This window comes from Crotalus tigris, unplaced genomic scaffold (assembly GCF_016545835.1).
Source record: "Crotalus tigris isolate CLP2741 ecotype Arizona unplaced genomic scaffold, ASM1654583v1 scf7180000019729.178681, whole genome shotgun sequence".
NCBI lineage: Eukaryota > Metazoa > Chordata > Lepidosauria > Squamata > Viperidae > Crotalus > Crotalus tigris.
The window spans coordinates 19484-163662 of record NW_024097686.1 but is presented as its reverse complement, the minus strand read 5'-3'; the positions used below and the strand labels follow the sequence as shown (position 1 = coordinate 163662).

Sequence of the window (144179 nt, the reverse complement as noted above, 5' to 3'; positions counted from 1 at the left end):
GGAGTCCTAGTGGACAATCACTTAAATATGAGCCAGCTGTGTGCTGCAGCTGCGGGGGAGGGGGGGGACACAGTCCTAGGCTGCATTAACAGAGGGATAGACTCAAGATCACGTGAAGTGTTAGTACCACTTTATAAAACTTTAGTAAGACCATGCTTGGAATATTGTGTCCAGTTTTGGTCCCCACATTATAAAAAAATATGTTGTATGTCACTCATCTAGATACTTCTAGATGCTAGATTGTTACTTTGCTGGGGCTGTTTCTTGGTTTTGCAGCCATTATATTAACATATTTTTTTACAAGAAACAGTGGCCTCAAAATATTATAACCCAGTCCATAAAAACATAGCTGAAACAAACGCAGGAGAAATCTTAAGTTGCTGAACTTTGATTGTTCAAATTATATAAATATGCTATAGACCAGGGGTGTCAAACTGCCGGCCCATGGGCCGGTTGCATCATGTGGAGGCCACGCCCACCCCAGTCACGATATGTCATGACACGTCACGTGACACAGTGAGTTTGACACCCATGCTGTAGACTGTGTAGGAAGACAGCACCCACCCCCAGAAAAGGAAATAGTTTGGGGGGTATTAAAAAAAGCAGAATATATTTCCTCAAAGGAATAATAGAAAATCTTAGGCAGAACCCCCCCCCCAAGTCTCTTTGCCTCAAGAAGAAACCAACTCTGTAGAAATGCAGATTTGATAATCCTTTCAGAAAGACTGGAGCCAGAAAGCTTGGAGCTGATGGGATTAGAAAGACAAAGATCCTTAGAACCAGCAACCCTTCACCCAAAAACACAGCATATAGCCATCAGCTATATGTCTATCAGTCCCCAGCCCCAGGGAAGCAGGACATGTCCGTTAGGACATAATAGGATTAATCCACCACCATTAGAATACTAAAAGGGCACGGTCAAAAGCTCAGGTCAAATTTCATGCCACAGGAACAGGAACAACTCCAAACACAAAAGCCCAAGAAGGTATAAAAACCCACCACTCCCAGCACCATGTGGTCAGCTGCTCCAGAGCCACATGCTGTTGTGGTTCTGCTCTTCAATAAACAAGAACCTTCTTTCTAAAGCACTCTCTCTATTTTGTTTATTCCCTGCTTGGACTGGACCCTGATGAAGACTTTTTCTTTCAACAACTGCTTATGCCTAGAGTTAATTTTGTGGCCTCCCCAAGCACCCTTTGGGTCAATCGTTGAGTTGATTAATTGATTAATTAATTACACGCAACCTCCTCCTCCTCCAAGCTGTTCCATTTAAAACAATAAATAGGAACAAGATAACGATGACCAAGTTTCAAGTTCTTCCGTTTTAAATGTGGCCCACTCTCAATATTGCTAAGTCTGGGTGGAAGGCAATGTTTTCTCTGAAGATAAATCTCATGTTAGTTAGTCACTGGGGTGTTGAAATTTTTAGATCCTTGACTGTGTTGAGGAAGTTGAAGAATACTAAACTGAGATTTACTGTAAGCTTTGAGCATTCCTGCTTCTCTTATGAATTATGTAAACTTGCAGGGAAAAAAAACCCCTCGTTTTAAGAAGATGATTCATCCAGCACTCAGATATGCTCGTGGCTAAATGCCCAACTCATCTCACAGGATTGTTTCTGTGGGGAAGGAGTATTAGGTATGCTCGCCACCTTGAGTAATTTATAAAAAATAATAAAGGCAGGTTAAACATCTTTCTGATGCGAAATAATAAAATTACATTGGCATCATCATATAAAGAAAATTCGTGTAAGATGATTTACAGATGGCATCTCCCTCCAGCAAGATTAGCCAAAATGTACAAAGGATACTCATCTTTGTATTGGAAATGCAAAAAAGAAAGAGGCACTTTTTTTCATGTTTGGTGGTCATGTAAGGAAGCACAGGGATATTGGCGTATGGTTTGGGACTGGGTAACAGAAATGAGTATGCAAAACATTCAGTATAAGCCTGAGACGTTGTTGTTAGGAATTCTTGAAAAAAATGTTAGTAAAGAGGATATGTATTTATTCACTCATGTCAGGTTACAGCGGCAAGAATTGTATTCGCTCAAAATTGGAAAGCTACGGCTATACCTAGTGAGGAAATCTTAATTCATAAAATTTTGCACTGCGCAGAATTAGATAGGTTAACTAAAAGACTTAAAAATCAGGATGAAATGGATTTTTACCAAATTTGGAACAAATTCTATAGATGGTGGGGGGAAAAATATGGAAGTCATTGTAATGAGATTAGTTAAGATTGAGATTAGATTTAGAGTGATGTTATTGTATAGAGTTTTTATTAGTAATTAATTGTGAATATGAACTGAGATGTTTGTCAAATCTGATTTACCATGTTCAATGTTTTTAATATTTTTTTTTCTTTTTCTGTTATTCAATAAATTTTTTTTAAAAAAATCTTTCTGAGTAGGGTTTGAAGCAGATTAAAATCTACTAGTATAATTGGACATGGGGATAACTTTGGGAAATGGCGGAAGAGCTGCAGCCAGAGCAATAAGCAGAAAAAAGGCAGCTTAGCCTAAAGTAGGAAGATAGATGTGGCAAACATCTCAGAAGAGACCCTGCCTAGTTTCGTGTGAAGGGGGGGGAAAATGTTCTTTTAGATTTGTAAGTTTGACGCCAACTTTGCAGCAAGAATCATTCCCAGATGAACTAATTGTACTTTATTGTGTCAGGTTGTTTCGTAACTGCTGAGTTATGAAAGTAAGATTTATTTCCATTTTTTAAAAACAAACCAACTACACATTAAAAATAAGCGTAAGCCACAATCCACCGGAAAATGGTTGCCTACTGTGTTCTATGTGTTCATACTAAAACATATGAAGGATTGCAGGATTTGAGTTTGGCTAGTCTGGAGAAAAGAACTAGGGGGTGACATGATAGCAGTATGCCAGTATCTCAAGGGGTTGCCACAAAGAAGAGGGGGTCAACTTGTACCAGAGGCAGGACAAGAAACAATGGATGGGAACTAACCAAGAAGAGAAGCAGCCTAGAACTAAGGAGAAACTTCCTGACAGTTAGAACAATTAATCAGTGGAACAACCTGCCTCCAGAAGCGGTGAATGCTCCAACACTGGAGGTTTTTAAGAAGAGGCTGGACAGCCATTTGTCAGAAATGGTATAGGGTTTCCTGCCTGAGCAGGGGGTTGGACTAGATGACCTCCAAGATCCCTTCCAGCTCTTCTCTTCTCTTCTCTTCTCTTCTCTTCTCCTCCCCTCCCCTCCCGTCCCCTCCCGTCCCCTCCCGTCCCCTCCCCTCCCCTCCCCTGCCCTCCTCTCCTCTCCTCTCCTCTCCTCTCCTCTCTTCTCTTCTCTTCTCTTCTCTTCTCTTCTCTTCTCTTCTCTCTTCTCTTCTTTCTTCTTCTCTCCTCTCCTCTCCTCTCCTCTCCTCTTCATTCTATTCCATTCCATTTTCTTTTCTTTTCTTTTCTTTTCTGTTCCATTCCATATTCTATACTGTTCTGTTCTATTCTAGTTCTAAAATTCTATTCTATTCTATTCTATTCTATTCTATTCTATTCTATTCTATTCTATTCTATTCTATTCTATTCCATCCCATCCCATCCCATCCCATCCCATCCCATCCTATTCTATTCCAATCTCTATTCTATTCTATTCTATTCTATTCTATTCTATTCTATTCTATTCTATTCTATTCCATTCCATTCCATTCCATTCCATTCCATTCCATTCCGAAATAAAGATGGATCCTGAAGAAGGGACTTAAGACCCTTTTCAAAGTTCTGACATCTTCCTTCTCCCACGGTTACATGACCATGTTTTTGACACTTGAAAATTGGCCCCTGCTCATTTGACTGCGATTCACAATCCTTTTTCTGGAAACTGACATTTACTGTACTGCTAGTTTCTGAAAAAAACAAACCCCATAGCAAAACAATGGATTCACTTAACAACACCGACATACATTTAACAACCCTCATAAAGGTCATAAATTGGGTGCAGTCACATGGTGACCAGCTTTATGAGTATCATAACCTATGACCAAAATTGTGGGCTTAGTTATGGTTGTAAGCTGAGCACTACCTATATCGATTTATTTTTATTACATAATTTATGTACCTCAGTCTTTCCCTCTGGAAAGTTGTACTTTCCAATCCTATTGAAATAACTCAAAGAACTCTGGGAATTGTAGCACATTTGATAAGCACCAGATTTTTGGGGGGGGGGGAGAAGCCGTTGTAAATCTTTTTATTTTTCTTGCCAAAAACTTTATTTTGTCTATTTAGTTGTGGATAGGCTGAAGTTTTACCACCCACTTCCTGTTGTTCGCACGTGTTTCATCTTTCCTTTTAAAATATTCATGGCCACACGCCCGGTTAATGCTCTTAAAAATGATCTCTTATCTAACTTCCTTTTTGTGTTTGTGAATCTTTGTGGGAACACCAAATTCATTTCAATTAGTAAAGAGGAACATATTGAGCAGCTCATATCAGAAACAGGTGAATTTGTTTGTGAGAAATTGGAATAATAATACAGTTACAATAGTTTTGGTGTGATTGATGAATATATATATCACAACAGGCTGACAGGTCGTTCTCCACTTAAAACTATTCATTTAGTGACTAGTCAAAGTTACAATGGCACTGAAAAAAAGTGAGTTGTGGTTGCATTATAGCTTGTTAATGAAGAAGACTTATAAAATCTTTTGGGACATTTGCATTAAGGCTAAGTTGTAGAAGCTGAGAAACCGGACTGATTTCTGAGCAGACGTGTTGATCCCTTGTTCAAAAGTGGAACATCTTGTCCTGAGGGACACTTCGGAGATATCTAAAGCAACAGCTGGAGAGCCATCTGTCGTGTGGGTTTAGCAGTTCTCCCCCCCCCCATTAAATAGAGACTGAGACTAGGTCATCTTTCCTCAACTTGGTGCTCTTGAATTGTGTTGTTTTCAGTTCCCAAAATAAGATAACATTTATTGCCACTTTATGTATACACAATACTGTTGAAGGAAAAGTCTTCATCATGGTTCATTCCAAACCGGGAATAAACAACATGGTGACTGCTTTGGAAAGAAGGTTACAGTTTATTGAAGAGGAGAGCCAGACAGAAAGATGGCTCTGGAAGAAAAAGAGAGAGCACATGTAGGGAGTGGGTTTTTATACCCTCTGGAGCCTTTTGTTTGGAGTTGTTCCTGTTTGAGGCTTTGTATTTCCTGTGTCATGTATTTTGACCTGTGTCCCTTTGGCATCTGTGGGTTACTCCTATTATGTCTTGTCTTAGAGTTTGGGTGGGGTATGCAGATTTTAGGTGTCTTTGTCTTCCTAAGCTTCTAGCTGGAGGGCTCCAACCTTCCTGAATGGATTAGTACATCTGCATTTCTACAGAGCTGGTTTCTGCTTGGGGGAGGGAGACTTGGGCTATTAAGAAAAACTGGGCATCATGCTTTTCTGCCTTTTTAAGATCCTTTGAGGAAATATATTTTTCTGCCCTTTTAATATTTCCTTCTGTGGGGGGGGGCTGACTTCCCACAATACCACACACTAAAATTAGGTTTTACAGAATTATATACATGAAGACCAGTGTGGTTTCTTACCTAAAAGACAACGAAAAGATAATGTAAGAGTAATTTTGAATATAATTCAAAAAAAGTTTTAAAAATTATACCAACTCTGTCTAATACAGGGGTCCCCAACCTGTGGGCCCTGGCCCACTACCGAGCCGTGGCCTACTGGCCACCGGGCCATGGAACAGGCTGGCCAGGGTGCGCAAACCTGGCCCCATATCTATCTCTCTGCCCCAAACAAGAGCTAGCCCCATACAAATGCAGATGTAAAACCATCAGAAAGTTGAAGCCAGAGCACTCAAGAAGACAAAGAGAAAATCTGCACGCCCCACCCAAACTCTAGGAGTCATTAGCCCCATCACCTGGGAGGCAGGATATGATAATAGGATTAAACCACAGATATCAAGGCCTAGAAAAACACTCAGAAATAGCCTTAAGGTTCATGCCACAGGAACAGGAAACTATTCCAAACAAGGCTAGAGGGGGTATAAAAACCTACTGCCCATGTGCTCAACTCATCTTTCTTCTCCTCTGCTCTTTCTTGCAAGGACCATCTTTCTGCTTCTTCAATAAACTGTAACCTTCTTCCCAAAGTAGTCGCCATGTTGTTTATTTCTCCCCGGCTTGGATGAACCAGGATGAAGACTTACTTCTGACAAAAGAAAAGGCACAGCCTGTACAATATTACGTGGAAAGTTTGTCTTGACCCAGTTATGTTTGCTACTTGGTATAAAATTGAGACTATCGAAGAATGGCAGATGGGAAACAACACAATTTTACAATGGTGCTAAAACGGTCCAGGGGGTATGAAAAAAATTAAAAAAAAAAAACAACAAGCCGACAGGATCAGATTCCCACAGGAAGAATTACTAGGCTGGAAAATCGGATTGGGATCTGTAACTCCGAGCTATTCCAGTGTTGTCGTGTAGCAAAAACATCTTCCGAAGATCCATCCCATCAACCATGACGTGAGAAACATTTCTGACAAGTGTTTCAGTTGTCAGTCAAGTGAGCCAAGGAAATCTGGCACTTCACTTAAAAGTAAATGCACGTGCATTTTTCAAATGTCACTTCAAGAATATTTAATGGCTTTCTGTCATTATTAATGCTTTTGGTATCGTTTTTTTTATTTTTGGAGAAAAAATTGCACATATTTTTCTGTCACTCAGTTTTGAAGGGTCTGGGTGATTCATAAACATCATTGTTGTTGTTGTTAGTTGCGAAGTTGTGTCCGACTCATCGTGACCCCATGGACAACGTTCCTCCAGGCCTTTCTGTCCTCTACCATCTTCTGGAGTCCATTTAAGCTCACGCCTGCTGCTTCAGTGACTCCTTCCAGCCACCTCATTCTCTGTCGTCCCCTTCTTCTCTTGCCCTCCATCTTTCCCAGCATCAGGCTCTTCTCCAGTGAGTCCTTCCTTCTCATTAGGTGGCCAAAGTACTTGAGTTTCAACTTCAGGATCTGGCCTTCTAAAGAGCAGTCAGGTTGATCTCCTCTAGGACTGACCAGTTTGATCGCCTTGCAGTCCAGGGGACTCCATTCTTTGGCGCTCAGCCTTTCTTATGGTCCAATAAACATCATAAGATATTCCAAAGAAATCTCAACATCAACGGACCAAATATAGATGAACAGGAGCAATACTGCGGTCCACAGTTACAAATAAAATCAATTATAGGATAGCCCAGCTTCTCCGCTAAAACAAAGTGAAACTTGAAAATATCCTTGAAGGATAATTTCACTTTGGTATATTAAGAGCATTCCTGTGTCCATATCAACATTTCTTCTCCTCCAGAGTAGTGTCAAGGTGAGCCTTGGGTGTTTTCTGATCCACTAAGGATGAAAAAACTGGGAATAGCATTAAGGCAACTGGACTTCTGTGGGAGAGGATGAAAGCAACCAGAGTGAACAATTCTTGCTAGTGGGAGAATGGGCTGTCTTCAAACTTGAACGGAGCTGGGTCATTCATTGCATTGCTTCAAGCAAAGCAGTGTGCATGGTGTGAATTCAGATGTTTTGCAGATGATTTAGAATGGACAAAAAGATCATTGGCAGTTCCCTCCCTCCCATCCAGGACATAGCACAAAAGCGCGGCTTGAGCAGAGTCCGTAAGATTATCTGGGACACGACACATCCTCTTCACAACCTGTTTTCCTTGCTACCTTCTGGGAGGATGGGGTTTCGTGGTATCCGAAGCAGAACATCCAGATTCAGCCATAGTTTCATTCCATACAGCATTAACCTTGTGAACTCTAAAGCTTCCTCCTTCCGTTATATATTCAAGATGGACAGTATTTAATATTTATTTGTTATGTATATGTAGGGGTGTGGGTCTATACATATGTTTAGGTGTGTGTCATGTATGTGTTTCACTTTGAAAGCGGGCAACTAAATTTCATTTTTGATGTGTGCCGTTGTGGCCACAGTAAAAAAAAATGACAGTAAAGTTTATCTTACCTTACCTTACCTTATCTTACCTTACCTTACCTTACCTTATCTTCTCACCTCACCTCACCTCACCTCATCTCATCTCATCTTATCTTATCTTCTCACCTCACCTCACCTCACCTTATCTTCTCACCTCACCTTACCTCACCTCACCTCATCTCATCTCATCTTATCATCTTAATTCACAGCATATCAGATGCTATGAAATTAGATCAGTCCAGAGCTGATGATGTCACCTAGGTCTGGTGGTGAAACATTCAGAAGCTAAAGTTCGGTTGAAGGAATTTGTGTATGTCTAATTTAATGAAAAGAAGGACTTGGGATGATATGATAGCAGTCTTCCAATATCTGAGGGGCTGCCACAAAGAAGGGCTCCATCTATTTTCCAAAGCCCCGAACAGGACAAGAATGGATGGAAACTAACCAAAGAGAGAAGCAACCTAGAACTGAGGAGAAATATCCTGACAGTTAGAACAATTGATCAGTGGAACAACCTGCCTCCAGAAGTTGTGGGTGCTCCAACACTGGAGGTTTTAAAGAAGAGACTGGACAGCTATTTGTCTGAAATTGTGTAAGGTTTCCTGATTCAGCAGGGGGTTGGACTAGAAGACCTCCAAGGTCCTTTCCAACTTTATTATTCTGTTATTCTATAAACAGCAAGCCTGGAGAACATACCCACCATCCATAGGTCCAGAGCTGATTGTAAACCGGTACAAAGATCTGAATGGATCTGCCTGTAGTACTGAGAAGGATATGTGGGCTGATTGAACAAAATTAAAAGCCAATGAACAGTTTTACTCTCCATAAATGTAAGAAAGATGCCAACAAAAGATTTAGGTCTTTTCTCCCAATGAAGGTTATTCACCACCCTTGTCAAGAGCTACTGCCTGACTTCTTTCTTAGTCAGAATGTCAAATGAGCCACTGAGAATTCATGGTACAATTTTTTTTTCCTGTTAAAAGAGGTTCGCTGCAGAAAGTTAAAATCAGTCCAGGAGAAAAGCTTTGGTTGCTATGAAGATAACCTTTTCAGGTAGCAAAAAAAAAATAAAAATAAAAATAAAAATAAAAATCTACAAATGCGAAAGAGCAGGCAGATGCCTTTAAAGGGGCTGGAGCTGTTGATATCGATTGTGTTGCAATGTCGGAGGAAGGAAGGAAGGAAGGAAGGAAGGAAATTAAAGAAGAAGGAAGGAAAAGAAGGAATTAAAGAAGAAAAGAAAAGGAAGAAGGAAGAAATGAAAAGAAAGAGGGATGAGGAAGGAAGGGAGGGAGGAAATTAAAGAAGAAGGAAAGAAAAGGAATTAAAGAAGAAAAGAAAAGGAAGGAAGAAGGAAGAAATGAAAAGAAAGGGGGATGAAGGGAGGGAGGGAGAAGGAAAGAGGGAAGGAGGAAAGGAAGGAGGAAAAGAAGGGAAGGAAGAAAGAAAGAAAGAAAGAAAGAAAGAAGGAAAGAAAGAAAGGAAAGAAAGAAAGAAAGAAAGAAAGAGAAAGAAAGAAGGAAAGAAAGAAAGAAAGAAAGAAAGAAAGATAGATAGATAGAAGGAAAGAAAGTTTCTAGCTGCAGATGCTTGTTTGGGGGGAGCAAACTCCCATATTTTTAAAATGTTTAAAATGCATATAAACAAGGACAATATTTGTGTACCAAGACTTCCTTTTCTGCACTCTTCTGAAGACACCCCAGCATGCCACGAGCAAAATGAAAATGTCAGCTACCGTATTGTTTGGCCTTTAGCCACCTGCAACCTTTTCTCCTTCCTTGTGTGGCTTCTGTATGAGTGATGTTGAGTTTTAGCTTTGAAGAAAAGGTATGGGTCTCCTCTGGGAAGCCGGAATGTAGCTTCCATGCCAATCTTTGAGGATGTCCAGATTTTGGCAATGAAAACAGTTGCAGAGAAGGATTCCTCTTTGTGATATTTCTGGAAAAAAAAACTTCTCCTGTTGTGATTTTAAGATGTCTGCTCATCCCCCAATTTCTTTTTGGACCTGAAATCTATCCTTCCTTCCTTCCTTCCTTCCTTCCTTCCTTCCTTCCTTCCTTCCTTCCTTCCTTCCTTCCTTCCTTCCTTCCTTCCTTCCCTCTCTATATCTCCTCACACTCCTTCACTTCTTCCTCCCTCCCCTTCTCCTTTATTTCTCTCCTTCCTTCCTTCCTTCCTTCCTTCCTTCCTTCCTTCCTTCCTTCCTTCCTTCCTTCCTTCCTTTTCTATATCTCCTCTCCCTCCTTCCATTTCTCCCCTTCCTTCCTCTCTCTATTTCCTTCCTTTCTTCCTTCCTTCTTCCTTCCTTCCTTCTCTTCCTTCCTTCCTTCCTTCCTTCCTTCCTTCCTTCCTTCCTTCCTTCCTTCCTTCCTTCCTTCCTTCCTCTCTCCTCTATTTCCCTTCCTTCCTTCCTTCCTTCCTTCCTTCCTTCCTTCCTTCCTTCCTTCCTTCCTTCCTTCCTTCCTTCCTTCCTTCCTTCCTTTTCTATATCTCCTCTCCCTCCTTCCATTTCTCCCCTTCCTTCCTCTCTCTATTTTGCTCCTTCCTTCCTTCCTTCCTTCCTTCCTTCCTTCCTTCCTTCCTTCCTTCCTTCCTTCCTTCCTTCCTTCCTCCTTCCCTCTCTCCCTCCCTCCCTTCCTCCCTCCCCTCTCCTCCCCCCAATCACGGTAAAATTAATCAGATTTCAGTAATGTCACTCTAACCTGGCAAGACAGTAAAAAATTCAAAGACACTTTCATTCCCTTTTTATTTTATTTTTCATTTTCATTCTTTTCTTTCTTTTCTTTTTTAAAAGAAAACTTTTGGACGTTTTGCTAGGCATTACTGATTTCCTAAACCCGCGTGGATTGATTTATACACACATGGCTCCGGCAACCTTTTTGAGGTGATGTCATCCCAGGCACGTTGTCATTTGCTACGGTCACATTGTGTTGCATGTGATGCTGCTGATGCACAGAATCAGCTGTGATATACCAGCAAGAACATAGAAGTTGGAGGGAAGCGCCTTTATTAACTGGTGCCTTACTTTCTTCATGCTGGAATCAAAACGTGGAGATTGAAATCTCAAAACTGAGCAGTCAAATTAATCCAAGGATGAGTATCTAGCATCACTTTTCCTTCTCTTTGTTGCATTCCACGCAAGTAATTGTGGGTCGCTTGCTCTTTTTCCCCTTCCTTTGTCTCAAGGGTTGGAATGGGAAGACGTCATGTTTTGTAACGCTATAAGCTTTTGCGGGAAAGCAGGGAAATCGCAACAATCAAACCTTAATCTCAGAATAAATAAAATAAATAGATAAAACTCAGAAATAAAACGCCCGATGGCACTGGGTCGCACAGCAACGAGGAACAGGAGCCGGAGAGGGAAAAACAAGGACATCAGCCTAGCAACCAAATGTAGGTTACTGCGCTCTCTCGTGTTCCCCGTAACCATGTATGGTTGTGACAGTTGGACCTGAAAAAAGCAAAACAGGGGAAAAAAATTGGCCCATTTGAGTTGTGGTGCTGGAGAAGTTGCCTTCAGAAGTTGTGGGAGCTTCATCACTGGAGGCTTTCAAGAAGAGACTAGATTGCCTTCTGTCAGAAATGGTGTAGGGTCTCTTGCTTGGGCGGGGGGTTGGACTAGATGACCTGCAAGGTCCCTTCCAACTCTGTTATTCTATTCTATTATCCCATCCCATCCCATTCTCTATTCTATTCTATTCCATTCCATTCTATATTCTATATTCTATATATTCTATATTCTATTCTATTCTATTCTATTCTATTCTATTCTATTCTATTCCATTCTATTCTATTCTATTCTATTCTATTCTATTCTATTCTATTCTATTCTATTATTCCATTCCATTCCATTCTATTCCCTATTCTATTCTATTCTATTCTATTCTATTCTATTCTATTCTATTCTATTCTATTCTATTCTATTCTATTCTATTCCATTCCATTCCATTCCATTCCCTATTCTATTCTATTCTATTCTATTCTATTCTATTCCCATTCCATTCCATTCCATTCCCTATTCTATTCTATTCTATTCTATTCTATTCTATTCTATTCTATTCTATTCTATTCTATTCTCTATTCTATTCCATTCCATTCCAAAGACTTCTGCATATTCCATTCCATTCCAAAGACAAGCAAGTACCGGAGCACATAACACCAGACATGTTTTGTTTCTGTTTTAGCTATGCCTTTTGAATAGTATGTAGATGTTTATCTCTGTATGCCTATTGTTAGATGAGCAAATCCCAGCCTCTTCTAGCATTGATGATAATACCTAGTAGGGTTATGAAACGCCTGCAAGAAAACAGTCACGCTTGGAGAGCACCAGGGACCCCACAATCTCTCTCAGTTTTAATTGTTTTACATTATCTTTTTTGTAAGCTACCCAGAGTCACTTTCCCATTGAAATGGGAAGCATATCAATTGAATAAATGAAAAGAAGAAGTAAAATTCTCTTGAGGAGTCAGTTTCCCTTTAGTGAGGTTTCTCTCTCTACGGAATCCTCAACCTGTGGCTTGCTTGCCTTGCCTTCTAAGTCCTTCTAGCAATGAAGACCGATCTTTTGGGAACGGTTCAGCCGTTTGCAAATGTTTCCCGGCCCCATCTGCTCCGAAATTGCCAAAAGCACAGTTTGCATTCTGACGACCGTGTTCGGAAGGGAACGCCTGCCTTTTCGGCGGGCTGCGTTTCCAGTTTTGACAGAGAAGTACCTTCTGCAGCATTCGTTGGGATGCACACAGGCTATCTGCTCCACGGTTGCATCAAAGTTTTGCTCAGTCGCCCCGAGATGAGGAGGCAGGCCCGTGGACCACAGAGAGAAAGGGAGGGTTAATTTCCCACTGCTGAAGAACGTCGGAAGAGCATCAAGGGAGGCAAATGGCCTCACCAAAGTTTGTTTGTCTGAAACTGTGAACATTTATGGGGCAGCCATATGGAGCCCCTGTCAGCCTGTCACATGCTATTATCGCCTTTTTTTGCCTTTGTTTGGTCAGGCCTGATTTGCGGTTAGTATTTTTTTTTTTTAACTGTGTGTGTATCTGTGCGTACAGAGGTCATTTCAGCATCACTTTGTCTGGAGTGGTTGCCATTTAGCTACTAAAAACAAGCCACTTGGCAGGTTCTAATGCTTAATAGAGGATCCGTTAAATGCGCCATGTCAATTACCGTTCCCAGAACAGATGGCGAGAAAGGGAGGCTTTGAATTATTAGCCCTTTCTCCTTCTCTTCAGTATTTTCAATTTATTTTATTCCCCCCCCCCCTCCATGATCACATTGCCTGCGATTTTGCAGTCGTTCCCTATTGAAGCTTGGGTTCCTGGTGCAGTCTGATCTTGGTTGTTTGCTTGTGGATGTTTCGTAGGTAACATCGTTGTTGCTAATGAGTGTGGGGTATGCTCCAGGTTTATGTTCATTAGCTTGCCGTGTCTGTGTTGGTGGGAATGCGGTTTTCTCCTTGGTAGTTCTAGGCTGTTTGTTAATAGAATAGAATAGAATAGAATAGAATAGAATAGAATAGAATAGAATAGAATAGAATAGAATAGAATATATGGGGATGGGAATAGAATAGAATGGAATAGAATAGAATAGAATAGAATGGAATGGAATAGAATAGAATAGAATAGAATAGAATAGAATAGAATAGAATATATGGGGATGGGAATAGAATAGAATAGAATGGAATGGAATGGAATGGAATAGAATAGAATAGAATAGAATAGAATATATGGGGATGGGAATAGAATAGAATAGAATAGAATAGAATAGAATAGAATAGAATAGAATAGAATAGAAAATAGAGATTGGACTAGATTAAACTAGACTAGACTAGACTAGAATAGAATCTGGAAGGGACCTTGGAGGTCTTCTAGTCCAGCCCCCAGCTCAAGCAGGAGAACCTATACTATCTCAGACAAGTGACTATCCAGTCTCTTCTTAAAAACCTCCAGTGATGGAGCACCTACAACTTCTGATGGCAAGCTGTTCCACTGGTTAATAATAATAATAGTAAATTGGGAAGGTACCTTGGAGGTCATCTAGTCCAACCCCCTGCTTAGGCAGGAAACCCTATACCATTTCAGACAAATGGCTGTCCAGTCTCTTCTTGAAAACTTCCAGTGTTGGAGCATTCACTGCTTTTGGAGGCAGGTTGTTCCACTGGTTAATTGTCCTCACTGTTAGGAAGTTTTTCCTTAATTCCAGGTTGCTTCTCTCTTTGGTCAGTTTCCAAGCATTGTTTCTCATCCTGCCCTCCTGTGCTTTGGAGAATAGGTTGACTCCCTCTTCTTTGTGGCAGCCCTTCAAGTACTGGAATACTGCTATCACATTGCTAGTTTCTTCTTTTCTTTAGACTGGCCCAGGGATAGGCAACCTTGGCTCTTTTATGACTCGTGGACTTCAACTCCCAGAATTCCTGAGCCAGCCAAAACTGGCTATCTCTGGACTAGCCAAACCCAAGTCCTGCAGCCGTTCTTCGTATGTTTTAGTCTCCAGGCCTTTTATCACTGGAAGTTTGTAAGAAGAGACTGGACAGCCATTTGTCTGAAATGGTATAGGGTTTCCTGCCTGAGCAGGGGGTTGGACTAGATGACCTCCAAGGTCCCTTACAACTTTATCATCTTTATCATCACCATCACCATTATTATTATTATCTTAGTTGCTCTTCTCTGAACTTTTTCCATTTAAATTTGATAGGCCTCATCCCACGACCTCAATGGAGCCCCAAGGTTTGGCTGCTAAGCAAGACATTTGTTACGTGAACTTTGCCCCCTTTTACGACCTTTCTGAGCACAATTGTTAAGTGAATCACTGCAGCTATTAAGTTAGCAACATAGCTGTTCAGTGAATCTGGCTTCCCTCCATTGACTTTGCTTTTCAGAAGGTCGCAAAAGGAGATCACATGACCCCCCGGACACTGCGACCGTCATAACTATGAGTCAGTTGCCAAACGTCTGAATTTTGATGGTGTGACCATGGGGATGCCGCAACAGTCGTAAGCGTGGAAAAACAGTCATATGTCACGGTTGTAACTATGAATGGTCACCAAACTAACCTTTGTAAGTAGAGAACTACCTGTATTGCATTAATAGACCAGTCTTCTTCTTGAAAGTTTGAGGTGGCAGATAACAGGCATTCACTTCTGTGAGAAATGGCCCAAATTACAGGTAGTCCTTGACTTACAACTATTCGTTCAGTGACCAAAGTTATGGCGTCACTGAAAAAAGTGAGTTATGGCCATTTTTCACACTTATGACCGTTGCGGCATCCCCATGGTCGCATGATTTACACTCAGATGCTTGACAACTGGTTTCATATTTATGACGATTGCAGTGTGCTGGGATCACGTGATCACCTTTTGTGATCTTTTCACAAGCAAAGCAAAGACAATGAGGGTGCTTACCGCAAGGAGGTTGAGGGTTTGGTGAACTGGTGTAAGGAGAACAGGCTAGTTTTAGACATTGGAAAAACCGAAGAGATCATTGCCGATTTCAGAAAAGGCAGGCATAGCCACACTCCTCTGTGCATTAATGATTCACCTGTGGAGATGGTTACCAGCATCAAACTCCTGGGTGTGCAGTTAACAAGTAGGCTGGCTTGGTCGCTCAACAGTGAGACACTAGTGAAGCGGGCATAGCAGTGCCTGCACTTTCTGCGCCGCATGGGAAAAGCACATCTTCCTTCCCCTGTCCTGACCACTTTCTACAGAGGGACGATCGAGAGCATCCTGTTATACGGCATCACAGTCTGGTTCGGAGGCATTACTACTGCAGACAGGAAGGTGGTGCAGAGAGTGGTGAGGACAGCAGAAAAGATTATTGGCCGTTCCCTCCTTTCCATCCAGGACACGGCACATAGCGTTGCTTGAGCAGGGTCCACAAGATTGTCTGGGACACTACACATCCTCTTCACGACCTGTTTTCCTTGTTACTATCTGGGAGGAGGGGGCTTCGTGGTATCCGAAGCAGAACATCCAGATTCATCTCAGTTTAGTTCCATACCGTATTAACCTTGTGAACTCTCAAGCTTCCTCCTTCCATGAGGTATTCAAGATGGACAGTGATTAATATTTATACGTTACCTATAGGTAAGTGTGTAGGACTATACATATGTTGCATACAGTATGTTTTAAGTGTGTGTTATGTATGTGTACACTTTGAGAGCAACTAAATTTCATTTTTAATGTGTGCCATTGTGCCCATTGTAAAAAATGACAATAAAGGTTATTCTAATCTAAAGTCAACGAGGACATCAGATTGACTTAACAACCGTTTTTACTAATTTAACAACTGCAGGGATTCACTTAACAAATGTGGCAAGAAAAATAGTAAAACGGGGCAAAACTCACTTAATAAATTTCTCACTTAGCAACATCAATTTTGGGCTCAGTTGTGGTCGTAGGTGGAGGACTATTTGTAATCCATCCCTTGAGCATCTTGTGAGCATTTCTAGGGAGTAAGGATGGCAAATTCAAATAAGCCTGAGGCTCAAATAAACACACAAAGACACAGATGGTATGAAACATACATCTTAACTTTCTTTTTTTTATTCTGTGTGCTTTATTTTATTTTTATTTTTTTACACAAATGGAATGAATGCGTCGAGTATCTATACTTCACAGGAGTGAAAGCTGTCTAGCATATTTGTAGACTCCACTTCCAATTCAGAGTAAGCCCACCCCACAAGATTACATCTGAGTGAAGAAACATCCGATCAAAGCAGGTGAAAAGAATGAAACGTACAGAATGTCGTTACTCGTTAATGTATGGAGTCGTTAAATTCAACACAGAAAAAAAAAATAACAATCCTGTTTTTTTAAAACATAATTGAGAAAGCCTGAATTTGTCAAGATTCCACATTGCCATTTGTTTCAAAAATGAGGTCCCAAGAAAATTAAAGTCTTGCTTTTTATGGGTAGAAAGTGTTATTTGTCTGTCTAGATTGGCAACTGTCTATGCCAGGGGTAGGCAACCTTGGCTCTTTTATGACTCATGGACTTCAACTCCCAGAATTCCTGAGCCAGCCATGCTGAGGAGAAATGGAGAGATTTCCATGCTGAGCCATGCTGGCTCAGGAATTCTGGGAGTTGAAGTCCACGAGTCATAAAAGAGCCAAAGTTGCCTACCCCTGGTCTATGCCCTACAAAATAAGCATGTTTTGGGGTTTCGCTACTCTCCTAGGTCAAGAGCAAGTCTAATATTTGCCACCAGCTCATGATTTTTATCATCAGAATTGGAATCGTGTTTCCATCTAACTTGCTTGAAGAGCAAATCCAGATGAGCCGAACGTGGGTTTTACTTCTTGAATGGCTAAAAACTTGGGTTTTTCAAGCGGTTCGATCCTCAGAAAGTTAGCAAGGGTTCTTTAAACCTTCCTGGGAAAATGTGATATTTTTTAAATGCTCGCAGGAACTTTATAATTATTTAACTGGGTTGTCCTATAGCAAGCCTTTCTATAGAACATGTCCTATTTGCTTTACCTTTTCTCTTTACATGAAAAAATATTAAAGACTTAATCGAATGTGCAAATTCCCATTTTGACGCACTTATCTGTGAATTAGATGTTTACTCCATCTTTATTATTATTTTAACTAACTCAAAGCAGGAAAAATACCCAATACTCCTTCCTCCTTCTATTTTTTCCACAACGACAATCCTGCGTGGCGGGTTGAGCTGATAAAGAGTGATTGGCCCACTCTGACCCAGTCATCTTTCATGCTGAAGGATTAGAATTCTCAGTCTCCTGGTGACTGGCTCAAAGTCACCCAGCTGGCTTTCACACCTAAGGTGGGACTAGAACTCACAGTCTCCTGGTGACTGGCTCAAAGTCACCCAGCTGGCTTTCACGCCTAAGGTGGGACTAGAATTCACAGTCTCCTGGTGACTGGCTCAAAGTCATCCAGCTGGCTTTCACGCCTAAGGTGGGACTAGAACTCACAGTCTCCTGGTGACTGGCTCTAAGTCACCCAACTGGCTTTCACGCCTAAGGTGGGACTAGAACTCACAGTCTCCTGGTGACTGGCTCAAAGTCACCCAGCTGGCTTTCACGCCTAAGGTGGGACTAGAACTCACAGTCTCCTGGTGACTGGCTCAAAGTCACCCAGCTGGCTTTCACGCCTAAGGTGGGACTAGAACTCACAGTCTCCTGGTGACTGGCTCAAAGTCACCCAGCTGGCTTTCACGCCTAAGGTGGGACTAGAACTCACAATCTCCTGGTGATTGGCCCAAAATCACTCAGCTGGCTTTCATGCCGAAGGTGGGACTAGAACTCACAGTCTCCTGGTTCACCACTACACCCGTTCCTTAGTACATCAGACCTATTAGAAATCACACAGAGTCCAGGGCTAATTGTGAATTCTGTTTTGCTGTTGCCTTCCAAATGGGCAAAGCTATGGAAAGACTGGAAATATTCTGCATATTTTCCATGTGCTGTCTATAATATAATTTTCCATGTGCTGTCTATAATTCCATCTATTGGTTTTATTTAATCCTCCATCAAGTTGTATTCCAAGGTCTTAATGCACTGAAGTCTGCTCACTGAATTCAGCTGTGACTGAATCCATTCGCCTCCAAAAACAGCTTCTGAGCTGACAATTACTCCATTTAGCTCTGCTTTGATTGTCACTGACCTTAGGTCCTAGGGACCAGCTTTTATCAAGCTACTTTAAGATGTTTGGACTTCAACTCCCAGAAGTCCCCCCCAGCCAGCATGCTGGGAGTTGAAGTCCACACATTTTAACATTGCAGAGTTTGCGCTAGATAGTTACCCCATCTTTTTATTATTAGAAGTGTTACGATCTGGACAGTTTAACTTTACGTTCTTCTCCTGAGCAAATGTTCCTTGCCAAAAGAGGCACCAGGTATTTTTTGGAAATAAATGTAATCCATATTTAATCTAAGATTGCCAGTTGGGGAATTTGAGATTTATAATAAGTTACTTCATCCTCTTCAGAGAGAACAATGCTACCTTTTACTGGGTTGGTAAAAATTCAGGCAAGCAGTTCCATGAGTTAAAAAAAAAAAAAAAGCCTTGAAGGATTTTGTCATGACTTAGATTAGGATTCCTTCTTGATGGAATATTCCTGATCCTATCGTTCCTGATTTATGCTCACTCGAATGCTCAGTGTGGCATATTCTAAATTGTTCTTTGTCCAGGCCATAGGATTAAAGTTTTAGAAAGTCTTATTTTATCAGACTAGTGTGACTTAAAGTTACATGCTGGAGATGTGGGAATGGCATTGATAGCGTAGAAAATTTGTAGCACAGGTTTGGTTGTTTTCTTGCAGAAGCTTCATTACCCAACTAAGTGACATCATCAGTGCTAACCCCACCCCCTTTTAGCATTGATGATGTTACCTAGTTGGGTAATGAAACGTCTGCAAAAATACAACCGAACTCAGAGAACACCCAGGGCCCCATCATATGTGGGAGTGGGACACTGTCTTTATATAAGGTGTGGCCTAAGATTCTTTTTAATTTATTTGTATCCAGAGATATCATCCCCAAATTAAGCTTTGGATATTTAGAATATGGTGGGATATGCATTTTCCTGGTCTATGTATTTTAAATGTTATTTATATGCATTTTCCTGGTCTATGTATTTTAAATGTTATTCATATGCATTTTTCTGGTGTGCCTATTTTAAATGTTATTAACTGCAAGTCTACAAGCTTGCAATATTTGTTTTCCTGCCAAAAATTCTAAGCTTTTAGACTTCGCGCTGCCTCGTTCCCTTCCTCCAGCAAAGTTTATGGAATGGCAAAGGTGATGGTTTTGCTGTTTTGTCCTCTGTACCTTGCCAAGGTGGAATGTGCTAGTCATATCACTTTCATTTTCTAACAAAAAGTTCCCTTATGAGAAGAGAAAGGAAACAGAATCTCTACTTTTTTATTGTTCTGATGATCTGAATTCATCTTGTGTTGCTCTGTTTTACTTCCAACCTATTAGAGTATTGTCTTTAAGGAGCCATCAAAAGAATGGGCTGCCCAGGAGAGCAGAATAGGCACATCAGACCCACTCTAACATACCAATAAAGGAGAATATTTGTAGCTCAGGGTGAAAATGAGGGGTCCTTGGTGCTCTCCCAGCTTGCTTGTTTTCTTGCAGACGTTTCATTACCATACTAGGTAACGGCATCAGTGCATTGATGACTTTAACTAGTTTGGATAATGAAACGTTTGCAAGAAAACAGCCAAGCTCGGAGAGCACCAAGGACCCATCCCAAGATCTTGGTGGGGAAAATCCAAAGAGAAGCTACAACTACTTCTAGCCCGACTTTAGTTATTACTTCTTTGCGGAAGTTCCCTCCATCCAGCCGAGAAGCAGTGGATGGAAGCTTGTTAAAGAAAGATCCAGTCTGGAACTAAGGAGAAGTTTCCTGACAGTGAGAATGATTGATCAATGGAACCGGTTGCCTCCCAGAATTGTGGGTGCTCCATCACTGGACGTCTTGAAAAAAAGATTGGACAACCATTTGTCTGGGATGCAGTAAAGTCTCTTTAAACCAGTGCTTCTCAATTATTTTCTGTCATGCCCCCCTAGGAAGAAGAAAACATTTCACGCCCCCCTCATCATATTTCCTCGTCCTAGCCTTCAGAAGACTTTCTTTTATCTCCTTCTCTCCTTCTCTCTCCGCCTGTCTTCTCATCCCTGTTATAATTTTTTTTTCTGTACAGAGGACCGATTTCCGGGTCTAAAAGTCACACGGGCGGGTTTGGCCAATCAGGATAGAGCATCATGTCTATCCAATCGGGTCCTTTGCATGTGTCACGTGATCCGAACTAGAAATCCAATATGACAGTATTTGCCGAGGTCAAACGAGCCCCCCTTTACGGAGCCTCGCGCCCCCCCTGGGGGGCGCGCCCCACTATTTGAGAAGCACTGTTTTAAACCCTAGAGCTGACATATACATAGATACAGGTAATCCTCTACTTACAACAGTTCATTTAGTGACCATTCATAGTTACAAAAGCACTGAAAAAAAAAAGATGGGCCACTGGGGGGCTGCAAAATCGCTCCACGGCCATGGATCCGGGCTCTGGAGACTTGGAAAAGGCCTCCGGAGGCCGGATCGGGCCACTGTGGAGCCGCAAAATCGTTCCACGATCATAGATCTGGGCTCCGGAGGTCTTTTCCAGGCCTCCAGAGCCCGGATCAGGCCGCAGGGGGCTGTGGACGCGTCCCCTGGCCTCAGATCGGAGCGGCAGCAGGAACCACGGCAGAGAGGAGACAGACCTTTTGCAGGTGAGTCCTGCGTGGCAGGGAGGGGGAAGCATGAGAGCGTTAGGGGATTACCCGTATTCGCGCTGGCAGCTTAGAAGGAACCGGTTCTTCCGTTCAAAAAAAAAAAAAGGTGCTGGAACGCGGTTCCGTGCGTTCTATGACAGAAAAAGCACCGAGAATATGTATTGTTATTAGGGGATTACAACGATTGTTTTCCAATTGTTGTTTCTGGTACTGAAATGTTCCTGTGCAGTACTGCCTCTTTTGAAATTGCCAGGATGAGCCCCGAAATGGTAGAATTGGTGAGTGGTATACATCCATGGATATGTAAATATCTAAATGTGTCACCTATCCTCCGCGAGCTGCACTGGCTTCCTGTGGGTCTCCGGACGCAATTCAAGGTGTTGGTTATCACCTTTAAAGCCTTTCATGGCATAGGGCCAGGTTACTTACAGGACCGCATACTGCCGCACAGTTCCCAGAGACCGGTGAGGTCCCATAGATTGGGCCTCCTTCAGGTCCCGTCGGCTAGACAATGTCGGCTGGCTGGCCCTCGGGGAAGGGCCTTTTCTGTGGTGGCTCCGACCTGGTGGAATCAACTTCCCCCCGAGGTTCGAACTACTCCCACCCTGACGGCCTTTAAGAAAGGCGTTAAAACTCTCCTGTTCCGGCAGGCCTGGGGCTGATGTCCCCGGGGGGGGGCGGGATATGATCGGACATGCTGTATGATTGTATTATTTTATTGTTAGATGATTGTTTTAATTTTGTACGCCGCCCTGAGCCCCTTGGGATTGGGCGGCATATAAATTTTAGAAATAAATAAATTTAAAGAATATTTAAGGCAATAGTTCATACATTCGCTTGGAAAATGGAACATCCCACATTCTTATGACACAGGATACAGGTGAGTCATAATGGGGAAGATTAGGAGAGATAATCAAAAAAAGGTGGGGTGGCCAAGTGGCTGTACATACTGGTTTAATTTCATGCCCGTGTTTTCCTGCGGAAACTGGTTACAGGTGGTCCTCGACTTATGACCACAATTGGAATCAGACTATCCCTTGCCAAGCAGGATGGTTGTTACACAAGACCTGTTTGGCCACAATTGTTAAGCGAATCCCTGCAGTTGTTAAGTGACTCATGTGGTCGTTAAGCAAATCTCATTGACTTTCCCTGTTGGAAATCAGCTGGGAGGGTTGCAAATAGCAATCACACGACCCTGGGACACTGCAACTGCCGTAAAGACGAATAAATTCACTCAATGACCGTGTGATTCGCTTGACAGCTGTAGCGATTCGCTTAGCAACGGTGGCCAACTGGTTTGCTTAGGAATGGAAAATTTGGGGCTCAGTTGTCATCATAAGTTGAGGACTGCCTATATCAGGGTAAGCAACCTTGGCTCTTTTATGACTTGTGGACTTCAACTCCCAGGCATGCCGTTTGGGGAATTCTGGGATGTCCACAAGTCACAAAAGGACCAAGTTTGAAGACCTCTGTTCTAAAGCATTTAGAGTTTCCATCCCATTCAATCACATCCCACACCCTTGGAAATTACTGTGACGTGAACAATTAACATCTGGATTGCTCTGAATTTTAGCACCAATAATATCCAGGATATCTTCTGCTAAATGATTGCTTTTGCTCCGCTCCCTCTCTGCTCACAACTGCAAAAGGTCATTGCACATTCACTTATAGCAGGGGTCTTCAAACTTGGCCCTTTTGTGACTTGTGGATTTCAACTCCCAGAATTCCTCAGCCAAGTGTGCCTTATAGCTTTGGAAAAATTCTGCTTCTACCTAGATTTGCCAAATAGCCACCAAAGAAAGTAGGGCGGTGTCATCCCACCCACACAAATGTGGAAAAAATTAGGAAAACCCCTGACCGTACTTATTTTTCAGGAACTTGACTGTACGACATTGTCCTGCGAAAGTAGAAAATCCATTGCACCTGAACGGAATAATTTAAAAAAAAGAGCTTGATTTACTTTTTAAAGACCCTTACCAGCCCTTTAGGAGAGACATAAATTATAATTATACGTAAGTCCTTGACTTACAACCATTCAGCAACCGTTTGAAGTTAACAACGGCACTGAAAACGTGATTTATGGCTGTTTTTCGCCTTTCTGACTGTTGCAGCGTCCTCATGATCACATGATCAAAATTTGGAGGCTTGGCAACTGGCAGGTGTTTGTGTCAGTTGCAATGTCTCAGGGTCCTGTGATCCTCTTTTGCGACCTTCTGATCAACAAAGTCAATGGGGACGCCAGATTCACTTAAGAACTGGGTTACTAACTTATCAACTGCAGCGATTCGCTTAACCAAACTGTGGCAAGAAAAGTCGTAAAATGAGGCAGAACTCACTTAACAACTGGCCTGCTTAGCAGCAGAAACATTGGGCTCATTTGTGGTCATAAATTGAGGACTACTTTTGGAAGCTGTAAGGTTTTTTTTAAAATCCAGAATCCATATGCACCATCAAAACCACAGCAAAGCAGGTACAAATGTTCAAATCTTCGACGTTTTTCCTCTTCTCTTTTGATTGTTCCTAACACAGAGAGAGATTACATTATGGATTTTAGATTTTCTTCTTCACGGGTCAAGCTGACAATGTCAGCCTTTAATGGATTTTTATGCTCCCCAAAGTGTGAAATGTTGCAGCCTTTTTCGCCTTGGAAGAAAAATGCTGCAATTCAGTGAAGTTTAAAGGTTCCCTGAAGGATGAAATGAAAAAGAAAATATGTTTTTTTATCGCCTTCCGGGAGCATTCAATAGGACTAGATTTTATATCTTTTAAAAAGACGGCCTCTGTTTCTTACTATCCCTGGCCAAAAATACACAGTTGGTTATTAGAATCTACAAGTAGTCCTTGACTTACAGCCATTCATTTAGTAACCATTTAAAGTTATGACGGCAATTGAAAAAAAAGTGATTTATGGTTGTTTTTCACATGATCGTTGCCACATCCCCACGGTCATGTGACCGGATGCTCTGCAACTGACTCATATTTGTGACGATTGCAGTGTCCTGGGGGCACATGATCCCGTTTTGCGGACTTTCGACCAGCAAACTCAATGGGGAAGCCAGATTTGCATAACAACCACGTTACTGACTTAACAACCGCAAAGATTCACTTAAGAACTGTGGTGTGGAAGGTGAAGTGGGACAAAGCTCATCTAACAACCGTCTTGCTCAGCAAGAGAAATTTGGGGCTTAATCATGGTCGTAAGCTGAATACTCAGTTGCACTTAAACGTGGACTCCTTTCCCAATCCATGTCCAGAGATGTAAGGGAGAGGATTGAATGAATGGAGAAAGGAAGATGTTCCCACATAAAAAATATTCAGGGGACATCCAATCCGTTTCCCCATGGAGGATAAAAAATGGAATTTTTTTTTGCAAATCTCAATAACGTCTGCAGGAGAGATGACCTTTGCAGTGGGGCATTGCTCTTTTGCATGAATCCCTAACTGTCTCTAGGTCTCCATAGATGTTTATCTGGTTGAGGTGGATTCAATGGAATACTTGAGAGGAACCGGGCTACCGTTTGGGACCTCTTGAAATTGTCAAAAGGACAAAACTCCAGACATGAAACAAATGGGAATGCAAATCATAAGGAGAAGACGACTCCTTGTGAGTTTATTGTAGCTTTCTTTCTTTCAAAGTCTTCTTTCCTTCCTTCCTTCATACATTTATTTCTTGTATAAATTTTTCTTTCTTTCTTTCTTTCTTTCTTTCTTTCTTTCTTTCTTTCTTTCTTTCTTTCTTTCTTTCTTTCTCTTTTTCTTTCCTGTATAAACTAACTTCCTTCCTTCTTTCCATACGTTTATTTCTTGTATAAATTTTTCTTTCTTTGTTTGTTTCCTTCCTTCCTTCCTTCCTTCCATTTCTTTATTTCTCCTATAAATTTCCTTCCTTCCTTCCTTCCTTCCTTCCTTCCATACATTTATTTCTTGTATATTTTTTTCTTTCTTTCTCTTTCTTTCTCTTTCTTTCTTTCCTGTATAAACTTCCTTCCTTCCTTCCTTCCTTCCTTCCTTCCTTCCTTCCTTCCTTCCTTCCTTCCTTCCTTCCATACATTTCTTTATTTCTTCTATAAATATTTTTCTTTCTTTCTTTCTTTCTTTCTTTCTTTCTTTCTTTCTTTCTTTCTTTCTTTCTTTCTTTCTTTCTTTCCCTATAAACTTCCTTCCTTCCTTCCTTCCTTCCTTCCTTCCTTCCTTCCTTCCTTCCTTCCTTCCTTCCTTCCTTCCTTCCTTCCTTCCTTCCCTGCAAATCTAAACATGAAGCACAAACCCTATTCAAAGGGAAAAAAAGAAAAAAAGTTACCGAAGTAACCAAGGACTTGTGGACAACCTGGAAAGCATAGCAGAATACTACATTTACCAGTAGGTTGGTTCTCCTAAAGATATGCATGCTTAAGAGAGAAACAAACAGGAACAAAACAAAACAACTGGTGTGAAGGTTAGAAAACAGCTAAATGAAAAATGCACAGGTTTTTTTTTATTGTTTGCTTTTTTGCTTCAGGATGGTAATGAAAAGTGCTGAGCCCTGGTCTTGAATCAAGACTTTTATGCTGATGTGAAAGTAAGCCATTGTGTCCAATGCTTTGGATTTATTTTCTGCAGATTTCTGCAAAAACAATTCCAAAACTTCAACACTGACTGATTTCCATTTGTTTTTGTAAGAAAAAAGTTTCTAGCCCTTTTGATCTGGTATATAATTCAATGAAATCATCCCGATTGATTTACTTTCCCTTCCTTCCTTCCTTCCTTCCTTCCTTCCTTCCTTCCTTCCTTCCTTCCTTCCTTCCTTCCTTCCTTCCTTCCTTCCTTCCTTCCTTCTCTTTCCCCTGCACCTAGTGTGCAGAAACAAAAACATACTTAGGATTTCCCCACATTTATTTTAAACAGGTTAATAATTTAGCGATTGTAATCAGTTTGGTTTGGCTGAGCAAGTTACATATAATTAAAAAAAAAAAAAGATTTCCATGTCTCTCAGTGGCACCATTTTGCACAGTGCTCAAAACCCTAAATCTGACTTAACAAAACACAGTTGCTGCGTTCACATAACATGCTCTGTCCTGACAAACCAGTAAACCATAGTATGGTGTAACATGATTATACAACATACTAAGACAATAACTACCTTAGAATGAGGAAAGTTATATCTGCCCCCCCCCCCAAATAATTTTAATCTTGTCTCTCATGTTCTTCAAATCCAACCAGCAAGAAATTTTTGGAAAAAGCTCTTTGACTTACTCTCTCTTTTTAAAAATGGGAATAATTCAGTGTTGGGAGGTTGTTTTAAGGGCAAGCGAGTGGTTATAGACACCTCGCATTTTGTGAAAGTGCTACATAAAAGTTCAAATTCCCGCTTGTATTGCACTCCGTCCAAGAGCTTTCTGATTAATAGTTAGTCCTCGACTTACAATCATTTGTTTAACGCCAGTTAAGCCAAGTTATGACAGTCACACCTCCTCTGCAGCCACATGTTTGCAATTTGGGTGTTTAGCAACCACCTGGCATTTACGATAATTGCAGCAAATTGACGTCACATGATCACAATTTGTGATCTCCCCAGCTGGTTTCCGACAAGCAGAGTCAATTAAGAAAGCTGGACTCACTTAAAGACCATAGTAAAGATGGCTGCAAAATCGGCTCTGGTGACATGATGATTTGTTTAACGACTGCATCACTCAGGGCAGGGGTAGGCAACCTTGGCTCTTTTATGACTCGTGGACTTCAACTCCCAGAATTCCTGAGTCAGCATGGAGGAACTATGGCCCCTTCATGACTTGTGGACTTCAACTCCCAGAATTCCTGAGCCAGTGTGGGGGAACTATGGCCCCTTCATGACTCGTGGACTTCAACTCCCAGAATTCCTGAGCCAGCCATGCTGAGGGGAAAGGAAGAGGTTTCCAAGCTGGGCCATGCTGGCTCAGGAATTCTGGGAGTTGAAGTCCACGAGTCATAAAAGAGCCAACGTTGCCTACCCCTGGCTTAGGGACTGAATCTGATCTCGATAGTAGAAATAAGTTGAGGACTACCTGTAGTTTTTAATTCTGCTGTAATATATTTGTTCAGCTGTTTTCCAGCGCACATACGTTCCAATAAAGTTTGAAATTCTAATATTCACAGGAGTTAAGTTTCAACTCAGGAAAAAAAAAACCCACAGTAATGAAAACACTTTCTTTTTGTAAAGTACATGAGAGAAAAAAAAATCATATTTGCTCTTAAAACATTCTTCCCAATTAAAACCCGCACTCTTATTTGATACTTCCAAAGGTATGGAAGTATTAGGGCAGAATTAATTTTCTCTCCTCTGAAAAAGCCATTTAACAGTTAAGACTAATTTGAGATCATGTGGTTTTGACAGGCTGAGTTGAGACAGAATTATTTCTGTCCTTCCCAGCAATATTCAACAATTCAAACAACCGCTTAACAGAGAATTTGGAAATGTAGAAATTCAGGCTTAAGAAACACTTCTAGGGGGTTGCATTAACATATTAAGGCTGCAGCCCTGAAGCATCAAGAACAACATTCTGAATAGGAGAAATAAGATTTTATTTCCATTTTTTTTTTCCTGAGTTGTGATCTCAGAAAGAAAAATCTGACCTCAGTTCTCCAAAGGAACTTGGAAAGAGCAGAAACTGTTACTGGCTAGGCTTTAGTTAACTACTTAATTCTGCAAATTGAGGTGTACTGTGAAGAAAATGTATTGTTCTGCAAAGTGGATTATTCCGTGAATCAACTGAATTGTTTGCTGAATATGCTCCATAATTAGTAAACAAAATTTCTAGACGATTGCTACAAAGTTGAACTTCTTGACTTTTTAAAAACGTGAAATGCATGCTGATTTTCAAATGAATTCTTTTGGTGGATTCCAAAATCTGCTTATGTAATATTTTGTTTATAACTTTACCAACTACCTTGGACCAATTATTGGCTTTTTATCAACCATCCCTACTGGCAAATTCGCTATAAACCATTATGGAAAAGCTGGTAAGAGATTTTATAATGGCAGCTGCTTAATTAAAAAATAAATAAACCAGAAATTACATTCAAACTGCCTCAATAGTTTATTTATGGGAGTGAGGGAAATGAGGGTGGGGTGGGACCCTTTTTAACAAAAAGATATCTTTTAGGTGTATTATGCCAAGTAAATTTTGGTTATCTAAAATAAAATAGGAATACATGAGACCTAAGGTCCTAAATTCAAACAAAGAGGACAAACATATAGAAGTAAAAATTCTTAAGAAATCTACCAGGGGAAAAATAAAGAATGAAATAGTGCAAATTGAAAATTCTCCTTTTGCATTCTCCCGCCAGCCGAGGTGCAACATAATTCACCTTTTGATGGCTTAATCTTTACAAAATGTCTCACAAAATAATTCTGTTACCTATAGAAAGCCTATACATCAATATAGATTCTTTAATAAATTATCCCATCTTTAAGCGCCTTCTATTTTCATATAAATGATAATATAGATAATTAAAATAAAATGTAAAGCTTTCCCCCTCCCCCAATTGTACCCTTCTTCTTGGTCAAGTTTTAAGTACCCTGAATGTTGCGTGTCCATGTGAACGCACTTCAATATGAAAGCTTTCCTTCCCAACAAACCACATTGAATGACTGAGATCCAGATGCAACAGTGGGATCTGAAGTTGAAAGGGGGGGGGGAGAAATTATGCTCCAGTGGATCGGGATGGGGGGTGAGGGGGCAGGAAGGAGAGATATGCATAGTTATATGAAAGTCGAGGTGCTGCAAATACAGATGTACTATGATCAAAGGAAGTCCCTGATCCAACATCTGGGAAAATTAATAATCATCATAATAAAAGCATTCAAGGTCTCAGCAGAGTCAGTGGCTTTTGGGTGAGATTCTGCAAAGCCGCAGCCGTTCAGCTCTTCCTCCAGAGATGCGTTAGGTAGGACTTGTGATCATATCCACTTTACTCAAAGGATACGTCCTGTAGGATTAAGACACCCAGGAGATGGGTGTATGTGTGTGTGTGTGTGTGTGTGTGTGTGTTTTCAGCCACCAAGAAACACACTGAGCTGAGCCATTACAAGCTGGAAGGGAGGCAACGGATTGGTCATTTCTGCCTCTGGGTTCGTCCTTACAAAGCTGTGTGGTGGAGCACACAGAACATTTTGTGCTGTGTAGTGTTTGGATAGGTGTGTATGTGTGTGTGTGAGAGAGAGATTTAATATGGCAGGCTTGTTTTTTTTTCATATAAAATGTTCTTTCTTTTTTCTTTCCCTTTATGACCAAATCAGCGTCCTTCATGGCTTCCGGCAGTTTGTGTTGTATGTTCAGAAAAATAATAATAATAATAATAATAACCACATCGACAGCAAGAAACGTGAAAGTAATCCCCCCCCAGCCCTCCCCAAAGCTTCCAAATAAGTTAGGATTAAATTTTCTTCTAAATACTTCTCCGTTGGGATCAGAGGAGGTGGCTCGGCGAGTTTATAGCTTTTCCTTGGAAGGTACCCAGATGAAGGAATCTGACTGTTCTTCAATCACGAGTTTGGTTTGGTTATATATATCTTCTAAGGTATCTCCCTGGACAATTGCTAGAGGGAGGAAAACAACATTGGTCAGTGTTTTAGTATCTGTAGGTCTGATATGGAACAAAGCTTCGTTTTGAACAGGGAGGAAACCTGCAGCTTGAAAATTCATTTGTTGGGGGGAGCTGGTCAATGGAACGCTTGCAAGCAGACAACCAAGCTGAGAGAGCACAAGGACACCACACTTGAGTATGTCTAGTTTAACGAAGAGAAGGACGAGGGGGGACATGATAGCAGCATTCCAATATCTCAAGGGCTGCCCCAAAGAAGAGGGAGTCAAGCTATTCCCCAAAGCGCCAGAGGGCAGGACAAGAAGCAACAGGTGGAAACTAAGCAGGGAGAGAAGCAACCTAGAACTAAGGAGAAACTTCCTGACAGGTAGAACAATTAACTAGTGGAACAACCTGCCTCCAGAAGCGGTGAATGCTCCGACACTGGAAGTTTTTAAGAAGAGACTGGACAGCCATTTGTCTGAAATGGTATAGGGTTTCCTGCCTGAGCAGGGGGTTGGACTAGATGACCTCCAAGGTCCCTTCCAACTTTATTATTATTATTATTAACCCTGAGCTACAAAAATTCTCTTGCATCGGTAATTGCGTTTCAGCACAACCTATTGGGATTTTAGGACATTTGAATTGATTATCTGTATGGCATATCGCTTATTTTTACTGTTAACGTTTGGGGTGTATTTATCTATTTTATTTAATGGTTGATGGAGATTCTCAGTCATCCAGGTCATGTTTTTCTTTGAAGACGTTTCGTTTCTTATCCGAGAAGCTGATGAAGCTTCTCAGATGAGAAGCGAAACGTCTTCAAAGAAAAACAAGGAAGTGCAGTTACCTCCTGAAAAAAAGCAGCTTTGGGACATTTTATTTAATTACAGTATTTATCCAGTCTGACTGAACACAGAGTGGATTATTGCTTGAATGTTTGGAGAGCTGGGAACGTTCAGAAGAAATATACCAAGCTAGGCTGATCATTGTCTTCTCTCAAGGGGAAAAAAAGCAACTTGTACATAGCTGTATTTACGATACTAGAGCTAGTCCTCACTTACTGACCACTTGTTCAGTGACTGAACTTAAAATGGCGCTGAAAAAGGAGACTTAGGATGGTCCTCGAAGTTACAGCCTGTGTGAACATGTGATTATGATTTGGATACTTGGTGACTGACATGCATTTATAAAGGTTGTGGTGTCTCCCAATCATGGGATTACTATTTGCAACTTTCACAACCGTCTTCCAACTGAGTCTATGGGAAAGCCAGCAGGAAATTGCAGGTCATGATCCTGTGTTGTCGTGCCTAATAATTGCACTGCTTAGTGATGGAATTGCTGGTCCCACCTGTGGTCAGTAAATGAGGACTACCTGTATAATTCATTTCTCGTTCCTTATCCTCAAAATGTTGCCAGGAATAAATGACGTACTTCCTTCTCCTTCATGCAAAAATAAAATAAAATAAAAAGGAAGTCTTTTCAAACGTACCTGTAAAATATTCTCCAAATTCTTGTTCTAATTTCATGGCGCGTTCATAGGTTTTCTTCGCCTGTTCCTCTGTGAGGCGTTTATTCATTTCCCTGAAACGCAGTTTGAAAGCTCAAGTAAAAGAGAGGGAGATATTCAAACAACATTTCATTTGCCCTTGGCAGAAATAAACATAAAGCGATAAATATCACTCCCAAATGGCTGTAAATGAAAAAAATAATAATGCTGTAGTTCCTGCAGATATTTCAGCAGAAGCGTCATTGAGGAAAATATGGCTTATCCTATCGGGGCCTCTAGAAATTATTATTATTTGGCAAGTGGAAAACATTGTGCACACATTTCCTGCCTATATTGTTGAATGGTTAAATATAATTTTTATAGGGTTTGGATTAGGGTTAGGATTAGGGTTTTTTAAAAATAACATTTTTAATATTTAGCAAACAGCATGTTGTTTGGGTTCATGTATTTAAAAAAACAATGAGTAATAGTTAATTTTGTTATTATCATAATCAATATGTTAGTTAATCGCTCAATAGTCTTCTTTTTACTAGTATATATTCAATGTTACATAATACATATCACGTTCCTTTCTCTCTAACTTGTTTTTCTAGCCATTGATAAAAATTGTCCCATGTTCTAAAGTACACTGAGTCTTCTTTCTCTTTTATCTCTAATGTCAATCTGTCCATTTCTGCACAATCTAAAATTTTCTTAATTAGTTCTTCTTCTGTTGGTAAGTTTTCATTTTTCCAATATTGAGCAAATACAATTCTTGCTGCAGTTAATACATGTAAAATTAAGTATATACAATCTTTCTCATAGTTTCCTCCTATTATGCCTAACAGAAACAGTTCTGGCTTAAAATTGATATGTTTTTTAGTCATTTTCTCCAACCACATGTGTATTTTTGACCAAAATCTTTTAGCTTTAGGGCACGTCCACCTGATATGATAATCAGTACCTAGGAAAGACCCAGGTTCTAATCCATCCACAGTCATGGACATTCAGTGGTTTGCCTTGAGGACAGTCAGACAGGCCTACCTTACAAGGTTGTTCTGAGATTCAGACAAGAAGAACCCTGATTTAAGTCATGGAAACTCACTATCTGAGTGGACCAGTGACACGGTTACATCTTGACCTACCTCACAAGGCTGTTATATGGAAGGAAAAAAAAATAGAGGGAGTATTATGCATGCTGTCTTAACTACCTATATCTCCTTACACACGGCCTTCTATGCTTTTAATATTTTACAAGTAGTCCTTGACTTACAACAATTCATTTAGTGACTGTTCAAAGTTACAACGGCACTGACTTATGACCAGTTTTCACACGACCGCTGCAGCATCTCCATTGGTCACGTGATCAAAATTCAGCCACTTGACAACTGATTCCTATTTATGACGCTTGCAGTGTCCCGGGGATGGGTGTGTGTGTCATGTGATTCCATTTTTGTGACCATTTGTGACAAAAGCAAAGTCGATGGGGAAGCCAGATTCACTTAGCCGCTGCTGTGTTACTAACTAAACAACTGCAGTGATTCACTTAATAACTGAGGCAAGAAAGGTTGTAAAATGAGGCAAAACTCACTTAACAAATTTATGGCTGTAAGATGACTACCTATATATTACACTGCCTCGGGTCCTTTTATGAAAGAGGCGTGAGGTTCTTAAATATGACACATAAATAAATAATAGGAAAGTGGGATGCAACACTAACGAAACTAATGAAATAAAATGTTAGATTTTTCGGGGATAAGATCTCTTTTTTCCCCAGCCCTCCTTTTCCCTCACAGTGGACAGGGAAAATATTCCTAAAGTTATAACATCAGAGCTTCATTTGTCCAAGGCTGTTTTCTACAATCTACTTCCAGTGAATAAATATGCTCAGTCCAAAAACATTAAGAAAAAAACAATGTTTTTCTGCCACTGAGCATGTGTGAAGTAGCTTCTGCTTTTCTAGTGAGAATCACTGTATCTTACCCATTATCTGAAATTATTGGGTGCGGTTTCTGGGTCATGGGACATGGCATCCTTTCCAGGCATTGGTTAATTTTAGAAACTCAGTGTAAACAAACAAATAAATCCAATAAAAAAAAACTCCAGCTTTTTCACAGAAGCAGGCAGGCCCAGAGTCTGCAGAAAAATCTCCGTGTGTTGCTTGGAGGAAATTACAGCTAGTCCCTGACTTTCATTTAACAATGGTTCAAAGTTACAGTGGCCTCAGAAGCAACAGCTTACGACAAGACTGTTGTTGCATCGCCCCTGCGATCATGTGATTGCATTTTTAAAAGCTGCAGTGTTTTCTGGTAACACGATCGAGGATCTGTGATTTTCCCAACCAGCTTCCCACAAGCAGAGTCAATTGCGGAATTTAAATTTGCTTAATAGCCTCGTGATTCACTTAATGATCACACGATTCGCTTAACGACCATGGTAAAAACGGTTGCAAAATCAGGTTCTATCACGTGGTGACTCATTTAACAACTACACTACTTAAGACTAACGTTCCAGTGCTAATTGTGGTCGCACATGCATTATGATGCATAAAGATTGGGTTGAGAAGATCACGCCAGTTCCCATGTGCTACTTGACCTAACTCTGTTGTTTGCTGAACTATCTATGAGCATGGATGAAACACACAGAAAGAAAAAGCAGCAAACCAGAACTGTGGGGGTGGTGGTCTCCATTTCAGATCCCACCTGAACATTGCTGTGGTGTTTTTCTATGCAAGACAGAATCGAGCTATTACACAATCTAAGGATTCACATAGAATAACTTTACTTCGGTTCTGCTACTTCAGATATTACTAAGAGCAGGGTAGGAAAGAATGTCTGAATATGCGAGTAACATCTTGAATGAAAAAATGAATGAAAAAAATGAATGAAAAAATCCTATCATGATAAGCTAGGTGAGAAGCCCATCAAGTATCATCCTAGAACAGGGGTAGGCAACCTTGGCTCTTTTATGATTCGTCGACTTCAACTCCCAGAATTCCTGAGCCAGCATGGCTCAGCTTGGAAACCTCTCCCTTTTCCCTCAGCATGGCTGGCTCAGGAATTCTGGGAGTTGAAGTCCATGAGTCATAAAAGAGCCAAGGTTGCCCTAGAACAGTGTTTCTCAACCTTGACAATTTTAAGGCATGTGAACTTCAACTCCCAGAATTCCACAGCCAACATTGCTGGCTGTGGAATTCTGGGAGTTGAAGTCCACATGCCTTAAAATTGTCAAGGTTGAGAAACACTGCCCTAGAATCAGCACATACACACTTCCACACCCAGGAAAAGCTGCCCTATGAAACAGTCTCTCTGTACCCCATTTTCTCTGTAGCTGCCCCTATGGGGCAAAAGGCTTTTCATTGTTATTATTACTGGAAACAATTTTGTTTGCTTCCCTTTATGGGGAGGAAAGCTTTTCACAAGGTCACAACACCAGTCCCTTCTGCCTCCATGTTCCTCAGATAAACACACAATGAATAAATGAAACATCCCAACAGAGTCCTTTGTGTTCTCTGAGCTTGATTGTTTTCTTGCAGATGTTTCATTAGCCAGCTAGCTACTTCTTCAGTGCAGCACTGTTGATACTAACTAGTTGGGTAATGAAACACCTGCAAGAAAAAAGCCAAACTCAGAGAGACAAAGTACCCCAGAATTCAACACGGAGCTACAAATATTCTGTCCGATTGCTACATTACGAGCCCTTTTCTGGGTCCCCGATGGGTTTGAACATCAGGATTTATCCTCTACTTCCACACTCATGCATACTGTATGAATGCAACACAGAAATACAAATCCTCGCAGGAGGAGACCTGAGTCCTAGAAAGTGTGGTAAGAATTTATAAATGTTATAACTGTGTTAGAACTATTGTATAGGGAATCATATGGTAACCAAGCCAGGTCTCCCAAAAAGGTTAACAGCCTCCAAAATCTTTTAAACTCTCAGAAAACACATGTGTTAATTAAACACTTATTTCAAATGACGCTGTCATGGTTCCAACAGATGAAACTCTTTACCTTAAAGAATCCTTATTTTGAGTAGCATAATATTGGCACTGCATAATCGAAGCCAAAGACTGAATTCCCCTTCCCTGAGCACATAGTATCAAAGCACAATTCCCTCCTCCAATTAACAGCCATAAATCACATTCCCCAGTTAGCTTGAAGCGCAGGCTTCCTCTCCAGTTCTCCAGCCCGCCAATTCCTTATCAGCTCTGGTTACAATAACCTTGTTTCTCACGCTAGGTTTAATGTTGTTATGTCTAGCTGGACTCTCATTCACATCCCCCCCTTCCAGCATCATCTAACTCAGTGTTTCTCAACCTTGACAATTTTAAGGCATGTGGAATTCTGGGAGTTGAAGTCCACATGCCTTAAAATTGTCAAGGTTGAGAAACACTGATCTAACTCCAAAAACAAAAGGTAAAAGATGGCTACATTTCCATCTGTGGTCAGTGCAAAAACATCCGATGTTAGCAGCTTTGACAGATGCAAGCAAACCCCCAAACTCAATACATGAAATGTGAGCATAATTATCACCCTCACAGTTCAAAGAAAGAAAACCAATCCACATCACTTGATTTGATCAACCTCTTCTCTGGGGTCAACATGTGCACATGGCCAAGCCCCTCAAGTATCACCCTAGAATCAGCACGGACACACTTCTATACCTAGGCAAACTCCCCTATAAAACAATCTCTCTATACCCCACTTTCTCTGTAGCTGCCCTCATAGGCAAATCTCTTTGCTTTGGGAAATAAATAATTCTCCTTTCCTCACAGCTGTCTGGATTTCATTTTTATTCTTGTGATGGAACCCCAGATGATTCTTCGGACAAAAGTCCCACCACGTTCAGAAAGGAGATTGGAGAAGACAGTACTCACATTAAAGGCTCCCACGATCTAGGTTTAATGAAGATTGCAATAGGGTAGAGTTGTGCAACTTGAAGACGTTTAATGGCGTTTCCTGATACATCAAGGATACAGTGCTTGCCCTAGTGACAGGAAAGGAGGAAAGGTTTACATTTGAGGTGAGGGTGGATTTTAGAGGAAAAAATAAATAAAACTCACAAGGGTGGACCAGAATAACAGAGTTGGAAGGGAGCTTGGAGGTCATCTAGTCCAACCCCCCGCACAGGGAGAAAACCCTATACCAGTGATGGCGAACCTTTTAGAGACCAAGTGCCCCAAAACCGGCCCCTCCCTGCTACCCCCACCCGCCCCTGCTCTGCCCCCCGCCCCTGTCCGCTCCGCCCCAGCTCGCCCCGACCTGCAGGGCCATCCACTGCCTCTATGGCTTGCCGCAGATCACCCAGGTGGCCCAGCAGTGCTATGGAAGCCACACCTTCCACCTGAGCCCCACAGCATCAACTGCGCGTGACAGAGAGCAAGGGTGGAGTCATGTCCCTGCTGCCCGGCTGCCATGTCCTTGGCTGCACTGCTCCGCGGGTGACTCTCCTACGGGGGGGGGGTGCTGGTAAGGAGGGGGCTGTGGGGGGAGGCGGGGCTGGGGCAATGGTGCGTGTGCCCACAGAGAGGGCTCTGAGTGCTGCCTCGTGCACCCGTGCCATAGGTTCGCCATCACTGCCCTATACCATTTCAGACAAATGGTCGTCCAATTTCTTCTTAAAAACCTCCAGTGTTGGAGCACCCACAACTTCTGAAGGCAAGCCGTTCTAGTGATTAATTGTTCTGTCAGGAAATTTCTCCTTAGTTCTAGGTTGCTTCTCTCCTTGATTAGTTTTCATCCATTACTTTTTGTTCTGCCTTCCGGTGCTTTGGAGAATAAATTGATCCCCTCTTCTTTACGTCAACCCTTGAGTTATTGGAACACTGCTATCATGTCATCCCTAGCCCTTCTTTTCGTTAGACTAGACACACCTAATTCCTGCAACTGTTCTTCATATATTTTAGCCGCCGGCCCGCTTAATCATCATTGTTGCTCTTCTCTGCGCTCTTTCTAGAGTCTTTCTAGAATCTCAGCCTAGTGATTATCCTATCTTTTGTTGAAAACGTCCAGTGATGGGGCACTCACAACTGTGAAAGGCAAACTATTCCACTGATTAATTGTTCTCACTGTCAGAAAAGTTCTCCTCACTAATTTTCTAACATGAAGACATTTTCCAAACACGCACCAGCCCTCTTCCAAGCGGTTCAAAAAAATGGGCAGCTCTTAATTCAGGTGATGGCAAAGGGTGTGTTTTAGCCTACATGGGCCAGCACCCTCCTGGTCCTTTACATACTTGTACGTTGTGAACAAGAACCATCATATTGCATTTCCAACTTTAATTGTCTGTTCTAATATTAGCCTTATTGTTCAGTCAAAAAATAACTTGTCTTTAAATTAAAGAAATTAATTTGATGTTGAATCTTATAACAGCTGCAAGACTACTGGTAGGGCAATATTGGAAGAAATTTTTTTTTGCCTACTATGGAAGAATGGATACTTAAGGTGTCTAATTTAGCAGAAATGACAAAAATCTCCGCTTATTTGAAGGATCATTCACAAGAAAAATATATTTCGGTTTGGAGAAGATGGATTGATTATATTCAAAAGAAATATCAGACTGAAAAATATTATCTTGCTTATGAGTAATTTTTAGATTATTATTAATAGTTTAATATGATTGAATTTATATTATTTTTAGTATTATGGTTTAATTATATAATTATTTTTGTTTTCAATTTGTTAATATTTATTTTGAAGAGGAGTTAAAGTATGTTATGGATTTGATTAATAGTATAGTTGGGTAATGTTATTTAGATTATGTTTGTTTATTTGTAACCCTGTAATCAGCTCTGGGAAGTAGGGGAGGGGTGGAGGGGTGGGAGAGATTGGGGATATATATCGTGTGAAATTTTTAAAACTTTTAATAAAAAAAAATAACTTGCCTTTTATATCTTCCTTATCATCCCTCCCTATGGAGCACTTCTACTTCTAATGTTTGGAGAAAATATTTGTAGTTCACGTGAAGACAAGGGATCCTTGATGCTCTCTTGAGCCTGGTTATTTTCTTGCAGACGTTTCATTACCAAACTAGGTAACATCATCCATGTCAGTGTGCTCTAGCACTGATGTTGTTATCTAGTTTGGGTAGTGAAACTTCTGCAAGAAAACCATCAAGATCAGAGAGCACCAAGGATCCGTCATCTCAACCCTGAGCTACCAATATCTTCCTTTAATGAAAATATTTAAACCTGTTTTGGAAAATCTCCTTGCAATTGCGGAAAAATTTATTCTCTGGCAAAAGAGGCTTCCGTTTTTCTGCCTCATTCTCAGGAAGTTTGAGAAGGTCTTTGAGGCAACGACTGAAGCTGATTTTAGGATTTGAGGGTGGAGAGGGGGACCAGGAAGGCTGGGAATATTGCTTGTGATATCTTCTTATCAACTCTATGGTTTCCTTAGTTCAGGAGAAGGCAACCTTGGCTCTTTTATGACTCGTGGACTTCAACTCCCAGAATTCCTGAGCCAGCCATGCTGAGGGGAAAGGGAGAGGTTTCCAAGCTGAGCCATGCTGACTCAGGAATTCTGGGAGTTGAAGTCCACGAGTCATGAAGGGGCCATAGTTCCCCCATGCTGGCTCAGGAATTCTGGGAGTTGAAGTCCACAAGTCATGAAGGGGCCCTAGTTCCCCCATGCTGGCTCAGGAATTCTGGGAGTTGAAGTCCACGAGTCATAAAAGAGCCAAGGTTGCCTACCCCTGCCCTAGTTGCTTATTCTTTCAAGCTAAGAAAACTGGCAGTTTCTGGTTGATGTTTTCTTTTGTTACTGAATGGAGAGACTTTCACATATCCTGGGAGACATTTTATGCAACGAAAGGTAATTTGCCCCCTTTTTAATTAAGATAAGTGCAGAAACACCCAGTCCTTAGAATTTTATTTAATTTTTCTTTTTCTTTGTGGGAATAAGAATGGTTGGGGGAAAAATATAGAAAAAATGTTTGGCCCTGTGTTAGTAAGACTCACCCAAAAAGATTGCTGTGGAATACAATGTGTTATTTGCATCGTTCCAGGTAGTCCTCGAATTACGATTGTTCGTTTAGCAACCGTTCAAGGTTGCTAGGGCACTGAAAAAAGTGACTTACAACTGGTCCTCACACATGATCATCGCAGTATCCCCATACAGCAGGGGTCCCCAACCCCCGGCCTGTGGACCAATATCGGGCCACAGCATGCCAGCAACCGGTCTGCACAAACAAGGAAAGCCCCATCCATGGGATGGAGGTAGCATACAAAGCCACACCCCTATCCGGTCCGTGGAAAAACCTCTCTCCACGGAACCGGTCCCTGATGCCCCAAATGTTGGGGACCTCGGCCACACAGTATCCTCATAGTCATGTGATCAAAATTTGGACGCTTGGCAAACAGTATATATTTATGATGGTTCCAACACCCTGGAATCATGGGATTGCCACTTGTGATCTTCCCAGCTGGCTTCTGACAAGCAAAATCAATAGGAGAAGCCAGATTCGCTTAATAACTGTGTGATTCACTTAATAACCACAGTGATTTACTTAACAATCGTGGCCAAACAAGGTATAAAATTGGGCAGGACTCCCCTCCCAACCCCCACGCTTAGCAACAGAAATTCTGATTCCATTGTAAATCGAGAACTATTTGCGTATGGAATTCATGTTATAGTTACGAATGAATATGTGTTACGAATCCCCTGGACTGCAAGGCGATCAAACCGGTCAGTCCTAGAAGAGATCAACCCTGACTGCTCTTTAGAAGGTCAGATCCTGAAGTTGAAACTCAAGTACTTTGGCCACTTAATGAGAAGGAAAGACTCACTGGAGATGAGCCTAATGCTGAGAAATATTGAGGGCAAGAGAAGAAGGGGACGACAGAGAAGGAGGTGGCTGGATGGAGTCACTGAAGCAGTAGGCGTGAGCTTAAATGGACTCCAGAAGATGGTAGAGGACAGGAAGGCCTGGAGGAATGTTGTCCACGGGGTCGCGATGGGCCAGACACGACTTTGCAACTAACAACAACATGTGTTATGATCATTCATCATTAGTTTAGGAATTATACTGACAGAAACCATATCAATTTCTATGAAAGCTGGTTCTGGGCTTTTCTCAAATGACAGAAACCCAGACCTAGAACTGCATTTCATATAATTTAATAGGATAATAGTACATTCTGCATTTGTACCATCTGGGTCATTTACCCTTTCGGCTACAAATCGCACGGACTGCACGCTGGTCCCATAGAGATTATCGTTATACTGGCCGGCTTCGATGAATTTGTGCTCTTGAATGTCTTTTTCCATTTGTTCTCTGGAGATGACAAAGTGGTAATCTCGACCGTCCACTTCATAATCGCGCTTCGGTCGGGTGGTATCTTGGGGGGGGGGGGGTAACAAAAAATGAGAGAGGTTTTGCTAAGTGAACCAAGACCTGTGCAATTTATTTTGTCAGAAATACAGAATAACAGAATTGGAAGGGACCTTGGAGGTCTTCTAGTCCAACCCTCTTCTCAAGCAGGAGACCCTATACCATTTAAGACAGGGGTAGGCAACCCTGGCTCTTTTATGACTTGTGGACTTCAACTCCCAGAATTCCTGAGCTAGCATGGCTCAGCTTGGAAACCTCTCCCTTTCCCCCTCAGCATGGCTGGCTCAGGAATTCTGGGAGTTGAAGTCCACGAGTCATAAAAGAGCCAAGGTTGACTACCCCTGCTCTATATCCTTTCAGACAAATGGTTGTCCAATCTCTTCTTAAAAATCTCCATTGCTGGAACACCCACAACTTCTGAAGGCAAAGCCATTCCACTGATTAATTCTGCTAATAATCAGGAAGTTTCTCTTTGGTTCTAGGTTGCTTCTCTCTTTGATTAGTTTCCATCTGTTGCACATTTTATAAGAGTTTCAGAGAGAGGACAATGTTACATCCCCCAAACCAAGAAAGCTGAGCTCCTTCTAAACAGTTTCCTTTATTGTTCATCACTTGTAGACAGCATCTTGCCAAACTAAAGCAATGGCTGGCATTATTAAAGACATACAGGCAATCCTCGACTTACAACATTCCATTTAGTGAACGACGACTCAGGACCCTCTTCTACCGGTCTACTATCTAAAGCCTTCGCACAAACTGTATTTGGGTTTGGTGTGCTGGCTTGACAGCCGCAGACAGGAAGGTATTACAGAGGGTGTTGAGCATGGCACAAAACATCGTGGGCTGTTCCCTGACACCACTGGATGACATCACCAGGGCTGTTGCCTTGGTAGAATGAGGAAAATCCTCAGGGATGACTCTCACCCTGGTCGGTACCTCCTTACTCTCCTATCATTGGGTAGGAGATACAGAAACAAAGCCAGCCGTACCAACAGGCTGAAGAACAGCTTTTATCCATGGGCTGTCAGGCTCTTGAATGGGACATAATAATTTCATGCATGGCAGACCCGAGAGGCTGGCGTGCTGTGCAATTAGCTCACAGGGTGTAATAAGTTGGGGGTCTGTAATCACTGTGAGTTGTGGGGGGGGCACCGAGGGAGGCTCAGCCAATCTCACTGTATACATGTTATACTTTGATAATTTATTTATTTATTAAAATTTATAGACCGCCCCACTCCCGCAGGACTCCGGGCAGCTAACAATAAAAACACAATATAACTTAACAAGACAAACAATACAGTAACATTCATCCAGGGGTCAGATTTTATAAACTCCAGGCCTGCCGGAAAAGCCAGGTCTTAAGCAGCTTGCGAAAACCAACAGGGTGGGAGTGGTCCTAATCTCCAGGGGAAGCTGGTTCCAAGACGTGGGCGCCATCACAGAGAAGGCCCTCCTCCGCGGCCCCGCCAAATGGCATTGCTTGGCCGACGGGACCTAAAGGAGGCCCAGCCTGTGGGATCTAACCAGACGAAGGGAACTATGAGGTAGTAGGTGGTCTCGCAAATAGCCTGGCCCTGAGCCATATAGAGCTTTAAAGGTAATAGCCAACACTTTGAATTGGACCCGGAGACCAATAGGCAACCAGTGCAGCTCGCGGAGGATAGGTGTAACGTGGGTGTACTGAGGAACACCCACTATCACTCGCGCGGCTGCATTCTGGACCAACTGTAGTCTCCGAATACTTTTCAAGGGTAGCCCCATGTAGAGCGCATTGCAGTAGTCCAGGCGTGAGATGATGATAATAAAGGTTCATTCATTAAAAGCTATAGCAGCACTGTAAAATGTTACGGCCCTTTGCAGCCTCCCCATGATCATGTGATCAAAATTCAGATGCTTGGCCACTGGCTCGTATTTACGATGGTTGCAGTGTCCTAGGGCAGTGGTGGCGAACCTATGGCATGGGTGCCAGAGGCGGCACTTGGAGCCCTCTCTGTGGGCACACACACCGTCTTCCCAGCCCCGCCTCTTCCCATGGCCCCCTCCTCACCAACAACCCCTCTGGAGGAGAGTTGCCCCTGGGCACGGCCCACACGAAGCAGCGCAGCCAAGGACATGGTAGCCGGGCAGCGGGGACAAGACTCTGCCCTTGAGCCCCGTTGCGCGCAGATGATGCTGCAAGGTCTGGGCAGAGGGTGTGGCCACCGTGACGCTGCTGGGCTGCTTGGGTGATCTGTGGCGGGCAGTGGAGGTGGTGGGTGGCCCAGTGGGCAAGGCAGAACAGGGACGGGGATGGTGGGGTGGTTTTGGGGCACTGGGTCTCTAAAAGGTTCGCCATCACTGTCCTAGGGACACGGGATCCCCTTCTGCGATTTTCTGACAAAATGGGGAAGCCAGATCCACTTAACAACTACATTACTAACTTAACAACTGCAGTGATTTACTTAACAGAAGTTAAGAGAAGTCGTAAAATGGAGGAAAACTCACTTAACAAATGTCTTGCTTAGGAATATAGATTTTGGGTTCAGTTGTGGTCGTAAGTCAAGGACTACCTGTATTCTGAGAACTTTCAGGGAGGAGCTGTCTTAACTCTCTTCGTCCCTACTGAATTATCTAAACTTCGCTGTCTCTTGCTCCTCTGGAATGCAGCCCTTCCCTCCTGGGAATCCAGACCACATTCCACCACAGCTCAGAACCATTTGCACCTGATTCTAGCCAGGAAATATAGACATAAACGCTTCCTGACAGATATTACTTACGTGGGACACAGGAGCCAAATTTGTCAGGAAACTCAGATATCAAATCATCATTTATCCGATCTTTCATTGGGCCAAGGATAATAACCGGCCTGGTGTAATTAACTGAAATGCAGAAAGAAAAGATGATGGCGAAGGTAGCTTTGTAACAAGCACTGATGATGGGTTGATGTCTAATATTTAATTTTGGGAGATATCAATGGAATGCCATCAACTTGGATTATGCATTTAGATTTAATAAACGGAACGAAGGACAAATAATATTTCCTAAAAGAAAACAAGGAATTTCATGAGATGCATGTTCTCCAGAAGGCTTGATGGAACGCTTCTACATTGAATTGTTCTCCAAAAGATGTAATGACCATTACTTTTTGCTATTAATCTGGGTTTTTCTGCTGGAAAACAAAGGCTAAATAGTGCAATCATGAAATCTAACAAGGTCCTTCTTACAATATAAAGGACATTGGGCAAATTAGTTTTTTTTTTTTAAACCCTCTTTCATTATGTTCTTTGAATGAGATGGAAGATACCAGCTATATATATTTTGTAGAACTTGTCTGAAACAAATATGAATAGATTTCACATCTTAAATCTAGGCTATATGTAAAATACAACAAAGCAGAAAACCATGTATTGAGGAATTGCATGCATACAGTCCAAATCATAAACTATATCATGGTTTCAAAAGTTGCAGTTGATTAGGCTTGATGTTACGTGGTTTAAATATTCATTAAAATGACTAAGAAAGTGGAATATTAAAAGTTGGCAACCTTTGTATGACTCCGTTACGAATGAAAGTATTTCTTTAGATGGCAGGATATTAAATCATTGCTATGGTATCTCTGAATTGGAATTTGCAACGATGCATTGCATAGTTTTGCCTTTTGCCTGCTTTTCTCATGCATGGATTTTGGTCAAGGCTAGATCTTTGCTTGCAGAAAGCAAGTAACAATTTAGCAGAAGTATCTGAGCAAAAACAAAGCAAGCTAGGACAACTCATTCGGCCATAAGAGACTGAGCAAAGGAATTTTTAGGTAGCGAGGACATATTAAAAAAAAAAGGTAATCCCATCAACCACACTACAGCTCAGGATTTTGGCACCTTGTCTTGCTGTACAACAGGTGAGGAGAAGCACCTGAGCAAAACTGAAGTGAGCTAGACCCACTCAATCTGAGTGGTCTGCCCTAATAGACTTAGTGAGGGAGTTTTTAAGTAGGAAGGACATACCGTATATGCCGGCGTACACGGCGACCCGGCGTATAAGACGACCCCCGTCTTTGTCGCTGAGTCGCATTCCTAGAACGTTGTCTTATACGCCAGAAACTACCAGTATTTCCGGCGTATAAGACGACTCGGCGTATAAGACGACTCGGCGTATAAGACGACCCCCGTCTTTGGCGCCGATTTTAACGCTTGCAGAAGTCGCCTTATACGCCGGCATATATGGTAGGTAAAAAAAAGTAGTCTCTGTAATCTACAACAGCGATCCCCAACCTTTGCAGCTTGGCGGCCCGGTTGGGGGGAGGTGGAGAGGGGAGCTGGGCCGTGCAAGCTCGACTACTTTAGCTGTGCATGTGTGTGCCGGCCTGCCACTTGTGCGGCCCAGTTGTGAATAGGCCACAGCTAGTGGTGGGATACAAATATGTCAACAATGGTTCTCTGTGTGGATGTCCATTTGTTCTGCCGAACTGGGGCAAACTGGCTGAATCCCCACCACCGGCCACAGTCCAGTAGTGGGCCAAAGCCCCAGGGATTGGGGACCCCTGATCTGCAATGTAAAATAATTGTCAACCCTACTAGCAGCCCAAGATTTTACTGTAAAAATGAGCTAGGTATAGTTAGACCAAACTGAATAAGGAGCACACCCAAGCTTGTCCCAGAGGTTCTTTTCCAAAAGGCAACTGGACTTTCTTGATGTCTTTTCTTCCTTGAAAAAGTTTCACTTCTCATCCAAGAAGCTTCTTCAGTTCTTTCTTCTATTGCTTCTCGGATGGTGGGGAATGGAAAGATTTATACTCCTTGCAGAAAAACTGGTCATTTGCATTATTTTAGAGAGTCGTTGAGGCCACCTGGAATTTTGCCTTTGGGAAAAGCGCCTTTGGGACAAGCATGGCCTGGATATCTGAAAGATACTTTTTTTTCCTCACGAGGCAATTGGACTTTGTTTTTCTTTGAAGACGTTTCACTTCTCATCCCAGAAGCTTCTTCAGCTCTGACGGCATGGTGAGGAATGGGAGGATTTATACTCCTTGCAGACAGCACAGATAACCCTCCAGGTGGCCTCAACGACTCTCTAAAACAGTGGTTCTCAACCTGTGGGTCGGGACCCCATTTGGGGTCGAACGACCATTTCACGGGGGTTGCCAAACAACGCAGTCTGCCATTTTCCCCCCTTTTCCTTAGCTGTGCTACTCCCTTTTATTCTATTGGCTTTTGAAAGCCAATAGAATAGACTCTCTTGAATAGGCTAATTCTATTGGCTTTCAAAAGCCAATAGGAATTGTCCAGGCTGTCTCTGCCCTGCTGAGCCCACCAAAAGCCCCATTCTGCAAACGGTGCTGCATCAGTTGAGTAGTCCTCGACTTACGACCGGTTGAGTAGTCCTCGACTTACGACCGGTTGGGGGTCGCGGCATTAAAAAGGTTGAGAACCACTGCTCTAAAAGAATGCAAATGACCAGTTTTTCTGCAAGGAGTATAAATCCATTCCATTCCCTACCATCCAGTCAAATCTGAAGAAGCTTCTGGGATGAGAAGTGAAATGTCTTCAAAGAAAAACAAGAAAGTCCAGTTGCCTTGTGAGAAAAAAAGCATTTTTCGGACAAGTATGACCTGGATGACTGAGACTCTCCATAGAGATGGCCTGGATAATTGAGAATTTCCATAGACACCAAAGCTTGCTTACTTTCCTGCCTTGTTACGGGTTCATAGGAGAGAATGCAGTCCTCTTGTCCTCCTGATGAGAGAAGAAAACAGAGAGAAAATCAGCATTGAGACACAGTGCTTCCAAAATGCTTCCCAAGTTCCCATTTACTCTCTTGAGTATGCTTACGTACAAGTTGCTCCTAAATGCTTTCAAGCAATCTACCTCGGCTTAAAGTTTTAAGTTACCCTGTGACTTATCATTACAAATAGCGTGGATACACAGGCATCAGACATGATCTAAAGCAGTGGGTTTTTTTTTTTCAACCTTGATGACTTTTAAGATGCATGGACTTCAACTCCCAATTGATGCTGGCTGGGGACTTCTGGGAGTTGAGGTCCACGCATCTTGAAGACATGAAGGTTGAGAAATACTGACTTAGTGGATGAATCAGCACTGAGAAGGAAGTAGGATGGAGGGTGCTTCTCTAAGAAAAGATTGGACAATCATCTGTCTGGAACGATACTGGGTTTCCTGTTTGAGCAGGGGGTTGAACTAGAAGACCTCCAAGGTCCCTTCCAACTCTGTTATTCTATTATGATTAGATGACTTTGCAGATAATTCCCAATTCTGGGAGATGCTATTTAATTGTGGCAAGAAAGGATTGTCCACTTCTGTGGCTGCACCAATAGAAATTAAATAGAGAAAAAAAATTGTTAATGTCTTGAGTTGTTTGGTGACCCTCAAAGGACACTTGAAATGTTATGCTTTAAAACTGCTCTGGCCTTGCTTAAGAAGGTAGGCAGGAATCCTCCCACTTCTGGCATGTTAGTTGGCATAAAGATTTCTTCTATTATCTGTGCTCTGATTCCCAAATCAGAACGACAGATACTAGAAGGAAACATCTGGCTAGACCAAGGGTAGGCAACCTTGGCTCTTTTATGACTCGTGGACTTCAACTCCCAGAATTCCTGAGCCAGCCATGCTGAGGGGAAAGGGAGAGGTTTCCAAGCTGAGCCAGGCTGGCTCAGGAATTCTGGGAGTTGATGTCCACGAGTCATAAAAGAGCCAAGGTTGCCTGCCCCTGAACTAGGGAAACCTGGGCTAGACAGACTAAATGAGGGAAAAGGTGGGAGGGGAGCATGATTTGAACCTGGAGGAGACTCTATGCATGAATGGGACAGGATGAAAGAACTTTGTTCTAGAACAGTGATGGCGAACCTTTTAGAGACCGAGTGCCCAAACTGCAACCCAAAACCCACTTATTTATTGCAGGGCGCCAGGTGGGCGTGGCCCACTGGATGGGCGTGGCTGGGGTGGTCATGGCAGACTGGGTGGGTGTGGCCAAGGTGGGCGTGGTCACCTCAATGTTGCTCATGGAGAGGGATGCCTGTGGGGGCCGGGCAGGGTTGGGGGAGATCCAGGGGGTCTCTGGCAGGTGGGGCGGTGGGCAGGAGGCTCGTCCTGCGGGGTGAGGCGAGAGAAGGCGAGGCAGGGGCTGGGGAAGCTGCTGCCTGACACCATCAGTCTCCACACACAGAGGCTAAGCGAGCGCATGGGGGCCAACAATGTCCGTCAGCAGCCACAGTCTGCCGGCCCCTCGACTGGTGTACTCTGGGACTCTGCAGCCCGCCACCAGAAGTTCAGAGAAGCCGCCTCTGAGCTGGACAGACAGCTGACAGCTGAGGAGGCGATGTAGTGGGTCGTGCCCGGGAAAAGGAGAGCAGGCGAAGCCAGGAGGGATAGGACAGGGGGGAGAGAAACCAGCCATGCTGGGATGCATCCAGCCACGTGGGACCTCGGTGAGTTAGCGGGCGGCTGGTTGAAGAGGGACGGTTGCCATCTCCGAGGCACGGCGCACGTGCCCACAAAGAGGGCTCTGAGTGCCGCCTCTGGCACACCTGCCATAGGTTTGCCACCCCTGTTCTAGAAGTCCACACCAGCTGTGCAGGTAGTCCTCAACTTATGACCGTAATGGAGCCTGTCTGTCATGGTTGTGAGTCATGACGGTTATAACATAGGTCACCCATCTGGTTTTTTGAACCTCTTTTGCAGCAGTTGTTAAGCAACCACTATTAAGTAAATGCCAGTTTACAGTTTACACTGTGAGTTCTAGTTCCGCCTTAGGCATGGGCAAACTTGGCCAACTGCCAGGAGACAGTGCGAATTCTAGTCCCGCCTTAGGCATGAAAGCCAGCTTGGGCTAGTCACTCTCTCTTCCCAACTCACCTCACAGAGTTGCTGTTGTGGGGAAAATAGAAGGAAGAAAGTGTTCTGATACGTTTGCCATCTTGAGTTATTTGCAAAAACAATAGAGGCAGGATACAAATAAATACCATAAATTCTCATACGTTTGCTCAGATAGATTCCATTCTAATCAATAAAACGCCTTGCTTCTAACTCAGGAACCATATATGATGTCCAGAGCATTCCAAAGGAGGTGATTTTGAAGGCTACCTCCTACAATTTTGGGTCCTCCAAAGTATCAAGGCACACAGAACTTTTTGTTCAGACAGACTCCGCTCACTCCCTGCAAGTATCATTGCTAATCATGTGCTGGGTTTGAAAGTGGTTTGCTCCAGTTTCTTGGAAGACGACATTTAGACGTTGACTGCTAGACCTAAATTATAAAACTCCATTAATTTTCAGCAAGGCCTCGACAAAGAGGAAACCAGGTCCATTTCAGAGGTGCATAAGAAGTGACTGCGCCTTTGCAGCCCGTTATAAATAAACCTTTTGACACTTTCGCGTAATCTTTTTAAAATCTGAAAAGCAAAAAAAATGAAAGAAGAGAAACCCAAGAGAGGGGGAAAGAAAGGAAAAGAAACCAAATCTTAAAAGAGGCAAGCCAAAGTAAAAGAGCCCAAGAAATGCCATAACTTACTGTAGCTACTTTCGCTATCGCTGGCATTAGAAGGGAGATGTTCTGCAAGAACAGGACAGCAAATTAAAAGGAGATTACTCCAGCAGCAGAATGTCAAGCAATCATCCAGGTCATGCAGTCGGCATGCAAAGTTAAGAGTCAAAGGAACGGTGCAGTAGGAACTTGGCTACGAAGGTCAAAAGACATTACCACGTGTGGATATGCCGAGAAAGGGCTGTAGGGTTGGGTGCCGGTGAGATCTCTCAAAGAGCAGCAGCCAAAGAAATGTTAGTGATGCCTTTGCAAAGGTTTTGTTTCGTAAACATTTCTTAAATGTTTACGAAGGGTGATGAGAAACCATGGATCTACATGCACAATTACCCTTGGGGGGAGTATTGTGAGGAGGGGTGACTCAGGAAGAGCAATGTAGAGGGAGGCAATTAACTCTTTCCTGACCCACCACTGTTCTTCTTTCATTTGTCGCCTCCTAAAAAGTCAATACTATTATTATTGTTGTTGTTGTTTGTCTCAGTCAGCCAGATGTTCAGGCTGGGTTTGGCATCTTGATCTACCTATTGAATCCCTCCCAAGGACCTGGGATAGGCATTTGTGGAGGTTTGATGAGGCTGCAAATATGGTCGCAGGATGGAAGCCGTTCCTAGTAAGGCCGCCTTTTGCAATTGACTGATGGCAAAGTTGTCAATGCCGATGGTGTTCGGGTGATGCTCCAGTTGTTTTGGGATTGCACCTACGGAGCCTAGGATTATTATAGGTGCTGCCTTTGCTTGCTTCTGCCACAGTCGTTCTATTTCTATTTGCAGGTCTTTTATATTTTGCGGTCTTCTCCAGTTCTTTCTTTTCTATTCTGCTGTCCACTGGATGGTGGACATGGCAGTATCTGTTTTCTTATCATTATCATTATTATAAGTAGCAATAGTGGTCAAAGTTGTACTGTTATCTAGATGGGACTTGGACATTACGCAATGTACAGGTAGTCCTTGAATTACAATCTTTCGGTTTGTGACAGTTCGAAGTTACAGTGAAAACGGCAGTGAAAAAAAGGGACTTATGACCATTTTTCACACTTATGACCATTGCAGCATCCCCAGGCCCACTCGGATGCTTGGAAGCTGGCTCGTATTTATGACAGTTGCAGTGTCCAGGGATCATGTGATCCTCCTTTTACGACGTTCCGACAAGCAAAGTCAATGTGGAAGCCGTTGACTTTACTTGTCGGAAGGTCGCAAAAGGAGATCACGTGACCCTGGGACACGGCGACTGTCGTAAATATGAGTCAGTTGCCGCGTGTCCAAATTTTGATCACCTGACCAGGGGGAGGCTGCCACAGTCTCATAAATGAGAAAAATAGTCCTAAGTCACTTTTGTCAATAATAATAATAATAATAATAATAATAATAATAATAATAATAATAATAATACATGCCAGTTGCTGAGCCTCTGAATTTTGATCATGTGACCATGGGGATGCCCAACAGTGGTAAGCATAAAAAACAGTCATAATCCCTTTTTTCAGTGGCATTGTAACTTTGAATGGTCACTAAACAAATCATTGTTAAGTCAAGGACCTACCTGTCATTGTTCTACTTACCCTGTATGGCTATCGAAAAATAATGATGGTCCCAAGGCACTGACATACATAAAAATATTGACATCAATATCAAAAAAAGAATTCAGTTTATTATATATAGTTTTCGGTTAGCTGTAACAGTCGGTTATTTCTGGATTGCTCTCCTTGGATGGGCTTGCATCTATTTTTGGATAGGAAACTATCATTGCTTAGTTTGTGTGCCAAGGCTTATAGCTAAGATACTATTCCTTGTGAAATGTGAAAGCTTAGCAGAAACACCACAGCTTCTGGAAATTTGTCAAACTTTTCATGGGAAGAACTCTAGAAGGAGAGGATAATCAAAGCAGCCGAGTGATAACTGAGCAGGTTCATTGCCAGCAAACGCAAAATGTTTTCTGGTTGAAAAAATAGAGTAGAATAGCAGGCCCAGGTCATGGTTGACTGGCTGATCGGAACTGGCTGATGGTTGACCGACTGAGCAGCCAATAAAAGCCAATGCACTACTAGGTTGCATTAACAGAGAGACAGAATCAGGATCATACCAAGTTCTAGAACAGTGGTGGTGAACCTATGGCATGGGTGCCAGAGGCAGCACTCAGAGCCCTCCCTGTGGGCACGCGCGTTGTCACCCCGGTCCTAGGCCTTCAGCTGGGTTTTATAAAACCTTTTTGCTTTAGGCCTCTGCTGCCATGTGAAAAAAAAAAAAGGTTCAATCAGTCAATTTCAACCTCGCGGGGAAAAAAAGTTCTTGCAAAGTTGGAATTGATTGATTGAACTTTTTAGTCCCACCCAGTCTGCCGTTAGCACAGCAGCCATGCCCACCCAATGGGCCACGGCACCCAATTGGCCACACCCCACCAATGGGCCATACCCACCCGGCATTCGACAATGCATAAGTGGGTTTTGGGCTGCAGTTTGGGCACTCAGTCTCTAAAAGGTTTGCTATCACTGTTCTAGTACGTCTTCACAAAGCCTTAATAAGACCACACTTAGAATACCGCATCAGGTTTTGGTCACCCCAATGCAAAAAAAGAGGTTGAGGTTTTTGGAAAGAGTTCAGAGAAGAGCAACAAAGCTCTAGAAGCCATAACATACGAAGAACAATTGTAGGAATTGGGTAGGTCTAGTCTAGTGAAAAGAAGGACCGGGGTGACATGATAGCAGTGTTCCAACTGGCATAAGGAAAAGGGGGTCAACTTATTTACCAAAGCACCTGAAGGCAAGACAAGAAACCATAGATGGAAACTAATCAAGGAGAGAAGCAACCTGGAATTAAGGAGAAAATTTCTACAACAAACCAGTGGAACAAATTTCCTTTGGAAGTTGTAGGTGCCCCATCACTGGAGGATTTAAAGAAAATTCTGGACAGCCATTTGTTAGAAATAGTAAAGGTCTCCTGCCTGAGCAGGGGGTTGGACTAGATGACCTCCAAGGTACCTTCCAACTCTGTTACTGTAACATCCAGGGGGACTCTTAGTTGCAGATTTGTTCGAGTTTAAAGGAAATTCACTAATATAGAATGATATAGAAAGATATATCATTGGATAATGATAAAGAAGGGAAGGTTAAGGAAACTCATGAGAACAATTTCAAGATCTTGTAAAGTGAGAGTACCACTTTATACTGCCCTGGTGAGACCACACTTGGAATGCTGCATCCAGTTCTGGTCCCCATGACACAAAAAAGTTGTTGAGACTCTAGAAAGAGTGCCAAGAAGAGCAACAAAGATGATAAAGGATCTCTAGAACAAGGGTCTTCAAACTTGACCCTTTTATGACTTGTGGACTTCAACTCCCAGAATTCCTCAGCCACGGACGCTGGCTGAGGAATTCTGGGAGTTGAAGTCCACAAGTCATAAAAGGGCCAAGTTTGAAGACCCTTACTCTAGAGCAGTGTTTCTCAACCTTGGCAACTTGAAGATGTGTGGACTTCAACTCCCAGAATTCCCCAGCCAGCATGCGCTGGCTGGGGAATTCTGGGAGTTGAAGTCCACACATCTTCAAGTTGCCAAGGCTGAGAAACACTGCTCTAGAGGGTAAACTATATGATGATTGAGGGATCTAAGTACGTCTAGTCTAACAAAAAGAAGGACTAGGGATGATATGACAGCAGTCTTCCAATACTTGAAGGGCTGAAATAGAGAAGAGGGAGTCAACCTATTCTCCAAAGCACCTGAGGGCAGAACAAGAAGTCACAGGTGGAAGTTCATTAAAGAGAGAACCAACCTAGAACTAAGGAGAAATTTCCTGACAGTGAGAAGAATTAATCAACGGAATAGGTTGCTCCTTGGTGTTGTAGGTGCTCCCTCACTGGAGGTTTTCAAGAAAAGAATGGACAACCATTTGACTGGGATGGTATAAAGCTCCTGCCTTGAGGAGGGGGTTGGACTAGGAGACCTCCAAGGTCACCTCCAACTTTATTATTCTATGTTCTACTTGAAGGGCTGTCATGGAGAAAAGTTGTGAATTTATTCTCTATCGTACTTGATGATAGGAGGAAACCCAAAAGGGGGAATTTTGACAAAGAGAGATTCAAACTGAAAATAAGGAGGAATTTCTTGACGGTGAGATCCATGAAGCAGTGAAGCAGCCTTCCTCCTGGAGTCATGAATGCTCCATCATTGGAGCTTTCAAGCACAACTACTTGTGTGAAATGTTTTGAGGGTTCCTGCCCTGCACTGAACTAGAAGACCTCCAAGGTCTCTCCCAACTGTATGATCCTTTGAAACAGACCAAAATATGGATTGTCTTAAATGTGTCTGTGCAAAAATTCCATCGATGCTTTCTCCACATAGGCACTGAACTAGCACACAAATGCAATAGTTGTGTTCCAGTTAATGGTTGTTTTGGGGGGGTTCCCTTGGAACCTCTCCATGTCTGCAGCATATACTCAATGCTGCCCTCTAGAACCAGAGGTAGGTTCTAGCCAGCATGCCTGGCTGAGGAATTCTGGGAGCTGAAGTCCACAAGTCATAAAAAGGCCAAGTTTGAAGACCCCTATTCTAGAGGTCATTGTTTCTTCAGAATTTTGAGCAGATGTTCAATGAAACTGTCATGCTGGATGAGATATCTTTCAGCTGTGTAAGGCTGCAGCTCTTATCCCGCACCTCCAGCAATGCTGTGATGGATGGGAATGACACCGGTTGTGTTCTAGGACAGAGGTCCCCAACCTTTTGGGCACCAGGGACTGGTTCTGTAGAGAAAGGTTTTTCCACAGACCTGAGAGTGCATGGTTTTGTGTGCTGCCTGCATCCCACAGATGGGGCTTTGTTTGTTTGTGCAGACCGGTTGTTGGCATGCTGTGGCCCAGTACCGGTCCACGGACCAGGGGTTGGTGACCCCTGTTCTAGGACATTTGCAAGATAGCAGCTTTGAGAAGGTTACTTTAAATATGATCAATGTTTATCCATGATTGCACTTTGCAACAACATGAAATTGCTACTGACCAGAGAGCTTGTTTGCCTGAACTCATTTTGAACCATGACCCAGTTTGAAAACCAGTAATCTAGAAGCAAAGATTTCTTCCCAAGAATTAATAATGCATTTCTGAACTGATTTTATCTGAAGATTTTTTTTAAAGGACTTAACTAACTGACATTCAGAGTAACTGTGGTAACTGTGGTATCCTAGGCTCAGATGCAAGGAAAATGCCATAAGATCTTGAATATATTTTCTGCCTAGGATTTGACTGGCTTTATAACTTTATAAGTTATACAGAGAAGAGCAACAAAGATGATTAGGCGACTGGAGGCTAAAACATATAAGGAACGGTTGCTGGAATTGGGTATGTCTAGTTTAACGATATGTTCCAATATCTCAGGGGCTGCCACAAAGAAGAGGGAGTCAAGCTATTCTCCAAAGCGCCTGAAGGCAGGACAAGAAGCAATGGGTGGAAACTAACCAAAGAGAGAAGCAACCTAGAACTAAGGAGAAACTTCCTGACAGTTAGAACAATTAATCAGTGGAACAACCTGCCTCCAGAAGTGGTAAATGCTCCAACACTGGAAGTTTTTAAGAAGAAACTGGACAGCCATTTGTCCGAAATGGTATAGGTTTCCTGCCTGAGCAGGGGGTTGGACTAGATGACCTCCAAGGTCCCATCCAACTTTATCATCATCATCATCATCATCATCATCATCATCATTATTATTATTATTATTATTATCTCTCTTTGTTGGGGGTAGTGGTGGAAGTCAAATGTTTGATTCACTAACATGAAACATTATCAGCTCTAAAGGGGAACACTTTCAGATCTGACTTCTGCTGCAAAGAACGTGAAATCGCAATCTGCTAAAATTATTAATAAAAATGTTTCTGTTAAGATGGCGGAAAGAAGAATGAAGATGAAAGTTGAGAAGAAAGAACGTTAACCATCTCCAACTCTTTGATCTGAAATGAAACCTGAGGAACTTACGCTGAAGTGGCACGCTGATGCCACCTTGATTGCAAGAACTGGGCTCAGCAAGTCTTTAAAAGAGTGAGTTGCATTCTGGGAGATTTTTGCCCAATGTCTTGTGTTTTGCCCCAAAACTGCTGGAATCTTCAGAGTGCATAACGGGCAAGGCTGGAGATGTCTTTTGCATCATCTCAGCATGAAATTCTAGAACAAATCCTAGAATAAGAATTCTAAGGATAAATCTTCTGACATCATTTTAGGCTGTGAATGTCAAGGAAAGGCAGGAAATGATACCTACACTGAAAATTAGCACTATCATGTTGATTATATATTGTCTCATTTACTGTGCATGATCCTCTTATGTAAGAAGAAAAATGATAGAGAAAAGGAAATAATTGATACCTCTATTTATTACCTCTTTGTTACTGAATCAAAGTATTTGTATCCCACTTTTCTACCTTAACAATAGCGCCTATTATCGATCTTGGATAAGTCATCTTTTGGGCAGCTTCTTCATCATCAACTTTACATCCTACTACTATCAATCTTGGATAACTCATCATTTGGGCAGATTCTTCATCATCAACCTTACTCTCTACTATCATCTTGGATAAGTCATCTTCTGGGCAGATTCTTCATCATCAACCTTACTCTCTACTATCTATTTTGGATAAGTCACCTTTTGGGCAGCTTGTTCATCATCAACCTTACCCCTACTATCGATCTTGGATAAGTCATCTTTTGGGCAGATTCTTCATCATCAACTTTACATCCTACTATCGATCTTTGATACGTCATCCTTTGGGCAGCTTCTTCATCATCAACCTTACTCTGTACTGTCTAACTTGGATAAGTCATCTTTTGGGCAGCTAGTTCATCATCAAACTTACCCCTACTATCGATCTTGGATAAGTCATCTTTTGGGCAGCTTCTTCATCATCAACCTTACTCTCTATCATCTATCTTGGATAAGTCATCTTTTGGGCAGCTTCTTCATCATCAACCTTACTCTCTATCATCTATCTTGGATAAGTCATCTTTTGGACAGTTTCTTCATCATCAACCTTACTCTCTACTATCATCTTGGATAAGTCATCTTTTGGGCAGCTTCTTCATCATCAACCTTACTCTCTACCGTCCATCTTGGATAAGTCATCTTTTGAGCAGATTCTTCATCATCAATCTTACTCTCTACCGTCCATCTTGGATAAGTCACCTTTTGGACAGCTTCTTCATTATCTAGTATTTTCTGACTGGGGATCTGTTCTTCAACTTTTCAAGAATCCTAAGCTTGTTTTTTAAAAAGCACTGATCTTTTTTTAAAAAAAATCCATTGTCACAAAATGCATTATACTGGAAACAAAGTGGTTATTGGCAGAGATCGACATACCCATTGCATAGGCTATATGCTATTAATGTAGTCATGCAGAACACAAAATAAGATGAAAACTCCTCTTCCCCCCCCCCCCAGTGCATTCAAAGCTGGGGACCAAAAATAAAATCTAATCTTGTGCATGCTTAGAAGGAGGAGGAGAAGGTTCTTTAGGAAGAAAAAAAAAAGCCAAACTTTAAAAGTAAGAAAAAAAAATAGAAATGAAATGAAAAACAAAGTTATTTCCAAAGAAAGGGTTATAAGTGACCATTCCTGGGAACTTACTCAGAGTCTTTGTCCCATAACCGTCGTCCCCTAATCCGGGGAAGTCCTGCACGGCAGTCCCCGGAGAGAGCAATGAAAGGAAAGAACAGCCGCAGAAGAGGAAGGAACAGGTCAGTGCAGTTGAAATGGATACTACCATGACAGACCATGCAGATAATTCAATCTGGATTCCCACGTTTGGAGAAAAATAAGGCTTAATCTCCCAATTCGAAGACTTTCACGGAAGCCAAAGAGATGTAGTTAAAGTGAGAAAACAAAATACTCTCTTTAGACAAAGAAACACAGGTAGTCCTTGACTTACAACCACTTGTTTAGTGACCGAAGTTACAACGGCACTGAAAAAAGTGATTTATGACTGGTTTTCACACATATGACCATTGCAGCATCCCCATGGTCATAGGAACAATAATCAGACACTTGGCAACTGGCTCATATTTATGATAGTTGCAGCGTCCCCGGGGTCACATGATCCCCTTTTGCGACCTTCCGACAAGCAAAGTCAGTGGGGGAAGCCACAACCGGGCTACTACCTTAATCACTACAGTGATTCAGTTAACAACGGTGGCAGGAAAGGTTGTAAAATGGGGCAAAACTCACTTACCAACTGTCTTGCTTAGCAGCGGAAATTTGGGGCTCAGTTGTGGTCGTGAATTGAGGAATACCTATGGTCTCAGAAATTGGACAAATTGAAGCTGCTTGGGCTGGCAGATCAGAATACAGCTGACATCAGCTTGGTGTTGAAGACCATGTGGGAGGACATTGGGAACCTGGCCAGCATTCATTTGATGTCGTATTATCTCAAATAAATGGAGTTGTGGAAGTTTGAGAACATATAATCCTTACGCCTGCTTTTTAAAGAAAGCTTGGATATGTGTGATAGCAATATACAGGCAGGTCTCGACTTACAACCATTCATTGACATTTCCATGGTCGTGTGGCCAGCATGCTAAAGGTACCCAGAATGCTATTACTGTCCCACTGAAGCGGTACCGATTAATCTACTTGCATTTGCATGCTTTCAAACTGCTAGGTGGACAGAAGCTGGAGCAATAACGGAGTTCGCCCCATTGCACAGCGCTTGGATCTCGAACCCCAGGCCGTCTGCTTTCCAGCTGACAAGCTCAGCATCTTTAATTACTAAGTCATTGCGCTCCCTAAATGCCCCTAAATGCCCAATAGAAGATATTAAATCCAGTGGAGACTCATTATCTCTCTCTTTTCTTTTTAGTTTATGGCTTAGAAATTACTTGCATCTCGATTTCCCATTTCGGCTGCATTCCTTGAAGCGGCAAAGTGGGAAAACTTCAATCAGATATCTGATTTTCACAGATAAGACACTTTTTTTTCTTTCTTTTTTCTAAATAGCTGGGAACTAGTCCAAGCCATCTCATCATGGAGAGCCTTCCGGTTCAATAGACTGAGCTATCAAGCTAAGACCAGTCAAAGCCATAAATATTTGAGTGGGAACTCACAGGCACAATTCACCCAAGGAGTGCAGGCGGTCCTCACCTTATGACCACAACTGAGATCGGAAATTCCGTTGCTAAGTTGTTAAGGGAATCGTACTCAATTTTACAACCTTTTTTTTTGCCATGGTCGTTAAGCGAATTGCTGCGGTTGTTAAAAGTCTTGGGTAGATACTAAGTAAATCAGGCTTTCTCCATTGACCTCTCTTCTTGGGAGCTGATTGGGAGGACACTGCAACGATTGTAAATACATCCTGGTTGCCAATTGCCCATGTTTGGATCATGTGATCATGGGGGTGCTGTAATAGCCATAAGTGTGAGGGCAGAAGGTCATAAGTCATCTTTTTCAGTACCATTTCTTTTTCTTGGAACAACGCTGTAATTAATCCCTTAATTCGGGGTGGAGTCCAGGCAACTGAATGAAGCTGAGTGTTTGCTGGCCAGATGCCCTTCCTGACACCTATATGGAGTTCACAGCAAATATTTCCCCTTTGTGCCCAGAGAGAGAAATATCTGCTGCTCCCTAGGATCCAACTCACACCCTCCTGACTGTGAGGTGAGAGCTCCATCCTTAGGCTGCTCACCTTTTTCAGTACCAAAAAAAGAGAGAATATTTCTAGCTCAGAGTTGAAATGAGGAGTCCTTGGTGCTGCTCTCTGAGCTTGCGGACGTTTCATGACACCATCAGTGATTGCGAAAACAACCAAGCTCACAGAAGACCAAAGATCTTTTTTTTCAGTGTCGCTGCATCCTCGAACGGTTGCAAATCGAGGACTACCTAGATCACTAGCTAAGATGGAGGGTTATGAAACCCCAGTCCCCAAAACATTTTGTAAATACGTGGCTTTCCCCTTCACCAAAAGTTGAGACGGACCAAGTGAAGGAACGGTGGCCCAAACGGATGTTTTGAATAGTTCAAGTGGCAGTGACAGATCAATTTTGCTTCCCTCTCCTCCCGTAAGCCCCACAGGGAATCCAGACTGTTATATACATTGATCATAGTAGTAATGCCTCACCTGTCCTGAACCTGACTTAGGCTTGCCTAGGTGTATGAGGATGCCTTGGTGTGCCGTGCAATGTCACCCACGTGTTTCGCTGTGAGGTTGTCTCTAAGCATTTACTTACGTTCCGGGTCACTGGTGTCCTGCTCACTCATCTCCTTGCTCTTGTAGAATGGGAATTTTCGTGAAAAGATGAAGTTCTTTTTACGCTTGTCATTGAATGACTGTGAAGGAAAAGAGGCATGGCCGAAAAACAAGGGCGTCTAATTGTTGTCACACTCATGCTGACAAAACAACTAGCTGGTAAAAGCAGAGGACAACTGTGGTGACCGTGTCCAATCTCTGTCCTTGGCTTCACAAGGGAAGCGTTGAGAAGAAGACCAAGGAGGGAAAGAGTCAAAGGGGGTTGAGATCTTCAAGGATTTTTCAGATCTCGGTACGTTAGAAGGGCACCGGTAGTCCTTGACTTACAACCGTTTGTTTAGTGACCGTTTGAAGTTACAACGACACTGAAAAAAGTGACTTAGGACCGCTTCTCACACTTACGACTGTTGCAGCATCCCCATGGTCATGTGATCAAAATTTGGATGCTTGGCAACTGGTTCATATTTAGGACGGTTGCCGTGTCCTGGGGTCACGTGATTCCACTTCTGCAACCTTCTCATGAGCAAAATCAAGCCAAATTCACTTAACAATTGGGTTGCTCACTTCACAGCTACAGCGATTCACTTAATAACCGTGGCAAGAAAGGTCATAAAATGGGCAAAACTCACTTAATAACTGTCTTGCTTAACAACAGAAATTTTGAGCTCAATTGCGGTCGTTAAGTCGAGGACTATCGGTAATGTTTCCTAAAACCGGAAGTAGGAAATGTGATGCTCAACAGATATTTAAACTCTCAGTCTCACTCAACATGGCTGATTGCAAGGGCAGTGGAGACTGTAGTTCAAAACAGAAGGAGAATTCTAAGGAAGTCCTCCCCAGATTAATTGGTAGTGGCTCCAATTCTTTGTGGGACTATCTAGAAGTTGATCCTAATGAAAACATTGGGGTTTACTTCCAAGTTGCATAAAAGTACGTAGAAATTAAGTAGATGCAACTGGAACTCAGAATGCTTATCCAGAAGCAACGTATGTTATTGAGCATATTAATGTAGCTACAAGGATGTATTTTAAAAGCCCTGAAGAAGTCCTGTCTCAACCAGAAGAAGAATAGAATAGAGTAGAGTAGAGTAGAGTAGAGTAGAGTAGAGTAGAGTAGAGTAGAGTAGAATAGAGCTGGAAGGAACCTTGGAGGTCTTCTAGTCCAGCCCCCTGCTTAAGTAGGAGAACCTATACCATCTCAGACAATAGCCTCTTCTTAAAAATCTCCAGTGATGAAACACCCACAATTTCTGGAGGCAGGCTGTTCCACTGGTTAATTGTCCTCACTATCAGGAAGTTTCTCCTTAATTCTAGGTTGCTTCTCTCTTTCTTCAGTTTCCAACCATTGGTTGTCCTTCAAACTCTTATCATCCAGAACCATTAGCTATGTTAGTAATGGCCAGTGAGAATTCTTATTCAATTACATCTGAAAGCTGCAAACTTTTTCTTTTTTCTTTTCTTTTTTTAAAAAGAGGCATTCCCATTTTTTTATCCATCATGATGAGAATGCTTCTTCTAAAAAAATCACTTCCTTGCCACAAACGTATGACTGCGTTCAGAAAACAGTTGTAATGAGGTTAAAGACATAGCAGCTACATTCACATCTCCTGTTAAGCTTGGTTAGAATTATCCTTGGTTAAACTGAGTCTTGATAGTGCAGTGGTTAAACTGCAGTATTGCAGGCTAACTCTATTGATAGCCAGGAGTTCGATCCTGACCAGCAATAGCACTTAGACTTATATACCACTGCATAGTGCTTTACAGCATTCTCTAAAGTGGTTTACTGTGTCAGCATTTGCCCCCAACAATCTGGGTCCTCATTTTACTGACCTGGAAGGATGAAAGACTGAGTCAACCTTGAGTCTGTCCGGATCGAACTCCTGGCAGTGAACAGAGTCAGGCTGAAATATTACATTCCAACCACTTGACTCAGCCTTCCATCCATCCTACACTATTACTGCTGTATTTTACTGTTTGCTATGGTATATACACTCATTTTTTATTTGTGTATATAATGTTTGCATACCTGTATTTAATTATTTTGCTTTATTTAAATTCTATGAGCTACCTACATACACACACACACACACACATACACATACACACACATACACACACACATATATATACACACATACTGTATCTATCTATCTATCTATCTATCTATCTATCTATCTATCTATCTATCTATCTATCTACACACATATCTATAATATATAATATATATATATTCATCATGGCATGTCAGTCTACTTTCCTTTCTTTATTCAGATCTATTAAATATTTTTTTTTTCATCATTTCACAATCCTAATAGATTTACAGACTGTTTAAAAACCTGCAGCATCCATTCCTGCTTCCAAATTTGATTGCATATGCTTTATTTTGGTCACCAAAGTTTCATGCCACTTTTACACTCCAAGTATATTTAAAATTTAGTAATAAAAGCAAAAAAAATAAAGGGAGAAAAATGATAGACATAAAAATCTACAAACGCCCCATTACGACTGTAAACACTTGGATCCAAAACAACATTAACCATCATGCCAAAAATTAATGTATAAAATCATGCAAACCATGAATCATGCAAACGAAAAATAAAGGCAGATGTCAAAAATTATAGACATAAAAGGTTTTCAAATGTAATCTGGTTGGCGGGTGATGATATTGACAGAATGGCTTATCGAATCTAGAGAAATTAAAACATGTGTCTATGTTTTTCTCTCTCTGTCTCTCTCTCAATTGTGATACCTCTTTCCAGAATTAAACAATGTCATCTCATAACAGAACTCTCATTAGGACAAAGATACTTCTTAAACCACAACCCATCTGACATGATTTGATTTCCAGATTGGCAGATTTCCAAAGATTTTCAAAGAAAGGAGATCTAAAATTGGCAAATTAAATATCTTTTTTTTCTAGCCTCTCAAAGGCTTCATGGTTGCTATACAAGCAGATTGTCAATATCGAACTAATAACCCAATTATCATTTTACACTGCTATTTGTTGTAGCTTTCATTCTCCTTAATATCAAAACAGTGCATACCAAACAAGACAGCAAGTTTCTGTTGCTGTCTACACAGGTAGTCCTCGACTTACAACCACAACTGACCCCAAAATTTCCCTTGCTCAGCGAAACATGTGTTAAGTGAATTTTGTCCCATTTTACAACCTTTCTTGCCACAGTTGTTAAGTGGAGTTGTTAAGTTAGTAATGCAGTTGTGAAGTGAAATCTGACTTCCCCCGTTGACTCTGCTTGTCAGGTCGTAAAAGGGGATCACATGATCCCGGGACTCTGCAACCGTCATAAATACGATTCAGTTGCCAAGTGTCCAAATTTTGATCACATGATCATGGGGATGCCGCAATGGTTGTAAGTGTGAAAAATGGTCATAAGTCACTTTCCCCCGCCAAAGTTGTAACTTTGAACAGTCACTAAATAAACTGTTATAAGTCAAGGACTATTGTATCTTAGGACAGCACATCCAGTGTCTGAATATCTAAACCGGAGGTCTTCAAATTTGGCCCTTTTATGACTTGTGGACTTCAACTCCCAGAATTCCTTAGCCAGGCTGAGGAATTCTGGGAGTTGAAGTCCACAAGTCATGAAGGGGCCATAGTTCTCCCATGCTGGCTGAGGAATTCTGGCAATTGAAGTCCGCTAATCATGAAGGGGCCATAGTTCTCCCATGGTGGCTCAGGAATTCTGGGAGTTGAAGTCCACAAGTCATAAAGGGACCAAGTTTGAAGACCCCTGATCTAAATGCTTAAGGTCAGAATGGTGAGTTCTTTACCCTCTTTTGGGGGAAAAAATAGGTATATCTAGAACGTTTTGGTCACAGAAATGTCTGCATATAATGTTTCTGATATGATCTGGAATAGGTGAATTTATCAATTCAGAAGGGACCTAGTAGTTATCAGATAAAAATTAAGAATGATCTACCATAGGTAGGCTGCAGATTGTGGACACAGACGTTCGATGAGCCTAGAATGCCCCAGGTTAAGAAAGATTGATGTGTTTGATATGTTCTCCATGGAATTAATTGCTCTTATCAAAATGCAAAAGCTGCATCTGGCACAGAATATGGTGGTCAACCTCTGACTACATATGGACCATGGGAAGAACCTCTGAGGTGTACTTCATGGTCTGTGAGCTTGGTTGTTTTCTTGCAGACGTTTCATTACCCAACTAGATAACGTCATCAGACCAAGCAGTGATGATGTTACCTTTTTGGGTACTGAAACATCTGCAAGAAAACAACCAAGCTCACAGAGCACCAAGGACCCCACAGTTCAACCCTCAGCTACAAATATTCTCTTCCATCAGGAACAACTTCATATCAATCTATCACTATCTTCAAATGAAACTAGGGGATGGCGGTATTGGTGCTTAAATCTCTTTTCCTCCATTATTTATGAATCTTCCACTTAACTAGGTGAGTCAGCTGCTGCAAACGCTGGTTAGGAGGATTTTGTGATGCTGCATTCACTCTCTATGGACGCAGCTAACGCATGAGCCTAGAGCACTTCCGTACATTTGAAGGACGCATTGAGTCATTTGCAGCATATTTCGGCTGCATTCAGTGGGAAGAATTGATAAATTTATATAACTGCATTAGAAATGTTGTATAAGGAATCATACAGTGGTGGGATTCAAATATGTGAACAACCAGTTCTCTGTGTGGATGCCGCTTCCAGAAGTCCATTCTGGGCCTGGGCAACAAAAAATTAGCTACCGAAGTGGTGGGAACCGGCTGAATCCCACCACTGGGTTAACTAGCCCAAGTCTCCAACAAAGTTATTGATTAACTTAAAATCCTTTAAACTCACAGCAAACATGAGAAGGAACCAAACACTTGTTTCAAATGGCAAACACGCACAAGCAAACACACAAAACTGAATTAACATAATGGAAAGATAATTTTAATGCTCACAGCTCAAAACAAAGAGACTCACTCCACGTCACTTGATCAACCCCTTGTCTGGGTCAACATATACATACACCCACGCCCCTCAGGTGTCACACACTAGAACCAGCATGTCCCTCAAGCCTACACAAAAGACCAGTGTCCCTACTACAAAACAACCCTTTTATACCTCTTTTTCTCTGTAGCTCTCCCCACAGGCGAATCTCTTTGCTTTGGGGTATAAGTAAATCTCCTTTTCCTCTCAGCTGTCTGGATTTCATTTTGATTTGTTCTCGTGCAGCCCCGGCTCCAGTTGGAACCCCAAATTATTCTTCAGACAATTCCAAAAATGGACAAGCCAAGCCCCATTTGGAGAGGGAGGTTAAAAGCATTGTATGAACCCTTCCCAATCTCTCCATGCCAAAGGAAAAGAGCACAGATTTCTCGGGCTCACTTGTTTGGACCAGGAATGCTGAAAAACTGTGAGTCACGGTTTTGTACCCCTCCCTCTTAGAGATAATAAATCATTAGGGAATTCCTCCCCACATATCTTAAAACCAGCAGAGAATTGCAGCTCTCTTCAAGGTGTCATCCTGATAGGGCCATATTCCACCTGCTCAGTGATATATGCATTTCTAAGGGGCTCTTAATGCTCTGAGTTTGAATGTTTTCTTGCAGATGTTTCATTACCCAACTAGGTAACATCATCAGTGATAGTAAGGCGTGGGGTTTTCTCTCATGCTACATTCTGGCCCTGTCAGTGTTAGTGGGAGTGGTCTTAGAAGTTCTTTGTTTGGTCTATTTACTGTTGGCTTGTTTGGCAAGTTCCTTGATTGGGGATTGTTTACTTGATTGTTGGTCTGATCTTAATCTTAGAATTAATCTGTGTTCATAAGTGCTGGTGGGGAGGCATTTTGGTCTTTTGATTGTGTTTCTTTTGCGTGTAGATATTGTTTGTGTCTATGTGTCTAGGGATGGCTAATTTTTTAGAGTGCCAAAATTCCCTAAGAAGAGCGCAGTGGTTGGCGCAGTGGTTAGAATGCAGCATTGCAGGCTAACTCTGCCCACTGCTGGCAGTTCGATCCTGACCAGCTCAAGGTTGACTTGGCCTTCTATCCTTCTGAGGTCGGTAAAATGAAGACCCAAATGATTGGGGGCAATACGATGACTCTGTAAACTGCTTAGAGAGGGCTGTAAAGCACTGTGATGTGGCATATAAGTCTAGAAGCTATTGCTATTGCTAATGTTTTTGTGTGTCTCTTCTTCTGTTGCAATTGTGGTTGCTCTATGATAGTGATGGCGAACCTTTTAGAGACCGAGTGTCCAAAAACCGCCCCCCTGCTCCCGTTCCACCTCCCACCCTGCCTGCTCCACCCCCACCCACCCCCTGCCCCACCCACCTGCAGGGACACGCACCGCCTCCATGGCCCGCAGCAGATCACCCAGGCAGCCCTGCAGCACCATGGCAGCCACGCCCTCTGCCCACATCCCACAGCATCATCTGCAGGCTATGGGGGCGGAGTCGTGTCCCTGCTGCCCGGCTATGTCTTTGGCTGCGCTGTTCCATGTGGGCTGTACCCGGGGGCGATTCTCCTCCAGGGAGGCTGCTGTTGAGGAGGGGGCCACAGGGGGAGGGAGGGCTGGGGTGACAGCACGCATGCCCACAGAGAGGGCTCCGAGTGCCGCCTCTGGCACGCGTGCCAAAGGTTCGCCACCACTGCTCTATGAGTTAAATGTCCCGTGCTGACTCGACCATGTTTGAAAGGCATTATAGAGCAGGGCTTTTCAACCAGTGGTACGGGTACCACCTGTGGTACATTGGCACCTGGCAGGTGGTACGCAACCATCCTAGAAAAGTGGTAGCGGGGAGGGGAATGAGCTGAACCGGTGGCAGCATCGCACAAGCCTCAGTGAGAGATGGCTGAAGCTGCAGGGCTGTCAGGGCTCAGCGGAAGCACCAGGATCAGTGCCGCTTTCCAGCTGATTGGTGCTTCTTCAGGGCTGTCAGGGCTCAGTGGAAGTGCCAGGATCAGCGCCAGGCTCCAGCTGGGAGCTCGGCGCTGATCCTGGTGCTTCTGCTGAGCCCTGAAGAAGCACCAATCAGCTGGAAAGCAGCACTGATTCTGGCGCTTCTGCTGAGCCCAGAAGAAGCGCCGATCAGCTGGAATGTTGCAGCATCTCCAGGGTCTTGTGATTTACATTCAAATGCTTGGCAACTGATTCATATTTATGACGGTCCAGTGTCCCAGGGTCATGTGAAGTGACCAAAACCTGCTGCAACCACCCAGCAGACGGGGGGAATAAAAAGCAAACACCCCCTCACCCCACCCCCGCTGCCAATCCTCAACAGAAATGCTCACAACAATGAAAACCTCGGACAGGAGGAAGAGTGCCACCGGGCGGGCAGGCAGGTGTCTTGCTTAGCTGTGGCTTGGGGGGCACTTTTTTCAGTGCTATTGTAACTTCGAATAGTCACTAAGCGAACTGTTGTAAGTCGAGGACTACCTGTACTTTATCACTTTTTTCCTTTTTTTTTTTTTTTTGGTCATCAAGTTTTTGACACCTTGCTAGGTGACTGGTGGCACTCGGATGTTGCCATATCCTAAAAGTGGTACAATGGGTGAAAAGGTTGAAAAGCCCTGTTATAGAGGACATAAATGCACTTGTGCCAGCGTAGATGCTGAGCACATTCGAGGATTCTGAACAAGATGGTGAGACATCCTTTAGGACAAGGAAGGGACCACAGTTAATCTGAGTCAAAAGGAAGAAAAGAAGGCAGGAAAGGGTTACAGCGAGAAGAAATTAGAAACGAGCTTATGCCTTTGTACCCAGGAAGACAGAACCACACATGGCCCACCAGACTTTTGTGACACGAATGCCAATTACTTTGTCACATGGATGGGCAATAAAATCATAGGTGACATGTGCCTTTGCCTGCTCTTTGTCACTCTCTTCCACTTTGTCTCTCCTGGCCTCGTTGGAGGCTAATAAGAAGTGAACTCTGAAAGAACATTGCTTTGAAGGTCTGCTAATTGAGGCACATCAAAGAGGCAGACAATGGCGGTCTAGGACAAACCAGAAGGTTGCAGTTCTTTCCACGGTCCAGTGGTTAATACACTGTGTGTACTTGAGAATTGAATCCAGAGGATTTTAGTGCCTAGCTGGAAAACGTAGTCCTTGACTTACAACCCCAATTGAACCCAAAATTTCCATTGCTAAGCAAGGCAGTTGTTAAGTGAGCCAGGCCCTATTTTATGACTTTTTTTGCCATGATTGTTAAGCAAATCTCTGCTGTTGTTAAGTGAATCGTGGGATCGTTCAGCAAATCTGGCTTCTCCCGTTGACTTTGTCAGAAGCTCTCGAGGAAGGCTGCAAAATGACAGCCCCGGGGACCATCATAAACGCATGTCGGTTGCCAAGTAGGATCAGAAGACTGCTAGGGTGCCGCAACAATCATAATCGTGAGAACTGTTCACCACACCAAACTGAGTTAGAGAACTGTGGGGTCCTCGGTGGTCTCTGAGCTTGGTTGCTTTCTGGCAGACATTTCATTACTCAACTAGGTAAGATCATCAGTGCTAGTGGGAAGTGGGATTTGCCCTGTCAGTGTCGGTGGGAGTGCTCTTTGGGAGTTCCTTAATTGGGCAGTTTTACTCTTGGCTCGTTTGGCAGTTAATAATAATAATAAAGTTGGAAGGGACCTTGGGGGTCATCTAGTCCTGCTCAGGCAGGAAACCCTATACCATTTCGGACAAATGACTGTCCAGTCTCTTCTTAAAAACTTCCAGTGTTGGAGCATTCACAGCTTCTGGAGGCAGGTTGTTCCACTGGTTAATTGTTCTCACTGTCAGGAAATTCCTCCTTAGTTCTAGGTTGCTTCTCTCCTTGGTCAGTTTCCATCCGTTGCTTCTTGTCCTGCCTTCAGGCGCTTTAGAGAATAGCTTGACTCCCTCTTCTTTGTGGCTGCCCCTGAGATACTGGAACACTGCTATCATGTCCCCCCTTGTCCTTCTCTTCATTAAACTAGACATTCCCAATTCCAGCAATCGCTCTTCATATGTTTTATTCTCCAGTCCCCTGATCATCTTTGTTGCTCTTCTCTGCACTCTTTCTAGAGTCTCAACATCTTTTCTACATCGTGGTGACCAAAACTGGATGCCGTATTCCAAGTGTGGCCTTACCAAGGCATTGTAAAGTGGTATTAATACTTCATGTGATCTTGATTCTATCTCTCTGTTAATGCAGGACTGTGTTTGCCTTTTTGGCAGCTGCAGCACATGGCTGGCTCCTATTGAAGTGATTGTCCACTAGGACTCTGAGATCCCTCTCATAGTTGCTACTATTGAGTAAGGTACCTCCTAAACTATACCCCTGCACTTGGTTTTTCTTGCTTACTTTTTTCATCACTGAATTTTACTTCCTTGACTGGGATATTGTTTGCTTCTTGATTTTTAGTCTATTGTTAATCTTGGCATTCATCTCTGCTCATCTGGGTGTTGACTGCTTATGAAAAAGTGTTGTGGTCTTTTTGGCTTTTTGACTGTCTCTTTTGAATGCTATGTAGACATTATTTATGCCTATGTCTATGAGTTAGAGAAGAGAGCTGCCTGCCTTCACAGACACAGGGGAGGATCGGCTGCTGACAGGCAGTGGGGCCCATAAGCAACAGATCCCCTCTGATGAAGAACAGCTGCCTCCCCCACTCGATCCAAGGGCACGGAGAGCGGAGTGTAGGCAAGCTCAAAAAAGGGCTGCAAGGCTACTCAGGAGGAGGTCTCCCCACCCCTCCTCACAAGGAACACCTGGAGGGACTTAAGGAGAAGCTGTGGGGACTTGCCAAGAATAATTGCTTGCTTTGGCTTACCCTCCCACAGCTTTGAGTCGTGCCTGTTTGCCTTGTTTGGAAGATGGCTCGTCGCCTTTTGTCTTGGCCCTTGCCCTTGCCTTGTGGACTGCTTTTGGCCCTTTGCTTCGCTGTGCCTGTGGAACTGCTTCTTGCCTTGGACTTTTTCTTCACCCTGAGGACTGCCATTTGTCTTGTGCTTAAGACCCTGCCTGATGGGTTGGACTTGGGACCCTGGACCTTGCCCTGTGAGGCTGCTCCTACTCTGTGGGCTTTCTTTATACTATAGGGCAGTGGTGGCGAACCTATGGCACGGGTTCCAGAGGTAGCACTCAGAGCTCTCTCTGTGGGCACGTGTGCCGCCGCTACCAGCAGCTTGCGCAGGTCCATTGGCCGCCACCACCACCTGGAGCAGCAGCCCCACCCAGTGCAAAGGAGGCGAAGTGGCCAGCTAGCAAGCTCGAGTAGAGATGGTAGAGCACGTCCACACCCAGCAAGCCAAAGGCCACCCTGTGCAGGGAAAGCCAAATCCCCATTGGTGCCATGGCTCCCCAGTCCCAGCTAGGATTGTGTGCCTCCCCCCATCTATTCTGGACCTCCTGCCCACCGCCCCACCTGCCAGAGACCCCCTGGATCTCCCCCAACCTGCCCAGCCCCCACAGGCATCCCCCCATGAATAACATCAAGATGGCCATGCCCACCCCAGCCACACACCCCCAGTCTACCGTGACCACCGCAGCCATGCCCACTCAATGGGCCATACTCCCCCCCCCCCGAGGGTACCACAATGCTGATGTGGCCCTGACACTTTGCGATTAATAAGTGGGTTTTGGGTTCTGGTTTGGGCACTCGGTCTCTAAAAGGTTTGCCATCACTGTTATAGAAGCTGTTGTTGGGGGGCTGAGGGTGGCTGCCTTTAGGGCTTGAGCCTTATGGTTATTGGAGGGCCGTTTACTGGAACATTTATCAAGAGCAATAAAGGACTCTCTAGAGCAGGGGCTTCAAACGTGGCCCTTTTATGACTTGTGTAGTTCAGCTCCCAGAATTCCTCAGCCAGCATGCCTGGCTGAGGAATTCTGGGAGCTTAAGTCCACAAGTCATAAAAGGGCCACGTTTGAAGACCCTTGCTCTAGAGGCTTGCTTTGGTCTCCTGGGTCATAATATTTATGGTCTGTCCCTGTACATATGACAGTGGCAGCATCCCTACAGTCAGATGATCAAAATTTGGTTGCTTGGTAACCAGCGCCTATTTACGACAGTTGTAACATCCCCATGATCACCATTTATGGATAGTCCTTGACTTACAACAGTTCATTTAGTGATGGTTCAAAGTTGCAAAGGGCACCGAAAAAAGTGACTTAGGACCATTTTTCACACTTGCAACCACTGCAGCATCCCCCTGGGTCACGTGATCAAAATTCAGATGCTTGGCAATTGGTTCATACTTATGACCGTTGCCGTATCCCAAGGTCATGTGATCACCTTTTGCAACCTTCTGACAAGCAAAGTCAGATTGCCTCAGGCCATTTTAGCTGACTGTGTTCAGCAGGTCAGTGGTTCAAATCTCACCGGCTCAAGGTTGACTCAGCCTTCCATCCTTCCGGGGTAGGTAAAATGAGGACCCAAATTGTTGGGGGCAATGTAAATATATATATATATATATACATTGCTTACTGGTGTACACCGCTTAGAGAGTGCTTGCACTTAAAGTGGTGTATAAGTCTCATAAAATAAATAAATAAATAAATAAATAAATAAATAAATAAAGGTAGATAAAAAAACTGCTTTTCTATTGTTGCCAAAAAAACCACGTGGAAATATCTAAGAAATCACCAAGAAATATATATATATATATATATATATATATATATGTATGTATGTATGTATGTATGTATGTATGTATGTATGTATGTATTTAACAATGGAAAATGATCATGGCGGATTGGACCATGTTTAACTTAGACTTTGCCGTCCAATAGTATCAAACTCTAATAAAATGGGCATTTTTTTTTTCTTTAAATGTCGTTTTTCTGCTGCTAATGAAGAGCCACATTGTCCCAGAAACCCAATTGTTCGGCTGTTAAAAACAGGCACAAATAAGGAAGTCGGAACTGACAAGTGTGATACGATTAAAGGTGATGAATTAAAAGGCTTAATAGCCAGCTTGAAAATGATAATTTCAGGGTGGCGTTCCTGCCTGATGAAATTATACCTGCTATTAATATCTCTGGCTCATTGCTATTTTTCTTCTTTCCTCTTTAAAAAAAAAAATCCGAGAGGCCAACGGGTCTAATTGGATTGATATTATTATCTTCATTAAAGTCACCAGGGAGTAATGGTGCCAATGATGCATATCTACTGCTTTAATATTTCTTGTACATCTCAAGTGTGTTGTTTTGTTAAAGGAAGGAGGGGGAAGCCAGTTTGATCTAGTGGTTAAGATAATTGTTAGAAAACTTGAGCTGTAAGTTCAAATCTCGTCTTAGCCATGAAAGCCAACTGGGTGACTTTGACTCAATTACCAGGAGACAATGAGTTAAGTCCCACCTTAGCCATGAAAGCCAGCTGAGTGAGTTTGGGCCAATCACCAGGAGATAGTGAGTTCTAGTCCCACGTTAGCCATGAAAGCCAGTTGGGTGACTTTGGGCCAATCACCAGAAGACAGTGAATTCTAATTCCGCCTTAGCCATGAAAACCTGCTGGGTGATTTTGGGCCAATCACCAGGAGACAGTGAGTTCTAGTCCCGCCTTAGCCATGAAAGCCTACTGGGTGACTTTGGGCCAATCACCAGGAGACAGTGAATTCTAGTCCCACCTTAGCTATGAAAGCCTGCTGGGTGACTTTGGGCCAATCACCAGGAGACAGTGAGTTCTAGTCCCGCCTTAGCCATGAAAGTGAGCTGAGTGAGTTTGGGCCAATCACCAGGAGACAGTGAGTTCTAGTCCCACCTTAGCCATGAAAGCTTACTGGGTGACTTTGGGCCAATCACCAGGAGACAGTCCCGCCTTAGACACAAAAGCCTGCTGGGTGACTTTGGGCCAATCACCAGGAGGCAGTGAGTTCTAGTCCCGCCTTAGCTGTGAAAGCCAGCTGGGTGGCTTTGGGCCAATCACCAGGAGACAGTGAGTTCTAGTCCCGCCTTAGCCATGAAAGCCAGGTGAGTGAGTTTGGGCCAATCACCAGGAGACAGTGAATTCTAGTCCCACCTTAGCCATGAAAGCCTACTGGGTGACTTTGGGCCAATCACCAGGAGACAGTGAATTCTAGTCCCACCTTAGCTATGAAAGCCTGCTGGGTGACTTTGGGCCAATCACCAAGAGACAGTGAGTTCTAGTCCCGCCTTAGCCATGAAAACCAGCTGGGTGACTTTGGGCCAATCACCAGGAGACAGTGAGTTCTAGTCCCGCCTTAGCTGTGAAAGCCAGCTGGGTGACTTTGGGCCAATCACCAGGAGACAGTGAATTCTAGTCCCGCCTTAGCTGTGAAAGCCAGCTGGGTGACTTTGGGCCAATCACCAGGAGACAGTGAGTTCTAGTCCCGCCTTAGCCATGAAAGTGAGCTGAGTGAGTTTGGGCCAATCACCAGGAGACAGTGAGTTCTAGTCCCACCTTAGCCATGAAAGCTTACTGGGTGACTTTGGGCCAATCACTAGGAGACAGTCCCGCCTTAGACACAAAAGCCTGCTGGGTGACTTTGGGCCAATCACCAGGAGGCAGTGAGTTCTAGTCCCGCCTTAGCCATGAAAGCTAGCTGAGCGACTTTGGGTCAGTCACTCTCTCTCAGCCCAGCCCACCTCACAGGGTTGTGGTTGTGGGGAAAATAGGAGGAGGAAGATGTGTTGGATATGTTTGCCGCCTTGAGTTATTTGTCAAAGAATAAAGTCAGGATAAAATCAATAAATGAAATAAGTAAAAATAAAGGAAGCCCTTTTAGATATGAAGACGTCTGTCAGTAGACTAGATTAAGAAAGCATAACCCTGCATATTAATATAGCTTTTATTATAAAGCTATAGTAACAAAATCTTACACGTTTAAATGCACTCCCCTCCCCCCTTCCTTTATTTTGGTGAACACTAGAGAGGGTCTTATCTGACCCAAATAGCCTTTTTTTTTAAATCTGACTGTTATCTTGGTGGTGACTCTGTCTCCTGTTCCTCAAGGTTATTCCTTCTGCAAATTACAACAGCTGACAAAGGAAATTAAGTGTGACGGGTCCTAAAGCCAGAGCTCCAGGAACCAATGATCTCACCCAGTGTCAGACACGAAGAATCAGGGCCACTCATCAAGTTTCAGTTAAGGTGATTCATTGCTCGTGCCTATACACAAGAATCCGGTCAACTAACATTCAGCACTAAACTGGTGCTGGATAACAGTTAACGGAATTCAAGAGGGGTTAGACGTGGACAGCTTGAGGGAATGTAATGACTCTAAGCCAGTGGTTCTCAACCTTTTTAATGCCGCGACCCCCAACCAGTCGTACGTCGAGGACTACTCAACCGGTTGTAAGTCGAGGACTACTCAACTGGTGCAGCACCGTTTGCAGAATGGGACTTTTGGCGCTCAGCAGGGCAGAGACAGCCTGGACAATTCCTATTGGCTTTCGAAAGCCAATAGAAGAAAAGGGAGTAGCACAGCTAAGGAAAAGGGGAAAAAAATGGTAGACTGCGTTGTTTGGCGACCCCCGTGAAATGGTCGTTCGACCCCAAATGGGGTCCCGACCCACAGGTTGAGAACCACTGCTCTAAGCCGATTCCTTTCTTGACTCCACCCCCCAAGCTCTGCATTCTACACCAGGTGTAGTTCCAAATAATCTTCAAAAATATAGAGTGCATTTGCAGTCATCCAGTGCTAGCCGACCTATCCACAGGCATGGATAGATCTGGTTTCTCAGGCTAGAATGTTTACTACATGTCAATAGTGCAACAGTTGGTAATTTTAAGAATTACCAACAGATGCACTTTCATGGCTCTGTCGTGGGCTGGCTAAAGACTCAGGGGGAGGACAACTACGTTTTGAGCAGTCATGCAGAATGGGATAGGCTTGGAAAACAGTCAGGATAAGGGACCTGGAAGAATTTTTTTAAAAAAGAGATTATCATAAAATTGTTACTTCAGCAGCTTCACAGAATAGAGATGGAAGGGATCTTGGGAGTCTTCTAGTTCAACGTTCTCTTCAAGAAGGAGACCCTATACCAGGGGTAGGCAACCTTGGCTCTTTTATGATTTGTGGACTTCAACTCCCAGAATTCCTGAGCCAGCATAACTGGCTCAGGAATTCTGGGAGTTGAAGTCCACGAGTCATAAAAGAGCCAAGGTTGCCTACCCCTGCCCTATACCATTTCAGACATCTGGCTGTCTAATCTCTTCTTAAAAATCTCCAATGTTGGAATACCCACAACTTCTGGAGGCAAATCGTTCCACCAATTAATTGTTCTCACGGTCAGGAAATTTCTCCATAGTTCTAGGTTGATTCTCTCTTTAATGAGTTTCCATCTGTTGCTTCTTGTCCTGCTTTCAGGTGCTTTGGAGAATAGCTTGACTCCCTCTTCTTTGTGGCAACCCCTGAGATATTGGAACACTGCTATCATGTCCCCCCACGTCCTTCTCTTCATTAAACTAGAGATACCCAATTCCTGCAACATTTCTTTGTATGTGTTAGCCTCCAGTCTCCTAATCATCTTTGTTGCTCTTCTCTGCACTCCTTCTAGAGTCTCAACATCTTTTTTATATCTTGGCGACCAAAACTGGAGGCAATATCCCAAAGTTTGGTCTTACCAAGGCCTTAGAAAGTGGCATTAACACTTCACGTGATCTTGATTCTGTCCTTCTGTGAATGCAGCATATGACTGCATTAGCTTTGTTGGCAGCTGCAGCGCACTGCTGGTTTGTGTTTAAGTGATTGTCTGCTGGGACTCCATGATCCTTCTAACAGTTACTACTGTTGAGCCAGGTACCACCTATTCCATAATTGTGCATTTTGTTTGTCCTGCCTAAATGTGGCGCCTTCCTTTTTTTTTCAAAACTCAATTTCATTTTGTTAGATAGACCTCAGTGTTCACGCCTGTTGAGATCCTTCTGCATCTTAAGCCTGTCTTCTGGACTGAATTGTCTGAAGCCAATAGAGAAGTTTAAAATCAGCCTTGCTAAACCTTTCCTGCTCTGCAGACTGGCAGTGTCAGGGACAGGATGGGGGGATGGTTTTGCACGTGCACCTCTTGTGCAAATGCAGCTTTGTGCAGGTGTATGCTCGCCCACTGCTTGCACGGACCGCTTCCCAACAGTCCTGGGCCATGGACCTAGAGACTGGGGGAATCCCTCGTTTAAATGTTTGGCAGGAGATTGCTTACATCTACACTTAGGTCAGGGGTAGGCAACCTTGGCTCTTTTATGTGCTGGCTCAGGAATTCTGGCAGTTGAAGTCCACGAGTCATAAAAGAGCCAAGGTTGCCTACCCCTGACTTAGGTTCTCCTTATTGTAAACTCAAAACGGCCTTTGTAATTCCTGGCTTCTGACTGGCTAAGAAGCAGCAGAAATGATGAAGGTTCATTCTGCAAGCCTTTAAAAAAAAAAAAAAAGGAGAAGACCTGCATCTCAACACTGGGAGAAGATGAAAGAGGCTGTTGAGTATAGAAAATTGCTCTTAGGCAATGTCACCTAAATCATGATCTTTAGAGCTATGCTGGATTCTTGATCCCGGGGTCACAAAAGCACCAGGTCTTCCATCAAATGCTGAAGCCCTCCGTAGATAAATGAGGCCACAGCAGGTCTCTTTCCTTCCTACACGGAGCAGTTATTTAAAATACATTAACTTTTGCCTGCAGCCTAATGATGACCTTTTCCAACAGGCTGAACCCAAGATTAAAAGCAACAAGGGGAGAGCAGCCAGGCTTCCTCACAATGCTCTTTGCAAAAACATCACACCCAATAAAGGACTTGGAGGGGATAAGATTGATCGCCCCTTCCGCCTTTGGATGCCAAAAAGAACCATTTACAAAATTAAAGGGTAATCAAATTCTCATCAGAGTCTGGCTGGTGTGAGGTATTGTTAGCCTCACGAAAGAACAAGTCCCTCCAGCTTTGATTGCAGACCAGAAAAGGGCATTTAAGATGTCATTCGTCTGAAGGCTGGGCGCCTGCTAAAATTTAGGGGAGGGGGGGGGAAATCTGACCTCTTTCATCCACTCTGCCTGCCTCTCTCAACTATGTGTCTTCAGACGGGGATGTATGATGAGGGGATCAAGGAAGGCATAAAAACTGGTGGGGCTATGGAGCACGGTGGCTCAAGTAACTGGAACGTTGGGAAGGAGGTTAGTAAGCCCATGTTCAAGATCCAGGAGCTGGCATGGGGTGGGGTTGAGATCCTTCGCTCCAGCTCCTGCTGGGAACATGAAAGGAGCCCGCCAACTGGGTGTCCCCAGGCCAACGGTGATGTTACTCGCTCATCCTTTCAACCTGGAAGCATCTTGATGCTTCTGACTTGAGTGTGTGGGAAGTCAGCCCCCTCCCCAGAGAAGGAAATATTAAAAGGGCAGAAAAATATATTTCCTCAAAAGGATTTTAAAAGCAGAAACCAACTTTTCCCCTTGTCCCAAGCAGAAGCCAGCTCTATACAAATGCAGATGTAAACCATCAGGAAAGTTGGAGTAGAAGCTAGGAGAAGACAAAGACACCTAAAATCTGCATACCGCATCCAAACTCTAAGAGTTATTAGCCCCAGCACCAGGGAAGCAGGATATATAATAGGATTAACCCACCAACAACAAGAATACCAGAAAGGCACACCTAGACTCAGGTCAGAATATGTGACACAGGAAATACAAAGCCTGAAACAGGAACAGGAAACTACTTTAAACGAAAGGTTCGAGAGGGATATAAAAACCTACTACCCACATGTGCTCAGCCCTTTTTCTCCCTCCTCTTTCCTGCCAGAACCATCTTTCTGTCTGGCTCTTCAATAAACTGCAACCTTCTTTCTAAAGCAGTCGCCATGTTGTTTATCCCCGGCTTGGGTGAACCAGGATGAAGACTTTTCTTTCCTCAAGTGCATGCAGGTGGAGCTATGATCTCATGGCTTAGGCAGGATTTGACTATAATAAAGATTTGATCTGATCTCATGGTTATAGCCACCATCTTGATTTTTTTTTAACTTCCTCCTATGGATACTCCTACCTTCAGATGTGTTCTGCTCATTCTAGAGTGAAGGGCAACAGACTAGAGGAGGTCGCTCCATACTAATAGAATAACAGAGTTGGAAGGGACCTTGGAGGTCTTCTACTCCAACCCCCTGATCAAGCAAGAGACCCTATACCATTTCAGATAAATGGTTGTCCAATCTCTTCTTAAAAGCACCCACTATTGGAGCACCCATAACTTCTGGAGACAGGCTTTCCCACTGATTTACTTTTTTACTGTTTACTTTTCAACAGTATTCTCTATTACATTAAATCGGCATTTCATTTCTGGCTCTATGGGACGCCATTGTTCTACCTAGAAGACCAAACATAGTTATTTAGGATGGGTGGCATTTAGCAACCAAAACTGCCTTAGCAGAGAGGAATGGACAGCCAGAGCGGTTTACAGTTTGAAAGCACTTTATATCTTATTAAAGGGGCGGACAACTATGGCCCCTTTACAACCAGTGGACTTCAACTCCCAGCATTCCTTGAGCCATCATAAGGATCTGCTTTATCATCCGAAGATGCCTTTTGCTGATATATGGGCATATCTAACCTGATGGAAGTATTTAGGTATTATTTATTTAATTTATTTGTATCCCCCCCCCCTTGATTATTTTTACAAATCACTCAAGGTGGCGAACATACCCAACACATGTTCCTCCTCTTAGTTTCCCCACAATAACAACCTAGTGAAATGAGTTGGGCTGAGAGAGAGGGATTGGCCCAAGGTCACCCAGTCAACTCAAAAGTCCATTGATGATGTTACCTAGTTTAGATAATGAAACGTCTGCAAGAAAACAACCAAGCTCAGAGAGCACCAAGGACGCCTCATCTGTCTGTCCGTTTGTCTATCTCCATCTACCAATCCATCCATTCATTCATCCGTGGAAATACATCTCTCTCTCTCTCTCTCTCTCTCTCTCTTTCTTTCTCTCCCTCTTTCCTCTCCCTCACTCCCTCTCTTTCTTTCTTTCTTTCTTTCTTTCTTTCTTTCTTTCTTTCTTTCTTTCTTTCTTTCTTTCTTTCTTTCTTTCTTTCTTTTCTCTCTTTCTTTCTTTTTTCTCTCTTTCTCCCTCTCTCTCTCTTTCTCTCTCTCTCCCTCTCCCTCTTTCCTCCCTCTCCCCCCTCTTTCTTTCTTTCTTTCTTTCTTTCTTTCTTTCTTTCTTTCTTTCTTTCTTTCTTTCTTTCTTTCTTTCTTTCTTTCTCTCTCTCTCTCTCTCTCTCTCTCTCTCTCTTTCTTTCTTTCTTTCTTTCTTTCTTTCTTTCTTTCTTTCTTTCTTTCTTTCTCTCTCTCTCTCCCCCCCCTCTCTCTCTCGATTCTAAATGAAAAATCCACATGAAGAAGGCAGGAAAATAAACTCCTTTGAAAATTATTTGGTGGTTGCCCACCAAATTAGCAAGTTTTATCTGCTAATGCTAGACTTTTCTATCTGACTATTATGAACAATGCCTGCTACAACAATGTAAAAAAAAAAAAGATACCTTCATTTTCTTTTGCTATTTTATGAAATAGTTTATTTTCAATTGGTTAAACAATGCATTAATTACATACTATTGAAAGAGATTATTTTAGCTTTACATTGTATAGGGCAGGGGTAGACAACCTCGGCTCTTTTATGACTCATGGACTTCAACTCCCAGAATTCCTGGGTCAGGAATTCTGGGAGTTGAAGTCCATGAGTCATAAAAGAGCCGAGGTTGCCTACCCCTGGTATAGGGGATGCATCCTTTTCCGCCTATTTATATATACCCATTGCTGGATGCTGTTAGATCATTTCTGTGGCCAGCCCAAACTTTTGGGAAAGAACAAGAAGCTTCAATGACAATAATTTCATGCCCATAGCAATGATCCCAACGAAATAGATGAGAGCAATACATGATAGCATTGTTCCAATATTTGAGGGGCTCCTACAGAAACGAGGGGGGGGTGTCAAGCTGTTTTCCAGATACCAATGGTTGGAAACTACCCAAGAACAGAACCAACCTAGAACAAAGGAGAAATTTCCCAATATCCAATTAACCAATGCAATAGCTTGCCTTCAGAAGCTGTGGATGCTCCATCACTGGAGGCTTCCAAAAAGACACTGGACAACCATTTATCTGAAATGGTATAGGCCAGTGATGGCGAACCTTTTAGAGACCGAGTGCCCAAACTGCAACCCAAAACCTACTTATTTATTGCTGGGTGCCAGGTGGGCATGGTCCACTGGGTGGGTGTGGCTGTGGTGGTCATGGCAGACTGGGTGGGTGTGGCCACGGTGGGCGTGATCACCTCGATGTTGCTCATGGGGAGGGACACCTGTGGGGGCCGGGCAGGGTTGGGGGAGATCCAGGGGGTCTCTGGCAGGTGGGGCGGTGGGCAGGAGGCTCGTCCTGCAGGGTGAGGCAAGGCAAAGTGAGGCAGGGCAGGTGTGGCTGCTGCCTGACACCATCGGCCCCCGCACACAGAGGCCAGCGAGGGCATGGGGGCCGACGGTGTCCGTCAGCAGCCACAGCCTGCCGGCCCCTCGACCGGCGCACTCTGGGGCTTCGCAGCCCGACACCAGCAGTTCAGAGAAGCATAGATGCAGTGGGTCGTGCCCGGGAAAAGGAGAGCATGCAAGGCCAGGAGGGATGGGATGTGGGGGAGGGAAACCAGCCATGCTGGGATGCATCCGGCCATGTGGGACCTCGGCGAGTTAGCGGGTGGCTAGTTGAAGAGGGACGGTTGCCATCTCTGGGGCATGGCACACGTGCCCACAGAGAGGGCTCTGAGTGCCGCCTCTGGCACGCGTGCCATAGGTTCACCACCACTGGTCTAGGGTCTCCTGCTTAAGCAAGGGGTTGGACTAGAAGACCTCTACGGTCCCTTCCAGTTCTGTTATTCTAAGTTCTGTGTTCTAATATCAAGTATTGCTGACCTTAAGCAGAAAGATGTAGGCTTGGGAATGGTAACCTGGTCAAAATCTCTGCGATATGCATCTCAAAAATACTGTTTTGGTTTTTTTTTGTCGTTTGAAAAAAAAAAACCAAATGGGACTTTTGTAGAGGTCACGAAGAGATTGTCGTTGAGTTACGGTTAGGTTTTAAGAATGCTCTGAGGTATTTCCTGAATCCTTTTTTAGAACAGTAATAGGCTCCCTCTAACGCTGTCCTTGAATGCTGGAGAAGAATTGGCAAGCAGGAAAAGACTTGGAGCTGTTTGCAACTTCAAGGAGATATGTTAGAATAAAGGGCAACAGGCTACTTAAGTCTCCAGCCCGTTTTTTTTCCAGCTCATTTTCTTTTTCTCCAGGTGATTATTATTTTTTTTCCTGTCTCCAGCCTTCTCCGGGTTAGGTTAGCAATGTGCAAGATGCCAGTTTGGGTATCACTTCTACTTATAAATGCAGATCAGAGTTAATCATTACCACTTCTAGCAGTTCTACACCAATTCTAGGGGACTGGAGGCTAAAACATACAAGGAATGGTTGCTGGAATTGGCTATGTCTAGTCTAATGAAGAGAAGGACGAGGGGGGACATGATAGCAGGGTTCCAGTATCTCAGGGCCTGCCCCAAAGAAGAGGGAGTCAAGCTATTCTCCAAAGCGCCTGAAGGCAGGACAAGAAGCAACGGGTGGAAACTAGTCAAGGAGAGAAGCAAACTAGAACTAAGGAGAAACTTCCTGACAGTTAGAACAATTAACCAGTGGAACAACCTGCCTCCAGAAGCAGTGAATGCTCCAACACTGGAAGTTTTAAAGAAGAGACTGGACAGCCATTTGTCCGAAATGGTGGCGAACCCATGGCACGGGTGCCAGAAGTGGCACTCAGAGCCCTCTCTGTGGGCACGCGCACCGTCGCCCCGGTCCTAGGCCTTCAGTTGGGTTTTATAAAACCTTTTTGTTTTAGGCCTCCACTGCCGTGTGCAAAAAAAAAAAGCTTAAATCAATCAGTCAATTTCAACTTCTTGCGGGAAAAAAAGAGATTGATTGAACTTTTTAGTCCCACCCAGTCTGCCATTACCACCGCAGTCACGCCCACCCAATGGGCCACGCTCACCCAATGGGCCACACCCATCCAATGGGCCACACCCACCCGACACCCGATGATGCGTAAGTGGGTTTTGGGTTGCAGTTTGGGCACTCGGTCTCTAAAAGATTCGCCATCATTGGTATAGGGTTACCTGCCTGAGCAGGGGTTGGACTTGATGACCTCCAAGGTCCCTTCCAACTTGATGATGATGATGTGTGCAATAGTGATGAGTATGTGTAGCTCGGGTGTAAGATGATGGGGAAAGTTCGTTCTCCGAGCTCATGGGTTGGTTTTCGAACATTTCGTTACCAGGCTAGGCAACATCTTCAGCGCAGTTTAGGCGATGTCAGTGTCAGTTTTCAGTAGGTCTTGTGATGGTGAGGTCACGTCAGGTGAGGTTCCCATCAGGTGAGGGTCTTGTGATAGATCTTGGTCTTGTGATTGGTCTTGTGATGGGTCTCAAGACCCTTCACAAGACCAATCACAAGACCTTCGCCTGATGGGACCCTCACCTGACGTTACCTCACCTGTCATGGTTCCGACAGATGAAACTCTTCAAAGAACTTCGAGGCATTGTTTACCTTAAAGAATCTTTATCTGAGTAGCATAGCATCGGCACTAACACAATCAAAGCCAAAAACTGAGTTCCCCTCCCTGAGCACATAGTATCAAAGCACAATTCCCTCCTCCATCTGACAGTCACAAATCACATTCCCCAATTAGTTTGAAATATGCGCTTTCCCTCCAGCTCTCCAGCCCGCCAATTCTTATCATCTCTTCTTTCAATAACCTTGGTTCTCACACTAAGTTCAGTATTATTATGTCTAGCTAGACTCTCATGCACATTCCTCCCCCCTCCCCAGCATCATCTGACTCTAAAAGTAAAAAGAAGAAAATGATTGCATCTCCATTTGTTGTCAATGCAAAAACATCCGATGTTAGCAGTGTTGACAACCATCACAAGACCTACTGACCACACAAAGCATTTATAAACAGAAGAACACGGACTCTGACATCCCCTAAACTCCACTGAAGATGTTACCTAGCCTGGTAATGAAACGTTCAGAAACCAATCCACAAGCTCGGAGAACGAACCTCCATCCTCACTGATGATGTTACCTATCAATCAGAATATAGCTGGAAGGGACCTTGGAGGTCTTCTAGTCCAGCCCCCTGCTCAAGCAGGAGTCCCTATGTCATTTCAGACAAGTGGTTGTCCAGTCTCTTCTTAAAAACCTCCAGTGATGGAGTACCACAATGTCTGAAGGCCAGCTGTTCCACTGGTTGATTGTCCTCACTGTTAGGAAGTTTCTCCTTAGTTCCAGGTTGCTTCTCTCCTTGATTAGTTTCCATCCATTGTTTCTTGTCTTGCCTTCTGGTGCTTTGATAAATAAATTGACCCCCTCTTCTTTGTGGTAGCCCCTCAAATACTGGATGTCCTCCCCTAGTCCTTCTTTTCTCTAGTTTGGCCATTCCCAATTGCTGCAACCATTCTTCATATGTTTTAGTCTCCAGACCTTTAATCATCTTAGTTGCTCTTCTTTGCATTTCCCCCCCCCAAAGTCTCAACATCTTTTTTTTTTGTAATGGGGTGACCAAAACTGGATGAGCATGAAACATCTGCAAAAAGCAACCAAGTTCAGAGAGCCATCCAGGACCTCACAGATATTAAAACACGATGACTAACCATGTAGTGTCCCTTCAAATGCCAGGGCCATAAAAATAAAGGATGGGGAGCGGGGCTATGACACGAGTGATCTCTAGACTGCAGGGTATGATCAAGGAAGCAAGAATCTCAGGAGGAGTTTTAATTAGGGTGAGGCAGAGAATCTGAACAACTTCACAGTGTTATCCTTTTTATTAAAGTCTGGAATCTCTACTTTCTGGGACTTGCAAACAGCTACTGTTTATGAGATAAGCTACTAACAAAGTACACTTTAGGCAAAGTCTGGCTCAAAAATAGCAATAGTTAGAGGGACCTTGGAGTCCTAGTGGACGATCACTTAAACATGAGCCAGCAGTGTGCGACAGCAGCCAAAAAAGCTAATACAATCCTTGGTTGTATAAACAGAGGCATAGAATCAAAATCACGTGAAGTATTAGTACCGCTTTATAAAGCCTTAGTAAGGCCACACCGGGAATACTGCATCCAGTTTTGGTCATCACATTACAGAAAATATGCTGAGACTTTGGAAAAAGTGCAACAAAGAGCAACTAAGATGATTAAAATTCTGGAGACTAAAACATTTGAAGAACGGTTGCAGGATTTGGGAATAGCCAGACTAGAGAAAAGAAGGACTACTAGGGGGAACATGATAGCAGTATTCCAGCATTTGAGAAGCTGCTACAAGGAGGAGGAGGTCAATTTATTTTCCAAAGCATCTGAAGACAGGACTAGAAACAATAGATGGAAACTAATCAAGGAGAGAAACAACCTGGAATTAAGGAGAAACTTCCTGAGGACAATTAACCAGTGGAACGGCTTGCCTTCAGATGTTGTGGGTGCTTCATCACTCAAGGTTTTTAAGAAGAGACTGGATAACCACTTGTCTGAAATGATATAGGGTCTCCTGCTTGAGCAGGGGGCTGGACTAGAAGACCTCCAAGGTCCCTTCCAGCTCTATTCTGATTATTATTACCTTCTCACATCAGTACAGGTAGTGCTCACCCTTACGACCGTAATGGAGTCTGCCCATTAAGGTCACAATTCGTGACAGTTATTAAACGGATCGGTTATGTGACCAACCCAATTTTGCAACCTTTTCCACAGCAATTGTTAAGCAAACATAGTGGGTTGCAACAGTCTTTAAGTCAGGGGTGTCAAAACTCCCAGCCCGCGGGCTGGACACATCATCTGGAAGCCACGCCCACCCCATTGCCGGCAATGACAAAACTGTCCCGATATGTTGCGTGACGTCACATGACGTCGCAAGTTTGACATGTCTGCTTTAAGTGAACCAAATTTGAAAATAAATTGGAAGTAAATGCTGGGTTTTGGGCAAAGCTGTTGCAAATTGCAGTCAGATGACTGCAAAACCCCTGCAAATGGCCGTAAATACAGCCGATTTGCCAAGTGCCCAAAGTTCAGTCATGTGACTGTGGGGGGGGGGGCTGAGCATCGGAACTACAAATGGTCGAAAGTCAAGACGATCTGATTGTTTCTGTCTAGATTTCCTCCGGTTTCTTTTTCAGCATTCCTAACAATGCCAGATTGTTGTAACCAGGTTGCCCATGAACACACTGTTCTGTCCAGATGCAGCTGACCCACTGTTGTATGGTGTGTCACACACACACACACACACACAGCCAAAACAACTCAAGGAATTTCATCTTTTCAGAGCAGAATTTGGAAAGGTGAACGGATTGGTAGGCTGAGTTGACTGTTCGGATTCTTGTCTCAAAAGCACAAATCTTATTTATTAAAACTTTAATGTGTGTTTCAGCGTGTGTGTGTGTGTGTGTGTGTGTGCACAAGAGAACTGTGCAATAGCAACTGAGGTGTTGAGGAGCAGTTCCATGATTTGATAGTAAAGGTTTCACTCTTAATAAAACATTTTTTTCCTTTCTCATATTTCTTGAGTGTATGATAAATTTTCACTTTCTTTCCCGGCCTATTTTAAAATACCTGTAATTAGAAGAGTTGAGTGAACAAACAGTTAGATTCATGTCTACCTACCCCTTTGGCATCGATCACACCCGGCTTGGAATTAAATTTCACTGTTTTTAAACGTGCTTTCTCTTTCCTTTCCACCCTGGAGAGAAAGAGGGAAAAAAAGAGGAAGAAAGGAAAATGGAAATATGTATGAAATCCATTATTAGCATTTTAGCTGTATTCATTATTATTAAATATACTGTTTTTTTCATTACAGGTAGTCTTCAGCTTACAATTCATTTAGGGACTGTTTGAAATTACAGCGGCATTTTAAAAAAGTGACTTATGGCTGTTTTTTCACACTTACGACCGCTCTAGCATCCCCATGGTCACGTGATCAAAATTCAGACACTGGGCAACTGGCATGTACTTATGCCAGTTGCACTGTCCCAGGGTCATGTGATCACCACTTGTTATCCTCTCAGCAAAGTCAATGGGAGAAGCCAGATTCACTTACCGACTGCATGACTTACTTAACAGCTGAAGTGATTTGCCTAACAATTGTGGCAAAACTCACTTAATGGCTGTCTCGCTTAGAAATGGAAGTTTTGGGCTCAGTTTCAGGTGTAAGTCAAGGACTACCTATATTACTTTTGGTTACATCATTTATATTAAACTTCTCAGAGAAACAAAAATGCAAATGCTAGGCAACATATAATCAGGAAAAAAAATTAAATAGTCAATAATGCCACAGAGACTAAAGCCCCCAAATTTTAGAAAAAGTATTGTTGAAATATATTCATCAGGAGAGATCAGGGGTAGACAACCTTGGCTCTTTTATGACTTGTGGACTTCAACTCCCAGAATTCCTGAGCCAGCCATGCTGAGGGGATAGGGAGAGGTTTCTAAGCTGAGCCATGCTGGCTGAGGAATTCTGGGAGTTGAAGTCCACAAGTCATGAAGGGGCCAAAGTTTTCCCCATGCTGGCTCAGGAATTCTGGGAATTCCGAGTCATAAAAGAGTCATAGGTTTCCTACTCCTGGTACAGGTAGTTCTTGAGTTACGACCACAAAGTTTCTGTTGTTAAGTGAAGCATTTGTTAAGTGAGTTTTGCCCCATTTTACAACCTTTCTTGCCAGTCGTTAAGTGAACCTCTGCAGTTGTGAAGCTAGTAACACCGTTGTTAAGTGAATCTGGCTTCCCCATTGACTTTGCTTGTCAGAAGGTCATAAAAGGGGATCACATGAGCTGGGGACAGTGCAACCGTCATAAGTAGGAGTCAGTTGCCAAATGCCTGAATTTTGATCACGTGACCCTCGGGATGCTGCAATGGTCGTAAGTGTGAAAAACGGTCATAAGTCACTTTTTTCAGTGCCGTTGTAACTCCAAACGGTCGCTAAATGAACTGTTATAAATTGAGGACTACCTGTATTCAACCAATGTTTTATATTTATATATATATATATATATATATATATATATATATATATATATATATATATATATATATGGGAATGTTTTATATATATATGTTCGATATTTTTTTAATCTTTGCTTTTAGGTTGCTCTTTTTCTCTTTTCTTCTCTTCTTTTTGGATTCTGCATTTTAACTTAGGAAATAAATTTACAAAATATAAAAATAGGTATAAAAATAAAAGGCAAAGATAAAAGAGTTAGTCAACCAATGGTCCCACTTAGTTAATGGCTGGGAATCACATACATTTTGTCAGGCCTGTTACCACTTAAGCCTCTAAATAGAAACAAGCCTTGGCTCCAATTCTTGGAAAAGGTATGATTTTATTAGAAGTCAAGTGCATTGCAGTAGCACAGATCTAGAACTGAGAATCGTGCGCCAAAATCCCCAAGTTCAACTTTTCCCTCCCTTAACTGCCTCCCATCGCTGACTATCGCTGACTATCATCGCCGTGACTAATCAGGTTGAACCAAGATGTTTTCAGAACGGTCACGTCATGCCAAGCGTAGGTTGTATGTAGCAGCCTTCTTCTCGCAGCTGGGTGACCTTGAAGCAGCATCTCAGGGAGATAAAGAAGTTACTTTCGCTTTCCCCCAAGTATCTCCTCTCCCCAGAGTTCACGGCAGACTGTCACCACTTGGTAGCAAAGCACAACACAAGTAAGGGGGCAGCTGACACATCTAGGATTCAAAATAGGTAGGAGATCTCTCACAAGTGACTAAAAAAGCAAAGTTTTTAGATCTACCATTGTAACAGTAGACCCACAACAGATTCACCAAGCAGCATAGACAGATATACTTCAGGAGAAACACAATTTTCAAAAGTTACATAAGGAGGAGTTATTTTTGACTACGGGAACAAGTGTGAAAACTACACAAGTTAATTATTGCGGAACAAAATGCCTTGCAGAACATTATCTTCAAGAAGAAATAAAATATATACTTCTGTTTCAAAACTGCCCGTTTTTAACATTGCCAGCTGCAGCACACCAAGCTCATGTTACTATAGTTACAGCTGAACTTTGGAATAATTTTTTTTTTCCCTTAGAGAAAGCAGCATGCGCACATAGAAATGCAGCTTTCATATTCAGGGGGGTGATCTTTGAACCATACAAAACTCTCAATTTTAAATCTTGCTAATATAGGAGAAGATGCAAAGGGAAAAGACATTGAAAGGGAATGAAAATTGGGAGTCCTAAATGGAGAAAGGAAACGCTGCATATTCTGGGGCAAAGATAATTAGGTCAAAGCTAAATTCAGTCTTTTAATGATTACTACACGCTAATATTGAGTTTTCTTTCTCTCTCTCACCTTGCAACACGACTCGATTTTACGATTAATTTCTGCTTTTAGTAGAAAACCTGCTTCAGGTTGGAATCACACCCTAATGAGACTTGCCTGTTTGTGGTTTAAGTTGTAAGGCATGATTTATGATTTAGTCTATTGCTTGAATGGAGTTAAACTCCTAGGTTGTGAGTGTAGGATAGGGTACTGAATGAATTAATTGGCTTTTCTGGATTTTAGTTCCATTTGATATGCCGGGGATATTTGGGAATAAATTAACCCCCCTGGTCAGCCACTTTAGGCATTCTGGTATCCTTCCTTCCTTCCTTCCTTCCTTCCTTCCTTCCTTCCTTCCTTCCTTCCTTCCTTCCTTCCTTCCTTCCTTCCTTCCTTCCTTTCTTCCTTCCTCTCCTTCCTTCCTTCCCTCCCTCCCTCCCTCCCTCTCCTTTGCTCCTCCCTTCCTTTTGCTCCTCCCTCCCTCCCTCCCTCCCTCCTTCCCTTTCTTCCTTCCCTCCCTTTCTCTTCTCTCTTTCTCTCTCTATGAAATACAGGCAGAAAGGAGTAAGGATGGTAATGCAATGGATTCAATCTTTTTTGTGTGACTCTGATTGTGATTCAGTGTAGGCTTGCATCTACACAGCTAGATTGCTGCCAGACTGACAAACATTTTTGCACTAGAGAAGCCTGTTCCTTGTTTGACCACAGTTTTGCGTGCTGTCAGATAAATGGGTTGATCGTCAGTTATTTCAGTGTGGCAATTGGCCAGTCAGACACATCAACCAGCTACAGCTTTTTATTTTTACTCAGGGTAGCACTATAACACTAGTTCTCGACCTATGACCAGTTGCTTAGCGACTGTTCAAAGTTATAACTGACCCTCTAAAAATGTTCTGGCAAATAATTAGGTAGAGCACAAAAGAACGTGGAATTGTTTGATTTTTTTTCCCCCATGACCAGTTCCGTCCCCAACAGTACTTCCCAGTTTATTTTCTCAAGGATGCACCCGGTTCAATGGCCATCGGAGGGCAAAGAATCCTTAGCAAAATTATTTTGCCTGTTTAAAGATATTTATCTATTTATTTATTTAGAATATGGCATGCAATGTTAGGGAAATGTACTCATGCTAGACACAATAGCCTAAATTGCTAGTTCATTCATTTTGGTGCTTGGATGCCTATTCTTGGTGCATCACAGGCGGTAAACTAGCGTACACCGGCAGACTAGCACTGCTCGGATTGCAGGTTCGTCTGGGCTCTTCCATTGGTCTTGCCTTGCCTTGCCTCGCCTCGCAATGCCTCGTGTCCAGCCAGGTCCAGCGCTGGCTTCCGCTCTCCACACACATGAATGCAGCTAGGTTTTTCCCACCGAAGTGGTACCCATTTATCTACTTGCACTATTGCAGTGATGGCGAACCTTTTAGAGACCGAGTGCCCAAAACCCGCCCCCCCACCCGTCCCCGCTCTGCCCTGCCCACTGGGCCACCCACCACCTCCACAGCCCGCCACAGATCACCCAGGCAGCCCAGAAGCGCCATGGTGGCCACACCCTCTGCCCGTGCCCCGCAGCATCATCTGTGTGCGATGGGGCGCAAGGATGGAGTCTTGTCCCTGCTGCCCAGCTACCATATCCTTGGCTGCGTTGCTTCGTGTGGGCTGCGCCCGGGGGCGACTCTCCTCCGGGGGGCTGCTGGTGAAGAGGGGGCCATGGGAGGAGGTGGGGCTAGAGGGACGGTGCGTGTGCTCACAGAGAGGGCTCCAAGTGCCGCCTCTGGCACGCATGCCATAGGTTCGCCACCACTGCACTATTGCATGCTTTTGAGCTGCTGGATGAGCAGGAGCTGGGAATCGAGTGATGGGAGCTCACTCCATCTCATGGAGCCGGGGCTCAAACAGCCAGAGTGCAAACCATGTCTGGCTGTAAGCTCATTAAACCACTGTGCCACCACGTCCTTCAACTTAAAGATAATATGTTGTTAACAAATTCATACTGCCTCTTTGTCAATAGCAACAGCACTTAGATTTATATACCGCTTCACAATGCTTTACAGCTCTCTCTAAGCAATTTACAGAATCAGCATATTTGCCCCCAACAATCTGGGTCCTCATTTAACCGACCTCGGAAGGATGGAAGGCTGAGTCAGCCTGGAGTTGGTGAGACTCAAACTGCCGAACTGCTGGCAGCCGGCAGTCAGCCAAAGTAGCCTGCAGTACCGCATTCTAACCACTGCGCTAGCACGACAATATCGTGTTATGGACAGCATGGCCATTATTAAAAAGGAAACCGCATTGTGTGCCTCCATCTATGTTTTTTTTTCCTTTTGTACATTTTTGTATGTTTTGGATTAAAATAATGATTACGTGTGAGCTTGCCACAGAGACTTGAAATAAAGCTTGTAAAAAAAGAAAAGAAAAGAAAAAAGGAGAAGAGGACACCACATACCTTCGTTTGCTAGGTATAACTCCCATCTCTTCACTGTCCCCTTCCAGCATGACCCTTCTTGCTTGCCACCACTCATCATCCGAGGCGTTGATAACGTGGAGAATATCTCCATACTTGAAGCTGAGTCCTTGACTGGGGAGGCCACTGTCCTTGCTTTTGTCGTAGTCAAACATGGCTCTGTGGGAAGGAAACACACAAAGGATGGCTTGGTAAACCCAGGTAGGACAGCACTGAGCAGTCATCGGAGAGGAACATCTGGAGAGGAACATAAGATTCAAGTGCAGGTAGTCCTTGACTTACAACCACAACTGAGCCCAACATTTCCACTGCTAAGCAAGGCAGTTGTTAAGTGAGTCTGGCCCCATTTTATGAACATTTTTGCCATGGTTGTCAAGCAAATCACTACTGTTGTTAAGTATATCATGCAGTCATTGAGCGAATCTGGCTTCCCCCATTAACTTTGCTTTTCGGAAGCTGGCTGGGAAGGTCACAAATGGTGATCACATGACCCCAAGACAGTGCAACGGTCATAAGTACATGTCAGTTGCCAAGCGTCCCAGTTTTGATCACGTGACCAAGTGTGAAAAACAATCATAAATCACTTTTCCAGTGCCATTATAACTTTGAATGTCACTAAGTGAATGTTTGTAAGTCGAGGACTACAGTAGCTACATATTAAGAACTTTCTTTCTTTCTTTCTTTCTTTCTTTCTTTCTCTCTCTCTCTCTCTCTCTCTCTCTCTCTCTCTCTCTCTCTCTTTCTCCCTTCCTTCCTTCCTTCCTTCCTGCCTTCCTTCCCCATCTGGCTGTCATGTGACTCTGAGTGGTTTACAATCTGATAAATGATGTTATAAACGATTAAAACAATAAGACAATATATGCATTAGCATTAAGAAAATAATAGGTAAGACAGTGTGTGGGGGGGTGTATACAATAGAATGGAGAAGGGATTTTCTGATCAATTTTTCCAGTCTGAATAAATTAAGGAAGTCGGGTATATGGGGAAGTGGCTACCTGATCTCTTTGTGTGTTTGTTTGCATGCGTGAGAGCACACACACGTGTGTGCTACAGGGCAACCAAGAGAAAGTGCTTTGTTTTTGTTGTCAAAGCATAAAACTTCCACATCTTTTCAGCTGGAGCAAATTGTTAGGAACAGTTACATGACATTAATCATCATTTGCGGCCCACAGCACTCTTATGCATCATTAGGAGCAGTCAAATAACACTACCATGTCTTCAACCTAATAAAATAAATTGTTGCAAAACGGGTGCCAGCACGGCAAGTGATGTTTGATGGTTGTCTGTCTGCACTGGTACAGCAAAATAACGTTTGAAGCTGAGAGTATCCATCTAAGGTCAAATTAGGCTTGGAAGGAAGACATTATTTTTAGATAGTCTCTTAGGAGGAGAATTGAGTTTGTGGGTGCTGTTTCTTCTTCTTCTTCTTTATCAAGGAATAAAAGTTTCAGGGTTCACTCAAAAAGCAATAGCACCGCTTCACAGTGCTTTACAGCACTTTACAACCCTCTCTAATTGGTTTACAGAGTCAGCATACTTGGCCCCCAGCAATATGGGTCCTCATTTTACCAACCTCGGATGGATAGAAGGCTGAGTCAACCTTGAGCCCTGTCAGGATCAAACTCCTGGCTGTGGGCAGAGTCAGCCTGCAATATTGCATTCTAGTCACTGCGCCACCACGGCTCTTATAAATGACCCAACCTATTCCAGGTACCAGCAGGAGAAATTCCAAATAGGTAATAAATACACAAAACTTCAAATCTTGTCATGAGTTTATCATTTATTGCACTAGACCAGGGGTAGGCAACTTTAGCTCTTTTAGGACTCGTGGACTTCAACTCCCAGAATGCCTGAGCCAGCCACGAGTCATAAAGTACACATAAAAGAGTCAAGGTTGCCTACCCCTGCACTAGACCAGCCGCCCCCAACCTTTTGGGCACCAGGGACCAGTTCCATGGAGATTTTTTTCTCCCGCAGACCAGAGAGGGCATGGTTTCACGTGCTGTCTGTATCCCGCGGATGGGGCTTTGCTTGTTTGCGTGGCCCGGTTTCTGGCATGCTGTGAACTGGTGCTGGTCCATGGACTGGGGGCTGGGGATCCCTGCACTAGACTTCACCTCCCAATGACTGCACCTGACCTGACCTCCCATCCATTGGTGGGATTGAAATACCTGAACAACCGGTTCTCTTATTGGATGCAGGCCTGGGCCTCCGAGCCTTGAACGGACTTCCGGAAGTGGCATCCACAAACTTCTGGTGGGCTGTTCCAGGCCTGGGAGACCTCCAGGCCTCCGAGGCTTAGAAAGGACTTCTGGATGTGGCATCCACACATTTCCAGTGGGCCATATACAGGTAGTCCTCGACTTACGACCACAATTGAGCCCCAAATTTCTGTTGCTAAGCAAGATAGCTGTTAAGTGAATTTTGCCCCATTTTACGAAGTTTCTTACCACAATTGTTATGTCAATCGCTGCAGTTGTCAAATTAGTAACACGATTGTTTAAGTGAATCTGGCTCCAAGGTTTTTTCCAACTCTGTTATTCTGTATTCAATAAAGCTCATTTAATTGATTTGATAGACTTTTCCCTAATGCCAGAGGTTGCATTTTCACAAAACATTCAACCCAGCTACTGAATCAATCCACTTTTGGGGTATGATAATACCCAGAACAGTAAAGTAGCCCAGTAGGTTTAGAATAGAATAATAGAATAGAATAATAACTTCATTGCCGCTTTGAATGTACACTAATCGGCATACATTAAAATGAAATTTTGTTGCGTACAGCTCTCAAAGGCTCACCGCCTCCGATATATATACTCCATAAAAATGACAAAAATAAATACAGAATTATGCATATACCCACATATATTATATGACACACAGAAACAACACAGTCTAGTTCGGATTAGGTATATGTGTGCATGGTGAGAAAAACAAATCTCTCAAGTTTTTACTTAAGAGTTAAAACTTGCCAAGCATAACATATCCTTCGAATACTGACTTTCGGTTTCTTATTTAAGTTAAGCTACTAATTTATTCGGTTCAACATAGTTGGGTCTCCTGACTAGAATTTAGAAGATTTAAATCATCCAGATGACTCCTGTGCCTTTTCCCGTATCAAAGTTTGATTTTCATCAGGATCAGCAATGAAACTGGAGAAATACTCTTTTGAAAGAAAATTCATGACTATCTTTATCTTTTAAATATATTTGTAGAATATGGATTGGCCTGCAGGATGAGACACCGGTTTCACGCAACTCCAAATATTCTGCAGCTTTCTGGTAAGGATGACTCACCCCAAATCTAATTTTCTTGTTTTCCTGATGCTCAGACAAGTAAATAGAATTACTCTTCCTTTATGGTGCCCACAGCTAATGACTTCCTTTTCTAACCTGCCCACTGGAGTGGTTTCAGGTTAGCAATGGAGAAAAGCCCATTTATTTTAAACCGAAGCCTTGTGGTATTCTGAATTAACATCAAAAGCCAGCCTGTCTCCCTGCACAGTTAAGACTAATTCTAACGCAGAACCATTCCTTTTTATTCCCATCAGGTTGACAGGATTGATATATGGATTTCAATTTGTCACTCTAAAGCGGATAAAACAAGAATTCGGGCCGTCTCTTTAGGAGATTGAGGCTTTGCAGGTGAGTGAAATAAATCTTCTTTCCTTGCACTTCGGGGTACAATCTGTCTCCCACCAAAGGACTTTAAGTGGCACTTATTTAATAATTGGCAGCCATAAGTATTACAATTTTGGATGACATGGGTCATTTGTATAGCTGCTCAACCTCTTTATGCTAAATCAGAGGATGCTTTATGCCTCGGGCGACGCTTCTCAAATGGGTGAGCCTGAAAGGTTTGTTTTACCCAGATGATAGTGAAATGGAATATTTTCTGCAGACAATTTCAACCTGAGCAGCTGAGAATTTTATTTTCTCCACCCCTCTTTCTCCCACCATCAATATACTTTGGCACTTGAGATTGTAACAACCCAAAAGATAAGGCAGTAATGGCGAACCTTTTAGAGACCGAGTGCCCAAAAACTGGCCCCGCCCCGGCTCCACCCCCTGCCACGCCCCCACCCTGCCTGCCTGCAGGGCCACTCACTGCCTCCAGGGCCCGCCGCAGATCGCCCAGGCAGCCCAGCAGCGCCATGGTGGCCACGCCCTCTGCCCGCACCCTGCAGCATCAACTGTGCGCAATGGGGCGTGAGGGCAGAGTCTTGTCTACGCTGCCTGGCTGCCATGTCCTTGACTGCGCTGCTCCACGTGGGCCACGCTCGGAGGCAACTCTCCTCCAGGGGGACTGCTGATGAGGACGGGGTCACGGGGGGAGACAAGGCTGGAGTAACGGCACGTGTGCCCACAGAGAGGGCTCCGAGTGCCGCCTCTGACACGCGTGCCATAGGTTCGCCACCACTGAGATAGGGTCTTGCCCCATGCATCTTAAAATGTGAATGTCAATGCTGCTAACATTGAATGTTCTTGCTTTGACAACATATGGAGATGCATCCATTTTCCTTTACTTTAAGTTTTACTGTTAAGAGTTAGAATTAGACGATACTGGGAGGAGGAGGAGGAGGAGGAGGAGGAGGAGAAGGAGGAGGAGGAGGAGGAGGAAGAATGTGCATGGGAGATTAGGTAGACAAAACAATACTGTATAATGGTGAGAACCAAGGTTCTTTGTAATAAGAGATGATAAGACATGGCAGGATGAAGAACTGGGTGGAAAGCCAGCATTCCAAACTAATTGGAGAATGTGATTTATGACTGGTAGTAAGAGAAGGGAATTGTGCTTTGATACTATGTGCTTAGGGGGAGGGGAAGCCAGATTTTGGCTTGGATTATGTACGTGCCGATGTGTTGCTACTCGAATAAAGATTCTTTAAGGTAAACAATGCCTCAAAGTTCTTTGAAGACCTTCATCTTCATTAAAAGAGCCGAGGTGGCGCAGCAGTTAAGAGTGCAGTACTGCAGGCCACTTTAGCTGACTGTGTTCAGCAGGTCAGCGGTTCAAATCTCACCGGCTCAAGGTTGACTCAGCCTTCCATCCTTCCGGGGTAGGTAAAATGAGGACCCAGATTGTTGGGGGCAATGTATATATATATATATATACATTGCTTACTGGTGTACACCGCTTAGAGAGTGCTTGCACTTAAAGCGGTATATAAGTCTCATAAATAAATAAATAAATAAATAAATAAATCTGTCGGAACCATGACAGTGAATTTGGTTAAAGGAGAGGGAAAGATAGCAATAGCACTTAGACTTATATACCGCTTCACAGTGCTTTACAGCCCTCCCTAAGCGGTTTACAGACTCAGCATATTTACCCCCCAACAATCTGGGTCCTCATTTTGCCGACCTCGGAAGGATGAAAGGCGGAGCCAACCTTGAGCCAGTGAGACTCGAACTGCCAAACTGCTGGCAGCCGGCAGTTGGGAGAATTAGCCTGTAGTACTGCACTCTAACCACTGCGCACCATGGCTCAGTGGAAGGGGCTGAAACCTGAAAGCAGAAGAAGAAAGCAAGACAAAGGAATTTCCTCGACTTACAACCATTCATTTAGTGACTGTTCAAAGTTATAACTGCACTGAAGTAGTGACTTATGACCGTTTTTCACACTAACGACCATTGCAGGATCCCCAGGTTCAGGTGAACAAAATTTGGATGCTTAGCAACTGGTTCATATTTATGACGGTTGCCGTGTCCCGGTCATGTGATCCCCTTTTGCGACCTTCTGACAAGCAAAGTCAATGGGGAAGCCAGATTCACTTAACAACTGTGTTGCTAACTTAACAATTGCATGGATTTCCTTAACAACTGTGGCAAGAAAGGTCATAAAATGGGGCAAAATTCACTTAACCGCTGTCTCACTTAGTCACAGAAATTTTGGGTTCAATTGTGGTCGTAAGCCGAGGACTACCTGCATAGCTTTGTTGGAAACTATAGTTCTGAAAGGTTAGGATATTATATAGCAATTTTCAATTACTTCCCTTGAGCGGAATTAGCTAAGACCTGCAGACTTGAATAAAAGGCAAGAAAATTGTTACGATTTAGAAAGGAGCCAGGTTATAATCAGGAGGACTATTGTTTCGGAAATGGCAAAGTCTGGTTTCAGGGAGAAATTGTGACCCCAATTGCTGGGTTCACCTGGTGTCTAAGCGTTTTGGAAAGTGAAAATCAGACGGTAGGAATAAGCAATAGGATGTAGGAAGCCCTCCTGTTTATTCCTAGCAGATAGAGCTCTCGGAGGCTTACTACCTGTCCGCTAATAGAATCAGAACCCTGGGCTCTAGATCCCTGTAGCAGAGAAGAACCATCAAAGTAATTGCAGCTGACAGGAATACAAAAAAGAAAACAACAACAACAACAGAAAAGTCCAATCAGAGGTCGGCATTCACTCTTTTAACACAGCCATCTAGAATAGATTATGACCTTTACTGACAATCAAGACAGAAGTTGGACTTTGCCAGCAGCTTTGTAGTTGAGAGAGAGAGAGAGAGAGAGAGAGAGAGAGAGAGAGAGAGAGAGAGAGAGAGAGAAAGAGAAACAGACAGACAGACAGACAGAAACAGAGGAAAACAAAAACAAATTCCTTTCCTTTCCCCATTTTCCTTTCCTCATTTCCCTTTCCTTTCCTTTCCTTTCCCCATTTTCCTTTCCTTTCCTCATTTCTTTTTCCTTTCCTTTCCTCATTTCCCTTTCTTTTCCTTATTTTCCTTTCCTTTCCTTTCCCCATTTTCCTTTCTTTTCCCCATTTCCCTTTCCTTTCCCCATTTTCCTTCCCTTTCCTTTCCCCACTTCCCTTTCCCCATTTCCCTTCCCTTTCCTTTCCCCATTTCCCTTTCCTCATTTTCCTTTCCTTTCTCCATTTCCCTTTCCTTTCCCCATTTTCCTTCCCTTTCCTTTCCTTTCCCCACTTCCCTTTCCTTTCTCCATTTCTCTTTCCTTTCCTTTCCCCATTTTCCTTTCCTTTCCCCATTTCCCTTTCCTTTCCCCATTTCCCTTTCCCCATTTCCCTTTCCTTTCCCCATTTCCCTTTCCTTTCCTTATTTCCCTTTCCTTTCCCCATTTTCCTTCCCTTTCCTTTCCTTTCCTTTCCCCACTTCCCTTTCCTTTCCTCATTTCCCTTCCCTTTCCTTTCCTTTCCCCACTTCCCTTTCCTTTCCTCATTTCCCTTTCCTTCCCTTTCCTTTCCTTTCCCCACTTCCCTTTCCTTTCCTCATTTCCCTTTCCTTTCCTTTACCCATTTCCCTTTCCTTTCCCAATTTTCCTTCCCTTCCCTTCCCTTTCCCCACTTCCCTTTCCTTTCCCCATTTCCCTTTCCTTTCTCCATTTCCCTTTCCTTTCTCCATTTCCCTTCCCTTCCCTTTCCCCATTTCCCTTTCCTTTCCTTTCCCTTCTCCTCCCTCCTCTCCCCTCCCCTCCTTTCCTTTCTGAAGCTGGCTGGGTGACTTTAGGCCAATCACCAGCAGACGGTGAGTTGTAGTCTGGCCTTAGACATGAAGCTGGCTGGGTGACATTGGGCCAATCATCACAAGACTATGAGTTCTAGTCCCTCCCTAGACATGAAAGCTGATTGGATGACCTTGGGCCACTCCCTCTCTCTCAACCCAATCCACCTCACAGGGTTGTGGTTGTGAGGAAAATAGGAGGAGGAAAGAGAATTATGCATTGTATGTTCGCTGCTTTAAGTTACCTAACAAGACAGTTGGTTCAGTGAGCTTTGCCCCGTTTTACAACTTTTCTGGCCACAGTTGTTAAGTGAATCACTGCCCTTGCTAAGTTAGTAACCCGGTTGTTAAGCAGAATCCGGCTTCCCACATTGACTTTGCTTGTCAGAAGGTCGCAAAAGAGGATCCCGTGATCCTGGGACACTGCAAAACCATCCTAAGTATGAGTCAGTTGCCAAGGGGGTCAGAATTTGTATCACCTGATCATGGGTTTTTTTTTTTTGTTACAACAGTCATAAGTGTGAAAAGTGGTGCCGTTTTCAGTGCCGTTGTGACTTCGAACAGTCACTAAATGAATGGTTGTAATTCGAGGGCATTTTAGACACTAAATCAGTGGTTCTCAACCTTTTTAATGCCGCGACCCCCCAACTGGTTGTAAGTCAAGGACTACTCAACCGGTCGTAAGTCGAGGACTACTCAACTGGTACAGCACCGTTTGCAGAATGGGACTTTTGGTGGGCTCAGCAGGGCAGAGACAGCCTGGACAATTCCTATTGGCTTTTGAAAGCCAATAGAATTAGACTCTATTCAAGAGAGTCTATTCTATTGGCTTTCGAAAGCCAATAGAATAAAAGGGAGTAGCACAGCTAAGGAAAAGGGGGAAAAAATGGCAGACTGCGTTGATGGCGACCCCCATGAAATGGTCGTTCGACCCCAAATGGGGTCCCGACCCACAGGTTGAGAACCACTGAACTAAATGATGACAACATCCTGGAAGGCATTTGTAAGTCTTTTGCAAAATTAGCTCCTGATATTTCACCTCCTGAAAGAAGACAGGGTAAAAAGGTGCAGTTAATTTACATTTGTTCTTTGCACCCTACCCAAAAAAAAAAAAAAAAAAAGAGTTTGTCTGGCATTATTGGTAATGTTCCTCCAGATTTAATTCATGAGGCTATTTTTTGACTCAAGTTCCCACCAGCTGTGAGCAAAAAGCACTGTGGGAGCTCTATTTTAGGCAGTTCACTACAGTGTACATACTGTTGACAGCACCATGTGGTCTATTATTCCCAAAATGGAGTGAAACTGAAAACTTTGAGGACCCTTTAAAAAAAAATGCATACAGTATATTAACCCCTACTTCTTTTGTTCCAAATTCACACACCAAGCATTAGGAATGAAAGAATTACAGAATAACAGAGTTGGAAGGGACCTTGGAGGTCTTCTAGTCCAACCTCCGGATCAAGGGGATAACCCTGGAGCTTTAGAACTGGGTCCGTCTCAAAGTGCACAGCTAAATGTCTATGGAGATTCTCAGTCATCCAGGTCATGGTTGTCCCAAAGATGCTTTTTCAAGAGATAACTGGACTTTCTTCTTTTTCTTTGAAGACATTTCGCTTTTCATCCCGGAAGCTTCTTCAGCTCAGCTTCAAAGAAAAACAAGAAGGTCCAGTTGCCTCTTGAAAAAGCACTTTTGGAATGATTTAGAACTGGGTCATAAGTTTTGAAGTCTCCCTCTCTCTCTCTCTCTCTCTCTCTCTCTCTCTCTCTCTCTCTCTCTCTCTCTCTCTCTCTCTCTCTCTCTCTCTCTCTCTCTCTCTCTCTCATCACAATAAAATTGCAATTAATAAGGTGTCAGACCTGCCACAACTCTAAATAGAAACAATTCTCGGCTCCATGGGTTGAGAAAGGTAGAGTTTATTAGAAGTGAAGTGGATTGCAGTATTGCAAAGCCAGAACTGAGAATTGTACGCCCAAATCCATAAGTTCTACTTTTCTCTCCCTGGAGTGTCTCTCATTGCCCACCCAGGGTAACCAATCAGGTTCAGCAAGATGTTTTCCTAATGGTCCGTTCAAGCTCAGTTTGGTATGCACCCCCTCTCGTTCTTCCAGCTGGGTGACCTTGAGGCAGCATCTCAAGGAGATACAGAGTTTACTTTCATTTTCCCCAAGGCTTCCCTGCTTCAACCCCTCTCCCCACCGTTCATGGCAGTCTGTCACTGCACAGCAGTGAAGCACAAGCAAGCATAAGGTGGCAGCTTAGGAGTGCCATTATTTTGAATCGTCACTATTTGCAACTAAGGTTGCAAATCGAGGACTGCCTGTACTGAATCTATTCTGTCCCAATGCACCTTGCTAAATACAAACAGTTAATTGGATTTTTTTTTCTTCAGAAAAATTATGTACTCCTAGGCACTTTCTGCTAAACCAAGCATGGCGTTTCCCCCCCAACCATGTTTAGGAGACCTGATCTCATGCTACAACTTTTGTCTCATTCTCAGCTCACTATGGAGACAACCTAGATTCATCCTTAGCTGTTCCAGTTTTAAATTAGTGTGTTCTATCTTCTCTCAACATATCTTGGTGTACAATCGATCTTTGTAAGAAAAAGGCTAGAACTGGAATTGACTGAGCAGCTGTTGATTGATTGAGACTACTGACAGTACATCCTTCTCATTCATTAGTCACTGCCCTTTAAGGGCTAGGGTTGCTGAAGAAACCAGAATATAGTTTCTGCAGATACACCTGTCCAGGTAATGCTGCACCTGTTCTTTCCAAACCATCATTGCTGCTTATACATCCTGCTATATCGGTCTTCTGAAAGACCATTGTATTTAGCATTTAATGATCTCTTAAAAGCCTGCTGGTCAAGTTCAACTTAGAAATAAAATTATTGTGTATTGTTTCTGGAACAGAACAGATCAGAACAGGAGTTTGGTCTAGTGGTTATGACTGTGCAGTTATGATTGTCGCAACATCCTCACAGTTACATGATCTAAATTCAGGTGTTGGCCATTGGCATATATTTAAGATGTCCGCAGTGTCCTGGGATCTTGTGATTGCCATTTGCAATCTTCCCAGCCAGCTTCCAACAAGCAAAGTCCATGGGGGAAGTTGGGTTCACTTGACAACCTTGTTATGAACTTAGCAACTGCAGTGATTCATTTAACAGCTCTGATAGGAAAGCCCCCAAAATGGAGCAAAACTCACTTAACAACTGTCTCAGGTAGCAACATTAATTTTGTGGTAGTAAGTAGAGGACTACCTGTATACTGTATAGTCCTTTGATGACCCAAGGATTGGAGCCTGAGTCTTAAGTCACGGTGAAAATCAGGACCATGGAAAGCTCCTCAGAAACTGGTCAGTACAGAGAGAAGTTGTCTTAGCAGAGAATGAAAGCATAGAAAGCTTAGACTAGTGCAGGGGTCTTCAAACTTGGCAACTTTAAGACTTGTGGATTTCAACTCCCAGAATTCCTCAGCCAGCCCTGGCTGAGGAATTCTGGGAGGTGAAATCCACAAGTCTTAAACTTGCCAAGTTTGAAGACCTTTGGACTAGTGTTTCTCAAACTTGACTTAAGAGGGTGAACTCAACTCCCACAATTCCCCAGCCAGCATGCCTTGGCTCTAATGCCTTTGTAAGACCACACCTGGAATATAGAATCCAGTTTTGGTCACCACAATACAAAAAAGATGTTGAGACTCTAGAAACAGTGCAGAGAAGAGCAACAAAAATGATTAGTAGAAGCTAAACCGGGGGTTCCCACCCCCCGGTCGAGGGACTGGCACCTATCTGCAACATGCCAGAAACCGGGCCACGCAAACAAGCAAAACCCCATCTGTGGTATGCAGGCAGTGTGCTAAATCACACTCCCTCCGGTCTGCAGAAAACCCCCTCTCCATGGTGCTAAAAAGGTTGGGGGATCCTTGGCTAAATCATACAACGATCAGTTGCAGGAACTGGGTATGTCTAGTCTAATGAAGAGAAGGACTAGAGGTGACATGATAACAGTGTTCCAATATCTCAGGGGCTGCCCCAAAGAAGAGGTGGTCAACCTATTCTCCAAAGCACCTGAAGGCAGGACAAGAAGCAGTGGATGGAAACTCATCACGGAGAGAATTAACTTAGAACTAAGGAGAAATTTCCTGACAGTTAGAACAATTAACCAGTGAAATGACTTGCCCCCCAAAATTGTGGGCACTCCAACAATGGAGGTTTTTAAGATGAGATTGGACAACCATTTGTCTGAAACGGTATAGGGTTTCCTGTTTGAGCAGGGGGTTGGACTAGAAGATCTCCAAGGTCCCTTCTGTTAAGGTTGTGCAACGCTGCCTCAGGCAGATTCTCCCAAAGTTTGTTTGCCTTAGCCCTCAGTGGGCAATGCTCGGTTAATCACGTTCTGCTCTACTAATGCTTTAAAGAACCACTGCTGATTAATTCTTTTGACCCTCCCCATCCACTACCAGCCAAAATAACACAATTAATCTTCCCTCTAAAACCACAGTGTTTCTTCCCAACAGGGTACTCTCCTTTCTCTCTCCCCGTCATGCTGACATATTCTTAAAAGCCCAGGCTTAATTGGATCTATGTAAGGTCATCAACTGAATTAGTTCCAGCGTGAGCAATCATCACTGCAGGGAAAAGGTGATGCCAGTGAAATTGCCTTCCCTCCATCTCTAATCATCAAGATCCTTGAACCAAAGAAGCAGCAGAAGGAGCGTGTCTTACCAAATGAAAGCAAGGAAAGAGATATTAAAGGAGCAATAGAGCTAGGAACCCAGTGAAAATGTATTCGTGAGAGTTGGACCGTAAGGAAGGCTGAGTGCGGAAGAATGGATGCTTCTGAATTGTGGTGTAGGAGAAGACTCTTGAGAGTCCATTGGACTGCAAGGAGATCCAATCAGTCGATTCTAAAGGAAATCCACCCTGACTGTCCTTTGGAGCCGAAGCTCAAATACTTTGGCCATCCAATGAGAAGAGAGGACTCTTCAAAAAGACCCGGATGTTGGGAAAGATGGAAGGGAAAAGGAGAAAGGGACGGCATAAGAGGAGATGGTTAGATAGGGTCATTGACACAAAGAATATGAATTTGGTCAAACTGCAGGAGACAGTGGAAGACCAGGGGATCTTGGTGCGCTATGGTCTATGGCAGAGGTAGGCAACCTTGGCTCTTTTATGACTTGTGGACTTCAACTCCCAGAATTCCTAAGCCAGCCATGCTAGTCCAGGAATTCTGGGAGTTGAAGTCCACAAGTCATGAAGGCTCGGGAATTCTGGGAGTTGAAGTCCACAAGTCATAGAAGAGCCAAGGTTGCCTACCCCCTATGGGGTCATGAAGAGTTGGGCATGACTTAGCGACTGAACAACAACATCAACAAAGAGCTTGGAAGGACAGCTTCCTTCTTGCTCAAAGAAAGAAGTTTCTATATCCAGAAACTTGTTTATACAAGGAGTACAAAGTGTAAACCACACTGAAGCTAATCACTGTCTTTATCCTTGGGACTGCCTTTTCTCAAGTGCTTGGGCATGCTGCAGATCCCATCAAACAAAGTGTTGGCTGGTAGGAACTAGAACAGGGGTGTCAAACTCAATTTCACTGAGGGCCGCATCAGTATTGTGGTTGCCCTTGGGGGGGGGCGGGTAGGTGTGGCCAGAGTGGGTGCGGCCTACTGGGTGGGCGTGGCCAGTTCTACATCATTCGCATCAAGGATGCCTGTGGGGGCCTGGGCAGGAGCGGGACAGATCTGAGGGTCTCTGGCAGAAGGGGGTGGGACTGGGGCAAATGCCAAGGCATGGTCCACTGGGGCAAGTGCCAAGATGGCCACCACAAAATTATACATTGGCTCCCGGCTGGCCTGGGCCAGGGCCACGGCAGTGGGGTCTGTTCCCTCACTGTTTCCAGGATGGCTTCACAGGCCACATGAAACCATTTTGTGGCCGCATCCGGCCCCCGGGCCTTGTGTTTAACATGTCTGAACTAGAAGGTGGGTCTTTTCTGCAGTGGCCCCTGCTCTGTGGAATGTTCTCCCCTCGGAGATCAGAATGACCCCAAGCCTGTTGGCTTTTCATAAGGTCTTAAAAAACCTGGCTGCATTCTTGAGCCAGGCGTCCTGAATGTGTTAAGGGCCCCGTTTCCTGCTTTTACTGTTAACTAGCTAAGCTGCTGTGTATATTTATTTTGATTTTTAGTATTGCTTTTGTAATGTTTTTACAATTGTTGTATATATTTTTTTAATTGTAAGCTGCTGAGGGTCATTGATTGAGATGGGCAACTAAAGAAAGTGAACAAATGGGTAAATAAAATAAATTCATAGGGGAATCCATTTGCTTTTATATTATTTTTAGTCCTTAAAATCCAAAAAGCAAACATGAAAGCTCTTGCCTGCACATGATAGATAGATAAATAGACAGAGATAGATAGATAGATAGATAGATAGAGATAGAGATAAAGATAGATAGATAGATAGATAGATAGATAGATAGACAGACAGACAGACAGACAGACAGACAGACAGACAGACAGATATGGATGGTTGGTTGGATGGATGGATAGATAAATGGATAGATGGAGAGAGAGAGAGAGAGAGAGAGAGAGAGAGAAGATATTATGCTTTGACCCTTTGTATATTATCCATATTACTCCAACACAATTCAGCTGTTGCGTTGAAGAAGGACAACAGTCAACTAGAAGGTGAGTAGAATTGAGTTCCTGCTTTGTCCTACAAATGTGGAGAAAGCAAGATAGATCAAATGCATCTCAGATAGGGATGTTGGAGCAAATAGAAGTAAATTCCAGGTTGTTGGTTGATTTAAGGCCATCATCCACCAACATCTCCTCCACCATCTAGCAAGGTCAAGTGCTGTCAGCAGATGGACTATCTACATAAATCATAATCCGTTCCCAAGCAGTATTCCAAACATCTAAGGGGCTGCCATAAAGAAGAGGGCATAACCTATTCTCCAAAGTACCAGAAGGCAGGAGAAGAAGCGATGGATGGAAACTAATCAAGGAGAGAAGCAACCTAGAACTAAAGAGAAATTTCCTGACAGTGAGAACAATTAATCAGTGAAACAACTTGCCTCCAGAAGTTGTGGGTGCTCCAACACTGGAGGTTTTTAAGAAGAGACTGGGCAATCATTTGTCTGAAATGGTATAGGGTTTCCTGCCTAAGCAGAGGGTTGGACTAGAAGACCTCCAAGATCCCTTCCAACTCTGTTATTCTGCTTTCTAGAACTATGCCTCTGGAGGGGAAAATGTTCTTTTCTATCTTGCTGTACCACATTCTTCACTCAAGGGAAATTAAGATTCTTTAATTTATAGAAACAGAGCTAGAAGGCAAGATTTTAGGCCATTGAGTTCAGCATCCTACACGGTTAAGGGAGTGCAGATACAAGCATTATGGCTACCTAGCTCCTGCTCAACACATCCAAAGAAAGTGGGTCCACCAATTCTCTGGATAATTGCTTCCACTTTTACTGCTAGGAAGTTCTAGTAGAATCAGCCTGCTTCTGGTTCCATCAATTAAACAATGTCATCTATCAAGAAGCTCTGTCGGTCACAATGCCTACTCGCTGGAATAATATTGCCCCAGAGATCTGTATGGTTTCTACCCTGATGAAGTTCTGTAAAGCCCTGAAAACGTAGTTAGGGTGGGACAGGGCACAGGTAGTCCTCGAATTACCATCAGAATTGGGACATTGCGAGGGAAAGTGGTAGTTAAGTAGGTTTTGCCTGCAAGGGATATAATCCTTCCATTCCCCACCATCCAGTCAGAGCTGAAGAAGCTTCTTGGATGAGAAGCAAAACATCTTCAAAGAAAAAAGGAAGTCCAGTTGCCTCCTGAAAAAGCACCTTTGGGACAACCATGACTTGGATAATTGAGAATCTCATAGACATTTGCATTGACTGTGCTTGTCAGTAGCTGGCTGAGAAGATCTCAATTAACAATCGCACGATCGTATAATGCTACAACTCAGGGGTCTTCAAACTTGGCAACTGTAAGACTTGTGGACTTCAACTCCCAGAATTCTTCAGCCAGCCAGGGCTGGCTGAGGAATTCTAGGGAGCTGAAGTCCACAAGTCTTAAAGTTGCCCAGTCTGAAGACCCCTGCTACAACTGTTGTAAATTTTGATTTTTTGACTATGGATGTTGTAATGGTTGTGTGAGGACCAGTTGTGAGTCACTATTTTCAGTGCCATTCTAACTCTGAATGGTTGCTAAACGAATCGTCGTAAGTCAAGGACTACCTGTAGTGGGTGAGCTTCTGTACGTGTGAGTTTGGCATGTGTTGGTTCTGTTTTAGATGACATTTCTGGATGCATTTTATTTGTTTCTTTACATTGTTCAAGTTTTCATTCTGTACAGAGCCCAGAGTCTCCTGCAGTTGGACATTTCTTCCCAAAATACACTTTTTTTCCTGAAATGCAATAACCACTTTTCCTAAAATGTAGTCACAATTTTTCCTTCAAGGCATTCATTTCTTTTTTTGAAATCTGAATTATGCAATCATCATTGTCAACTATAATTCCTGATATATCCCTGTCCCATTCGTGTTGGAGGCACTGTTCAAGGTGCTTCTGGGTTGAAAAGATTAGCTGGTGACATCACCATTGCCCAGGAGATATCCGTGGAGGCTCCTTTCATGTGTCCGCAAGGAGCTGGAGCAAGTGACAGGAGCTCACCCCGACATGCAGCAGCACTTAGGTCTCAAACAAGGGCTTGCTAATCTCAAACTGGAGTTCTAACCTCATGAGCTACCACGATCCTATTCCGATCTATTATTCTGCATTATTCTGTAATGAAGTCTTGCGTTATTTTGATCTTCATCTTTGTGACACCCCTTCCGGTGGTTGAAATATCTCCTCCATCTCCAATCATTTTTTTTTTTTTTTACCAAGGTGAAACATTTCATCACCAGACTATGGTGAGAGACAAAAATTCAGTGGATTAACTGAAGAAGATATAATTAAGAAAATTTTGGACTGCGGAAATGGATAGGCTTGCATTGATAATGAAAGGGAAACAAGATACAGAAGACTTTCAAACATGGGATAATTTTTATAAATGGCTAGAAAAACGGAGTAAAGAGTAGGAATGGAAGCTGTATTATTATTAATGTTAAATATGTGGACCCAGGCAACACGTTGTTTACCGAGCACTAAAGATTTGTAATAATAAAAAATCAATAAAATATTTTTTAAAAAAATCGATGGATTAAAAAGAGATACTGGTTATCTCAGGATGGATTTGAGCCTCACTTTATCTCTCTTTTGACTGCCACTCTAACCATTATGAAGAGCTAATAGTAGGTTCTAGAGCAGTGGTTCTCAACCTTTTTAATGCCGCGACCCCCAACCGGTCATAAGTCGAGGACTACTCAACCGGTCGTAAGTCGAGGACTACTCAACTGGTGCAGCACCGTTTGCAGAATGGGACTTTTGGCGGGCTCAGCAGGGCAGAGACAGCCTGGACAATTCCTATTGGCTTTTGAAAGCCAATAGAATTAGACTCTATTCAAGAGAGTCTATTCTATTGGCTTTCAAAAGCCAATAGAATAAAAGGGAGTAGCACAGCTAAGGAAAAGGGGGAAAAAAATGGCGGATTGCATTGTTTGGCGACCCCCGTGAAATGGTCGTTCGACCCCAAATGGGGTCCCGACCCACAGGTTGAGAACCACTGTTCTAGAGTATTGCCAAACTTCTCTTAGCAGTACAGGTAGTTCTCGACTTACAACAATTTGTTTAGTGACCATTCAAAGTGACAACGGCACTCACAAACAGTGACTTATGACCATTTTTTAAACAACCACTGCATGATCAAAATTCAGACACTTGGCAACTGACTCATATTTATGACGGTTGCAGTGTCCCTGAGTCACGTGATCACTTTTCGCAACCCGACAAGCAAAGTCAGCGAGGAAGCCAAATTCACTTAACAACCGCATTACTAACTGAACAACTGCAGGGATTCACTTAACAACGGTGGCATGAAAGGTCATAAAATGGGGCAAAACTCAGTTAACAGCTGTCTTGCTCAGCAACAGAACTTTTGGGCTCAATTGTGGCTATAAGTTGAGGACTACCTGTAAAAATTCAAGAAGGGGATTCAAGAAATTCAAGAAAGTCGCCGTTTCTTGGTTTGTTCAATTATTTTTCCTGTTTAAACAACAGCCCTTTCCAGTTCTTTCTGCAACATCAAAAGGAATCTAAGAAGACAAGGTGCCATTTTGGATGTGGTTTCTTCCCACCATGTATCGCTGGCCAATGGCAGCCTTTGGTTTGCCTACCTGACATAGAGGGAACGCTTTTGATTGGTTCGCAGGGAGCCTGACCCGGAACTCATGCTGTGATTCATCATCTGTTCGCGCAGATCATGGATTTTGGCCTCAAATCGAGCGTACTCTGTAAAAAAAAAAAATTTAAAACCCTTTTTAATAAATTGATTTATCATTTCATATGGATTTAGTTATATGTGTAATGTAAACTTCGGAATATCCGTGCTTGAAGAAGATGAAATAATATCACAGCAAAATTCTCACTTCTGAAATTAGTAGATATGGATTGTCTAAGTTAATTGCCTTCTTTGTTTTCGGATTCTGTAGTCTAACCTATAGCTCTAGTACAGGTGGTCCTCGATTTACGACAGTTCATTTAGTGACCGCTCAAAGTTACCATGGCACTAAAAATGTGACTTATGACTGTTTTTCACACTAATGACCAGTGCAGCTGTCGTAAGTGTAAACCAGTTGTCAAGCATCCAAATGTAAAGCACATAACTATGGGGACGCTGCAATGGTCATAAGTGTGAAAAATGGTCATAAATCATTTCTTTCAGTGCCATTGTAACTTCAAACGGTCACTAAATGAATTGTAAGTTGAGGACTACCTGTAGAATTATAAAATCATACACTTAGAAGTGGTACTATTACTTCTCTGAATTTTGAAATCATAGACTTGGTTACCTAGTCCAGCCTCCAATAGCACTTCAACCTCCCCACGCATTGTCATTCATTTTCTGCTTCAAGACATCTGAAAGAATTGCCTCCAAAATTAAGAGAACCATCAAGATATTTCTCCTAAGGATTTACTGAAATCTACTCTCTAGCTGCACCTAAAAGCACACATATAAATTGGGCGAAACCAGGTTTAATAGCAGCAACTGTGAGAGGGATCTTGGAATCTTAGCGGACAATCAATTAAATATGAGTCAACAGTGTGCGGCGGCAGCCAAAAAAGCCAAGGCAATCCTAAACTGCATTCACAGAGGGATTCAATCAAGATCACGTGAGGTACTAATACCACTCTATAAAGCCTTAGTAAGACCACACCGAGAATACTGCAATCAATTTTGGTCTCCACGCTATAAAAAAGATGTTGAGAATCTAGAAAGAGTACAGAGAAGAGCAACAAAGATGATCAGAGGACTGGAGGCTAAAATATATGAAGAATGATTACAGGAACTGGGCATGGCTAGTGAAGAGAAGGACCAGGGAAGACATGATAGCAGTGTTCCAATATTTGAGGGGCTGTTACAGAGAGGAGGGGGTCAACCTATTTTCCAAAGCACCTGAAGGCAGGTCAAGGAATAACGGATGGAAACTAATCAAGGAGAGATTCAACCTGGAAATATAGTAAGGAGAAAATTTTCTGACAGTGAGAACTATCAACCAATGGAACAGACTGCCTTCAGATATTGTTGGTGCTTCATCACCGGAGGTTTTTAAGAAGAGGCTAGACAGCCATTTGTCTGAAATGGTGTAGGGGGTTGGACTAAATGACCTAAAAGATCCCTTCCAACTCTGTTATTCTAATTCTAAATATCTCTCTGAGCTTGGTTATTTTTTTGCAGATGTTTTATTACCCAACTAGGTAATGCCATCAGTGCTACGAAGGGAGCTTAACAACAGCCTTATCAAGGAATCATCAAGAACATTCTGACCAACACATAGCTCAACTATGGTCGTAAGACCTGGAGTTGTTTCTTGGTTATTCATTACGCAGGACTCTCACCACATACCGTATGATAATTTTATATCATAATTAACAATGTTATTTCCCTATGTGCATTTCTTTTCCTTCTGCTCATAAACTTAACCCAATATTTGCTGTTCGTCTTGGCATACATCCCAGACTGTATTGCTACTGCAAAATAACAGGCAGCTATTTTTATTCATTAGCTGGAAATATTGACTTGTATAATTGCCACCCCGTTTCTGCCCCCCCTTCCAAAAAAATCCACAAAAACCCATATAACATTCTAAGCAACATTGTCGAAATGTGTCAGAATCCTTTTTGTCAGCGTTTCCAAATGGCAGAAATGTCATAGCCGTTTTTCAAAAGCCTTTCTTCCTGGCCTATTAAAATTTATATCATACCAAAGCAGCACAGGGACGGTGAACCTATGACACACGCGTGTCATAGTTGACATGCCAAGATGCCAACATTCGCTAACGGCCGACAACAGCTATTCTTGAAAGCACACCCCGTTCTCACATGATTTTTGGAGGCTGGAAAGATGGTGTGAGGATGGGGGGGGGGTTGTTCTCACACAGCCTCTGGACTCCCTTGGAAGTCATTCACGAGGGTTGCGCTCTCATGCTGTGTCTGGATGCGCCCCCCCCCAAATTGTGTGAGAATGGGGTATGTCTATGGAGATTCTCAGTCATCCAGGTATGATTGTCCTAAAGGTACTTTTTTTCAAGAAGCAACAGGACTTTTTTTTCTCTTTGAAGACATTTCACTTCTCATCCAAGGAGCTTCTTTAGCTCTCCGCTCTCCACTGTCTAGTCCAGGGGTAGGCAACCTTGGCTCTTTTATGACTCGTGGACTTCAATTCCCAGAATTCCTGAACCAGCCATGCTGGCTCAGGAATTCTGGGAGTTGAAGTCCACGAGTCATAAAAGAGCCAAGGTTGCCTACCCCTGGACTAGACAGTGGAGAGCGGAGAGCTAAAGAAGCTCCTTGGCCTAGAACTAAAGTTAACATACTTTAGACCAGGGGTAAGCTCTTTTATGACTCATGGACTTCAACTCCCAGAATTCCTGAGCCGGCATGGCTCAGCTTGGAAACCTCTCCCTTTCCCCTCAGCATGGCTGGCTCAGGAATTCTGGGGGTTGAAGTCCACGAGTCATAAAAGAGCCAAGGTTGCCTACCCTTGGTCTAGTCAGAGCTGAAGAAGCTTCTTGGATGAGAAGTGAAACGTCTTCAAAAGAAAAACACAAAAAAGTCCAGTTCCTTCCTGAAAAAAAAAGCACCAAAAAAAGCGTTTTTTCATGTGGTTTTCAGAGGCTGCAGAAGAGAATTTTCTGGATCTGCTTCAAGCACGAACGCCTCAGGTGACCCAAAGCTGCCTCAGGTAGGCTGCAGGCACCTGTCAACAGAAAGAGAACACTGCCTGAAGGTAAATGACCCATGGCGGATCCTGAGGAAACGAACCACAGGATTGGACTCCATTTTTTTTTTAAATTAAGTATGTAAAGAATTGTTTCTCTTTTGTTTGGGCACATTTATTTATTTAATTTACACCCCACCTTTATTTGTTACAAATGACCCAAGGCAGTGAACCTATCTAATGCAGACAGTCCTCGACTTGCAACCATTGATCTAGTGACCGTTCGAAGTTACAACGGCACTTGAAAAAAGTGAGCTCTGAGCGTAGGTCACACTTAACGACACAGCAGCTCACGGGATCCAAATTCAGACACTTGGCAGCTGACTCATATTTATGACGGTTGCAGGGTCCCGGGATCATGCGATCCCCTTTTGTGACCTTCTGACAAGCAAAGCTAGATTCCTTTAACATTTGTGTTACTAATTTAACAACTGCAGTGATGGACATAGCAAATGGGGCAAGAAATGTCGTAAAATGTCTCACTTAGTGACAGAAATTTTGAGGCTCAATTGTGGTCGTAAGTTGAGGACCACCGGTCCAATTGTACCTCTCCCTTGGGAAAGCGAGAGAAAATAGTGATGGTGAGGTAAATTCACTTCTTCAGATGCCGCATTGCAGCCTTCCTCAAGGTCACGTGATCAGAATTCAGACGCTTGGCAACTGACTCGTATTTATGACGGTTGCACTGTCCCAGGGTCCTGTGATCACCATTTATGACCTTCTGATGAGCAGAATCAATGGGGAAGCCAGGTTCATTTAACAACCGTGAAACTAGCTTAACAACTGCAGTGATTCACTTAACAACGGTGGCAAGGAAGGTCGTAAAATGGGGCAAAACTCTTAACAAATGTCTCACTTAGCAACAGAAACTTTGATCTCAGTTGTGCAAGGAGAAAATGAAGCCCTTCTTCTCTCTCTATGAAGGCACAACATCCAGGACCTTCATTCCACAGAAAGAGATTACCTCATACCTGCATGTCTATAAAATCTGCAATGGCTCTCTTTTATCATCTTTCCCGTTCTCTGCTGCTGATGTCTCAGCTAGATCACTTCAGTTCTGTATGTAGATCCCCTCAGCTTATCACTTTAATGTTCTGTCTATCTAAATTTATCCTATATCCAGTCTCTGGGAAGTCCGGGCTGGTGGTTGAGGCTTAGGGTGGTTCTTTATTTGTAAAACTTTTGCTTGGGTTTCAGCTGCCTTCCTAAAAAAAAAAAGAAAAAAAAAAAAAAAAAAAGGGATCAAAAAAATTTAGGCCTCCAAGTGCGGAGCGAGGAGTAGGATCAAAAGCTAGGTCTCGGGAATGTTGTAGCATCAGCTCATCACCAGTTTATACTCTGAGCAGGTGAACTTTCTCATAACTAGAGCAGAGTTTTATTTTGTGGGAAGTCAGTCCCCCCCAGAGAAGGAAATATTAAAAGGGCAGGAAAATATATTTCCTCAAAGGATCTTAAAGAGGCAGAAAAGCATGTCGTTTTTCTTACTAGCCTCAAGTCTCACTTCCCCAAGCAGAAACTAGCTCTATAGAAATGCAGATGTAAACCATCAGGAAGGTTGAAGCTAGAAGCTTAGGAAGACCGAGACGCCTAAAATCTACATACCCCACCCAAACTCTAAGACAGGACATAATAGGATTAACCGACAGATGCCAAAGGGCACACCTAAACTCAGGTCAGAATACATGACACAAGAAATAGCCTCAAACAGGAACAGGAAACAACTCCAAACAAAAGGCTCCAGAGGGTATAAAAACCCACTCCCTACATGTGCTCTCTTTCTTTTCTGCCAGAACCATCTTTCTGTCTGGCTCTCCTCTTCAATAAACTTCAAGCTTCTTTCTAAAGCAATCGTCATGTTGTTTATCCCCGGTTTGGACTAAACCATGATGAACAATTTCACTAAGTTCACATGGGCTTATCTATGAGCCACGGTTATTATGTTCAGGGATGTGCTTCAACAACCATTTCATTTTCAAGCACGTTATAGGTAGTCCTTGATTGATCAAGAGGCGTGGTGGCCTAGCGGTGAAGATGTTTGCCTCCCACTTGGAAAGTTTTGAGCTCAATCCTAGGCAGCCATTGATGTTTCTCTCTCAGAGCTCAAAGAGAAAATATCTGCTGTGCACTCTGCATAGGCGTCAGGCAGGGCATCCGGCCAGTAAATACTCAGCTCAGTCCAATCACCCTGGCTCTACCCTGAATTAAGGGATTACAGCGTCATAAAAAGGGAGGTTTTTTATAGGTAGTCCTCGATTCAGAACCATTCATAGTTACAATGGATCTTCCTAGGGCAGGGGTAGGCAACCTTGGCTCTTTTATGACTCGTGGACTTCAACTCCCAGAATTCCTGAGCCAGCCATGCTGAGGAGAAAGGGAGAGTTTCCAAGCTGAGCCATGCTGGCTCAGGAATTCTGGGAGTTGAAGTCCACAAGTCATAAAAGAGCCAAGGTTGTCTACCCCATCCTAGGGGTACTTATGACCTGGCAACTCCTCCCCTATGATCATGTGACTGTATATCAGGCATTTGGCAAACACCTGCATTTATGGCCATTTGCAGCGTCCATGTTTATATGACCATGTTTTATGGCAGTGTTGCCGAAAACTGGCTATTACTTCTGATTTTTAGCAAAACCAACCCCTCTGTGAACTGTTGGCTCACTTGACGGCTATGGCATTTGTTTTATGACTGTTGCAGAAAAGGTTGTAAAATCAGGTCGTAAAATTAGTCATATAAGACATATGGTTGCCCACAGTCTCTTTTTGAAAGCCTCCAATGATGGAGTACCCACAACTTCTGAAGGCAAGCTATTCCGTTGTTTGATTGCTCTTATCGTTAGGAAATTTCTCCAAGGTTCTAGATTGCTTCTTTCCTTGGATGATGATGATGATGATAATAATAATAATAATATAATAATAATAATAATAACCACTTGAACACCATTGGCATTGACAAATTCGCCATTAATCAATTGCAAAAGGCGGCCTTACTAGGAACTGCTTCCAGCCTGCGACGATATCTGTAATATCATCAAACATCCACATCTGTCTATCCCGGGTCCTTGGTAAGAACTCGATAGGTAGACAAAAATGCCAAATCTAGTCTGAACATCTGGCTGACTGTGCGATGATTAATAATAATAATAATAATAATAATAATAATAATGATGATGATGATGATGATGTTGGAAGGGACCTTGGAGGTCTTCTTGTCCAACCCCTTGCTCAAGCAGGAAATCCTACATCAATTCAGACAAACGGCTGTCCACTCTCTTCTTAAAAACTTCCAGTGTTGGAGCATTCACAACTTATGGAGGCAGGTTGTTCCACTGATTAATTGTTCTAACTGTCAGGAAATTTCTCCTTAGTTCTAGGTTGCTTCTCTCCCTTGATTAGTTTCCACCCGTTGCTTCTTGTCCTGCCTTCAGACGCCTTGGAGAATAGCTTGACTCCCTCTTCTTTGGGGCAGCCCCTGAGATATTGGAAGATGCTATCATGTCCCCCCCTCATCCTGCTCTTCATTAAACTAGACCTACCCAATTCCAGCAACCGTTCCTTATATGTTTTAGCTTCCAATCCCCTGATCATCTTTGTCGCTCTTCTCTGCACTCTTTCTAAAGATCCAACATCTTTTTCACATAACTGAATGCAGTATTCCAAGTTTCCAACCATTGTTTCTTGTCTTGCCTATTTTCCGAAGCACCAAAAGGCAATCAACCAATAGAATGGCAATCAACCAACTGTCTTGCTTAGCAATGAAATTTTGAGTTCAATTATGGATGTAAATCAAGGGCGACCTGTACTTGACTTGGAAAAGGCATTAACAGAACCTAAGAGATACTCCATCAATATCCAGTTCCAGTGCTAGGCTGGGCACATTTCCATATATTTTCACTTGCACTGAAGGCTGAGTCTCATTGTTCCATTTCCCTCTGATCTTTGTACAGCCTCAGTTGCCCATAAGCGTTTCCTCTTTAAAACTCAGCATCTCCACTGCAACTCAGTGCTTTGAGCTCTGGCAAGAAAATTCTGTTTCCTGAGGCTTGCAGAATGGGGTGGAGACATTACCCAAGAAAAGTCACTTTTTAATTATTATTTTTTTAAAATTTCCTACAGAAAAATTCAACCATGGAGAGCGGAGTCATGCACCATCCTGGATTGAACTTGATAGTTAACAAGGGCTAGTAGCTTTGCTCTTGTGCCCGCAGGTGATCCTTGATTTATGACCATAATGGAGCCTGCATATCACAGTTGCAAAGCAGATCATCACATGATCAGACCTGGTTTTGCAACCTTTTTGGAGGTAGTCATTAAGTGAGTAATGCAGTTGTTATGCAAAATATTGTTTGCTAGGGGTCATTTTTGCTGAAAATTGGAAGTAAACACCAAACTATCTTAAATTGTGGTCATGTGACAGGGGGATGCTGCAAAAGTCATAAATATGGGCTGGTTGCCTATATGGAGGTCATCTAGTCCAACCCCCTGCTCAGGCAGGAAACCCTATACCATTTCAGACATATATTGTCCACCAATCACTTCTTAAAAACTTCCAGTGTTGGAGCATGCACAACTTTTGGAGGCAACTTGTTCCATAGTCCTTGACTTCTGTCCATGACTGAGCCGAAAATTTTGGTTGCTAAATGGGACGGTTGTTAAGTGAGGTTTGCTGGATTTTAATAACCTTTCTTGCCAAAGTGGTTCAGTGAATCACTGCGGTTGTGAAGTTAGTAACGCGGTTGTTAAATGAATTTGGCTTCCCTGTTGACTTTGCTTGCCACAAGGCCGCGAAAGGGAATCACGTGACCCCGGGAAGCTGCAACCGTCATAAACACGGATCAGTTGCGTCTGAATTTTGATTACGTAACATGGGGATATTGCAACAGTCATATGTGTGAAAAACAGTCATAAATCACTTTTTTTCAGTGAACGGTCAACTAAATGAACTAGTGTAAGTCAAGGACTATCTCTCCTGGGGGCCCATGGAGTTTAGATTTACCGTAGCAACCTCTGTGGAAAATGACTCTATTCTGATCCCAGGCTTTTAACAAGGATGTGAAAACAGCAGGGAAAAGTCATTTTGAAGTATGGAGAGATGTACTTCCTGCTAATATAAATGTCAAGGTGCAGCTAAGAGCCCAGCATGAATCTGAAAAAAATGTCAAGATCAAATGGACCTCTCTTGGTACATATGTGCATCTTTTAAAAAGAGTGCAGTATTGATTTTTCATGTTTTCCAGTTTTAGCTTTCCTTAACTCACGTTCCTAAGAGTTAAGCTACATTTCTGAGTGGAAAATGCATGAGTTTCGAACACGAAGGGAAGTTGATAGGATGTGCTTTAGAATGAAATGGAAACAGAAATAGAAATAGAAATAGAAATAGAAATAGAATAGAATAGAATAGAATAGAATAGAACAGGAAAGAATAGAATAGAATAGAATAGAATAGAATAGAATAGAATAGAATAGAATAGAATAGAATAGAATAGAATAGGAAAGAATAGAATAGAATAGAATAGAATAGAATAGAATAGAATAGAATAGAATAGAATAGAATAGAATAGAATAGAATAGAATAGAATAGAATATATGGTGACGATGATGAGAATAGAATAGAATAGAATAGAATAGAATAGAATAGAATAGAATAGAATAGAATAGAATATATGGTGACGATGATGAGAATAGAATAGAATAGAATAGAATAGAATAGAATAGAATAGAATAGAATAGAATAGAATGGAATGGAATGGAATAGAATAGAATAGGAAAGAATAGAATAGAATAGAATAGAATAGAATAGAATAGAACAGAACAACAGGAAATAATAGAACAGAACAGAACAGAATAGAATTCTTTATTGACCAAGTGTGATTAGACACACAAGGAATTTGTCTCTGGTACACAAGCTCTCAGTGTACAAACAAACAACAAAGTTATAGGTCATAGATCATAAATCATAGTTGCAATTATTAATAATAAAATACAAACAAATGATAAATCATAGATACCAATAGGAGAAGGTAGTAGGAAAGATGAGAATATGAGAACGATAATAGCAATACAGCCCCACAATTCCCAGTATTGTGGGAATTAGGTGTTCAGCAGAGTGATGGCACGGGGAAAAAAGCATCTTTGTGTCTAGTTGTTTTCGCATGCAATGCCCTATCATGGTATTTTTCTTAACTATACACTTTAAGATGCATATATATATATATTTATTGAATTATTGCAATTACATTTTGCCCTTGTTCCTGAGGTTTTAGAAGCATCCCCATGGTACATGATCAAAAGTTGGGCACCTGGCAACTGGAACGTTTTTTTAGGATGGTTACAGTACGCCAGGGTCATGTGATCACTATTTGGAACTTTCTAAGCCAGCTTCCCGCCAGCAAAGTCAATGGTGTAACCCAGATCTACTTAATGACCACATGATTCATTTAACAAGTGCAGTGATTCCCTTAGCTGTTTGAATGGCATTAAGCAAATTATTGCAAGTTGAGGACTACCTGCACAGTGATGGATGCAGTGTTGGAAGGTCTAAAGGACCAAGCCGGGGGCAGGTTTTCCTGGATAAAATATTTCAACCTGGTTGTTAAATGTCAACACTGTTTTAATGGCACTCCATCGATCAGTGTTGAAGAATCCATGGAACCATACATGATTGGGCTACATGTGGTACATGAGCCGCAGTTTGTCTCATGGACATCACAGCAATCAATCTTTGGAGCTACAATGTCAACAGCCAAAAAGAATTGGGGAGAAAAGGTGATATTAGTTAAGGCAAATGTCTATGGAGATTCTCAGTCATCCAGGTCATAGTTATCCCAAAGATGCTTTTTTTCATGAGGCAACTGGACTTTCTTGTTTTTCTTTGAAGACGTTTCTCTTCTCATCCAAGAAGTTTCTTCAACTCTGACTGGATGGTGGAAAATGGAAAGAATGCAAGGAGTATAAATCTTTCTATTCCCCACCATCCAGTCAGAGCTGAAGAAGCTTCTTGGATGAGAATTGAAAAGTCTTCAAAGAAAAACAAGAACGTCCAGTTGCTTGGTGGAAAAAGCATCTTTGGGATTGGTTAAAGCTCTATGACAATCCAAGGAGGACCATTACATTGTAGGGGATCAATACATTAATAAAGTTGGATTAAAAATGAAGAAAGAAGGAAAAGGGAATAAAGTCTAGAGCTGAAAGGAAGATGACATTTTGTGATGCTTTCTAGTAATGACTCATAACATCTCTTAACACTTGCTATGCGCGTAACCTTCAAAGATGTAGGAAGGACTTATCTCAAGATTGTTGTGATTACTTAAGACAAGTGACTGAATAGGAGATGGTGATCTACTGGGCTTGAGAAGCATCAGAATTCAAAAATGTTTGTTTGGGCTACCCAACTCTACAATCTATTCAACAGCTGCAATAAATACGATGTACTATGGAATTAGCTTCATCTGTGGTAATTATGGCCAGCATGATTATAATTAATAGACAATTTTAAATCATTTACCCATTTGATAAACATTTTCTTCATATGATGATTCATCGTGACAACACACTCTATTGTGTGACTGAACGTGATCATTAATAAAAATAAACTAGCCCTCAAGCTGAGCTCAATTCTTGGTGACTACATGGGTATGTCAAAGTAGTTTTCTTAGCAAAAATAGGGACATTTGCCAAGACAACTGAAATTTTCTAGGATGGTTTTTAAATTTCCCCTCAAGCTTACAGTTTTGGAATAAACTTTTGAAATACACTGCAAGACCACACTTAGAATGTTGTGTCCAGTTCTGGTCACCATGATAAGAAAAATATGTTGAGATTCTAGGACAGGGGTCTTCAAACTTGGAGGACTTCAACTCCCAGAACTCCTCAGCCAGGCACACTGGCTGAAGAATTCTGGGAGTTGAGTCCACAAGTCATAAAAGGGCCAAGTTTGAAGACCTCTGCTCTAGGAAGAGTGCAGAGAAGAGCAACAAAGATGATAAGGGGTCTGGAGCTAAAACATGTGATGAAGGGTTGAGGGAACTAGATATGCCTAGTCTAATGAAGAAAAGGACTAGGGGTGACATGATAGCTGTCTTCCGGTACTTGAGTGGCTGCCAGAGAGAAGAGGGGGTTTGACCTATTATCCAAAGCACCCAAAGGCAGGACAAGAAGTAATAATTAAAGAGAGACGCAACCTAGAACTAAGGAAAAATTACCTGACAGTGAGAATAACTAATCAGTGCAACGGATTGCCTTCAGAAGTGGTGAGTGTTCTATCACTGGAGGTTTTCAAGAAGAGACTGGACAACCATTTGTACAGAATGATAGGGTCTCCTGCTTGAACAGGGGGTTGGACTAGAAGACCTCTAAGGTCACTTCCAACTCTATTATTCTATGCTCCATGTTCTCAGTATTAAGCAATTTTGCTTACCTTTTTCTACATTGATTTGGGGCTGTCACTATGATATACACCAGTGTTAATAATTATGCATTGAACGTACACATTTTGTTCAAATTTGGGAAGCATGCTGATTACAGGATTCCCTTTGGATTTGTTCAACTTGGAAGGAAGCCCAATTTGTCTTGCCCTGATTTGGCTTTAAGCTAGGAAGAACATCCAAAAAAGAACGTTCTTGGCTTTCCAGAACCCTTAGGAACAGTTGTTGTAAAAATGGCACCCAATACAGAAATGGTCCCAACTAAGAAACTTGCAACGTATTAGAAAAAAGAGCAGGCAAGTTGTTCAGTGAAGAATATACTTGAATTTCCTTTGACTTTTTTTTTTTAAATAAAAAAGAGATTTACCAAGGAGGCAGAGGGAATAGAAAATTCCCTTTTTGCTTTGGTTGATTTCAACCCAATCCTGAAATTATAGGATATTTCTAATACACGTAAAGCAGTGGTTCTCAACCTTTCTAATGCCGTGACCCCATAATACAGTTCCCCATGTTGTGGTGACCCCCAAGTGGGTGTGGCCACCAATAAGAGGGAGTAGGACAGCTAGGGAAAAGGGAAAAAAAATGGCAGACAGCGTGATTTGGCAACCCCCGTGAAATGGTCGTTCGACCCCAAATGGGGTCCCGACCCACAGGTTGAGAACCACTGACATAAAGGAACTTTTCAAGAGCTTCAGATTCTTTGCAGAATCTGGAAGACAGAACTAACAAGACTAAGCGACAGTAAATATCCTGTTTTGGTCACCATGATGTGATGTTGAGACTCTAGAAAGAGTACAGAGAAGAGCAACAAAGATGATTAGGGGGCTGGAGGCTAAAACATACAAGGAACGGTTGCTGGAATTGGGTATGTCTAGTTTAACGAAGAGAAGGACAAGGGGGGGACATGATAGCAGTATTCCAATATCTCAGGGGCTGCCATAAAGAAGAGGGAATTAAGCTATTTTCCAAAGCACCTGAAGGCAGGACAAGAAGCAACGGGTGGAAACTAATCAAGGAGAGAAGCAACCTAGAAATAAGGAGAAACTTCCTGACAGTGAGAACAATTAATCAGTGGAACACCTGCCTCCAGAAGCAGTAAATGCTCCAACACTGGAAGTTTTTAAGAAGAGACTGGACAGCCATTTGTCTGAAATGGTGTAGGGTTTCCTGCCTGAGCAGGGGGTTGGACTAGATGACCTCCAAGGTCCCTTCCAACTTTACTACTATTATTATTATAAATTACTTTAGTCTTTAGAAGACAATATCTGTAGTTCATGACTGAACGGTGGGGACCTTGGTGCTCTCTGAGTTTGATAGTTTACTTGCCTAGTTGGGTAACAAAACATCTGCAAGTAAACAGCCAAGCTTAGAGAGGACTATAGGATCCAAACTTTAAACCTTTTCTTCTGGTCTGGAGATAGTTTGGGAGGAACACATAAATGGTTTTATTGAAGCTAGATATTTGACAGTCATAAAACAACTCCTACTTTCCTTGCTTCTGTATTTACATTTTTTCATGGTTTAGGGAGGGATGCAGCCATTTGGCAGACATTCCAAGGCTTTTTGCACTCTAGCTCTGAAATACGAATGAAAATTGGGAAGGCTTCTGATTCAAATTCATTCCACTTCAGAAGGAGCCCACCTACAATGGGTCAGATCAGTACAAATCAGCTGGATTTGGGAACTGCATCTAGTTACATCTATGTTCCTTGACAAAAGGATCGCACAGTTCCACACTTTGTAAAATCCTGCATTTTGGAGATGGATGCAGTTCGGCAAAAATCTAGGGTCCAGGCTAGAAAACCCTCTCAAATCTCTGGAGCTATTGGCACTTGCCTAAACTGTACTTCCAGCTATCTTTGAGTCCATTTCAATTATCAGACAGATTTCTGTCACTAATTTTTAAAAATTACTATTTGTTCATTTATTATCCCACCTTTAGTATTTTTGATAAATACTTCAAGGTGGTGAATATATCTAATACTTGCTCTTCCTTCTATTTTTCTCACAACAAAATTGTGGACTGGGCTAAGAGAGAGTGCTGGGCCCAACGTCACCCAGCTGTCCTTCATGCCTAAGGCGGGCCTAGAACTCACCACCTCCTGGTGATTGGCCTAAAGTCACACAGAGGACATTCATGCCTAAGGCGGGCCTAGAACTCACCACCTCCTGTTAATTGGCACAAAGTCATACTGATGACTTTCAGGCCTAAGACAGGACTAGAACTCACTGTCTCTTGGTGATTGGCCCAGATGACTTTCATGCCTAAGGCGGGCCTAGAACTCACTGTCTCCTGATGATTGGCCCAAAATCATCCAGCCAGTTTTCATGTCCTAGGCAGGACTAGAACTCACAATCTCCTGACTTCTAACCGGTTGCCTTAAACCCAAAACCCAAAACTGGCTCTTTTATATTCTAAGAGCTTTGAAAACCTACCTAGGATAAAACAAAATGATGCTGGAAAAAACCCTGCCAATGTTATCCACAGTTTGTCCTTTGAAATGAGAGACACAAAGACACACACACACACTGTCTCCTATTCTACTCTCCACAGTTCTGCTGAGCCATTTGTAAAGCAATATGGGGTTTTAAATTTCATCTGGGTGACAATCTGGAGTGATGTTACTACATTTAGAGGGTCTGTCAGCATCTTCAGAGTTGATAATGGATTAAATGCTGGCTTCTGGGGGATGATGAGGGGGTCACCTTTTATTTAAAATCGTAGGCAATTCATACTGTGGGAAGTCAGCCTCCCAGAGAAGGAAATATTAAAATGGCAGAAAAATATATTTCCTCAAAAAGATTTTAAAAGCAGAAACCAACCCTGCCCCCAAGTCTCTCCATCCCAACCAGAAGCCAGCTCTGTACAAATGCAGATGTAAACCATCAGGAAAGTTGGAGCTAGAAGCTTAGGAAGACAAAGACATCTAAAATCTGAATACCCCACCCAACTCTAGGAATCATTAGCCCCAGCACCAGGGAAGCAGGATATAACCCTTGGGACATAATAGGATTAACCCGCCACCATCAAGAATACCAGAAAGACACACCCAGACTCAGGTCAGAATACGTTACACAGAAAATACAAAGCCTGAAACAGGAACAGGAAACTACTTCAAACAAAAGGCTCGAGAGGGTATAAAAACCTACCACCCACATATGCCCAGTCCTTTTTTTCCTCCTCTTTCCTGCCAGAACCATCTTTCTGTCTGGCTCTTCAATAAACTGCAAACTTCTTTCTAAAGCAGTCACCATGTTGTTTATCCCCGGCTCGGGTGAATCATGATGAAGACTTTTCTTTCCGCAATACCTAGAAGTTTTTTGCACACCTAACCCCCCCAAGGCAGAACATAGATCAGAATTCAAGGTGATTGAATGTGAGTTGAAAGCAATACAACGAATACTGCATTGACCTAGTGAAGCTGTGATCCATCACTACTTTTTAATTGTCATCTCCTTGTAGTCCCAAAATCCAATAAAGCAATAAGCAAGCAGACTTAGAGGTTTCAAAGAGGTTGGAGTAATATTTAGGGCTGTCAAAAAGAGAAGGTGCCCTGCCTTCTGAGCAATTGAAAACCAACCAGAAATGCACCTGTCTTCCTTGAAAGATCACAGACCTATCCCTAACCTTCCAGAACAGACTCAGATGAGAGGGAATTAGTTTATTTAATTAGATTTCATGAAATCATCATCAATAACAACAACAACGGGGGGGGGGAGGAGGAGGAGGGGAGGAGGAGGAGAGGGCAAGGGAAGGGATGGAGAAGGAGAAGGAAGAGGAAAAGCAAAAGGAGGAGGAGAAGAGGAGGGGGGGGAAGGGGATGGAGAAGGGGAGGGGAGGGGCAGGAGGAGAAGGAGAAGAGGAGGAGGGGGAAGGGGATGAAGAAGGGGAAGGGGAGGAGGAGAAAGAGAAGAGAAGGGGGGAAGGGGAAGGGGAGGAGGAGAAGGGGAAGGGGAGGAGGAGGAGGGGGAAGGAAATGGAGAAGGGGAAGGGGAGGAGGAGGAGAAGGGGAGAAGGGGATGGAAAAGGGGAAGGGGAGGAGGAGGAGAAGGAGAAGAGGAGGGGGAGGAGGGGGAGGGGTATGGGTGAAGAAGGGAAGGTGGAGGAGGAGGAGAAGGAGAAGAGGAGGAGAAGGGGGAAGGGGATGGAGAAGGGGAGGAGGAGGAGGAGAAAGAGAAGAGGATGTGGAGGAGGAGGAGGAGGAGAAGGGGAAGGGGAGGAGGAGGAGGAGAAGAGGAAGTGGAGGAGGGGGAAGGGGTATGGGTGAAGGAGGAGCAGGAGCAGGAGGGGCAAGGAGATGGAGAAGAGGACAGGGAGGGGGAGGAATAGATGGAGGACGAGGGGGAAGGGGTTGAGAAGGGGAGATGGAGGAGGAGCAGGAGGGGGAAGGGGATGGAGAAATGGAGGGGGAGGAGGAAGAGGCGAAGGGGAAGAAGAAGAGGAGGAGGTGGAGAAGGGGGGAGAAAGGGAGGTGGAGGAGGAGCAGGAGCAGGAGGGGCAAGGGGATGAAGGGCAGGGGCAGGAGATCCCACCATACAACATAATGCTTCCTCTTGCTATTTTCCCCCATAGCAACTGAGACAGGTTGAGAGGAGAGAGCGCAACTGGTCCCAGGGCCACAGGGAGCTTGCTGGGAAGAGGCGGCTCGAATCTCTGTCCCCCCACTCCCAGCTGAGCACTTTCACCAACAAACCCCAATGTTGCCTTCCTGATCACATTCAATGTGCAAGGAAAGCGGAATCTACTGGGGACGCTCAGGGATTTCTGGCCACTCCCATGCAGCCTTGACTGTACTGGGCCTTACAAACAAGGACTTGAATGCGTTTAGGAGCCAACTTCTTGGATCCTGGTCTGAAGCCAGTTGCTGTTTTATCTGGTGGGCAACACTTGTTCACATGGCAAAAAGAAAAGAAAAAAAAATAACTTAAGCTGCCAGCCAACCTGTTCAAGTGATACTACTGTCACAACTTTAACACCCTTCCTTCCTTCCTTCCTTCCTTCCTTCCTTCCTTCCTTCCTTCCTTCCCTTTCTCCCTGTTCCCTCCCTCCCTCCCTTCCCTTCTTCCTTCCTTCCTTTCTTCCCTCCCTTCCTCCCTCCTTCCTTTCCTTCCCTTCCTCCCTCCCTTTTCTTCCTTCCTTCCTTCCTTTCCTTCCCATCCTTCCCTTTCTCCCTCCCTCCCCTCCCTCCCTTCTTCCTTCCTTCCTTCTCTCCTTCCTTCCTTTCCTTTCCATCCTTCCCTTTCTCCCTCCCTCCCTTCCCTCCCTCCCTTCTTCCTTCCTTCCTTCTCTCCTTCCTTCCTTCCTTTCCTTCCTTCCTTTCTCCCTCCCTCCCTCCCTTCCTCCTCCTTCCTTCTTCTCTCCTTCCTTCCTTTCCTTCCCATCCTTCCCTTTCCCCTCCCTTCCCTCCCTCCCTCCCTTCTTCCTTCCTTCCTTCTCTCCTTCCTTCCTTTCCTTCCCATCCTTCCCTTTCTCCCTCCCTCCCTTCTTCCTTCCTTCCTTCTCTCTTTCCTTCCCTTCCCATCCTTCCCTTTCTCCCTCCCTCCCTCCCTTCTTCCTTCCTTCCTTCTCTCCTTCCTTCCTTTCCTTCCCATCCTTCCCTTTCTCCCTCCCTCCCCTCCCTTCTTCCTTCCTTCCTTTCCTTCCCATCCTTCCCTTTCTCCCTCCCTCCTCTACCTCCCTCCCTCCCCTCCCTCCTCCTTCTTCCTTCCTTCCTTGCTCCTTTCCTTCCCTTTCTCCCTCCCTCCCTCCCTCCCTCCCTTCCCTCCTTCCTTCTCATCCTTCCCTTTCTCCCTCCCTCCCTTCCCTCCCTCCCTTCCCTTCTTCCTTCCTTCCTCCCTCTCTCCCTCTCTCCTTCCCTGCCTTCCTTCCTTCTTTCCAAAATAATCTGGAGACACAGCCTGTCTCCCCATAGGGTCCAACTCTCTTCAATTTCATTAGAGGCTCCTGGTGGGTGCTAATTGGACTGTCATGCTCAGCTACATTGCTGACCCAGTCAGCCTTTTTTTAAAAAAAACAAAAAACAAATCTGGCCTCTGCTCTTGAACAAAACAATTTGCTTTAAAATGGAAAAAGAAAGGTGGAAAAAGAGAGGCCGTGCAGCTGATTCCAGATCAGAAAAACCTGAGGTTGTTTATACAGAAACCGCCTTGACATGCAGCTGCAGCCAGGACTCTGTTCCTAAATTGACTCTTGATGACTGCATATCTGCCAGAGTTAACAGTCCATCAGAGAATGAAACAAAGGGGGGGGGTTCCTCCATTTCCCCCTCCCTTATTTTTTTCCCCTTTTTTGACCTATACGCTCAGCATGGCGATGCCTTGTGCATTGTCTAAGTTTCTTAGACGATGTTACAAAGTTTGTAATAATTATCAATAACTGAGAGTTATTGTTTCCCAACCTCATCAATCTTGTAAAGAAGAAACTTCAGCTCCCAGAATCCCCTCCCCTTCGTAAAGTTGCTGAAATTGTGGGTTGCAGACCCTATGTGTTTGCCTTTTAGTAGGCGTTTTTCTTTGGGTGATGCTACATATGTGGATTTGTAGCCACTTTTGTTCCTGTGTATCTTGTGTGGATGGTTCAGATCCACACAAATTGATCAATCGGAATTGTTCGAGCGTAGGATTGGACAACCATTTGTTTGAAATGGTATACGGTTTCCTGCCTGAGCAGGGGGTTGGACTAGAGGACCTCCAAGGTCCCTTATACTCTTTCGTTCTGTTACTCAGATTTGCTGGCCCTGTTCTTGGAAATTAATCAAACCTTCGGGGTATTTCGACACTGCAATTCCTTAATTTATAATTGGATTAAGTTTTGCATCTCTTTGCTTCACTTTGTTTTAAAATTTTGCACTAGCAAAGGTGCTGCATGGCTAGTTGTTTGTCTAATTAAGCTGTTGCTAGGGGATGACTTTTGAAGCACATTTAGACTCGCATTGGTTCTGGAAATGAACACGAAACTGATCTTATTTTTCATTCTCAAATGGATTTAAATCTCAAACAAACAAATCAGGGTGTCTCGATGCAGCCAAGGGACTTCATGGATAACCTTGAAATAAGAAATAATCAGAATTTGGAGGAGTTGAAGAATCCTCTGCAGTTTTAAAATTATCCCACGCTGGCATTTTGTTTTCTTATAACTAACGCATATGCATGCAGATTGAGGATTTCATTCAGGAACCAACCCAGATTTTTATAAGGTAGCAAAGGACTGGAATGAACTAGTTCAGGCCCTAAATATAAAGGTGTAGAAAAATGGTTTTCTAAACCTGCCCTGTCTTGTAAATAAGAATATTAGAAGTGCAGGCTGGATTGGATATTTCATGGAGATCTTTTTTAAAAGCATATAAAAATCCACAGAGAGAAAGAGGGAAGGGGATATAATTATCTACTGTCATCTGAATAAATAATAAATAATATAAAATCAATAAAAATAATACAATGTAAATATATGAAACAAGTAAGTAAATAATTAAATAAAATATATACTATCATATAAGGAATTTCGGAGGTGGTGAGTGTTGTGTCCTGAGCCTGTGAAGGCAGGCTCGGGACGTTGCAACGGTCCCGGGCAGTTGCAAGCTGCCCGGGACCAGACTGGCTGTCGTCAGCACTCGCGCGCATGCGCGAAGTGCAAGCACGCCAAATGTTGCCGTTTGGCCTGGGGGTCGCCTTTAAAAGAAGCAGAGGAACTTGGGCGTTGTTGGCGTTGTAACCAGTATGCTGTATACCAATAAAGAGGCTCCTGAGAACTACTAACTGCTTCATGAGTTATTTGCCATTCGCTGAGGACTTAACAGTGAGTATTCTATCATTGAAGGTTTACAAGAAGAGACTGGACCACTATTTGTACGGAATGATATAGCGTCTCCTGCCATGGCCAGGAGAAAACAGTAGGAAGACTGTTCTTCTGCGTGGAAGACCTCCAAGGTCCCTTCCAACTCTATTATTCTATGTTCTATCTCAGGGGTCTTCAAACTTGGCCCTTTTATGACTTGTGGACTTCAACTCCCAGAATTCCTCAGCCAGGTATGCTGTCTGAGGAATTCTGGGAGTTGAACTCCGCAAGTCATGAAAGGGCCATAGTTTCCCCATGCTGGCTGAGGAATTCTGGGAGTTGAAGTCCGCAAGTCATGAAGGGGCCAAAGTTTCCCTCATGCTGGCTCAGGAATTCTGGGAGTTGAAGTCCACAAGTCATGAAGGGGCCATAATTCCCCCATGCTGGCTGAGGAATTCTGGGAGTTGAAATCCACAAGTCATAAAAGGGCCAAGTTTGAAGACCCCCGTTTGATCTTCTTGTAATGTTTTCCCATGTCTTAAAGAAAACTTCATATGGAGAAGAATGGTCAAATCTGATCATTATGAGGCAAATGTTGGCAGGTCCCTTTAAAGCATTCCCCAAAAGAACTGTGTTCTTCTAGGGATTTTATTTTGGCTTCTTACAGTTTTCCATCACAAACAGTGTATTTTAAGGATGCTTGGTCCAGCACGCCCCTGGTTATCAATCCAAGCTTCAACCTGATTTTGTGATCTTTGAGAAGGAAGCCCCAGAAAAAGCAAACAGCAAATATTTCACCAATATGTTCGATGGAAGTGGTTTCTCTTTATATTTGTATTTATTTATATCCTTCCTTTATTATTTTTACAGATAACTCAAGGTGATGAACATATCCAACTGCCCCTTTTTCCTACTGTTTTCTGCGTGACAATAACCGTCAGATGGATTGGGTTGAGAGAGAGAGAGAGATCAGCGCAAAGTCACCAGTCAGCTTTCCTGGCTAAGGACTAGAACTCACCGTCTCCTGGTGATTGGTCCAAAGTCACTCAGACAGCTTTCATACCTAAGGCAGGACTAGAACTCAGAGTCTCCTGGTGATTGGCCCAAAGTCATCCAGCTGGCTTTCATGTCTAAGGCAGGATTAGAACTCACAGTCTCTTAGTGATTGGCCCAAAGTCACCCAACTGGCTTTCATGCCTAAGGCAGGACTAGAACTCACAGTCTCCTGGTGATTGGCCCAAAGTCACCCAGCCTAATTTCATGGCTAAGGGGAGACTTGAACTCACAGTCTCTTGCTTTCTAGCTTGGTGCCTTAATCACTATATCTTTATATATTTTTATTGAACAACTGAGTAGGGTTGACAGTCTACTTTCCCTATTTGTTAATTATCCCAACCTCATGGCTCTGATTGGTGTACAGGAAGATAAAATGAGAAGAGATAAATAGTACCAAAGAAAAAACAATATAATACAAAGCGTGCAAACATATGCATAGCCGCCCACAACTAACCAAACAGAGCTAAAAAAACTTTAGGAAACACAAAGGTTATGTAATGTTGAGTTTTGTTTTTGCTTTTTTTTTTTTTAACCCAAAACGAAGCAAAACAAGTGAGGCAAATAAGAACATTTCATTGCACCCAAATTTGCAATGGCCTCCTGAACAAATGAGAAGTGCACGCATTTCAGCATTTTGCCAGCTGGTTTGAAGTTAAAGGAATTTGCCCAAATGTGCCAATATTTATGAAAATACATGTTAAAATGTAAACGCTGGCAAAAACTGGACGGTGGAAAAATTGTTTTCCCCAAAGGAAGATGGCGAGGAGCGAGGCGTACAAATAAATAGATCCATTTGCTGAAGACATGAAAATATCCTCAGATAGCTGTGAAAACTTCCTTATCTACTTAACTTTCCAGCATCAAGTATATTAAATGAGGCCAAATCGAATCTCCATTCAATAAACCTGGAATTGAGGGGAAATCAAAACTGGATCAGTGTGAGAAGGAGAAACATTCTATTTATGTTGTTATCATAAATCTTAAATTGGCACAGATAAATTGGCTCTTTTGGATAACGGTTGTAAAAAATACTCAAAACGATAATGAACTGGACCAAAATTCCATCTGTAGAATTGATTCAGACTTTAACCCCCTCTCTGCCATCATTCGAAGATGAAAATTTGGAAAATATACAGAATAAAATACCCTATGCTATTCCAGAAAAATGACTGTCCAGTCTCTTCTTAAAAACTTCCAGTGTTGGAGCACCCACAACTTCTGGAGGCAGGTTGTTCCACTGATTAATTGTTCTCACTGTCAGGAAATTTCTCCTTAGTTCTAGGTTGCTTCTCTCTTTAATTAGTTTCCATCAGTTACTTCTTGTCCTGCTTTCAGGCGCCTTGGAAAATAGCTTGACTCCCTCTTCTTTGTGGCAACCCCTGAGATATTGGAAGACTGCTATCATGTCACCCCCAGTCCTTCTTTTCATTAAACTAGACATACATACCCAATTCCTGCAACTGTTCTTCGTATGTTTTATCCTCCAGTCCCCTAATCATCTTCGTTGCTCTTCTCTGCGCTCTTTCCAGAGTCTCAACATCTTTTTTGTATTATGGTGGCTTGTTAAAAGCCAGCTGGGAGGGGCACAAATGGTGATCACATGACCTCAGGACGCTGCAAACGTTGTAAATACATGCTCATGGCCAAGTGCCCTACTTCTGATCAAGTGACCATGGGGATGGTGCAATCTGTCCCCCTAAGAAAGAACAACCCTTGACTCCATAGGTGTTAGAAAAAAGGTACTTTTACTAGAGATGTTGTGTGCAGCGTAAGCGAGGCACGCTTTGAAAAAAAAAACCGCACAAAAATCATATATTGTAAGCAATTCCCAATATTCGAAACCCTCCCCCGTGGGACAGTAATCCAATCAGATCCCGTTCTGATTTTGGGGAATGTGGTGCCTCAAGTGCCAGAGTAAATTCCTTTCCCAGAGCAGGTGGAAGATGACTCGGCTTAGCCAGTAGTGGGATTCCAATAGGTCAGTGGTTCTCAACCTGTGGGTCGGGACCCCATTTGGGGTTGAATGACCATTTCACGGGGGTCGCCAAACAACGCAGTCCGCCATTTTTCCCCCCTTTTCCTTAGCTGTGCTACTCCCTTTTATTCTATTGGCTTTTGAAAGCCAATAGAATAGACTCTCTTGAATAGAGTCTAATTCTATTGGCTTTCAAAAGCCAATAGGAATTGTCCAGGCTGTCTCTGCCCTGCTGAGCCCGCCAAAAGTCCCATTCTGCAAACGGTGCTGCACCAGTTGAGTAGTCCTCGACTTACGACCGGTTGGGGGTCGCGGCATTAAAAAGGTTGAGAACCACTCCAATAGGTGAACAACCGGTTCTCTATGTGGATGCCGCTTCCGGAAGTCCGTTCTGGGCCTGGGCAACAAAAAATTAGCTACCGGTTCTGCCGAGGTGATGCGAACCGGCTGACTCCCACCACTGAGCTTAGCACCTCTGGTTCCTGTCAGTGTCCATACTCCCCAATTTCCCACAAGATCCCTTCACACCTCCAGCATTTCCCCCTCCCAAGTGCCCCTCCCCCCTGATTATGGCAGTTGCTAGTGAGGATCAAAGAAAACAAAGATAGGGACCTCATAGCAATGGTGATAAGTCACTTTTTTTTCATACCGCCGTAACTTCAAGCAGTGACTAAATGAACGGTTGGTTGTAAGTTGAGAACTACCCACAGCAGAGTTCTCCAACCTTTCTGGGCTCGCGGCCCGGAGGGGAGAGCAGCTTCCAAACTACTGTGTGTGTGTGTTTGTGTGAACACATGCAAACGGGAATATGCCCACTGGTGCAGTACTAGCAGCCACGTTCACATATGCAACATGTCCTGGCACCATGCCCATGAACGAATGGCTGTGCAACCCTGTGGTGGCTAGCACTCGTTCATGCATGCATAAATGGGCTGTGCACCCCCATGATAGCAGCCCATTCACGCATTTACAAACGGGGTGTGTGTCCCCCACAGTAGCATTCCTGTTTGCGCCCGCACGCATGCACAAACAGGGCCATGGGTGCTAGCACGAGTGGAAGAAATGCACACCCACATGTGCACACCTTGGACAGCCATTTCTGCAGCCTGCTGACCAAGAGCCCGTGGCCCGATACCGGGCTGTGGCCCATAGGTTGGGGACCCCTGACTTACAGTATACTGTTAAAAAGAGTTCTTTTTTCTTTTTAGAAGCATTCCCGCATTCTTAATAGAGAAGCACTCATACTATGCTCAGTTAATGAGACCACATTTATAAGGAAGAACTATTAGACCTCTTTCAAGTTTGCAAAGCTAGCCACCTGTTTGAACAGACGATGGGCAGGCTTCCTTTGAAACAGAATGCTGCTGGACCGATTCTGCTATCCAAGTATTTAGAGAAACATGGAAATACAGAAAACTGAGAGTTTTATGCAAATTAGAGGTCTCCTGGAATCCATTGCAAATGAAAGGAAGACATGGCTGATCCTTGAGAATAGGGGACAACAAGAAGGCCCGGGATGTTAAATTTCATATATTATTAGGTAGATATGCAAATGTGCTCAAGCACATGATTGAAGTATGCTAATGAAAACTCATTACTTGGACTAATTTACAAGAAGAGTATTAAGGCCTTGACCGGGTCACGAATCAATCTACAGCAGGGGTGTCAAACTTGCAATGTCACGTGATGTGTCACGACGTATCGTGACTTTTTTTCCATGGCCGGCAATGGGGTGGGCACGGTTTTGGCATGACGCATTTGGCCCGTGGGCTGGCAGTTGACACTATAGATTAGGAGTGTCAAACTGCCAGCCCACGGGCCGAATGCGTCATGCCAAAACCGCGTCCACTCCATTGCCGACAATGGGGAAAAAGGGAAAAAAAGTTACGATACGTCGCGACACTTCTGTTTCCAACTGGCATTCCAGGTATATACACACAACTTGCATAATACTGCATTTTGCATAGTTATGTACAGGGCTTTTTTTCTTATAGAACGCCCAGAACGGAGTTCCGGCACCTTTTTTGAATGGAACCTTGTAGGGTAGGCAAGGTGGATTTTTTGACGTGTGTGAGTTCCGGCACCTTTTTTTTTTTTAGAAAAAAAAAGCACTGGTTATGTATAATATAAAGCAACGGTCCCCAACCTTTTCACACCAGGGACTGGTTTTGTGGAAGACAATTTTTCCATGGGGGTGGGGAGGAGCATGCATGCAACCTATATCCCATGCGTGCCCACTTTTTGCTTGCCTGCTGCTCACCTCCCATTGTGCAACCAGTTCTTAACAGGCCATGGGCCAGTACCAGGGTTTGGGGACCCCTGATATAAAGAATATAAAGACATAAAGAATGCCGGCTGACTAGCAGTTCGAAAGCATACAAATGTGAGTAGATAAATAGGTACCACTTTGTTGGGAAGGTTCCGTGCATCTCAGGGTATAGCACGTTGAGGACATGACCACAGAAAATGTCTTTGGACGATGTTGGCTCCGTTGGCCAAGAAACAGCGATGAGCAGAATCAGACACTACTGGATAGGGAAACCGTTACCTTTTTATCTTTAGTAACCAAGTATTTATCATTGTTTGGCTAAGTCAATGTGATCTCACCGAAAACATTCTAATTGTCTGGGATGCAAGCGGTCAATGGCTTAGGGAATTATGGCACTGATTTGGCAAACCTTGTTTATTCCTATCTAATATCACGTGAAGGGTTAACACCACTCTACAATGCCTTGGTAAGACCATACGTCGAAGACTGCAGCCAGTGTTGGTTGTCACGATGTAAAAAAGATGTTGGGACTCTAGAAAGCATACAAGGAAGACCAACAAAGATGATTAGGGGACTGGCAGCTAAAACATATGAAGAACGGTTGCAGAAACTGGGTATGTTTAGTTTAATGAAAAGAAAGACTATAGTGGTACCCATGGTTGTATGATAGCAGTATTCCAGTCTCTCAGGGGTTGCCAGAAAGAAGAGGGAGTCAAGCTATTCTCCAAAGCGCCTGAAGGCAGGACAAGAAGCGATGGATGGAAACTAATCAAGAAGAGGAACAACCTAGAAGTAAGGAAAAAAAAAACTCCTGATAGTAAGAACAATTAATCAGTAGAATGACTTGCCTCCAAAACTTGTGGGTGATCCAACACTGGAGGTTTTTAAGAAGAGACTGGACTGTCACTTGTCTGGAATGGTATAGTGTTTCCTGCCTGAGCAGGGGGTTGGACTAGATGACCTCCAAGGTCCCTTTCAACTCTGTTATTCTGTCAATAGGCAGAGGGCCAAGTCTGGAAGGCCATTATTTGCCCCTGCTCATCCTCTCTCAGGGGCTGCCATAAAGAAGAGGGAATTAAGCTATTTTCCAAAGCGCCTGAAGGCAGGACAAGAAGCAACAGATGGAAACTAATCAAGGAGAGAAGCAACCTAGAACTAAGGAGAAACTTCCTGACAGTGAGAACAATTAATCAGTGGAACAACCTGCCTCCAGAAGCAGTAAATGCTCCAACACTGGAAGTTTTTAAGAAGAGACTGGACAGCCATTTGTCCGAAATGGTGTAGGGTTTCCTGCCCGAGCAGGGGGTTGGACTAGATGACCTCCAAGGTCCCTTCCAACTTTACTACTACTATTATTATTATTATCTGTACAACACCAATTTAGGACACTACTTAGCAAAGCTCCCTTGCTTATTGTCCCAGCTGCAGTGTCTATATTTTTATGCTTCGTTTCCCCAGCATCATTTATAGCGGTACCCATGGTGATAAGCACAATGCAAATAGTCTGACAGATGGATGCAGTTGCAGACTTTGCAAAAAGAGAGAGGGGGGGGGGCTCATACACTTTTGATCTTAAACCGTCTTTCCATGGATAGGAGCTCTTTGAAGGAACTTAGAGAGACGGCTGTGAGGGGAGCGTGTCCCTCACAATGAAAGCTATTTTGGGGTGCTAAGAGGATCGGTGAGATGCTCAATGGGTTAACATGACAATAACAATGTCTCCTCAATTGAGGGAGGGGGAGATTATAACACTTGGTCAAAAGATAGCCGGAAGGTGTCTGTTGTCGCCAAGAATTGATCTTCAGCTACTTTTCAGCAGGAGTTTTCCCTGCCCAATAAATGTGTGTGGGGGTCTGTCCAGATCTTTAGATAATAATAATAATAATAATGACAAATGCATATAAAGTCAAAATTGAGAAGACAGCAACAGACAGTAAGTGCCACCTATGCAAAGAAACTGATGACCACCTGGTAAGCTGCTGCAAGAAGATCGCACAGACTGACTACAAACAGCGGCATGACAAAGTAGCAACAATGGTGCATCGGAAGATCTGCAAGAAATATCATTTGCCTGTAAGCAAAAACTGGTGGGATCATATAATAGAGAAAGTCATAGAAAATGATAAAATTAAACTGCTCTGGGACTTCAGAATTCAAACAGACAAGCACCTGCAACATAACACCCTGGACTAAACAATTGTCGATAAGAAAGATAAAAAAGTCTGGATAGTGGATGTGGCAGTGCCTGGAGACAGCAGAATATACGAGAAAGAACTGGAGAAGATAACAAAATACAAAGACCTACAAATAGAAATAGAAAGACTGTGGCAAAAGCAAGCAAGGGTAGTACCAATAGTCATATGCTCCTTGGGTGCAATCCCAAAACAACTGGAGCACCACTTGAACACCATTGGCATTGACAAATTTGCTATTAGTCAATTGCAAAAGGCGGCCTTATTAGGAACTGCTTCCATCCTGAGACGATATCTGTAATACCATCAAACATCCACATCTGCCTATCCCAGGTCCTGGGTGAGGACTCGATAGGTAGACAAAATGCCAAATCCAGTCTGAACATCTGGCTGACTGTGTGATGAGCCATAGTAGTAGTAGTAGTAGTAATAATAATAATAATAATAATAATAATAATAATAATAATAATAATAATAAAGTTGGAAGGGACCTTGGAGGTCATCTAGTCCAATTCCCTGCTCAGGCAGGAAACCCTATACCATTTCAGACAAATGGCTGTCCAGTCTCTTCTTAAAAACTTCCAGTGTTGGAGCATTTACTGCTTCTGGAGGCAGGTCGTTCCACTGGTTAATTGTTCTAATTGTCAGGAAGTTTCTCCTTAGTTCTAGGTTGATTCTCTCCTTGATTTGTTTCCATCTGTTGCTTCTTGTCCTGCCTTCAGGCGCTTTGGAAAATAGCTTGACTAGCTTCTTTGTGGCAGCCCCTGAGATATTGGAAGACTGCTATCATGTCCCCCCTTGTCCTTCTCTTCATTAAACTAGACATACCCAATTCCAGCAACCGTTCCTCATATGTTTAGCCTCCAGTCCGCTAATCATCTTTGTTGCTCTTCTCTGCACTCTTTCTAGAGTCTTAACATCTTTTTTACATCGCGGTGACCAAAACTGGATGCAGTATTCCAAGTGTGGCCTTACCAAGGCCTTGTAAAGTGGTATTAATACTTCACGTGATCTTGATTCTATCCATCTGTTAATGCAGCCCAGCACTGTGTTGGCCTTTTTGGCAGCTGCAGCACACGGCTGGCTCCTATTTAAGTGATTGTCCACTAGGACTCCGAGGACAAGTTTAAAAGCATCTTTAATTTGGAATCCTTTGTTAACCGACTCTCGTCTTGATGTTGCTGTTTCAACTGGTAGACATGGAATCAGATATTTTCATGGAAGTGTCCTTTCTGCTCTGTCATGGCCAATGAGCAAATCAATTCAAGACTTCTGTTCCAAAATGCATCACTTTCCTGATGCTGAGAACAATGGGCTGCTTTATTACCCAATCATCCACTTCAGAGAAATTCTTGTCAAGCTCCTTTGAAAACAAAGTTTAGTAATGTCCTGTGGTATATGATATGTATATGATAGATATGAACATCTAATCATGTCAATTCTCTGAAATGTTATCTGAGACTACGATGGGTTAAACCAGTCTCCTCCAGCTATTTTGGACCAATCTGCTCCAGCTGAGCCAGTCATAAGATAGAAAAAACAAAATTATAATAAAAAAATGTAAAATTCTAGGAGCTGATGTTTAAAATGCCTTGAGGACACCTGATTGGATGTTTTCAACCAGATCATACAAAATTACTTGGATTTATACTGGGCACAGCAGTTTTTCATGCAAGTATGTGTTAGATGAAATAGAAATTATACATTGTATATGACAGGACTGGCTTCTAATATTGCTGCTGTAAATTGCATGTACACGGGAAATATAGATGCTAAGTGTCACAGTTTCCCCAGCTTTCTATACAAACAGATTCCATTTCAAGGGAGAAAAATGCTAACAGGGAATGTCTCTGGAGATTCTCAGTCATCCATGATGTCCTAAAGGTGCTTTCTCAAAAATCATTTTTTCTTGTTTGGTTTTTTTTCCCCTTGAAAACATTTCGCTTCTCAGCCAAGAAGCTTCTTCAGTTCTGACCGAATGGTGGTGATAGAAGGATTTATGTTCTTTGCAATCATCTGGTCTGCAGATAAATCCCCAAGTGGTCTCAACAGCCCCCCCCCCTCAACAGACCTTTAGCGTGCCAATGACTGCAAAGAATATAAATCCTTCTATTCGCCCTCATTCAGTCAGAAACTGAAGAAGCTTCTTGGACGAGAGGCGAAACATCTTCATGGAAAAACAAAGAAAGTCCAGTTGCCTCTTGAAAAAGCAGACTTCGGGCTAACACGGGATATTCCATTGGTGAAAAATATTCTTACACGCTTAATTCTTTTCACTGCCATCATCTCCAAAGGCAAAGCAGATCATTTGCCCCCCTCCAAAGTTGAACAGATTTAGAGCATATTAAAGATGGCTAGAATTTATATTGTGGTTTAGTGCCTTAAAGCATTAGATGACCGTAACAATTTACATGAGAACCTGGCAAGTAAGGGCAGTTTAAATCCCATACATAAAAAAAAACAAACCCATGGATGGGAACGATTAAAACCAGGAGGGGACTGGTTTGCTCAAGGCTAATAAAAATGCAGCATAACATTTGTATAGCACATTCAAGTTTTCCCTGGCCCTCTAAAGAATTCACACTAGTGAAATTTGGACTGAATATTAGTTGATGGATGAGATGGTCTAAGGAAGAGGGAATCAACCTATTCTCCAAAGCACCTGAAGGCAGGACAAAAAGCAAAAAATGGAAACTAATCAAGGAGAGAAGCAACCTAGAACTAAGGAGAAATTTCCTGACAGTGAGAACATTTAACCAGTGGAACAACCTGCCACCAGAAGCGGTGAATGCTCCAACACTGGAAGTTTTTAAGAAGAGATTGGACAGCCATTTGTCTGAAGTGGTATAGGGTTTCCTGCCTGAGCTGGGGGTTGGACTCGATGACCTCCAAGGTCCCTTCCAACTCTGCTCTTCTGTTTTTCTGCTACAGTAGTATACAACAACAACTTTTATTATGACAGTCACAAGCAACACAGAGAGACATTATAAAGCTAGTTAGATTGCTGGCAAGAAAACGATACCATTCTTTTTTCCAGGTATTATCGGAATAACAGAATGGCAGAGTTGGAAGGGACCTTGGAGGTCATCTAGTCCAACCCCCCGCTCAGGCAGGAAACCTATACCATTTCAGACAAATTGTTGTCCAATCTCTTCTTAAAAACTTCCAGTGTTGGAGCATCCACAACTTCTGGAGGCAAGCAGTTCTACTTGTTAATTGTTCTAAGTGTCAGGAAATTTCTCCTTAATTCTGAGTTGCTTCTCTCCTGGATTAGTTTCCATCCGTTGTTCAAACCCACAAGATGTCAGTTTTGGGTGGGAAGGAAAACTGCATATAAAGAGAAACAGGTGTATATTAATAGGCTGAGCGGATTCGTGCCTAAATAACACATTACCCCGCTTTTCAGATAAATTCAGAAACAGCCACTTGTCCGAAATGGTGTAGGGTTTCCTGCCCGAGCAGGGGGTTGGACTAGATGACCTCCAAGGTCCCTTCCAACTTTACTACTACTACTATTATTATTATTATTATTATTCTTAGGCTACTAACCTATTGCACTTGCAAAGTTATCAGAAAAAGACATGGGAGAAGCAGGTACCGCTTTAACTCTGCACTCTCCAAAATAAATGTGAATACGGGGGGGGGGGGAAAGAAATTAAAGCTTTTTTTTTGTTTTCTAAGCTTCTGAAGAGAACGAGGTAGCGGAATAATAAGAACGAGACACGATTTAGTATTATTATTTTCCAAGAGCAAAAATGATGCCAGGTAGAGTAGGGTGAGCGTGTTAAAACCTTTCACTGGGAACAAAAACAGGATTCCTGCAACCGATTCTGTTGGCTACTTAAAGATTAACACCCGATTCTCTTCACCTACTGCATGAAGTAAACAGGGCATGCATCATCAGAGTGAAGGATCAGAATCTGTTTAAAGTTTGCATTTCCATTGCCTTCTAAACCTCGGTCACATTTCAGGAATATCCAAAACCCAGATAATGTATTTGTCTCCTTTGGGTTGTAATATCACAGACGGCTGCCAACCGCAGTCAGATCCATCGGGTGACGGGTTACCTGTTCTTTTCCCCAGCTTTTCTAGACATTAACTTGAGAAGACCATATGCAAAATCGAAGCACTGCCAAAATCTGGACATTGCCCGCACCATACATGCGTCCATATGTAAGCCGCAAGGAAACCCTTTGGTACTCAGCGTTAGTGTACAGCAATATCTTAGGGAACGGCTATTAAAAACCACTTCAGGCCCCTGGCTGCAGGAAATCCAGCATCGGCAGTCAAGCATGCCATCTGAAACGGTAACGGATCAAATCATGGCAGGAGAAAAAGAAATCTAGGAAAAGCCATTTCTTCTTTTTCTTCTGCCATGATTTGATCCGTTACAGTTTCAGATGGCGTGCTTGACTGCCGATGCTGGATTTCCTGCAGCCAGGGGTCTGAAGCAGTTTTTAATAGCCGTCCCCTAAGATATTGCTATACACTAAAATGCTGAGTTTTTCCACCTTGCCTGCCTTCCAACAGCAAAAGCAAGCAGCTCCAGGAACAGCTCCATGCTGTTGCGGTTAGTGCTTTTCAATAGCAGTGCCGAGGACCGATTTTTGGTTTTTTTAAAAGGAAAGCCAAAAACTTCAGCTATTTTTTTTTTTTTGGCAGAATTCAACCACGTTCACCCATCCTCTTCTCCATCATCCCCCAAACGTGGGCATAAAGATAATGGCTTGACAGGGTGCTAACCCTCCCCCCTCCTCCCTTGCCAGCCCCACTGACAGAGATCTTGCGCAGAAAATCCATGGAAAGCTGAAAGACAAATTAGCCATCCTCTGTAGAAGAAAAAAAACAACAACAACCGAAGCTGCATCACTCACCCCAAAAGGCAGGTTTCCCGGGAACAAAAGCAGAGCCTCCCTAAACAGCAGCAGCAGCTTCACGACAGGCCCCCCCACCCCATCAGCTGCTGGGTTCCCACTCGCCTGTGTAATTAAGCCAAATCGCTCTGCACAGTCACCAAAGCAGTTGCATTATAAAATGGGTAGCTCCTAGACTCTCGTGTTTTACATCACAGGGGGAGGTCACACAGCGACACAGACGGGGCGTGCATGCACACTCACACAGACACACACACACCTAGATACACACAAACAGAACCGGCGTACGTGTGCTCAGTTATTCCTCCTCTCTCTCAACATACTGGAAACCAATGGGACACTGCGTTTTTCTGCTCTCTACAAGTCCCAGCTGGGCTTGGATGCAATGTTAGTTGCCTCTCAAAACACCTTGTTAAGGTGGAATCTTGTAAGGAATTGGGCTAGACATGCCCAATTCCTTACAAGTTTAATGAAGAGAAGGATGAGAGGGGACATGATAGCAGTGTTCCAGTATCTCAGGGGCTGCCCCAAAGAAGAGGGAGTCAAGCTATTCTCCAAAGCTCCTGAAGGCAGGACAAGAAGCAACAGATGGAAACTCATCAAGGAGAGAAGCAACCTAAAACTAAGGAGAAACTTCCTGACAGTTAGAATGATTAACCAGTGGAACAATCTGCCTCCAGAAGCGGTGAATGCTCCAACACTGGAAGTCTTTAAGAAGAGACTGGTCAGCCACTTGTCTGGAATGGTATAGGGCAGGGGTCCCCAAAAGGTTGGGGGCCTCTGGTATAGGGTCTCCTGCTTGAGCAGGGGTTGGACTAGAAAACCTCCAAGGTCCCTTCCAACTTTGTTATTCTGTTAAGTGAATTCCAGGCTGGTGGGAGGACTGAACTATATAAGAATCATTCTATTGATAGAAGAGGATGCTTGTGTAGCTCAGGGTTGAAATGTGCTCTCTGAGCTTGGTTGTTGTCTTGGAAGCATTTCATTACCAGGTTACACCTCCTCACCAACAATCAGTACTCAGATGGACAGAGATTAACACAAAAATTAACATTAGACCAGAAGCAAACAATAGCCCATTCAAGAACTAATAATGATAATGATGATAATGACAATGATGATGATGATGATGATGATAATAATAATAATAATAATAATAATAATAATAATAATAATAATAATGAAGTTGGAAGGGACCTTGGAGGTCATCTAGTCCAACTCCCTGCTTCAGCAGGAAACCCTATACCATTTCAGACAAATGGCTGTCCAGTCTCTTCTTAAAGACTTCCAGTGTTGGAGCATTCACCGCTTCTGGAGGCAGGTTGTTCCACTGGTTAACCGTTCTAACTGCCAGGAAGTTTCTCTTTAGTTCTATGTTGCTTCTCTCTTTGGTTAGTTTCCATCCATTGCTTCTTGTCCTGCCTTCAGGTGCTTTGGAGAATAGCTTGACTCCCTCTTCTTTGGGGCAGCCCCTGAGATATTGGAAGACTGCTATCATGTCCCCCCTCGTCCTTCTCTTCATTAAACTAGACATACCCAATTCCAGCAACTGTTCCTTATATGTTTTAGCCTCCAGTCCCCTAATCATCTTTGTTGCTCTTCTCTGTACTCTTTCTAGAGTTTCAATATCTTTTTTACATCGTGGTGACCAAAACTGGATGCAATATTCCAAGTGTGGCCTTACCAAGGCATTGTAAAGTGGTATTAACACTTCATGTGATCTTGATTCTATCCCTCTGTTAATGCAGTCTAGCAGTGTATTGCCTTTTGTGGCAGCTGCAGCACACGGCTGGCTCATATTTAAGTGATTGTCCACTAGGACTACGAGATCCCTCTCACAGTTACTACTATTGAGCAAGGTACCCCCTATACTATACCTGTGCATTTGGTTTTTCTTGCCTAAATGTAGAACCTTACTTTTTTCACCATTGAATTTCATTTTGTTAGATAGCGCCCAGTGTTCAAGTCTGTCCAGATCCTCCTGTATCCTAAGCCTGTCTTCTGGAGTGTTGGCTATTCCTGCCAGCTTGGTGTCGTCTGCAAATTTGATGAGTTCCCCATCTAACCTCTCGTCATCTATCCTCTGCCAAACAAGCTAGCAGTAAATAACAACCCAATCAAGGAAGCACCAAGAACAGTAGACCACCAATGCTGACCGGGCAAGCCACTAGTTTATAAAATGAGAGCAAATTTCCCTTTCTACCAACACTGATGAAGTTATCCAGTTGGGTAATGAAACATCTGCAAGAAAACAACCAAGCTCAGAGAGCACCCAGGGCCCCACAATCATTATCTTGGCTTATCCCCCAATTTATCTAGAGCAGAAAATAGGGGGCCATTTTGCTTTTCAGAAATTGTCAGAAATTTGGGGTGCGTGTTGCTGTTCGCAACCTCCCCCTCCATCTTTTAAGATACAACAATCTCTTCATCTCATATTTCACTTCATTCTCTATTAAATCCTCCTCATCCATCCAAATCAGTAAAAGTCCATTAAGGGTTACCAGAAATAAGAACATAGTTATTATCAACTTGGACTAATAAATCTATCTGTATTCTTTCCTTTGACATCTATTTCTCATTTTCTATCTTTAAACAAATCTGCCAAACCTCATCCTTCAAATCTAATCAATAAAGATCCAATAAACAATATGAAACAATATCACTGTGATTGTTTTAACCTTAATTTAATAGATTTAAAATGCAACAAATGAACTCTTTCCCATTTAACATAAACCGGTCAGTCCTAGAGGAGATCAACCCCGACTGCTCTTTAGAAGGCCAGATCCTGAAGTTGAAACTCAAGTACTTTGGCCACCTAATGAGAAGGAAGGACTCACTGGAGAAGAGCCTAATGCTGGGAAAGATTGAGGGCAATAGAAGAAGGGGATGACAGAGAATGAGGTGGCTGGATGGAGTCACTTGAAGCAGTAGGCGTGAGCTTCAATGGACTCCAGAAGATGGTAGAGGACAGGAAGGCCTGGAGGAATGTTGTCCATGGGGTCGCGATGGGTCAGACACGACTTCGCAACTAACCACAACAAGAAACAAAACCTTAAAACTTCATCCAGGCCTAGTAAAAAAAAAAACACAACAAGCCAACATTGTATTATTTTCCTTTGCTCCCAACAATCTTGTTCTTTAGTCTCTTCAGATGATACCCAAATGCTTGGTTTCTTTTATTTTCTCTTTGTCTCTTCTCACAAAATTGCTGACAGCGTTAACAAATCCCTTTTGTAAATCCAATATAGAAAGGTTACCTGAGTCACGTTTCTGATCCATTATTTATGTGTCCTTTTACTTATTAAAACATCAACCAGTTTTATTTGTGCATTCAGTAATTTCATCTTTTTCCATAAGCTTCTTGAAGTCTTTGATTTTTAAATCTAGATTTAAATCACTTTCAGTCTTATCTAGTAAAGCTTGTTCCTCTTTTGTAACATTATTTAGTCTATCAATAGAATAGAATAGAACAGAATAGAATAGAATAGAATAGGAAGGGACCTTAGAGGTCATCTAGTCCAACCCCCTGCTCAAGCAGGAAACCCTATACCATTTCAGACAAATGGCTGTCCAGTCTCTTCTTAAAGACTTCCAGTGTTGGAGCATTCACCGCTTCTGGAGGCAGGTTGTTCCACAGGTTAATTGTTCTAACTGGCAGGAAATTTCTCCTTAGTTCTAGGTTGCTTCTCTCCTTGATTAGTTTCCATCCATTGCTTCAATAATGATGTGTGCCTTAACATTAGCTTCTGACTCCACTGTTCACAAATATCTCCATTGCTGAAATAGATCCATTGCTGAAATATTCAGCATTACCAATTTGAGTTTAAGTATGCTTTTCCTTTAGCTGTGATCTTTATTTCCTTCTAGCACTCTCTAGTGTCTAAACCTCAAAGTTCCATCTTATCAGGTTTTTCTTCGGAAACCAAAACCAAAACTAGTTTCCTCCAGAAAAAAAAAATATATTCAATTTCAAAATAGTATTAAACCTATCTGGACTCTTAGTCCATTTATAACTTTCTAAAATTGACATTCTAATCACCCGTTTGCTATTAATTCTGAAAAAGATTTTTTTTAATTTTTTTTCTTTCTCTTAAATTTGTCCCTAAAACTTCTACTGTAAAAGATTAAAAGAAGCTCACTGTCAAGTACTGCATAAATCAGGAGATTCAGGCAGTTCTTTAACGAGTATCAAAATTTATTGCAAGCTTAAACTCTCTACAAGAATCTGACCAACTGGCCATTAAGGGAAAAGAGTGGGAGATAAGAAAGGCAGTCAATGTGGGCTGGACTTAGATCGATTGCGGGTGTGCAAGGATGTGTGACTTATGACCTGTTTGACCCCAGGCACATCCTAGTCATCTCCGACCACTCACCCAGTGAATAACATAAAACTGGCTTTTCCAAAGGTTCTCAATATTTAAAAAAAGTAATCAAAAATAATCCTGAAGTGATTAAGAAATAAGGATTGGCTGAACTTTATGGCCTTAATGGCTACATTATAACGGTGCACTTAGATGGAACTACTGGATACCCAGCTGCTTGACTTACAAGAAGATAGAAAAACTATTGGTTCCTGCCATCTATTCACGAAGAGCTATTATCCGGAGTATGTGTGGGCAATCTCACAACCTCTCCTTTCTCCGGAGAGATTTTCACTAGCCAAGATCCCACATTCTGTTGGTAATTTTAGCCGTAATGTCATCCCTGCTTCTTCAGGGATGTCTTCGGTTTGCCACGTCCTCACCAGAAACCCATCATTTTCTTTTCTCAC

General features: G+C 43.0%; 1 protein-coding gene across 4 annotated transcripts; it reads right to left on the bottom strand.

The window, feature by feature from the left end:
• Positions 1-28584: 28584 nt before the first annotated feature.
• Positions 28585-139605, bottom strand: LOC120317598 (disks large homolog 2). 4 transcript variants are annotated; one of them, XM_039364317.1, is made up of 12 exons: positions 139409-139605; positions 107745-107859; positions 89987-90163; positions 84875-84950; positions 56670-56715; positions 49051-49092; positions 46209-46259; positions 43308-43409; positions 40386-40558; positions 36098-36207; positions 31222-31313; positions 28585-29745 (listed from the first exon to the last, which is right to left on the bottom strand). In XM_039364317.1, exons 2-12 carry the CDS (start codon positions 107813-107815, stop codon positions 29639-29641), a joined length of 1047 nt encoding a protein of 348 aa, XP_039220251.1. In that variant the 5' UTR covers positions 107816-107859; positions 139409-139605; the 3' UTR covers positions 28585-29638. The 4 variants fall into 4 exon arrangements, with proteins under 4 accessions (XP_039220251.1, XP_039220254.1, XP_039220250.1 ...); XM_039364320.1 differs by lacking the exon at positions 56670-56715 and adding an exon at positions 59261-59360 and having other exon boundaries at positions 139409-139425; XM_039364316.1 differs by lacking the exons at positions 49051-49092; positions 56670-56715 and adding an exon at positions 59261-59360 and having other exon boundaries at positions 139409-139603.
• Positions 139606-144179: the final 4574 nt, after the last annotated feature.

Excerpts from the sequence above, each read along its gene's own strand:
- LOC120317598 (XM_039364320.1), bottom strand. The coding sequence starts at position 107,815 with ATGATGAATCACAGCATGAGTTCCGGGTCAGGCTCCCTGCGAACCAAT. Across the intron at positions 59,361-84,874 it reads GTGTGATCGATGCCAAAGGG|TCATTCAATGACAAGCGTAA; the intron begins GTAGGTAGACAT and ends TTTCCTTCACAG. Across the intron at positions 46,260-49,050 it reads CGATAGCGAAAGTAGCTACA|GAGGACAAGAGGACTGCATT; the intron begins GTAAGTTATGGC and ends TTCTCTCATCAG.